This window comes from Chelonoidis abingdonii, chromosome 15 (genome assembly GCF_003597395.2).
Source record: "Chelonoidis abingdonii isolate Lonesome George chromosome 15, CheloAbing_2.0, whole genome shotgun sequence".
NCBI lineage: Eukaryota > Metazoa > Chordata > Testudines > Testudinidae > Chelonoidis > Chelonoidis abingdonii.
This window is the reverse complement of record NC_133783.1, coordinates 45,758,150-45,881,369: the sequence shown is the minus strand read 5'-3', so window position 1 is coordinate 45,881,369 and position 123,220 is coordinate 45,758,150. Positions and strand designations below refer to the sequence as shown.

Sequence of the window (123,220 nt, the reverse complement as noted above, 5' to 3'; positions counted from 1 at the left end):
GGAGAACCGCTGCTAGGCAGCAGGGCTCCCACCCAAACTGGCGTTGAAGCACAAGAAGGACAGTGCTGTCATCATGGAAAGACCCCTGCGAAGGGAAACAGAACCGTCCACTAGCCGGCCAATAACCTGCCTGGTCCCACAACAGTGAAGTCTATCACGGGCGATCAAGAGCCCCAAGCTACGGACCAGTACATTGGGCACAGCTTCAGAAGGGCGATTGGCGGAACAACACCTAGGAGGCTCAAACACCAGTGCTCTAGATGTAGAGCAGTCGCCCAAGACTTCAAGGTCTAGACAGAGCAATCTGAGAACACAGGCTTGGGATTGACGTAGCAGAAAGCCTAGCGAGCTCAGAGTGCTGCACACGGTGGATCTGTGAATGTCTGCGGCGGTAGGTACAAAGTCAACAGGACACTAGAGGACTTCCTCAAGAACTTCATGGGACTATTGGAAAGACAACACTAGAAGTTGCAACTCGAAGGGCAGCTTGCACAAGTGGCCAATCAAGTGCGGTATATACCAAGGTGGATGCACTGTCCCCCGCTTGCTGTTCTGCATAGGCTTTAAACCCCCCTCAGCCCAGATGAATCCACAAGGACTGGTATGACGGGTACAGGTTCAGGAGTGGAACTAGCCATCACGCCACGGTCCTCTACGTGAGATACATCAAGGCGGTATGGCTAAGATGAACGAGGACAGTGTCGACTCGCTAATTCCACCTGACGCAAAGTCTACCAGTGATGATGTTATGGGGATGTCATGGTCGGACTGGAAGAAGTGTGGCTGGATGGTAGTGAAGAGAGGGAAGGTAGTCAGACTGATGGGTGGAACTACAAGCGGTCAGCATAGCAGACCCATACAGACCGAGCTGAGCAAGTAACCTTGGTGTCCACAGTCACATGGAAGACCACGATGAGGAGGCAAGGAAGGACAGCAACAGCAAATATCACCAAAGGATGAGACAGGTCGTTGAAAGAGGCCAGCTCAGTGGGAAGAACAAGATCCATGCCGATCAACAGATACGCCCTGCGGTCATCAGATACGGCCTGCCCAGTTAGTGAGGCTGGCCAAAGGGGACATGGAAGCTGCCGATGTAAGACCCGAAGCCGCCTCACAATGCGTACGGAGGTTTCCACCCACAGTCCAACACCCAGAACTGTTTGTTATACTAGCCGGAAAGAAGGCTGGGCGGGGCTGGTGAGTGTTCAAGCCACTGTCCTGACGAAACCCAGACATCCAGGAGTACATCAGTAAGATGCCCCCAAGATGAGCTGCTGAGAGAATGGCCTGAGCAGCAGCAGACATGGGAGGAAGACCAAGCAGCAAGAGAAGTGCCAATGGCAAGACAAGACCCTGCATGGGATGTTACCAGTTGACAGATAGTTGAGGTTGCTGACATTGGGAAATCCTTACCAGTGGCTGGAAGGGCTGACTAAAAGACAGCACTGAGGGCACTGATCATAGCAGCACTGGCAGGGAACAGGCAGGTGAGCACCAGAGATCAATTGAACAGGTGGTTGCTACCCACACTAGAGAGGACCCAAGGTGGCAGAACTGCTGCAGAGAGACCTCAGAGACAGTTCCACAGCATAGTGGCAGGGATGGTGAAGATACAGGCAGGAAACAGCGAGTACGACTGAACGGGCACAACAATGGCTGGCGACTGTGTACAGGAACATCTGTGCACAGCGTATGGGCTAGACCCTCCAAAGACCAGAGGAGATTCCACAGAAGGTTGTGGAGAATAGCGAGGGCTAAGATTCTGGTGGGATTCCAGATGTCCAGAACGGACAGGCAGGTACTGGCCAATCAACCAGACATTCGTGGTAATAGACAAAGGACCGAAGACAGCGTGCTGATAGACTATACCCAGTGTCCAAGTTGACGCAACATCAGGAAGAAGGAATGATGAGAAGCTGGAGAAGTACCAGGGCCTGAAAGAGGAACTAGAGAGGATGTGGAAAGTGAAGGCACAATGGTCCTCGTGGTGTGGGAGCTCTTCGCGGGGCTGTGACTCCTAAGCTGGGTGGGAGTGGCTCAACAAATCCCAGGAAACAAAACATCAGAGCCTCTGTCCAGAAGAGTGCCAGTGCTGTAGGAACAGCTAAAGATACTGCGCAGACCCTCAAACTCCCAGGCCTCTGGTAGAGGACCCGAGCGTTGAGGAAGAACATACACCGGATAGGGCGTGAGAGCGGAATGTTCTGTGTGTGTGTGTGTGTGTGTGTAGCTGGTGTGTGTGGTGTGGTGTGTGTGTACAATGTTGAGAGAGGAGATGAGAGAGGAGAGGGATTCTGTGTGTGTGTGTGTGTGTGTGTGTGTGTGAGAGAGAGAGAGAGAGAGAGAGAGAGAGAAACAGGGGAAAAATCATAGCTAATGCAAATATCTATGTTTGGATACAGTCAGTGCTAGGTCACATCTCTCAAGCCTTATACTAAAAACACAGAGATTAATTGCTGTTCCAGTTCTTCTGTTTTTGTCCTTTTCCACAAGTCTCCCAGGGACTTTTTGTGCTGGTGAAACTGAATCTTCAAGTGGAGGAAAGGAGAGTAATAAATGTAACTGAAGTTGCCCCTCATGCTTTCCCTTGGGGCTTTCATACAAGACCAAAAGGATGTGAATTCACAATACACTTATCTCATTTTAATGGCCCAGATTTTCTCACCAACATTACCCTCATGAAGAATCCTCTCCCCCCACCTACTACTCAAGGATCCCATCTTCCCACACAGAATATATTTGGTGGGGAAGAGAGTCCCCTATGGCACCATTCCTTGCCCTGGATGTCTCAGAGTTACCGCCAGTGTGATGGAGGAATAGGTGGGGCATAAAGTGGAAGGCTGGGTTGTGCTAATGGAACATGCATTCCCAAGGTCCTCAGAAAAGTCAGCAGAGACTCAGTGCTGCTTGGGGTTTCATTAACAGTTCCACAGCCCTCCGCACTGGGGAAACCTTTACAGAGGTGTGTGTGTCTTGCACAGTGGCAGCTAGAGGAAGGACTAGAAATCTCATGCCATTGGAACTATGTTCTTAGGGTGCCAAGGAGAGCCACATAGGGTTTTGGAGACAGTGGGGAAAGCCCCTGTGATGTATGACAGAATCACTGCCCATTTTTCAAGAGGGAGGGGCAGAACCCATCCTCACCCCTCTCCGGAAGAAAATACTCAAGACAAATTCTATGATGGAATCATCTGAGATATTTCTTCTCCCATGCATAATTCCACAGCAGGGTGTGACCAGTTCACTTTGATTAGCCATGAACTCATAGTAACTTTCCAAATCCCATTCCTTTTCCTCACATTCCTTCCATCAGAAAGGGACTCAATGAAATCCACCGCCAGCAGCAGCACTCTGGTATTAGCCTGTGATGAACTTTCTCTAGTTCCTAGATTAATGAGTTATTTTTGATACTGCTAAATTTCCAGATGTATACTGCCCTCTTGTGGTATTTTGTTTAGTTAATCCTGCACAAGTCCTTGATGATACATTAACAGCAGCAGAAGTTTTAAAAATGCATGTGGAACCAACTCTAAGCTATATTTGTGTGCACAGGGGAGATGGATCATTGACCATTCCCACTGTCCTTTGAGAACATTGCTTTGAAAGGCTCTGTAAGAGGGAGTAGGCTGTTAGAAACCACATTTTTGTAATTCCTGCCTCCAGGCCCAGCTTCTCATCATTTCCATCAACAGCTTCAAACAGAGAAATCCAAAATTGTGAGGATGGCCTTTAAAATAAAAATTAAAACCTTATTTTTGGCATTTGAAAATCCGCTGTGTTCCAACTTCCACCCAATCAGAACCTGCTTCTCTTGAACACTTACTGTATGTCTCTATCTATGAGTCAGGACAGAGAGTCACCTGAAAAAAACTACTTGCATGGACCACAAAACAATGCCGAACTGAGTAAGGTCATACAATCTAGCCCTTCCATGTGGAGTGGAGTGGTACCAACCCTACAACAGTCACAGGACAAAACCATCCTACCCATGCTGGGCAGAATGGCTCAAGATGAGCAGCTGCAGCACACAGTGAGCATTCACTGCTGGTAGAGCTGGGAGAGAAATGGTTTTCCCCTCCCACAAAACTTTTCAAGATTTCAAAAATTTTCCCACTGCACATCAGGACAAAGTTAACACCTTCCAAAGTTTTCCACCAACACACACCCACTCCAGAATAGCCAACAACCCATTGGTTATGTACTCCACTAGGATAATTAAATATTCATTGGGCCAAAGAGCTAGGACAACTGACTCTATAGCCCAGTGATTAGGGCACTCATTTACGATTTAGGAAACCTAGGGTCAAGTTCCTGCCCCAAATAACATTTATTTATACAAAGAAGAATAGCTCCACCAGGGAAGACTGAGAAAGCACCCACCCCAAAATAACCAATAGTCTGGTGGTTAGGTCACTGTGACCCAAAGACCTCTTGGCCACAGAGGGCACAGCAGGGCGGTGAAAAGGTTACAGGGATCCTCTGGGTCTTGCATCTACATACTAGTTCACCAAAGGATGTCATGTAAGGTCTGTACTGAAAGCCTGTGTCACACTGGTCCTCATAATCACTGTGAAATGTACATATAAATGTGTGTGAGGAGTTATGAATATATACAAAAAATTATGTTCTCTAGGTCTGTGAGCTAAGGCAAGTCACCAAAAGGTGATCCACATACTCCTGTCAGGCAAGGAGGGGTGGCGCTTATCTCTCTTTGGCTTTTCCTGGGCAAATGAAGTACAGTAGAATCTCAGACTTACAAACACTTCGGAAATGGAGGTTGTTCCTTATTCTGTATTGTTAACTGTGAACAAAACATGGTTGTTCTTTCAAAAGTTTATAACCAAACAGTAACTTACTACAGCTTTGAAACTTTACTATGCAAAAGAAAAATTCTGCTTTTAACCATATTAATTTAAATTAAACACTCACAGTTTCCTCAGTACAATTTTGACCAATTAATTTCTCTTACAACTCTAGGTTTTTATTTGGCTCAAGTGCATTTTTTATGAGCATTCTTTCTTCATTTTCACTCCTTTATACCGTTTTGTAAATGTTAGGTATTGCATCTTTTTACTGCTCTTTTATTTAGAATTACACTGTTATTCCATATACTTCAGGAGAGTTATTCTGCACTGTGTCCTCTTTATGCATAGCTGAAATAAGGTTGGGTAGTGCATAGGGTTTGATTTTATAGAAGCCCATAATTATTTCTCACTCTCATGTCAAGTATTTCAATGTGTACTTCATTATTTCAGTCTCTTTATCCTTTATTTTGGTATAGAATCATAGAACCATGGGGTTAGAAGGGACCACAAGGCTCATCTTGTCTAACTTCTTGTCAAGATGCGGGATTGGCTGCATCTAAACCAGTGATACTCAGACCTCAGTGGTTCAGGAGCCAAATTAACAATCAACTTTAACCAAAAGAGCCACAGTCATGTGAATTCATTGTTTCATTAATTATAGTACGATATATTCAATTTTATACAGTATGACAGGAAATATTTAGTTATATATAATTCTCATAGCAAAATGACTGACCAAGTATTATTATTTTATCAACTTTATAACACAGTGAAAGCACACTGATTGGTTAATCACTTAAATTGGTTAATAATTAAGTCACATAGTGTTTTAATATCATGTGCTGCAAAGAGCTGCAGGAGACAAATAAAGAACCATTTGCAGCTTCCAAGCCTCAGTTTGAGTATCCCTGGTCTAAACCAGCCAAGACAGATGGCTATCCAGCCTCTTTTTGAAAACCTCCGGTGAAGGAGCTTCCACGACTTGCCTAGGCAGTTTATTCCATTGTCCTACTGTTCTTACAGTTAAGAAGCTTTTCCTGAAATTTAACCTAAATCTGCTATGCTGTAGTTTGAACCCACTGCCTCCTGTCCTGCCTTATGTGGCAAGAGAGAATATTTTTTCTCCATCTTTTTAATGGCAGCCTTTCAAGTGTTTGAAAACCTCTATCATGTCCGCCTTTAATCTCCTCTTTCCCAAACTAAACATATCCAGCTCCTTCAGCCTTTGTTCATATGGCTTGCATTCCATCCCTTTGATCATCTTTGTGTCTCACCTCTGGATCTTTTCATAGAATCACAGAATATGAGGGTTGGAAGGGACCTCAGGAAGTCATCTAGTCCAACCCCCTGCTCAAAGCAGGACCAATCCCCAATTAAATCATCCCAGCCAGAGTTTTGTCAAGCTGGGCCTTAAAAACTTCTATGGAAGGAGATTCCTCCACCTCCGTAGGTAACCCACTCCAGAGCTTCATCACCCTCCTAAAGAAAAAGTTTTTCCCAATGTCCAACCTAAACCTCATCCACTGCAACTTGAGACCATTACTCCTTGTTCTGTCATCTGCTACCACTGAGAACAGTCTAGATCCATCCTCTTTGGAACCCCCTTTCAGGTAGTTGAAAGCAGCTATCAAATTCCACCTCATTTTCTCTTCTGCAAATACTAAATAATCCCAGTTCCTCAGCCTCTCCTCATAAGTCATGTGCTCCAGCCCTCTAATAATTTTTGTTGGCTCCACTGGACTCTTTCCAAGTTTTCCACATCCTTTTTGTAGTGTAGGTCCCAAAATTGGACACAGCACTCCAGATGAGGCCTCACCAATGCCGAATAGAGGGGAATGATTACATCCCTCGATCTGCTGGCTATACTCATACAGCCCAAAATGCCGTTAGCCTTCTTGGCAACAAGGGCACGCTGTTGACTCATATCCAACTTCTCGTCCACTGTAATCCGTAGGTCCTTTTCTGCAGAACTGCTGCCTAGCCACTCAGTCCCTAGTCTGTAGCAGTGCATGGGATTCTTCCGTCCTAAGTGCAGGACTCTGCACTTGTCCTTGTTGAACCTCATTAGATTCCTTTTGGCCCAATCTTCTAATTTGTCTAGGTCCCTCTGTATTCTAGCCCTACTCTCCAATATATATACACCACTCCTCCCAGTTTAGTGTCATCTGCAAGCTTGCTGAGGGTGCAGTCCACTCCATCCTCCAGATCATTAATGAAGATATTGAACAAAACTGGTCCCAGGACGGACCCTTGGGGCATGCTTTTGTCTTATTTTCCTCTTTATTTTATACTAGTTTATCTTCATGCATATTTTATGGTAGTATGATTTTTTTTTAATCTAACCTTTTTTTTTTTGTATTTGTAACTCAATGTCCCATTAAAGGTGGTTTCTTGAGCCCCAGCTATGATCTCATTTGGCAGAATGACCAGATTGAATTCCAGAAACTTGTAGCATGTTCATTTTAGCCAGCTTTTGGATACTGCATGAGGAGGAGGATCTGAAGGGGCAATAGCAAGTTGGCTAGATTTGATTCATGGCTGACGTAAGAAGTAGCTACAGGTGGGTGTCACCCTGAGGATAGGATTGAGATGACAAAATTATGAAGATACATAAGTATATAAATAACTCTGACCCTTTGTATGGCTCCTTCCATATCAGAATTTCAAAGGTTAGTTTGAAAACTAGAGAGAATTTAAAAAAAAATAATTGTTAACATTATTGCAAATTTTGACTACTTACAAACTGGAAAAAACAAAACAAAAAAAAGGGGAGGAGAATGTTATAAAATATTTTGAATTTTTTCCCACAAATAATTTGTTTGAAGCTCCAAAAATCTGAGAACTTTTGATCAGCTCACCTCTTTGCAAACAATAATCAGTTAGGACTCACAATACCCCAGGATATAGGTAACCCCAACTATCTGATGGTCCCTGTATTATTAAACCCTTTTTCAAGAGATAGAGAGATTAGGTAATTTACCCAAAATCACAAAGAGAAGAAATCTATGACATACCTGGGAATAGAAAATTTGAAAATCTTGAGAACTAGGGCTGGTCTACACTGGGGTGGTATTGATCTAAGATACGCAATTTCAGCTCCTTGAATAGCATAGCTGAAGTCGAAGTACCTTAGATCGATTTGCCTCTGGTCCTTATGGCGCGGGATCGACGTCCGCAGCTTCCCGTGTCAACTCCGCTACCGCCGCTCACTCCGGTGCAGTTCCAGACTCAACAGGAACGTGTTCAGGGATCGATATATTGCATCTAGATGAGACATGATATATTGATCCCTGAAAAATCGACCACTACCCACCGATACGGCGGGTAGTCTGGACGTACCCCATGTCTCTTGCTCTAATCACTAGATGATACTGCAGCATAAGATAAGTGAGGATGGGAGAAAGCATGGTCTGGCAGAGAAGAATCATATACAAATATGTGGGCAACACCTGAAATTCACACAGGTAGTATTCTCATGAGTCACCATTTCTGTGTGTTATTAAGGCCTGATTCGAAGCCACTGAAGTCAATGGAAAGATCCCAGTTGATTTTAAATGGACCTTGATCAGGGCTGATAGCCTAAACAAACGCCATAGGAGTTATTGTCACATCACAGCACTGGCTTTCTGACGCCAACCCCTTCCCATCCAACTTCAAATGCAATGCTGCCCCTTCTTAACATAGAGGAAAAAATTTTAAAAGTGTGCAGCGCCTCAAATGTATTTCATTTAAAGAGAGCATGTGACTTAAACCACATTATTTTGTGACACTAAGAAGCAATGTTCACTAATGGCTCATCTGTATTTTTCTTTAAAAAAGTGTCATGTATAGGGTGACCAGACAGCAAGTGGGAAAAATCAGAACGGGGGTGAGGGGTGATAGATCCTGGACTAAAAAAGACTGTGAATGCTTGCCATTAAGAACCAGTTTCCTCCCTTGGTTTTCACACCTCTACTGCTAGACACAGGGCCTCACCCTCGCTGACTGAACTACCCTCGTATCTCTAGCTTGCTTGCTAGCATATATATACTGCCCGGAATTTCCACTACCTGTGACGAAGTGGGTATTCACCCACGAAAGCTCACGCTCCAAAACCTCTGTTAGTCTATAAGGTGCCACAGGATTCTCTGCTGCTTTCACAGATCCAGACTAACACGGCTACCCCTCTGATACTATATAAGAAAAATACCCAAAAATCAGGACTGTCCCTATAAAATCAGGCCATCTGGTCACCCTAGCCATGTACCATAGCTCTCAGATGCCACAAGTGCCATGTGATGAGTTACCACAGCAACTGCTACTTTGGTAACAAATAGCAGGCTGAAAGCTCTTGTCCTTTGCACATGCTCTTTCATCATTTTCTCCCTAGATTTTCCATGTCTGTTATGCATAACCAAAAGGTGGCCACATACTGTACCATATAAGAGGGTGGGGGAGAAGGAATTGGTAAACTTCAGGAAATAGTAAATTGTGTTTACAGCACACATTCTGTGCTCTCTAAACTTCCCCCTCTCCATTTCTGCAATCTACACAGAAAATAATAGGTTGAGGGAACAGAAAATAATAAAATGATCTATGCATAAATACAGGTCTGAGAGAATTGTTGCTTTTTTAAATCTGACTTCAAAGGTTCAAACTCAGATGGAATGATACTATTAAGATGTTCATCCATAGCTAGATACCAGTTATAATCAGGGGCATCGTTTGCAGGGGGCAGGGCCAGATTAACTCTCCTGGGGGCCCGGGGCTATTAGATTTTGTGGGGTCCCTGCATACAAGTCTTTTTCCTGGGAGGAAATGTGGGTGCAGGAGGGGATTCTGATCTGGGGCAGGGGGTTAGGGTGGAGGAGGGGGTGCGAGGTGCAGGCGCTGGCTGGGAGGTGCTTATCACAAGTGCCTCCTGGCCAGCAGCACAACAAGGCTCAGCCACACCACTCTTGGAAGCAACTGGCTGCTAGCACGTCTTTGCACGAGGGGGAAGAAGGGAGCAGGTCTCTGTATGCTGCCCGCGCCCACAAGCCGTGGGGACAGTGCTGGGGGTGGGGGCAGCATGCAGAGCCACATCCATTCCCCACCCCCTCACCAAGGGCCACAGAGCTGTGCGAGCAGCCAGCCGATTCCAGGAGCGGTGTGCGGCTATGGCAGGCAGGCAGCCTGCCTGAGCACCCCTTTTAGCAGCCCAGAGGTTGCTGCGTGTGATTTATTTTTGCAGGACTCACCCTTGAGCCGGGGCCCTGGGCTGCAGCCCCTGAAGTCCCTGCCTTAATCTGGCCACCTCCCACCCAGACTTCACTGCAAAGATTAAAGGAGCAAAAATGCCATATGTTTCTTATTTCTCCTCCAGTATGGTTCTGCTTATTTTCTGCGGCCTGAACTCCTTCTGGCCCCCTCACCGCCAACCACCGCCTGCCTTCCTGGAGCAACTTTAAGCCAACCCCACAAAGCTGAGCTGTCAGTTACAGCAAAAGAAGCATTTCAAATCTTCTGAGTGACAGTCTAGTAAGCTGGAAAACAGCTGTTGTGCGTGACCCTTGGAAATGCATTACAAATGAGAAGGGGTTTTGTTGTTGTTTTGCAAAGTGAGCTTTTCCAATGTCACTTGAAATGGGAGCTACTCCCCATTTCTCACATAAGGCACTAACCAGTGAGATGTGGCATTTTAGAGTACTTACAATACGATGGGACTGTTTCAAAGCCACCTGGAGTCAATGGAGACTCCCGTTGACTTCAATGAGCATCGGACCAATCTGTACAACTCAGATTTAAATACTGCAGCTCTTCACCCCACGCTGGGCTGCTGCCACTGCATCGTTTAGATCAAGGAGCCTGGTTAAGTTACAGTAACCTCCCTGGGCTACCTTATGGACTGCAGCATGGCTTGGAATCTCTCCAGCACTGTGCTGTGGCTCTGCTCCAGGCATGCTCCTGTATCCCATCACCTACCCCAGCCTGCTCCCCGTATATGGGGGCTTCTGAGAGGGTCCTCTGAGGTTAGCCCTATGGCTGCCTTCTGCAGAGCCTATGCAGGAACAATCCTCTCTTGCCAATTCCAGAGCGCTGAGAGACCCTTTATGCTACTCCAGCCCTTTTACCCAGAAGTATCCTCCAGCACCGCAAAGTACATGGATCACAAAAAGCCTGGCTCCAGGGGATTAGCCTGTGCCTTGTACCTCAGTCTCTCAACTGTTTTTATTGTTTTGCTTTGCCATATCCAAAAAAGCCTAGCCCACAAGAGCAAGCCGTTACAGTGAAATACATGCTTGCCCTGGAAGCAAGAGGTTGAGGACTAAGGGCCTCCAGTGCTGCTGAAATGCGTATATCTCACTATAACTCCTTGCCGAGGGTGCACTAATGAGAGCAACACTTGCTCTTATGAAATGTTTTTGCTGGGCATTTAACTGATTGAGGCATTATGAAAATTATATGTATTTTGCGCAGACAATTGTTTTTATTGAGTGTAGGGATACCAAAATGGCAAAAAATATCTCCTGCCTGTGAAATGTAATATGGTGATTACCACTTGGATCTTTTAAAAAAAATTAGTTCTGCTAAATGCAGCTTAATATATACACTGCAGGATCGTAATGCTGTATGGCAGATTTGAGCCTGGCAATCCATTAGACCCCTGTCATGCAGACTTGACCAATAATCATTTTAAATGCCTTTGTATTGATTGATGCAGTGCAGAGAGCAAGCAGAGTTTTTACATAAGTTGATATTTAAGAGTAGAGGTTCCCTGCAGAAGTTTACCAGTGCTGAAATCAATTGAGGCTAGTAACTGTTAAGGGACTGAAAATGTGGAACCTGATTCAAAGCTCATAGACTCATAGTCTTTAAGGTCAGAAGGTACTATCCTGATCATCTAGGCCAGTGGTGGGCAAGCTTTTTGGCCCGAGGGCCACATCAGGGTTGTGAAATGGTATGGAGGGCTGGGTAGGGAAGGCTGTGCCTCCCCAAACAGCCTACCCCGCCACCTCCCACTTCCTGCCCCCTGACTGCCCACCTCAGAACCTACAACCCATCCAACCCCCCTGTTCCTTGTCCCCTGATTGCCCCCTCCCAAGATCCCCGCCCCAACCTCAGGCTGCGGGAGAGGGGGAACAGCAAGGGAGCGGTCGGGGCCAGTCAGGAGCTCAGGGGCTGAGTAGGACGGCTCCGCGGGCCGTAGTTTGCCCACCTCTGATCTAGGCTGACCTCCTGCCCATTGCATGCCAGAGAACCTCACCACCCACTCCTGCAATAGGCTCATAATCAAGTCCTCAAATCTTGATTTAAAGACTTCAAGTTACAGAGAATCCATCATTTACTCAAGTTCAAACCAGCAAGTGACCTGTGCCGCACTCTGCAGAGAAAAGTGAACACCCCCGCCCCCCGCCCGAGTCACTGACTGGGGAAAATTCCTTCTGACCCCACAATATGGCATTGTTAGCCCCTGAGCATATGGGCAAGACTCACCAGCCAGACACCTGGAAGAAATTCTCTATAGTATCTCAGAGCCCACTCCATCTAGTGTCACATCTCCGGCTGTTGGAGATATTCGCTAATAGCCGTTGCAGATAGGCCATATGATATTGCATGCAATGTCATCACACCATACCCTTCCTAAACTTATCTAGCTCAATCTTTAAACATAGATTGCCAGTGGAAGTGTGACAGGCTTCGTACCAGAGCTGGCTTTAGGATTTTGCACCCACCACTCCCAGAGCCACAAGAATATTTTTGGCGACTGCTCTGCCCCATTCATTCTCCTCTGCCTGCGAGTAAGTGCATCTCCAAGTATCGATTACTATTACTAAGCAGCAGCCTTCACAGTCCTGTGCTGAATTAAGACTTTTGGGTCCCTGGCACAGGTTTGGCAACTGCCAGAAGTTGGCTCTACCTTTAATGAGATCTGCGCTAATGAACCCTCCTGTACAGAAGTCGACATTTTATCACAGTATATTATTTGAGCTACAGTAAAAAAAGGATCTTTTAGAATGAGGCAACATGGTCTAGAGACTCAGTTTCCCCACTTCTAAAATGGGGATAGCAATACTTTTCCTCTGAGAAGCACTGTGGAGAATAATTCGTCAGTGGATGTAACCCTGAAAGCCACACCCACACGGAACTCCCACTGAGTGGACAGGGGAGCTCGGTGAGTGCCGGTTGCTGTCAATGTCAAAGCTCCCACTGACTTAACTGGCACTGGAACAAAGTCATGGTATTCTTATGGGATCAGGCCCTATTTGTGAGCAGTGCTCCACAGATGGTTCGGCTTGGGCTCACAGTGGATTGTACTAGTGGAATCTGGAGGACAAGGGCCTCTGGTGGAGGAAAGCCCACTTGGAAGGCATTTGTTGCAGCGTGATGTGCCTGCAGTGACTTCTCTGAAGGGAACCACCTATGGACAAAAACAGACTCAGCTCATCTCCCAGATAGTATCTCCTGGCAGGGCTAAGAAGAAGCTTGAACTAAAATGTAAAGCTATCCTCCCTGTGGTGGAGCGCCTGGGGAAGAGCAGCTGTGCAAATGCTGCATGTCATTCACCAGTGCATGGGTCTCCATTATTGGAAGGATGTGAAATTTGAACCTTTCTGCAGCAGCAGGGCTGAATTAAATCCCTGAAATGTTAAGCATCATTATTGTATCAAAGACTGAAACTGTATCCATTTGGAGTGGATGTTAGCAAATTTGCATAAGACCTCATGACAGTAATTAAAAAAGGTTTAGCACTTCCTTTTCCATCCCCTGCAGACACATGGTTCAGAAATAAATTCCTGTTTTATACAGTAGGACAAATACTTGTGTAACTGAAATATTCTTATTTTACTCCTTAGAGAAAATATAAGTTGGTTCATTGGACAAAATATTATTTCCCCACATTGACCATAAGGTGGCACTGCAACATAAGCATTTTTTTCTAAACTAGGAACCATATTTCAAAAACATGACAAAACACAATCACTCACATAGTACAGCATGTTAATATTAAACATGCCTGTATTAGATTTACATGTTGTATCTACATAAATCACTTTCTGCCACATAGTTTTTGTCTTGCCTGTTATAGAAGACTCTTGGCTTAGTTGGAAACTATATTAATTCTTGGCAGGAAGATATTTTCAAAGCTGTAACAACTTCATTGTTTATGTTGTTTATTAAGCTGAAGCATACAAGCCTATATACTGGAATCAATAGACAACAATGTATCATCTTCGATGTAAATAAGAAAGTCTGTTTATCTTAGTATGAGGCTTTTGTTATTGTTGTGTTTTTACTTCATTTTTTCCACCCATCAAAAATTCTTGGATTTAATGCCAAGGATCTTACAGAAAACACATTTTGCATTCTTCTGCCATGTTGCTGAACTACAGTGGAGACAACATTTGGAAATGGCCCTTCCCTTAGTGACTCTGGGACCAGAATATCTACAGCTTTCCTGACTACTATTATTCAAAAGGAATAAGTGAAAACAGTGGGTGAGACACATGCATTCCACGTTCTTCAGGTGGTAAAGAGCCACTGGCACACTTTGGCGAGCCTTAAAACACACTATACTTAAAATATATACACATTTTAAACAAAAGTATCATTATGAGGTTGCTGGATGGCTCTGTACTAGACCAAATAGCATTGCTACTTATGCCTTCACCATCTAGTTTACCTCTTAGAATCCAACCCACGTCCAGTGTCCAACAGTTGCCATCATTGAATTATTGTCCAGCAGAGGAACAAAGGGTCTTGGGAACTGAACTATCCATCTTCTGACCCATAGAGGGCTTCTTGCAAAGTCAGGCTTCAAGTCCCTGGATAGGCAGCACTGGGAAGCTTGCATGATGCCGCCCATACTGTACCTGTTCTCTGGCTAAAAAGAAAGGGTTTGGATCTCGAGAACTGTCAGTATCTTCGAAGAGCACTAATTTACCAAATGCCAGTCTACTGTGAGAGACACTAGTTTGATATTTTCTTTCCAATCCTGGGAATAAACAGTGGTATCTGCACATAAATGGAAAAGTATCAGAGGGGTAGCGAAGTTAGTCTGGATCTGTAAAAAGCAACAAAGAGTCTTGTGGCACCTTATAGACTAACAGGTGGGTATTCACCCATGAAAGCTTATGCTCCAATACATCTGTTAGTCTATAAGGTGCCACAGGATTCTTTGTTGCTTTTTATAAATGGAAAAGTCCCACTTTACCAACGTGCTCTGGCTGTTTTACCAAGTGATGTCATAATCCTGTATTATGATGCCACAATTTATCAAACTGTGATGTCACTTTTAGGTGGCACCTGAAGAGATGGGGCAATAAAATCAGCCTAGTTAGAAAGAAGGTCACTTCCATTTTCCTAATGACTACAGTAATCTGAGAAATCAGTAATAATAATTGGCATTTGATAAAGTACACAGTTTGCTGGAGTGCAGCAATACATCTTAAATGCAGTCTTAGGACACAAAATCATGAACAAGTGCATGATGATAACTTTAAAACATCCTAGCTCTTCTCAGATATTTTTCTTTCTTTTTACATTCAAAAAAGCAGAGATCTAGCCCGTATATATTTAGCAGCACTTCTTTTGAGCACAAGGGAAATCTGATCTTTCCAAATCTTCATCAATCATTTTTCGGAATATACTAGTTTTTTCTTCCTTTTCCATTTTTGAATCAATAACCTTTGTACCAATTATCAGCTGGCATCCTTCCGATACGTTGCTGTACATGATCTGGTTGCGACCCAATAGGTCTCTCTGGCTGTGGTCCCATTATTGTCCAACCTTGAGTAGGAATCCTCCAACACAAAGTCAGGGTGCAGTGGGAAATAATGCTGGTGAACAGGTAGGATGTGTTCTTCTGTACTATGAGTTAGAACTGAGTAATGCCCCAGCATGGTGCTGGGGGCAAAGAAGACTTAATACAAAGGTTTTGATCATTAAAAGTTAGTCTGTGATTTGGGCTATGCCCCACAGACTGGGGCTGGGGCAGGAAGCCTGGAACGCGGCGTTCCCTAAGGACGGACGATGGCCAGCTGGAATGCAGAAGGAGGCAGGAAGTGACCCAGGGAAGCTGGTGGAGCGGGAGGGCACAGGTTCCTCTTCCCTTGCCAAGAACTGTGCCCATTCGGTGGAGCTGCTGCCGGGAAACTGAACCCACTAGGTAGAGTTGCCGCCAACAACTGTATCCATTAGGCAAAGCTGCTGTTTGTGGACTGCACCACTAGGTGAGATTGTCACCAGAGATGAAACATGGGGTGTAACAGCCACCTGGGGCCCTAATTGCCTCCCACTCACAATTCCCTTTGCAACCACTGAATTTAATGGGACTAGTCACGTGAGCTAGCGCTGCTCAACATGGATGAATGCTGTACAATCTAGCTCAATGCAATTTGGTCACATCGTCATTCCTGATACAAAGTGCTAACAAAAAGATCTTTAGCATTTACCATTGGTAAATCTGTACCACCAGTTCAGGATCTGTGCTATTGACAACTGAATGGAAACCAGTGAAAATGAACCAGTACAATGAACTCCCACAGAAAAATGCTTTTGGTAGTTTTCATCCACCTTTCCTGACTACTAATTCTGGTATACAATAGGGCTGACCACCGTGTAAATAATATTTGTTGAAAATCTAGACCTTACTTCTGTTCACAGAGTGATCGAATCAATTCTGATTTCAGCAAATGTCAAATATTCATAAGTATTCACTGACTAGTTCTCATGAACAATTACGAACATATGTTTGTAAACTGTTTTTCCCTGACCTACAGACAAGCTCTGTGTAAGCTTGTCTCTTTCACCAATAGAAGTTGATCCAATAGAAGATATTACCTCTCCCAACTTGTCTCTGCAAACTATTGACATTTGCGTGTGAGAATGGGTCACCTGAATCCCGTGGTATTGTTTCCGCTCCCAGACTGGATGACTGAATCTTTTTAAACAGGAGATTTGCAAATAGTGAATACCGAGAGACGAACTTCTGACATGAATTTTCACATGAATAATCATTTGTGAAATGTTCAGAACTTGTGAACAAATCTCCACTCTATATGTCAGTCAAGGGAATACTGGTAAATAATAAATAATATGACCCCACAGACAGCAATGCAGTGAAGTCAATACAATTATTTGCAAATGTTTCCGCATCTGTTTTTTATTATTATTCAGCCAGCTCTACTATGGACACAGGCACAAGAACAAAATGACAGTATCCAAAAGTAAGAGCACGATATACTAGTTAGAACTGGTTCTTTGGACTTTGGTGCATCAGCTTTAGTTGATCCAGTCTGGATTCATTTCAGTGACGGTATCACCTAGCCCTTGAGAAGAAACTATACTGAAATAAGTGTCTTTATTTGGCTATAATCCACTCTAATTTAAAAAATAAGTCAACTTTACAGTTAGAATATGCTCAGCCAAATTCTGCCTTCAATGAGGTTGTGTGGGTGTAACTGAAAGGTGAATGTAGCTTGCTCCATTGTAAATGAAAAGCATGAAACATTGCACAGCTGAACTTACTTTGGACTAGAGGCATACAAATTGTCCAACCAGGGAAACAAAGAATGTGTGCAACTTCATCAGTTTATCTGTAGCTCTCCTACTAGAATGTAAGGCAATATACTGTCATGCATGATACTGTATGGTACCAATATATGAATTTAGTCATTAGGTTTTAAATGGTTTCAGAAATTCAACATGTTTCTTTATAATGGAAAATTACACAATAATTCATGTAGGGCCTGATCCAAATCCCACTGAAATAAAAGACTTTCACTGATATCACTGGACTGAACATCAGATGCATTATGGGTTTCTTGGGAAAATATGTAGATGAGTGGACTCTATATATGTACATTTAAATAAGTAAAATTAAAAAAAAATCAAATAGAAACTTGTGCATTTCTGTTATTCTATATTATGCCCAAAAATGTATAGTTTTTTCTTTAACTTAATACTTTCAGATTACTCATTCTTGCATGGAATATGCAGTTCTTCTCTTACTACAAACTGTAGCATACCGGAGGGGTTAATTAGGTTTGGGAATTACTTAAATGCAGTAATACATTGAAAAGTCACTTGGTTATGTTTTTATATATCAGATTAGTTAATTAACTAAAGTAATAGCATTAATCTGGGTGAACAGATTCTGCACTATGTGTTGATGCGCTGTAGTAATAAAAAAAGAATTTTGGATTAAATTCAAATAGAGATTTTAATGGCTAATGGATATTTTTTATTACTTGGAATGGATGAGGGGAGAACATACCTTGAAAGTGATGACATGAAGAGACCAATGCTAATTATGTATTGTACTGTTTTAGAGAAGATTAAACTTCAAAACCACAGCCAGACAGTGTAAAAGAACTTCTTAATTCCAGTGCTATTTCCATACTGCTCTGTTGCTGGGGGGAAAGAAATGGCAAGAGATTGATAAGCAGGATGTTTTACATTTTAACAAGGAAAATGTGATCTAGCTTCAGTGAAATATATGCTAAGGGGAAGAGAACTCTCATCTCATTAGATTTGCTTCTCCTTGGAATGGATGAAAGGTAAATATGTGCACGCAAAAATAGACTTTAAAAAATAAAAACTCCTTAAAGCAGTGTATTTGTGGAAGTGAATTTACATATTATGTCTTTTTCCATAAAAAAGCATCATCAAAAAGAACTTGCGCCAGTTTTGTATTAAAAGGCCTATAGAAGTCTCTTAGAATTGCCTTTGTCGTTGGTAACATGGGTCCCAGATTTCGGTCTTCAGGACGTCTAGTGTTTGATGCAGGACTCTTTGTAATTAGAGCTTCTTGTTTCTCACTTATAGGCCCTGCAGTCAAAGAAAATTGTTTTAATGTATTTCTTCCCAAAATGTTAATGTTAAAGAATGTAAATGGCCAAGTAAATAGGTTTTTCAAGAAAAAATTAATGCAATTTTGCTAGCAGTGGTTATGTTCCAGAATATTGGTTATGGGTTTAGTTTAATAAAATAAATTTCAGTTAGATTACATGGAAATACTTAGTTTTCCTTTCATATCAATTAATCATCTGTCCAATAAGCAACACAAATCATTTCCAGATGTAGAGACATGTTTTCAGAAAACAAATATGACAGTAAAAATAACCATTAATGTGCATTCTTTGGTAACAATTATTTCATTTTATTTCCTAATTTTTGTTATGTTATGAAGGAGCCACCTGATACCTTTTAGGGTGAAGTTCACCCAGTCAAACAGTGCAGCACTTATATCTGACTTCAGTCCTCTTTAAGAACTTCAGTGGGATATAAGTGGTGTTATGATGACTATCAGTATAGGAGCAAACTTTACCCCTCCTGAATTGTACTTGTGCACTGCAGGCCTGATTGTGCTAGCACTGACCTCTTTCAATGCAACTTAGATGGGAGGAGCAGGGACCAGGCTCCTTATCTGTTCAATCTGCTAAATCTAATTACCAAGGCTAATGTTTGGATTCAACCAGGTTAATGTGCAGCCACATCTCCATCCTCCTCCTCCTCCTCCTACTGTCTAACTAGTATCAGGCATTGTTCTGTCTGCCAATGTTGTTCTGATGATTAGCAAGAGATGTCTCAGTCAATGACAGTCAAAACATATTCCCCAAGACACTAGAAATGCTGCCTTTTATAATACTCTGATTCTGGATTTGCTGATTTGGCAACAAAACACATCATACCATTGAAGTATTTAACCTGGCTGTTTAGATCACTTGGGCCAGCTCTTGCTCCTGCTGCAGTCCATCACAAAAACTCCCACTCACATCAACAGAAGTAGGATCAGGCCCTACATGCTCAAACACATGCATGAAGTACCATGTTTCTGATTTTATAACATAGTTATTAATTCTCTGTACACTCTCTTGCACTGTCCTTACTCAGACAAAACTCCCATTGAAAACAATGCGTGCTTTGCAGCCAATGGTAATTTTGTTTGAGTTAGGCCAGCACAATTTGCCCCTCTGTCAACACTGATTCACATCTTGGATGTTGTCTCTCCATAAGTATTAATAATCTAGAATGTAAGCATGACTTTTGCACTTCACTCAAACCAGCTAGATGATGCCTACCTAAATCCAGAAACTGGAACACCATATGCATGGTGTATTTAACATTGGATGCATGATCCTCTAAGCGCAGAACTAGTATCTGACCCTTGTCGAAAACAGTCAGCCAGTCCAAGAGATACACAACATATAGGCCAACCTGTAGCCTCACCTACAAAAAACAAACCAACAAAAAAGTGGAGTTAATTCATTTATTCTACCTTGTATCAAACTTAATGAATATTCATTCCACTGTTCTCCATGAGAAGGAAAAATCTATTTTGGATTTGATCTAGAAGAAGATTTTTAAAATATGATGCCTAGAAAAAGTTTAAACCTTGATCATGTAGCTCTTATGCTAGAGTAGCACTATTGACGTCAGTGGGGCTACTTACATAGCTAAAGCCTTCAGCGTTGGACCCCTATATTTGTAAATTATATCTCAATTTAGTAAAGGCCTGAGACCACGTGCTTAGGGCCCTATCCAGATAAGTGCTGAGCACTCTGACCCACAACCATTGAACTGAATAGGTATTAATGGAGATATTTAAAGCTAAACATATGTGTAAGTACATTCACCTTAAGCAGGGCCAAAAGGCGCAAGGCTGAGCATAATGGTAGCTGAAGGCACTCAGCACCTTTCATAAATTTCTTACACACCTTACGATGTATTGGGGTTGCAATTTATTCCTCTATCTTATCAAACATGCATTCTGTAAGGACACTTCATACTCAAAGCATTTCCAAAGAGAAAATACTTCAATAAAAGCTCTTATGATCAAAACATCTGCACCACCCTTCAGCAGTTGGACTATTGCGTAGAGTGGGATTAATTGCTATGGCACACACCTCACTTTTCCAAGCCAGTTAGAATGTGAGGAGATAATCTGTTAGCTTTTGTTTTATGAAGAATGATCATCGGATCGTTCGGCCTGGCAGATTCAACCTCACAAACGTCCAGAAGGAAAAGGACACCAACGTTATCTTAAAATGAAGATGGCGGAGGACTTGTGTACTATTAAACTATACTCCTATTAGTAAACATTAGTAATTCCTAGAAAACCAAACAGATGCTCAGATGCTAAAGTTAGGAGCATGGCACAAATACCTAGATGGATTTAGACAGTACACCATCTAACTGTTCAACAGAAGACTTACACTGTAGTATACTGTAGAGGAAAATATGATCGTTCTCTTTTATGTGAAGGGACAAATTTTCAGTCTGGCGTTAACCTGATCTCCACTTTTGTTCAATTTTGCACAACAACAGGCGACAAACATTTAAGGGTGCAGTTTAGGCTTCTTAAAACTCCAAGTTCCTGTTTGTGCCTGTGTTTCTTTCTTTTTTACTCGTTCAGACATAGAAACAGAAAGGAAGACGTGAAAACCTGCCTTTGATAAAAGAAGCTTGGTACATCTTGGAGTTACATTCAGTACAGAATTGATAAAAGCAAATGACAATGTCTTGTGCTCTTTAGCTGACTTGAGTAATTACAGTTATGGCCTAAATACTTCCGAAAGAAATCATATTTTGAATCATAATGGACAGATTAATTTTAATAATCTATAAAACAATCTTCACATCAATAAACAACATGAAGTCATTTGAAAAGAAACACTCTGCTTTCTGAATTGACAGTAAAGCACAGAAGGAACATTAATCCTATCCTCCAACTATTGTCAGATCATTGTTATTAAATTAAAATTCCAAATCAAGAACACAAATGGAATATTTTGGTTTCTACTTTTATGAGATGATGACAAGTAGAGAAACTAATCTATGCAATCTGACTCAATCTATTCAAACGTAAAGAGCCAATTTTCCAAAGCAACCTCTGCATATGCACTTTCAAAACTGCACATCTAAATTTTTGGGCACTTAAGTTTTAATGCCTGAGTTTTTGCAAGCCAAAACAACTTTTGGTTTGCACTAGGGTAGCTGTTTGCATGTGCAAAACAGTCTTTGGGCGCACAGATTTAAAAACTGTGATTCAAAAGTTTTCTCAACAAATTCAGTCCTTACTCTTGGCTCAGATGTTATGTGGAATATTTCCTTTCTGAGAAAACAGTTCCCACAGTTCATTAACTCCTTGTATTATGATTATTATTATTTATTTGTACCACAGTAGTGTCTAGAGACACAATCATGATCATTATGACCCATTATGACAGGTACTGAACAAACAGAAAATAAAAGACAGTTCCTTTCCTTAAAATCGTACAGTCTAATAATTATTGTGACCTGACACTGGTCTTAGGCTGCTTGTCAGTTACAGGGTAACCTGTAGTAAAATTCCTCATGTACATATTGAATATAACACAAAAACTTAGGGCAAGTATCTCCCCCGCATTACATGCCAAAGCTATAAGCTCTAAATACTTTCTTTTAATTATTAGCCTCACATATGGTAGTACTACAGGATCAGAACCACATTATGCCATGCACTGTACAATCATACAGCAAATCATTTATGTGTATTCCTCATCTTTATTCCTCTTTCTCCCACCAGGACGGTACTGGGGCAAGTAAGAAACCAGTCTCAGCTGTATAATGTAGGTTGGGATACAGTATTTTATAGCATTACTGAGCTTCTATCCAACCAGTGAATTCTGGGACAGAATTAACACTCACTTCATCCAGCAAGAACTTCAAATGTAAAGTGCCTTTGTTGCCCAGGATAGTCACCTTCACTTTTCTTGGGACGTCTGAAAAACGGCACGATATACAGGCCTGTGTTTTTCCACTGTTGTTCCAAAACAAAATCGTCTTTTCAGGAAAGTTATTTGCTTCCCCCCTATAAATTATGCAATGCAAGTGAGCATTTCCCAAAGAATCCTCCTTGACTGCAGTCTCTCCAATTTTAGTTTGACAACCCTGGCTCCCCTTCCCTTTCTTTTGTTAATACACTTTCTATTGATGGTAAGTGAAGATAAATGGATGAATGCCCCTTCTCTGTACAGAGAGTTACCTATCAGCTGTGGCAATCTCTATGCTACTTGTTTTTCTCGTCTCTTAGGAGTACTTTTTTCTGCTGTAGTCACACAGCTACTGATCTAACATCCAAGGTCATAGAAAAAATCTCTTTCAATATATAACAAATTACACATATATAGACTTTGTCAGCTATGCTTGAGAGGAAGCTGAAAAGTCCATTCAGGAGCCTGGCCAGAGTTCCATGCTTTATTAAGGATACCCACTGGTAGCTTTCTGGAAATATAAATGATCTCAAAAGAAAGAACAATGAGATAATTTTCAGAAGTACCTTCTTCAAGGTGCTGTCTAAGAAGAGGGATAAACTGTGGGACAAATGCCGGCCTAGGCACCTGGGGGAATACAAGGGGTCTGAGCAAGTGTATTCATGTCACAATTCAACTGCGTTTGTGCAAGGGAGACAGTTGGCAAGCACTGCATTACAGTGGTGCAATTCCCAGAGTGGGCTTGACTGGAGATACTCAGAGCATGATAGTCGGTCTCTGAAGAGGGAGAAGACTGTTGTAGCCAATTATTTTAGTTTTTTGTTCATTTATTGTGTGATGTTATGATTAACCAATAAGTTAGGTCATATATATTCATTGAATAATAAACAGAGTTAAGTTGTAGGATTATAGAAGTATAAGATGGATCAGTAGTTAGAAGTGAAAATTATGTATTAGGTATCTAAGTAAGTAGGGCTGAAACACAAGGCCTACAGGCTGAGACCTGTACGATGTCATCTTATCCATACTAGGCCATAGGCTTAAGAAATGCTTGACATAAATAAGTGACCAAAGATACTGTGAAAAATTAACAGCAAAAGTAATTTTTTGCTTACAAGATACCCAATAGTCACATTTTTCTAATAAATGCCTTAGCTGCAGGGTACACTATGTGCATAAATGCTAATGAGGTTTAGTTAGAATCATATTATACAAAGAGGGTGTCCAGATTAGGAAAACGGAGCTCCCTATGGGAAAACTCCAGTAGGAACCATCCCTATACTAATGATCAACTGGGAAGGCAGCCATCAGACCTTAAGAATATCATTAAGGATGTGACTATAACTATATTTGTAACTTATGCAGACATCTTCATAGAATTTATATATGCATGGGTGTAGCAGGGTGCTGGTGCAAAAGTATCTAATTAGCCCCTGCCCAGTCAGCTCCAGTCAAGGGAAGCAGATTGGGGCTGATGAAAAAGGCCTGGTGCCAGCCTGAGGAATGGCAACACCTGCTGGCCTGACAAGCCAAGGGCTATAAAGGCTGAGAGGGAGCCAGAAGGTGGGGGGCAGCCAGAGAGAAGTCAGTCAGGGAAGGAACTGGAGGCCTGCTAGCTGAAGGCTGACTCTGCCTGTAAAAGTGGTTGAAGAATCCTGTAAAGCTTCTAAATAGACAGACACTGGTGGTGGGATAACTGTAGGTGAATAAAGACACGGGTGTTGCACAACCCTGAAGCCTCTCTTAGCCTTATTGGGGCAGCAAGTGGGCCCCAGGAAGAGGGGTGGGTTGTGAACCCTGTTACAATGAGTAACTGTAACTTAACTTGTAAAACAGACTAGGCCTTGTACTTGTAAATGTGGGAGTGGTCCAGATTCTTGGTCGTTATGTGTTCTTAGAGACTCTAAATCTGAAACAAGTAGTAGAGGTGACTTTCACTCTGTTGAGCTTGAAACTGTCGCCACTAGAGCTGAACCCCTGGTGGCGTAATACCACTGTCAGGGAAACCACCACCACCCCCCTTAGGCCTGAGGCCTAATAAGCAAAGCTATGGAGCAGCAACTAAGCTTGTTTATCTGTACAAAAGGCATGCGGGGGCAGGAAAATGTGGTCAGGGGCCAAAATAAGGGGAACTGAAGCTGGAGAAGGGAACTAGGTGATAAGACAGAGGGTGCCAAGGCATGCCAAGTTCTGACGGCTGTCTTCGTATAACCAGACCACAACGAAAAGTGTTAGAACAGTCAAACCGCAGACTTGACAATAACAGGAAAAACCATAAATGGGAAAATTAAATGGCCAGCCTGCTTGTTTTTGATATTATATTCCAATAAGGCAATTAATGTGCGTAACCAGCGTGCTACATTTTGCGGTTTTAATCTTTATAAGCTTGGTAAGGTTTGTAGAAAGCAGAGCAACCTGCCTCTTGCGTGGTGTCATGCTGTCTCTCCCTGCATATATGCTTGTATGAAATAAAGGAGCCTCAGGCTGTCTGATCTTAAATCAACCATGTGGTCAATTTTCCACAACACCACATTACAAAATTCACTTCAAATAAAATAAAAGACTACACTGTCTCTCTTTCAACTTCCATTTCTGAATGATCAGTATAGCAATGCTCAGGAACATCGGGCTTGATTCCCATTCCCAGTACGGGAAAGACTCCCACTGACTTCAAATGGCTTTGACTTGTGCCTATGATCCATGATTTCCTCTGAGGTTACTTTAGTAACTAGAGGAAATGATGACATGAAATTTACTGCAATCTAGACAGAGAGGAGGAAAGTGTCCTTCCACCCAAATCAAGAAAATGGGAGGTAAAGGGCTAGATCACAGAGACCTGGCACTTTACACGTGCATCCCACAGTAAACATGAGATACTGCTACGTATCTCCTGAATATATATATAATATTTGCAAAAACTCTTTTTTCACCCTCAAACAGAATATAAAAACAAATCAACACTACAAATGTGAATTTTGGAACAATCACACTGAGATTTAGCTCTGTGGTCTTTGCCAATATCTTACGTAATAGATTTCTCCCTTTTCTGCTGTGTACGGCTTAAAAAAAGCGAGAGAGAGCATTTAATCTAGCTATCAATAGCCTTTTCTTGGGGAAAAAAATCCAGCATAAGTGATGTATTCTTATGTGCAGTTCGGAAATTGCCTTATCTTTGCCAGAGCTACTTTTTGGATAGGTTTGCAAGTAAAGATTAAACTGTAATCTTTGCTAAATGTGCTCTTCATGCTCCTGCACACGAGAAAGAATATATTATTACTGTTGGCATTCATCAGGGAACAGACTGAAGGGACAGCTGAGCCAGCACATCAGTTTTTACATGCATGAATATATTTTTATGTCACCAACTTAAAAAAAAAAAAGGAAGAAAGCTTATTGGTAGTCACAAACTAAACCACGTCTTGATTATAATTATCATTATTAACAGTTTGCTAAGGCTCCTGGTATTTTAATAATCCAGACAAAATATTCTGTTTTTTAAAGCAAAGAATCAAATGTTATTGGAAATACATACAGGCATGGCATTGTTAAGGGTGTTGTTGTAGACACAGGCTCTCAGTGAGTAATCCAGCATGCAATTTTCAAACAGCTGCAGTGAATCTGCCACTTTTTCATGAAAGTCTTCTGCGGATTTATTTGCACTTGCAAAGTACAGATAATCCGAATACAATCTGTGAATGAAATACACGTGTAAATGATGAATAAAATTAAAGAAAATCAATTTAAATGATAATGAAAATAAGACTGCAACATTACTTGAGAAAATAGGGTGTGACTATAACATTTATTCATTAGCAGCTGGTCCAATACCTGCTGAAGCTGATTTCAGCAGGTTTTGACTCAGGCTTTAGGGGTCCAATCCTGTGAGTTGCTAAGCATCCTCCACTCTTATTAACGTCAGCATCTAAAAGGATTAGGCCCTAAGTAGTTAGAAGCCAATCCTTTTCTGAAGAGAAATTCTTGAAATATACCTTTTTGTTTATTCTGTATTAATTATTATTATTCTGTATTACAGTAATGCCTAGAAGCCCCAACCAAAAAGAGTCCCATTGTGCTAGGCCCTGAATGTACCATAATAAGAGACAGATCGTCCCTTAAACAACTTCCTGTCTAAACAGACAAGATGGACAAAGAGTGGGAGAAGAAACTGAGGCACAGAAAAATGGAGTGACTTTTCCAAGACAGCCCATAGGCGAGCTGGAAATAGAAACCAGGTTTCCTGAGTCCTAGTCCACACTGTCTGTCTGTATGCTTGGTATGCAGTGTGGTGAGAAGCTGTATCATGGCACAATCTGTGGTCTCACGCCTGCTGTCTCTCAGGCAAAGTTCCCATTTAGTTCAACAGGAGTTTTGCCTGAGTTAGAACTATAGGACCTATGGTCCACATATATATGCAATACCAATATTATAAGCAACCACGCTGCCCTATCTTGCTCGGTAGCTATTTACTAGTCTTCTCAGCCACACAAAACTGAATTACAGTGCAAATGGCAGGGCGCACTCTCATTTCAAATATGAAATATTTGTTCAAATCATTTCAAACATTTATTGTTGCTTAAATATTACAAGACAAAGATGACTTGAATTCTGGTTCATTTGGATGGAAATAAAAATGTAAAATGAATATTTATTTTATTCATTTTTAATCCCTGGGACTTTGATGAGAATCTCTGGATGTCGACATCATTTTAAACAGAACATAAGGGAAATGCCAGGATGTGACACAAACAGAAGATAGTGTGTCATCCCTTGAATGAGATACGTAAGTAATTTTCACTTGTTTGGGGCTCATGAGAGATATCCAGACTCCTGAAAATTCTGCAGCACTTCAGAGCCAATTTCTGCAGCAAGGTGAGAGTGCAGAAGTATTATGAGCCCAAAGAATCCATTCTTGGACACACAATTCTAGAGACCCTGAATACACTTCATTCTCCGTAACAGCATATGTTTATGTAAATCATAATCTAAATATAAAATTGGACTTTATTTCATAGCTATAATGCCGGAGGAACACTGAATCCACTTCGATCGTCAATGCCCTTCTCATTTTTATTAAACCAAAAATATCAAGTTGGCCATAGATCTCCACAGAAGCTTTAAAATACTACTTCTTATTTAGAGAGGTTAAGCTCTGCTTCACAATAGTGTGTCATATAGACAGAACTTTAATTAATGAACTTTTATGTTTGTTTTTAATTTCATTTTTACATATTCAGAAAATATTACTGAAAACTGTTGAGAAACTGATGAGGAGACACTAAGAGCTCTGGGCAACCTTTACTCAAATGAGTGAATATGGACTCATGCAAGTAGTCCTCTTGACTTCAAAGAGTATGTCAACACTGCAGCTGGAAGCGTGCCTCCCAGCCCAATCAGACAGACTTGCACTCATTCTGCCTGTGCTAGAGTGCTAAAAATAGAAGTGTGGACATTGCATGGGCAGCGGCTCAGGCTAGCTACCCGAGTCCAAGTCCACCCGACACCTTGGGTCTGAGCTCCGGTGGCTAGCCCAAGCCACTGCTAATCCCACAATGTCCACATTGCTACTTTTAGTATGCTAGCTGGAGCAGAGCTAGCTGCACTGTAGACATACATACCCAGTGCTCGCCTAAATAAGAGGTCACCAACATGAATAAGGCTTGCACAATCAGATCCTTACCTAGCAATGTCAGGAGAAAGGACATGATTTGTATTTACTTCAAAATAATAGCCAAGCAAAAGATAACCTGTAGTTGTCTATCACCAGAGACCCAATTAAGAACCCTGTCCTGTATGGTTTCTAAATTTTGGCCACTTCCCAGCCCAGCAATTCTGTGAGCAGATTGCAGAGAATTTCCATAGAGAAATATAGATCTTGTTTGGAAAATTTAACTGGAAGGCAGTCAGAGCTTTCTGCTATTACATTTCTGCTCCTTGGCAGAATTTCAAGTGGGCATCAGTTCCTCTAGATTTATCTGCAGAAGGGGTCTGGGAGTGGGTCTACATTACTTGCATCTTTCTGTTTATGTACTGAAACAAAATTGGTTCTCGTGTGTTGTCGAAGTTAACCATGTTTAATAATATTCTACTACAATAGGAGGGAGGGTTAGAATTTAAAATGATCTTAATAAATTGGAGAATTAATCTGAAAACAATAATATGAAGATCAATAATGACAAGTGTAAAGTTCTGCACTTAGGAAGGAAAAATCAAATACACAAATACAACATGGAGTATGACTAGTTAGAGGCAGCGGTACTGCAGAAAAGGGACTTTTGGTGGATTACAAATGAGTCAAGTGTGATGCTGCTGTAAAAAAGGCAAATGTCACTCTGGGTTGTATTAAGAGGAGTGCTATATGTAAGACACGGGACATAACTGTTATAGTCTACTCAGCACTAGTGAGGCCTCAGATGGAGCGTCCAGACTTGGGCACTATACTTTCAGAAAGATGTGAACACACTGGAGACAGTTCAAAGGAGAGCAATAAAAATGATAAGAAAACTTGACTTATACAGAAAATTTGAAATAATTGGGCTTGTTTAGTCTAGAGAAGACTGAGAATGAATGTATCTTCAAATAGGTAAAAGGTTGTTATAAAAAGGACAGATTAACCATTGTTCATGTTCAAAGGGGGTAGGATGAGAAGTAATTAGTTTAGTTTGCAGAACGGGAGATTTAAGTTAGATATTGGGAAAAACTTTCAAACCATAAGGCTAGTTAACCACTGGACCAGCTTATCTAGAATCCTTCTTGGAGCTTTTAAAGAACAGGTTAGATACACATCTGCCAGGAATGATCTAGGTATATTTAACTCTGCCTTGACCCGGAGGGACGGATTAGATGGCCTTATTAGGTGTCTTCTTGCCTTACATTTCTGATTGTGCACAGTCATAGACACATTTCAATGCTCTGTTTAAGTACTGCTTATAAAATGTCTCATGGCCACCAATGGATTTAATCCTGTCCTGTTACTTTTGATTATAGGAAATACTGACACTTTTTAAAGTATCAAGCTCCTCAGCCTCTCTACTTCAGAATTATTCTTCTCTTTAAGGAGAAGGCCAAAGAGTTAAAAGTAAGCAATAATTGTAACTGTTTTCAGAATAGCAGCCGTGTTAGTCTGTATCCGCAAAAAGAACAGGAGTCCTTGTGGCACCTTAGAGACTAACAAATTTATTTCAGCATGAGCTTTCGTGAGCTACAGCTCACTTCTTCGGATGTAACTGTATGACTGTCAAGAGCATTACTCCAATCCAGTCGTGAAAACACCAGTTCTCTTTTAAGGAATGTGTTGACAAGATTCCATCATGAGAAGTGAAGGGAACAGGCTTCTGGCAGGAAAATCCTACTATCCATCCTGAAATGGCTCAATTCCCCCTCCTAGCACCTGAGGTAGAGAACCAAGCCTCTGCATATTTCCCATCCATCTGCACAGGTGAGAGGGAAATAGCAGTTGAGCAGCCAAATGTTAGAGATGGGTTGTAAGAAAGCCATGAATAAGTAGGGGGGTGGGGGATCTTACTCTCTCACAGGTCTCCATGCAGTCCTGTAGGGTCAGGCCACAACCTGCTCCAAATAAACTGATTAGTGTAATCTTTTTTTTTTAAGAAAAATCAGAAGTGTGGTAATTGTTGGAGTACAAGGCACCAGCTCTTAGTGTTCGGCTGATGAAAGCAGGCAGGGAAATGTATGCACCTTCAAGCCCCTATTCACTGACAAGAAACAGCCACTAAGTATTTGGCTGCCCCTAATATTTTGCTGCCTTAGGCATCTGTCTGTTCTGGTGTCTATGGAAGATCTGGCTGCAGAATGGAGGATATGAGAAAAAGATGGGAGAGAAGCTGAGGGACAGAAACAGCAGAGTTTAGTTAAATGTGGTAGGCATTACGCACACAGCAGCATCTTTTCCTTGCAGAAATACCTGTGCGTGTAAAGACCGCTGTTTGCTAATGGCACATTAACAAAAACCCGAAATGAGGATCAGGCTGGAAGTATTTCTCTCCAGGAGAATAGGATCAGGCTGATACTTCTTGCCATTCAGGGTATGGGAGAACAGGCGCTTGCAGGAGGAACTGAGCCAGCAAGAATCATTTTGAAGATACGCCATAACTGCAGTTTGTTTAAAATGTTTAATTTTTCTGATAATTTGTTCTAATCATCCAATTTAAAAAACATTATTTTAAAGACCTGCTGACACCTTACGGAAAGCATCTCTCTCTCTCTCCACTCAGCTGCCTACATTTTCTGTATTTTTTTCCATCTGTTTTTCAATTCTAGGGACAGCTGCATGAAAATAAAACCTTTGTTCATTAGGATTTCAGCTGCTCCTGGTACTTACTGCTCACTTGAAGTCATTATCCTCAGTCATAATCTAACACAATTAAATAATGTGGCGATGACCATTATGTCACCCACAAAGGAGTATGAAAAAAGTCAGCCTTGATATAAGCAGGTGCGACTCCTACTGAAGCTAGTGGGACAGTTTCTGATCTCAATTACACTGGGAATCTACACAACTGATGTCACTGGGAGTTTTCCCATTGACTTCATTGGCAGCAGACTCAGGCCCTAAATGCAGAATGACTGTATTGAGCCAAATCCCCCTCGTTGCTAGCCAAAGGACAGAATAAGGGGCTCGTGCACTGACAGCAGCCCTAAACTGTACTGGCTGTCCAAGGCCCATATAAGCCTTGCAGCAACTTAAAACAAGCCTGCCCACACCCCTTCCCATAACCCTGACTGCACCAACACATTCCAGAATGTCCTCTGTACCAGCAGTCTCTTAATGTAATTGATAGCAGAATCTGGACCAATGACAGTTGCAGCCATTTATGATAGGGCTAAATGTGCTCCTATGATTTCAGATGAGGTACAAGCAAAAAGGGCAAATGAAATCCTAAATATACAGAATCTAGTTCCCTGCAAATACAGAGTTAGTGAAATGGAATTCACTTTTTGTCTCACCCGTATTACAATTGGCAAAGTGAAACACCCATTATTACAGAAGGTGGTTAAATAATGAGAGAATTGTGGATAATTTACATGAGGGAGGTACTTCAACCAGGTCTCTTGCATAAAATTACCATGTCTTAAACCTTAAGGTCAGGAGGCACATTTAACAGTTGGTATGGCTCTTTACTGCTGACAAACAGGGAGAGGCCACTCTGGCCACTCTGGCGGTTCCTGTTCTGTGAAGCCCTGATGTCAGGAAATCTAGTCAAGGAGAAACCACAGCAGATGACCTGCCACCTAATACCATGCAATTTGACTGGATGTGTCAGCATCAGGGGTGGAGCTCATGTGGCGCTTCTGGGTTAAACATTTCAGTGCCAACTCCCACTCTCCTCCACCAGAGAAAGTGGAAGGGATGTGCCCTGCTTTATTATGAAACAAGTTCAGAATTTCTGCCTGAGATGACCTCTTATTAAATATTTATATGTCAACTGATGTAAATCAAAGCAATTTAAATAACTGATTTTAATCATGATTTCAAATCAGCAAGCAGGAAACCTTGATTTAAGCCATGCTTTGCATTTGTACTTCAGTTATTTTTCTAAAGAGAATTTGAGTCTTATAGGTTGATACCAATAAACCATACTGATTTGCAATCAAATATAGCCTTCACACTAATTTTGGTGCTTCATTTCACTAACAAGGAGGATACACACACAGACATATACACTCACACAATTATTTAAGTAGTTATCTCACTTATTTATTCAAATTCCTAAATTTTATATTTTAAATTTGTTATAAAATGGTGAATGATGCAAGGTAATTAATTTTTACTTGAGATTTGTGTCAAGTTATATTGAGATGGAAATTCAATTGAATATGCACAACAGCAGCATTTTAGGGTTTTTTATTAAATAAAAGTACCGTAAAAGTGCTGGATAAATAAGGAAAAAAATTAACTAGAAGCTTATCAAAACCATGTTTTGCATTTAAAACTAACTGATTTATTACACAAAAGGAAGTATTAGCAGTAGTTAGTGAATTGAACAGATTGTTCTGATTAATATGTCCTTCAAGATGTTAGAACTAGTAGAACACATCCTCTCACAACTAGTTTTTATTCATATGCTGGGAGAGGGAAGCAAGCATTCCTGCTTTTTCAACTCCCAATTGATTTCTTAACTTTTAATGAACTAGTCATTGAACTCAGCTTGTTGAATAAACTGAAATAAATAAAATATTCTCTCCGCAGCTGCAAAAGAGGCTACTGTTGTGAAAAGCCAATTCTGCATTTAACTTTGGTTCCAGGTGCTTACCTAGTGGCTTCCACCAGTTCAGTAGTTTGATAATTACTTTATCAACATTGTGCTAGGAACCATGCACTAAACTAGTTGTGGAGGAAGGAGGTGATGGGTGAAGACTAGCCCTTTAAAATTTGGCAGCACATGTGTATTGCTTAATATTTTTTACATTTAATTTAAATGACTTTAATAGATTATAAAACGTTTAGGCCTTAGCATAGGTTGTCAATTTCCAATTGAATTTTAATTGAATTGTATTATGTAGCACTCAAATGTCCCAATGGGGACCCACTGTTCTGGGTGCCACACACACATACAAGAGACAATTCCTGCCCTGAAGGTCTAGTCTTCACCTATCACCTCCTTCCTCCTAGCATGGTTCCTAGCACAATGTTGATAAAATAATTATCAAAATTTACAGGACAGGAAAGAAGAGGAGGTTTGCGCTTCCCTCTGTTGATGAACTGGAATTTCACTGCTGAGGTTTATCTCTGACTTAGTTAAAACGGAAGAAAACTCTGCAAGGGTAATTACCCACCCCGTAATCACCTAATAACATTTAGCTAGTTCATGTAGATACAGGAACTGATTAAGACATACCCATAGTGCTTATGTCTACACTGCAATTAAACAGGCACAGCTGGCTTATATCACCTGACTCAGGCTCGTGTTTAATTGTGGTGTAGACATTCAGGCTCAGGCTCCCAATTAAACAGCTCCTTAGCCCAAGCCACACAAGCCTGTCAGCTTGCACAGGCCAGCCAGAGATTTTTAATTGCAGTGTAGACATATCCTATGGGGCCAATCCAATGCCAAGTTAATGGCAGTCTTCCCACTGGTTCAATGGGTGTTGGATCAGACCTCAGAGGCACAAGTGCCTCAGATCAAGAGTTATGTGATGTCATCAGCTGATGATCCTGAAAACGTGACCTAAGTGATATCAGTGCCTGAATCTGTAGACAGCCTTTAATTATAGTTCTGATCTTAAATGGGAGAACTGCCCCATGTATTTTAATGGGTTATTAATTCAGCATTCTGCTGTTCTGGGGGGCTCTGCCAACACTCACCCAGAGGGACAGTATGCATGGGTAGCCCTTGCTGCCATCACTCTATAATGTTTTTTCTGGGGTGATAGCCTGCCCAAACAAACATGTTTGTGGGACCCCACCAACATAGTAGATGCCTTTTATGTGGGTGAGCCATGGCAGTGTGACAGGGCACACTGGAACCCATGAAGCATGCGTCTAGGGCTGGAATGACTTGGTGCAGCCCTGTTTTGGATAGCTTCTTTAGAAATATGTGCTTCCCCTAACCCCTATTTTTGCGGTCCTCAATATATTGCCTTTATCTTTGACATTGCGTATCTGGCCAGATATGTCTAAATCAGTAGTAAAGGAGAACTAACATCAAAAGTTCTCCAGTACTATAGAAAATGGAGAAAGTAGACCACTGCAGATTCTTGCCACTTGTGTGTGGCATTAGAGGCTGCCCAGAGAGTCATGGCCCACAACCACAAGCTACAGCATACATTGGAAACTCTGGCCCAACTGTGTGGTCCTTATAGCACCAATGAAGACTGTCTACACTTTCATTAACCTCTCAGGTCCCCTCACCACTTTCCTGGGCAACTTAGGGACCTTTTATCTGAGACCTTGTCCTTGAAAGATGGTGAAGCCCTAGCCTGCAGATGGTTGAACTGCCCTGAAAATGTGTATTTGACAAAATGTGCTGTTGCCATGAAGGGACTGTTAGCAAGATGAACATCCTACACAGCTTCACTCTGATTCACAGGGCCTCTGTTCTTTGCTTTTGCTAACCTCTGCACCACACAGAAAATGGGAGCACAATTCATAGAAATCCCCCTCTATGGACACCAGCTGCCCAGGGAAGAGCTAAAACATAAATGGAAAAAAAGGCTGTTTGTATCTAATACACAGGAAAAATAGTTCAAGAACAGTTTATCTTCATAAAAGTTCAACCCCATACCACTGCCAAAATCAGCAAGACCAAGGATGACCTCTTAAGTAAGTGTTAGCTATGGAAGTTAAATATGCCCCAGACATTTTAGCTTAGTACTGAACCAAGTTTTTTCAAGATTTAAAAAAAACAAAGAAACAAAGAAACTTGTATAATTTGCTTAGTTGAGGGCCATTCCCAATCTTCCTTTTAAATATTCTCTCCCTTTGGAGATGTAAACCCTACTACCCCATTGTTCCTAATTTGAATTGAAGCACTACACCGTGCCAGTTGTTTTTTTTTCAAATGTTATTAAAATTGAAAATTCCAAAACACTTGGAACGAAGCCATAAATATTTACAAAATCTAAAGTTAATTATAAATCAATAAAGCTACGGGGGTTTTACAAGTATTAACACATATCAGAAAAGAACTAGACCTCAGGCATATAAACAGTGTAAGTACATTTATAACATCTAAGAAAAAAACCACCCTTGTTTCTATTGAGAAAGAATTCCACGCATTGCTTTATTCCTAACCTTTCAACAGGATCCCTCAGCATGACGATAAGTTTGGCATGGGGCTGGAAAGCATGGATGAAATCCTGGATTAAAAATGGAGGTTCTCCATCAGTACTGTTGTCATAGAAGAAAACCCAGGCATTGTTATCCCACATTGTAGAAGCACTGGCCTCTCCTAGAAATGACAAGTATTTACAATGAGTATTTAATTTTTTTTTCTTTACATTGGCACAAAAGATGAAGATCCTGATTGTCAGCTTGTGTAAATCAGTCTGGCTCCATTGATTTTCATGGACTTATGCTGATTTACACTGCCTGAAGATCTGACCCATGTTACTGCAGAATCAGGAAGCTCTTAGTTAAAGACACTTTCATATAATTACACAAATTATCACTGTCATTATGCTGTACTTCTGAAAATGGTTGATGAATATGCAAATATATTTAACTTTAAAAGGGTGTGACCAATTATATAATGAACAGAAATTGCACTCTAGGTGTAGTAGAGCTATTTCCTACTGTCCAGACAGAAAGAATGTATTTCCCATTAAAGATTTTCAATTCCACCTTATCTTTAAGGTACTTTCCAAGAGTTACTTTTAACACTTCCCTAATTGCAGGGAATGACATCATTTGTAATTGGCCAGCCTGATAAAAAATGTAAAGAACCACTCCAGACAATCAGTATTGCCTAGACCATGAACTGAGGATTTGAGAGATACACAGGCAATGTGGGAATAAAAGCATCAGTCAGCTTGGTTGTGTCACAGTGTATTGAATCTTTCCTTCTCAGTTATTATTGGAGTTTTGCTATACACCATCAGAGATACTGTACAATACCATCGCGTCCCATAGTCTTAAGAACAGATATGCACTTAAAAGGAAGAAAAAAATCAACTGATTTCACAATGAATAATAAAATACAGTTAAAGACCAGATTCTTTAGGTCAAGAAAAACCTTACTCTAAAAGTAGTGTCATTTATCTTACTAGGACTACTCCTGGAGTAGGTTGCTACTCAGTAACTATTCAACTGAGTAAAGGATATCAGAATCTAGCCAACAGTGCCACGTACTGCATCTGTCTCTTAAACTGTACTGTCTCCTTCTGCTGAGTAACACTAAAATTCATGAGACAAAATTTGCTTCAACAAAATGTATGTTTTAGCCTTTTCCAAGCTCTCTCATTTTGCCAATGTGGGAGGCACTAATTTCTGTTAATGAGTTTTTGAACCAAAAGGGACGAGGAAAAAAACTCTTGTAATTGATAGTTCTGTGATTTAATCATGTACAAGCACATATATGCAAATATATTCTTATTGTAGGGAATTTTCCTTTTCTCTTTCTTTGCCTCCTCTTCTTCTTTGTATTTGAATCCTCATTTTGGAAGAATCCAATCAAGTTTTTAAATTAAAAAAAAATTGCCAAAGCCTTCATACTAAATAAGCATTTATCAATTCCTTTAGGCTCCACTTTTACCTACTGTACTTCACTAAAAGAGCCTGGAAGCCATTAGAGATCAGAATTATTTACTGATATTCTCATTGTTACTGTTTTGAAAGGAGAAATTGGGGCTTTCAGTCTAAGACTGGAAGTCCAGAAGATCTTTGGTTTCTCTTTCCAAATCAATCATAAACACCATTACATGATCTTGAGCAGATCATTTGACATGTTAGTTCAGCAGCGGTCAGTTCAGCTCAAAAGCTGGGTAAAGTAGAACCGCAAAAGACTAAATGCAGCATTTGAGCTAAATCCCCACACCAAAACAGGAGTAAGAGTCTGTATTTGTATTACTAGTGCAATGAACAAGATCCAGTGCTGTAAATACGTGTGAAGGCATGTGTGGAATATAAATCTTGCATGGACTGGATAAGAGCAATGCATTTAGATATATGAGTACTCTGACAGTCCAGATCGGCATAGCTCCACTGAAGTCTATGGTATTACACCGATTTAAACCAGAGAATTTTCCCCACAGCCTGCAGCCAATTTAAGAGCTGTGTTAGGCCCCAGATGCATCGGAACCAATGTTGTCCTGCTGTGTGGGAAGAGGGCAGGAAGTGATGAACCCAGACAGAGTGGGCTCCATCCATCCTATTGCACTGAGGTATTTGGGGGGCCAAGCAGCTGTCCAGGGCATGGGTGCAGGCACAGGCATGAGTCCATATATTCATGAATCTACCCACCAAGGAAGCAGGGGACATCAGCTACAGAGGCTACAGTAACTGTGACAGAAAGCCTCTGAAAATAATCTGCAGCCTTTCAACTATTTAGCCAGCCAGCTATCCCACAGACATAAGCATGGTCTCTGAACAATTAAGATATTCCTTCTCGTCTACTCCTTTGGAACTCCTCTGCACAACAACCCATATAGGACTAGATTCTGCCATCCTTATCTACAAGAATAAGAACAGTGGAGTCTAGTCCTTACTTTGGCTGCAGATTTGGAACCATGTTTATTTTTGTATACATGCTCTGTTTACACATTCAGGAGAGTGACCTTTAAGCTAAAGATGTTGTTTTTTGTGCAGTTAATTTAGTATAGCTTGTGTTTGGAACTAAAACAGGATGACTGTGAGGAACTAAAAAGAAAAAGAATTTAATTCCTACCCATCTGACAGTGTCTCTTTACACATAACACAGATTTAATATCTGCAAAGAGGGTACCCTATTCAACACATCTTGAATTAATCACTGTTATATCCACTGCATTTATATATTAAATTATCATAGCACAATCAAATATATACTAATTTTTCATATGGACTTAAAGCACCTACTGTATGATTAAACCGCCTACTTTCATTAAAGAATAAATGTACAATGTCCTTATCCTGAGATTAATGGAATAAAATCATGTCATGTTTTCATAAAACATTCTTGTGAATTTATCAGATTAATGATCGTAAATAAAAAAAGTCCTGCTTAGAATGCCTAAAGCTAGAACAGCAGTGTACTCTACAGGTCTTCTAAAGATTTAGTGTTTTATTTGCGAAAATATATTACCTAATAAAGATATGACTCAAAGATGGTTAGAATTTGAAAATACTGTTACATGACAAAGTTAAAGGAATGTTTATAGTTTTAATTAAATTTCCCTTTTCAATAATCTGAAGTTTAACAATGCAGCATTCTAAGGAAACCTGATTTTCATACATCACGTAGACTGTCTCTAGACTAGATTGTTTTTTACTGAGGTCGTAAAAAACTGCTTTAATGACTTTAATAAATTCAGAAATTTTCCTGCAAACTTAATAAGGGCCATAGCAACCCTAGCGAAAAGAGAACTGAGACTACAGAAAAAACATGAACTCTAGAAAAAGCTGTAACAAGAGGTAAAGGTACTTAAAAATGTACTCTGCTAATTTAAATAAGTGAACTGGGTTTATCTAAGCCAAGGGTCGGCAACCTTTCAGAAATGGTGTGCTGAGTCCTCATTTATTCACTCTGATTTAAGGTTCCATGCGCCAGTTATACATTTTAACATTTTTAGACGTTTTTAGACTTTCTATAAGTCTATAACATATAACTAAACTATTGTTGTATGTAAAGTAAATAAGGTTTTTGAATTGTTTAAGAAGCTTCATTTAAAATTAAATTAAAATGCAGAGCCCCCTGGACTGGTGGCCAGGACCCGGGCAGTCTGAGTGTCACTGAAAATCAGCTAGCGTGCCACCTTCGGCACACATGCCATAGGTTGCCTACCCCTGATAAGCATTTCACCTGTGAAAGTATTGTAGACTGTAATAAATATAGCAGGAATATCTGCAGATGTCCCTGATGGCAGAACTTCACAGGACCAGCACTGCAATCTTGCCAGGCACAGAACATCCATTTAGGTAAAGGAAAGCAACCTGCCTCCAGAGGAAAATAAATAATGCACCTATCTGTAGACATGGGCCTTACCTGACATCAAATGGCCCTCTGCTATGATTAACTTACCGCGGACATAAGACACTTTGATTAAACTTATTGTACTGTCGTTATAAATGTTACAACTAATTTAGGACCATTGACATATTTTCTAAGTAGTATTTGCAGTACCAATGATGATGTGGTTCATCTTGCTGTGCCCTTTTGTTACATCGCTCTGTAACACACCCTGAATCTGATATGCAGCCAAGTCAAACAGATCAAGGTAATCTTCCACTGGGTAGCGATCATGAAATCCATCCCTCAGACGAATTATTCCTAAAAACAAAACCCTAATGAGTAAAAAAGAAGCTAGAAAATAAAACTCAAGAGCCAGATCCACAGTTGGGGTTAATCAGCAAAACTCCATTGACATCAATAAATCTACAGCATTTTACACCAACAAAGGATTAAGCTAAGGAGCATAACGTTAAGATAAAAAGGCAATTATGAAGTAGTTGTGATTCAAGATACCAGAATACTAAAACATAAATTCATGCTGAGAGGAAATATTTTAAAGTGCTATGTTTTATAGACCATGAATGAATAGCTTGAATTTTCTTCTAAGTTTAGCTTTTGAAATGAACATAGAGGGCCAGATTCTGCTCATTTACACCTGTGTAAACTGGAGTCACTTCACTTTGGATTTACACTGGTGTGCTTGAGAGCAAAATCTGGCCCTGAACCTGTCAATTACACCCCCATTTAACAAATCAGAAAATGTAGATTAACAACATTGACTGTCTTCCAAATTTGAAGAAAACAGCACCTTTCTGCAATTCTTGGCTTTGACAACAATTTTGCCTGAGGGTGAATGGATTTCTCAGACACTTTCAAACAAGATGGGAAGGGGGAATTAAAAAATTTGGAGGAGATGTTTTGTTTCTTAATTCTTTTCACCTACCAATCTAATTAACAGTAATAGTAAATCGAACTGGTAACAAAATATCAAGGTATAATTCTATTTTATTCTTTAGGGGTGGATCCAATTTCTATGAAAGCCAATAGCAAAACACTGTAATTCCCATGCTACTTTTTCCTCTACATGCACCTTGCAGTGTCACCGGCCCTCATTCTTCATCTCCAGCATCACCGGCCCCTCTTAGGTATCCTCTGCTCCTTTTCCCTTTTTGTGCCTGTTCTCTCCATTTGTTCCTGATCCTCTTCCCATTTCCCTGTTCCCTCTTGTGTGTTCCCCCCATTCTCTGCATTCTTGCGTCTTACTCTAGAGATTAGTAAGGCCCAGCTCTGAGAAGCTGCCCTTGCCTTACTTTGATTTACACATCCTGGCTCTTCCATTGCAAATTACGCCAATTTAGATCTATGGGAGTCTGAGTGAAAGGGAGTTTGTTAATGTAAGGAAATCTAATGTTACACATCACCTCTGAATTTGGCCCTGCTCTCCCACATGCACCATCCTGGCAGACACAATCAGACGAGATGCTTTGGCCGGCAAGCCCTACATTTAAACATCTGGAGATTACCCTGCTTCTATTCTCTGTGGAAGGTTCTAGGATCTGAAATTCACTCCCTCCATTGATCTGACAGAACTTGAGCCTATTAACCATCAGGTCATGATATCAGGCTTATCATTTATTTCCAGGCTTTGGCCTGAGGGGCCTACTGTGAAGAATGAATTTGATGTTAATAGATTTTTAAGACCAGGAAAGAATGCATTATGATCATCTACTCTGACTTTCTGCTTTGTACAGCCCATAGAATTTCACCCACTGATTCCTGAAGTAGAAGGAATTGTTTCTTTCCTACTATGTCTAATTTGGTGGGGGGAATCTATTTGAGGGTGACATTGTACTTGTGCTATACTGTGTGAATCCCAAATTATGACCGTGCACTCAAAATATCTGATGAGCACATTTTAGAAATCTAAATATAATAAAAAATTAAATACATTATTTATGGTAACAGACAAGAAAAATTAATGTGGAAAAGGAGATATCTATCCATTCTTTTCTTCATTCGTCTTGTTTCCCTGTGTGTATGTGTGTGAATACATACAAATATAAAATGTATGTGTAAACAGATATAGATATCTCCTTTTCCATGTGTGGGTGGGGTCAATATTTATATGTCTAGCCAGAGAAATGCAGAGCGTCTCCAATCTCCATTCAGCCAAATACTGAAATCCTAACTCAGGTTTTATTCAGTCATCACTCAAGAATATTTATATAAATAAACCATCTGTGGTATATATATATATATAAACATTAAACAAAATATCACAGATGTTATTAGAAGTGAATCAGAAAAGGTGTGCTTTTCTAAGGTCTCGTCTACACTACAATCAAGTTGACACAAAACAGCTTACATCGACCTAACTATGGAAGTTTCTAGACTTAAACTCACTCCTGCTGACGTAACTGCCCTGCTATGCCGACTTAATAACTCCATCTCCTTGAGCGGCATAGAGTCAAGGTCAATGTAGTTAGGGCAACACAGTGTTAGTGTAGACACTGTGTTACTTATGTTGATTCTTACTAGCTTTCAGGAGCTGTCCCACAATGCCCCACAATCGACACAAGTGCTCCTGGTGAGGACGTGCACCGCTGACACAAGGAGCAAACTGCAGACATGCACAAGCAATGTAATGACTGTGGTGACTGTACGCCAATATATGTTAAGGCAACTTAATCTTCTAGCGTAGGCATGGTCTAAGTCTGAGCCAACTTTCTACTGAGCTGCTGCTCCACAAATGATACACTGTTATGTGTTCACTAAGGGCTACTTTTCCAAGGAGTTTAAAGAAGAAAACAAATAACATCTAAAAAGGGCACATAACCATCTCCCTGTGCAGGATATAGAACTCCAGCAAAATAAAAAGATAAATACATTAGCAGAAAAAAGGATATGCTTTTAAAACAAACTAAGGAATACAATCATAGAATCATAGAAATGTAGGACTGGAAAGGACCTTTATACGTCATTTGGTCATGTCCCCTGCATTGAGGCAGGACATAGTACTATGTAGACCATCCCTGGCAGGTGTTTGTCTAACCTGTTCTTAAAAACCGCCAATGACAGAGACTCCACAACCTTCCTAAGTAATTTATTCCTGTGCTTAACTACCCTTACATTTAGGAAGTTTTTCTAATGTCTAACCTAAATCTCCTTGTCCGCAATTTAAGCCCATTGCTTCTTGTCCTGTCCTCAGTGGTTACAAAGAACAATTTATTACCCTCCTCTTTATAACAATTTTTACATATTTGAAGACTTATGGCCCCCCTCAATCTTCTCTTCTGTAGACTAAATAAAACCAGTTTTTCCCCGCATAGGTCACGTTTTCTAGGCCTTTAATCTTTTTTGTTGATCTCTTCTAGATTTTCTTCAATTTAGCTACATCTTTCCTGAAGTGTGGTGCCCAAAGCTGGACAATACACCAGCTGACGCCTTGTCAGTGCTGAGGGAGAATTACTCCTCGTGTCTTCCATGCAACACTCCTGCTAATACATCCCTGAATGATGTTTGTTTTTCTTGCAACAGTATTAAGTTGTTGATTCATATTTAGTTGGTGATCCACTATAACCCCTAGATCTGTTTCTGCACTACTTCTTCCTATGCAGTCATTTCCCGTTTGGTATTTGTGCAGTTGATATTCCTTCCTATGTGGAGTATTTTGCATTTGTCCTTATTGAATTTCATCCCATTAAATTCAGACCATGTCTCCAGTTTGTTAAAATCATATAGCATTCAAATCCTATCCTCTAAAGCACTTACAACCCCTCCCAGCTTAATATCATACACAAACTTTATGAGTGTACTCTCTATGCCATTATCAAAATCACTGATGAAGATAATGGATAGAACTAGACCCAGAACAGATCTCTGTGGGATCCCACTCAATATGCCCTTCCAGGGGGATTGTGAAAAATTGATAACTATTCTCTGACTATGGTTTTCCAGTCAGTTGTGCACCCACCTTATAGTAGGTTCATCTAGGCTGTATTTCTCTAGCTTGTTTATGAGAAGGTTGTGACGAAGTGGGAATGTTCTTGCTGTGTTATGTGAATGCTGAGTGGGGAGTATTGACCTGGGAAGATTGCAGGGGAGTTGTGCTTGGACAGCCTGCCTTGGGGAAGGGAGCATACCTGAGCATGAAACACGAGAACACAGGAGGGGGGTTGGAGGCCAGGTAACACCTCTGCCCAGGACACTGGACAAAGGCTGGGGGAGGAGCTGGGGGGAGGCTGAGTGAGAGACTGGAGGGAGTTTGGGTTGGGAGCTGGCTGGGAAATGGAGAGGGGCGCCTCAACGGGGCTTGGGTTCCCAATGGGGCTGTGGTCCCAGATGGACCTAACTAAAGGGGGTCCTGTTGTCTATACCAGCAAGACCTGTTTTGGACTGTGTTCCTGTCATCTAAATAAACCTCTGTTTTACTGCCTGGCTAAGAGTCACGTCTGACTGCGAAGTGGGGGTGTAGGACACTCTGGCTTCCCCAGGATGCTACCTGGGCGGACTCATTGTGGGAAGCGCATGGAGGGGCATATGCTGAATGTTCCAAGGAGAGACCCAGAAGGTGAAGCCGTGTGAGCTTCTTGCCCTGAAGACAATCTGCTCCAAGGGAGAGGAGGCTCCCCAAAGTTCTGATTGGCTTTGTGGGGAGCAGTTCCAGAGCATCACCCAGGGACTCTGTGACAAAGGTTATGTGAGACAGTACCAAAATAATAAATAATAATAATAATAATAATAAAAGCCTTACTAAAGTCAAGATATAACACATCTACTGCTTCCTCCCCCACAGCATACACAAGTCTTGTTACCCTGTCAAAGAAGGATATTAGGTTGGTTTGACATGATTTGTTCTTGACAAATCCATATTAACTGTAGCTTATTACCTTATTTTCTTCTAGGTGCTTTGCAAATTGATTTTTTTGATTATTTGCTCGATGATCTTTCTGGGTACTGAAATTAAGATGACTAGTCTATAATTTCCTGAGTTGTCCTTATTCCCCCTTTTTTAGATGGGTACTATATTTGCCCTTTTCCAGTCCTTCGGTATCTCTCCCCTCCTCCACGGATATACTCCTCATTTTATCAAAAGTTAATGGGGGACTTACTTGTAACTTGAAAAAGGCATTACTCTCTGAAGAGTTATGCTTCCATTTCAGTAACTGCAGTTCTTTTGAAATGTTAGAATCTATGTTTACTCACCAAATCGCTTCCTTGTCCACCAATGTGGTTCTTTAATTGCTGAGAATCTAACATCCGGGTGTAACCGGAGCCTGTCATAAAGATCAGTCGTTCCACATTTTGGCTGGCCTATTATGTAGAAATGAGGAAGACAGCGCAGCCGATAGTGCTTATCCTTATAATGATACAAGTGGTTCCAAAATACTTTTTTGAGGTAATCAAATATGGTCCGAAAACGCTTTGAATACAGTGCATATGAGTTTGTTGTGTAAGGATCTGTTGTAGTATTTCCTCTATATTCTTCATACCAACAAGGATTCTTGCTATTTGGAAGGAATTTATTAGGAATTATTGAAAACATCTGCAACATAAAGAACAATAATTTCAGTCAAGGCAGCAGCAAAGTTTATAATGACAGTTTCTTATTTAACACAATTAGTGAACACAACCCAACCACTATCATCATAATCTTTCTAAATATTTTTTTGGCAATTGCACAGCAGAGATAAAACTCTGCTGTTGACCAAACTGGAGCCAGATCCTGCACAGCTGCATGAGGTGGAGAGAGGGTGCAGAGCTAGATGGAGAAGGGAGAATATTCATACACTCATCAATTTTAAGGCCAGAAGGGACAACTATGATCATCTAGTCTGACTTCCTACATAACACAAGCCAGAGAATTTCACTCAGTAATTCCTACAGTGGAGGAATACTTCCTCCTGAATCCATAAGCAAATGTGATAAATCCCAGAAATTTATGGTCAAAGTACTGCACTTAAGCAAGAGTCATACAATGCCTCTCAGCATCTCTCTGGAATATGCACCTCTGTACCAACCCATTGGCTACCGGGACTTTTACAGTCCAGCCCAATTCCTGTCAAAGGCATGGAAAGGCTTCCAGTGACATCAGTGGGGATTCGCTTAGGTCCTAAAGCAACAACTGAGCCCAGGAATATTTAAGAATAAAACTGAACATATTTTCCATTGTATCACTTAATACCAGAAGTATTTTGGGGGAGGGTGCTGGGGAGATGGTTAATGAAGGAAAAGATTGAGGAGAAAATCAACATAGTAAAAAAACACCTTCTGCTGTTAGCTCTGTTGGGTCTAACCAGAAGCACTGTATGACTCCTGCTTAAGTGCTGTACTTCAACTACAAATTGAGCACCTCGAGCCTCCATTCAGCCAAATCCTGAAATCCTATCTCAAGTTTTACCCAGTCTTCACTCAGAGATAAATCCCATTTCTAAATTTAGTGAAAGACTTCCCAGTTTAGCCCATTGACTTCAATGGGAGCTGAGATGCTCAGCCTTCTTAGGATCAGGTCTCATCTTTATGCTGTGAGCGTAGTTAAACTCTATGAAGCCTGCTGGAATCTGTAGTACTACTTAATTTAAGGAATCCTTAAAATAAGCTGTCAAAGAATAATAATTAGGAACACTGATTTATCCAAAAATAAAATAATCAGATGAAATTAACTTCCAGTTTTTAATTCTGAAATACAAGATTTGCATGAGTGATTGAAATACCAATTACTAGATTTCTGGGAAGGCACACTAGTAATCAGTTATTAAGGGAGGCTGTTTTTTATTTATCAGTTAAATGTTTTGGCACATCTGACTAAGTCCTCTAAATTATTTTGAATAAAACGACAAGGAATAAGTTCAATATAATTGTACTACTCATGCAAGATTGTCAGACTTCTTGTCTCAGATGTTCAGACCATTTATATAATCCATCTGTTTTGCCTATGGCTCAAATACAGATCACACACACAGAGAGAGAGAAACGTGCATGGAATAACAGCAAATTATTGACTAAAGTAAAGATGCGAATTTACGAGACTTGCATGCGGTCATCCCTGCTTTATGGTTCAGAAACGCGGACTACATATGCTAGGCACATCAGGAAACTGAATAGTTTCTACATGAGATGCCTGCACAAGATCCTGAAAATGAAGTGGGAAGACAAAATACCAAACACAGAGGTGCTGGAGTGTGCAGGCTGACACTCTTAGAAACCACTATCCAGAAGAGGTTGCAATGGCTTGGTCATGTCAGGAGAATGAGAGAAGACTGTATCCCCAAGAATATTTTGTACGCTGAGATTCGAGATGGCTCTAGAAAGTGGGGTCACCCTTTATGTGGTACCACGATGTGTGCAAAAAATGACATGAAGTTGTTCAGCATCAATGTAGAAAGCTGGGAGAAGCGCAAAGAATCCCAGTGCAGAATATCTGGCACTGGGTGCAGCTCAACATGAAGCAGCTTTGATCTAGAGCAGGGATCGGCAACCTTTGGCATGTGGTCCGCCAGAGTAAGCACACTGGCAGGCCGGGCCAGTTCGTTTACCTGCTGCGTCCGCGGGTTCAGCCAATCGTCACTCCCACTGGCTGTGGTTCGCCAGCCCAGGACAATGGGGCCGGCAGGAAGTGGTGGCCAGCATATCCCTTGGCCCGCGCCGCTTCCCACAGCTCCCATTGGCCCAGGACTGCAAACTGCCGCCAGTAGGAGCTGCAATTGGCCGAACCTGCGGACATGGCAGGTAAACAAACTGGCCCGGACTGCCAGGGTGCTTACCCTGGCGAGCTGTGTGCCAAAGGTTGCTGACCCCTGATCTAGAGGATGGAAGCAAAGTAAGAAAGAAGAAAGCAGTGTACTGTAATCTTGGATTACAACTCAGACAACACATGGAACGGTGAAATTTGTAACAAGCTGTGTCACTCTCGTTTTGGGCTTGTAAGCCATAAGTGGATTCATCAGGCACTTGATTAGACCTCTAATGCATACACTATGGTCCAGTGGATCGACAGTTGCATATTACAGATATATAGATAAATATATCTATATGAAGGGAAAAGACCTCAAGAGTTGGTGTTCCAGATCCATATCGACTTCAATTAGCTATACTGTTTTACCTCATCTGAGGATCCGGCCCAGAATACTTGAAATAAATGAACAAACATACATACATTAGTTTCAGAGGGAGTTTAGTTTATACTTACATGCAGTTCTTGTTTCTTCAGGTCGTCTAAATCTGGACGTTGTCTGTTTATAAACTCAATCTTTGAAGTAATAGTGTCAATAATTAATTTAATGCTTGGATAATCCCTTACATATGAAATATTAATTTTAGAAGGCTGGTAATGGTCTTTCATCTCACTAAGGCTTTCATTGTCCATTAAGTTTGGACTGCCAGTAAAAGCTTCATAATGGAAAGGCGAAGGTATTAGCAATAGGCCATGTTTGGCTCCAGTCAGTATGTATGATGCCATCACTAAAGTCATTATTATCAACCCAAATATCAAGCTGCATAGCTTCCCTTTCCTCAAGCAAAAAAATCCATTCCAGCTTTCATTATGATGAGTCCTTACTTCCAAGACTGCTAGCAAGTTCATCTGCTTACTATCCACATACAAAGGAATTATATTTTCTTGTTTGCACACAGGACACTTCTGGTTAATATGATTAGACCGACGGCATCTGAAACACCGTTTGTGCAAGTCATTTGGTAATAACTGTATACAACAATTAATGCAATGCCTCATATTAGTACCGTTAAACTGCTATATTAATGAGCCATGAATAGCCATAAAATATTTCTGATGCATGCAAATTATTTTCTGAAAACCTGAAATAATTTAATTCCTTGCATTATGATATATGTTGTAATTAAAAAAATACAGGTTCAAACCAAAACAGCTAAAATACGCTGAAATTAATATACGGTCTCAGTCACAAATAAAAAACTACAAATAAAAGTATGGTGGACATGTTTCATAAAGATTTGGCTCCTTAAGGGAAATCTAGTAAAATAAAAAGCAACCACAAGTCTTGCTCAAGTTGTTCCCATTGAACAAAATGAGATGGAAGAAACTTCACTATATAGTGTGAAAATACACAAAAAATAAAAAGACCTCATTGTTCTCTGACGTATTTAGGAGTAAGCAATATATGTAGCCCAGATAGAAGGTGCCTTGGAAAGTCCCATATGCTCTCAAAAAAGGTAGGTTCCAAAATGGAGTGCTGCCTCTGAAAGTTTCATCTACATAAAGGTCGCTTCAAAGATCTGTGTTGCATAACCTAAAAAAACAAAAAACAAAAAATATATATGGATATATGCTAATGAATAAGCCATTACATTAATCAGCTGCAATACAAGTATGATCTGTCACTTGCAAACAAATTCTTAGTTAATTTAGCAACCTTAATTGAAAAGTATCTTCCACTTAAAAACAAAATATCATAGTTACAAAATTTAAACACATTGAAAATTTGGAAACTCAGCCTAAAGTTTCCAATGAACTATCATTCTCTAACCCGTAATTAGACGCAGATTGAGAACCCTTTGCTCACACTCTTGAACTGTTACTCGCGCACAAGTTGCACAATTGTCTTCAATAATTGCTCACCAATGTAAATAAACAGTTTGTAATTTGGCCTTTGCTTTGAATACGTGAAGGCCCTTAGGCATTGCAAAGCAAAGTGTTTGGCACCTAAGGTACCTAGAAAATCATAGGAACAACACTATGATCCACAAATCTAGGCTACTTGTATGATGAATGGGAAGTGATGGGTGCCTTAGAATATAATTCACAAAAGACAGCATGGTAGAGGGCTCCCTACCTAAAATAACCAATGGGAGATGCTAATGTGCTAAGGCCACCCCTTTCTCAGAGCTAAGTGCCTAAGTCCAGGCTGAAGGGAGATGCCTACCTCTAATAGCTACCCATGAATGGGAACTCCTCTCCTGACTTAGGTGCCTACTTCATTTCTTGTAGGAACGAATTACGTGCCTAACTCACTCCATATGAAACAGCCAGAGCCAGAGATAGCAGTAGTTTTTCATAGATTCCAAGGCCAAAAGGGATCACTGTGGTTGATCTCTTGTATAACACAGGCCATAGAACTTCCCCCAAAATAATTCCTAGAGTATGTCATTTTGAAAATTGTTCAATCTTGATTTGCAGGATGTCAGTGACGGAGAATCTGCCATGACTCTTGGTCAATTGTTCCAGTGGTTATTCTCACTGGTAAAAACATATGCCTTATTTCCAGTCTGAATTTGGCTAGATTCATCTTTCTACCACTGGATCATACTATACCTTTCTCTGCTAGAATGAAGAGCCCCTTATTAAATATTTGTTTCCCAGGTATGAACCTATCGGCTTAATCCAGTTACACTTTAACCTTCTCTCTGTTAAAATAAACAGATTGAGTTCCTTGAGTTTATCAGTATAAGGCACATTTTCTAATCCTTCTATCTTTTTGTCGTTCTCCTCTGAGCCCTCTCCAATTTATCAACATCCTTTTCTAATTGTAAGCACCAGAACAGGAACAGTATACCAGTAGGGTTTACACCAGTGCCATCATGTCGGTGGTGATGACTTAATAACTTTTAGCCACGGGGTTAGAGTACTCACCTGGGAAGTGAGAACCCAGGTTCAATTCCCCCTTGCCTAGCAGAGGGGAGAAAAGATCTGAACATGGGTCTCCCATCTTTCAAGAGAAGGCTCTAACATCTGAGACTATGGTATAGTCTCGTGCGGGTTTCCTCAGTCTGTCCCGTTGAATCTGTTTCACTGTAGAATAATACTTAAACAGTCACTAGGATGGACGGACATACACACACACAGGTTGGGGCATCCACCTGGGGGGCAGGAAACCCTGGGTCAAATCCCCCTGATCCAATCACTCTTATTTATCCACAGTGGTACAGCTTCAACAGGATCATAATGAGGGACTTAGGCACCCAAAAAACAGAACTTATTTGCCTAAATCTGGGTTTAGGTACTAAGTAGCATCCTGAATTCCACCCGTTCTGCTCCATGCTCAAGAGTCTAGTATGTGAATACCCAACCCTCTTCCTGCTCATGGAAACTGCCTCTGTTATATTCCCAGACCAGAAAGAACAAAAAACAAAAAGCAAAACATACACAACTTGCACAAGCCTTTGTGCTGCTAAGTCCTTTCACAGGGCACTCACTGCAACCAGAGCTGTCCCCTTTGACCTCCTCAGCAGACTGTCAATCCTTAAAGGAACAGAGCAGAGGTAAATCTAACCCTGATATTCCCTAAAGAGTGCTACAAATCCATTTAACTGGGGTGGGGAAGGTGTAATAGAAGCAGTGGTTCAAAAGGTTGGATAGGGGTGTTTCTGACAAGTTTCTTTCAATGCTGCAGGGCCTTCTAAAGACAGAGTAGAGTGTCCAGTTGAGTGAAGGTTGTGGATGTGCTGGCAGTCAAGAGGAAGAACTCAAGATAGGTGCTCTGGTGGTTGGACTGGGTACCTCTGGGATGTTGTGGCGGGCTACAGATGGCCTATGATATACAGAAAAATCATTGAGAAACTTACATTAGCAGTCAGTTTACATTTTGGAAGGGCACTTTTGCAACACAAAGTAAAACTATTCCCTCATGTTTATGCCCCCCCACCCGCCACACACAGTTCCTCACAGCTTCTTGTCAACTGTTGCAAATGGACCATTTTGATTACCATTACAAAAAGTTTCTCTCTCTCCTGCTGGTAATAGCTCACCTTAACTGATCATTCTCATTAAAGTGTGTATGGTAACACCCATTGTCTCACGTTCTCTGTGTGTATATATATCTTCCTACTGTATTTTTCACTGTCATCCGATGAAGTGGGTTGTAGCCCACGAAAGCTTATGCTCAAATACATTTGTTAGTCTCTAAGGTGCCACAAGTACTCCTGTTCTTTTTGCGGATACAGACTAACACAGTTGCTACTCTGAAACCTAGGAATGTTGTGTTTCTTTAATAAAAATATATATTAGCAGTGTCATTTGAGAGCTAGGGCCCCAGCAAAAGCACTTAAGTATGTGCATATCTTTAAGTATGGGAGTAGTCCCACTGAAGTCAGGGTTGACGGAGTTCCTTTGATTAGGGTAAAGACTGTCTCAGACACTATCCGGTGGTCTAGGGACATTTACATTGAACACATCACCGGCCACCGCCAATACCAGGAGTGAGCCCTCGTGGCTTCATGCACCCATGGTGGAGGAAGGGGAAACCCTTAAAACCCCCCTACTAAACTATATCCCCTAAGTCCTGAACCCACCGACCTGGATTCCACCACTTGAGGGTCATCCTGTCCTCATTACCCGGCCCGCTTACTCTAATCATGGCTATGTGTAACCCATTATATGAGCGATGTACGCTCACTGCTCCCCTACTATACTTTGACCCCACCCACCGTACACCCCGCATTGGGGACATTACAGACTGTATTTATTATATGCTAACCTATAACCAAATACCAGCATGCCCCCATACTCTGTATGTTACCCCCGATGACTAATAACTGACGCATCAAACTCTGTGTATCATCTTTATTTAAATATTCTCATACAAAGACTTCCAAGCACTGAGAAGACTTCAGTACCACTACTCACAAGCTTAAGTTTACACAGGTGCTTAAGTGTTTATCTAGACTGGGGCCTAAATCATTCTCAATTAAATATTTCACCATATAGGTGCTCATGTAGAACCAGGGAGCAAAGTCATTAATAACTTCTTTATTTAAAACCACTTTTGTTTGAAATTACCCTATTACAGGAAAAATTCAGAGCAGAGAAATCAGAAGTGATAAATCCAAGCACTAGCTTCCCAAAAAGAGTTAGATTCTTTGAACTACGGTCAGAAACTTAAATTTTTAGTATCTTAACTCAAAATCAGATATGCTGATTTGCTTCAAAGTTTTTATTTTATTTATTCATTTAGTTAATATCTTCTTTTAAGCTAGGCTGACCAGACAGCAAGTGTGAAAACTTGGGATGAGGTTAGGGGGGTGATAGGAGCCTATATAAGAAAAAGCCAAAATATCAGGACTGTCCCTATAAAATCGGGACATCTGGTCACCCTATTTTAAGCTTCCACGTAGGAAAAAAAATTAATTTGATTTGTTCTGTTTTCGACAAAGTTCAGAGGGCAGAGGTGTCCAGCACAGAGCTTTTGGGGTAACAAACAAAACATACCAGCCTCCAGTATCTTTAACACCCACTAAGCCTTTGGTTTGGGCAAAGTATGCCGGAAAAGCTTTTAAAATAATTTTGAAAAAAAATCAAATATAACAGTGAATGTAAGGTGAGAGATATAGCAAAATGATGAAGGAAGCCAAGGAGGAAAACAGCTGGAATGCATCATTATCAATGGATAATGTTTAATTTTGTTTTTAATATACCAGTAAACTGTGTAAACATCTCTTTACAAAGCGAGGGGGATCTTATTGAAGTCCATCCCTTTCCCACAGACTTCAGAAAAAAAGATGCTTTTTGGTATTTGATTCTTATTTGGAGCTCATTGCTAAGCCTACTGAAGACATTGGAAAGACTCCCACTGATTTCAATGGGCTTTGGATCAGGACACTATACAGTTGAGATGTGGACATTGAAAGAGTTATCATTCTGTAGCATGAGACAATACCAAAATTATTGCTTTGATTAAATATATTTTGATATACAGCATGAAGCCAATTAAGGCTTCACCACTTCTTAAAGAGCTGAAGATTAAAAGCTGCTTAAATACTCAGTCCCCCTGCAAAGTGATACCATGACAAGGATGTGCACAACCTGGATATATATACAGTACTTCAAAGTAATCCGATGTTGGGCAAGAACAAAGATGCCTACTTCCAGGGAGTTAATATACTTGGTCTGACCTAAGTGCTATAAGCTGAATACAAAGTAACAACTGAAGACCTAATACCTCTCTACAAATCTCTGCTGCTGAAGTATTTCTCCCCAGAGGCAGTGTCACCATTCTCAGACAGGGGAATAATGTGACTCACATAAATCAAGAAGTTGCACGCTTAAGTAGGTAAAATGTGATTGATGGAGGAGAAATAGTCTATTTGATTCAATCTGTGACAGTGCTTAAGAAGCATATTTCCTAAACAGGATTCTCAAAAAGAATTACACCTCAAGAGCCAAATGGCCCTAAACAATGAGCAGTGAGGTCCATCCTGTCCCACAGCGAGCTTGGGGGGCTGTCCTCATTTAGGAGGGTGCAATCTGCTCCCCCTCCATGTGACTTGAGAAACTTTAGTTCTCAAAACACACACACACACACACACACACACACACACACACGCTCACAATGAAAATAACTCTTCAGCTAAGCAAGTAAAATGAGGAGGAAGGGGCATATGAGATGGGAAGTATTGAATGCCTTATGGTCCTGAAATACAAGCCAAAACATCCTTATTTTGGTCCCTGTTTTCTATCTCCTTTTTCTTCGCACACATGAAAGGAGATTGCATTTACTCTGCATTGCTCTATGATTTTCTAAGCCACACTGCATTGCCAAGCATCATGCACCCTTCATATATAGTTTTTATTTTAAAATCAGGCAGTTATGTTCCAAATTAGGAGTTGCAAGGAGAAAATGGAAACTAGAAACTGAACCAAAATGGTGGGTTTTGTTGGAGATGAAATAACTTCCCCAGAAATAAAAGAGCATTCTATTTTCTAGTCCCTGCGTGGGCAGCCTCAATATTAACCTGAGCAATAGAAGGATCGTTAGCAAACCATTTATAAAAAAATTGTAATTGAGAAACCCTGCAGGTTAGATAATTGAATGTTCCTTCCGTGCAAGATCGATAAAGGGCATCCAGTTTCCCCATAAGAATCATATCAAATTATTGCAGATAAAAGCTGAGATAGCAGAGAAGAGTTCAAGAGGACATTAACTTTAATCCAGCGGAGAGAGAGAGAAACACTAGGTAATTAAATTATTGTTTTAATGAAATTAATCTAAAGCCTTGACTAAGACAGAGAACCTTCTGCCAGCTTTTATGGTATCCGTAAAGGCTCAAGACCATCTTCTGACTATTTAAATGGAAATACATTTTTCAAGGAGCCTTAATCAAAATATGAAATAAAACAGATGTTTGGCTATTCATATTTAAGAAAAAATTATTTAATAATATCACTGTGGCACGGAAAATGTACTAAGGAATCGCTACAATAAAGAGTAACATGTCATCTGCAAATAGGTCCAATTTATAAACAAAGTCCCCAATACAGACATGCCTTGGTTAGCTCTGACTTCAATTACTGTGATGGTCTCTCTGGCCTCTCTACTTCCTGACTTGCCATGGTCCATCTATCCAAAAAGATGCTGCTACAATCATCTTCCCTGCCTGCTGCTGCCATCACTACCCTTCTCTAGTTTCTTCTACTACCAAGTTCTCATCCTCACTTTAAAGGCCCTGTACAACTTTTTCTGCCAGACTTCCAAACATCTTTGTTCTCTCTTCTTCCTCCTAATACCTCTGGCTTCCTTCATTCCATCCAAGATTCCAGCCTAATTCTTTTGTTTCTTTCTCTCACTATTGCCTTCCTCCATGCTAACCATTATGACCAGGAATCACTCCCTCTGCTGACACATCAAGAAACCACCACATCTTTCAAATTCCAGCGTAATACACTTTTCCCACAAAGCTTATTACTCTTAATCCACCAAGGAAAGAAGAGTCACAGAAAAAAACATTGATGCATTTTAAATCTACATAAATATATACGTACACACGCATTTATTAAGTGCACATTTTGCACTACTTTAAGATAAGTCTACCTTCTGATCTTGTGCAGTGGTTCTCAAACTAGGGCTGCCGCTTGTTCAGGGAAAGTCCCTGGCGGGCCGGGCCAATTTGTTTACCTGCTGGGTCCGCAGGTTTGGCCCATTGCAGCTCCCACTGGCTGCAGTTCGCCACTCCAGGCCAATGGGAGCTGCAGGAAGGGCGGCCAGGACGTCCCTCAGCCTGTGCCACTTCCTGCTCCCCTCACTGGCCTGGAGCAGTGAACCACCGCCAGTGGGAGCCGCAATCAGCTGAACCTGCAGACCCAGCAGGTAAACAAACCAGCCCGGCCCGCCAGGGGCTTTCCCTGAACAAGTGGTGGCCCCAGTTTGAGAACCACTGATCTAGTGTATTATTTATTATTACTGAAGTGTCATAATCTACGAGTCCTAGCACTTAAAAACAACAGGTCCCTACCCTGAGGAATCTGAAATCTAACTAAAAATATTGAACAGCAAGGAATGACAATATACAAAGGTTGGAGAAAAGGGTAAGAGAGAACAAAGATGAAAGAGCTGAGATATACTTGCTTTCAAGTATCTTCTTGAAAAATCTATTTTTTTCTGATTTTAAAAGACTGTATATATTTATCTTAAACAATACAAATTGAAACTCAAAGCAGTGTCCAGAATGAAGTCTATGGTGAAGATCAGTGATGAAAGTAAGTTCTGAAGAGGGTTATATCTACACTGCAATGAAAGACCATGGCAGCGAGTCTCAGAGACAGAGTCAACCAACTTGGACTTGTGGTGCTAAAAACAGCAGTGAAGATGTTTGGGCTCAGGCTGGAGCCCAGGCTCTGAAACCCAGGGAGGGAAGTGGGTCTCAGAGCCCAGCATCCAGCTGGGACTGAACATCTAGACTGCTCTTTTTAGCTCTGCAGCCATGGGCCCGAATCAGTTGATCTGGACTATAAGACTTGCTTCTACCTGTTTTTTATTGCAGTGTAGACATATACTCTGATGTTGCACGTTATGAAGGGTTAGGAGAAGGTGTTTCAGGCATAGGGGCAACATATGAAAACAATAATTAACAGGAGCTTTAAAACCCCAAACTCAGAATGATGTTACAGATGAAAAAGTGCACCTTGGGATGAATAAATGGTCAAAATAATACTAAACTATGACTGAAGGGACAGCAGTGGTATACTTGAGAAAAGTCTTAGTGGCATGAATAGACTTGATCTCATCTAACTATAATGATTAACCTATCTAGGTGTATCTGCACTTGGATGGTTGACTACAGGATAAAAAACATGGTGTTATTATCAGGGCTTCTGCTCTGGTCATTAATGTAATAAACTAACACTACTACTACTGATATGACTATTCTACTAAACGGCCAGAGAACAAAATGTGAGGTAGGTAGGTTGGCATGCTGCTGCTTGTACCTTTGAAATTTGCTGTAATTCATTAGTGATGCTTTGCAGAGACCCTCAGGGATCCAGTAAAATCTTCTCAAGATCTTGTTGCAAAAGAAATGTAGGGATAAGAAAACTTAGGGATTTAAATTAGCATTAAAATAAACATTTATAAAATATCATGAATTTACATGCTACTTTGAAAACATATATCCTGCAAACCCTTATGCAAGTGTTTAACGTTACTGACACGAGTGGCTTCACTGACCAACAGAATTATTTAGGTAAATAAGTTAAACACATACAGAAGTATTTGAGAGATCAGATCCTTAGCGTAAGACATGTTTTCTGCCTGAAAGAACGTGCTGTCTAAATCAGACAAAGCAAAGATGAGGCAAAACATAACCATTTATGGAGGACACAGTGAGGAGATATTGTGATTAAAGGGGAAAAAAGAGGAATAAAGCATTCCTGGAAGAAATGAGAGTTTTAATGACTGTTCCAAACAGTGGTGCGGGTATGATTATGGTGGAAGGCTGAATGACTAGAAAGACCAAATCAGAGACTCAGTAGAATCATAGTATTATATACAAAATCAAGAAGTGTATTCTTGCAAACAGATTTAAAAAATCCACAAAACAAAGAAATATCCTAAAGATAAACAGAAAACTTTGACTAAAGCAGGTTACAAAAAAATCAAGGCAAGAGATGACCGAGGCACAAAGAGTTTTATCAGCAGAGAGAGAGAAGGTCCCAGGATTACACCAGGATTGTGACCCCAGGCTACTGGAAGGATAGTGGAGTTATCAACAGTTATAGAGACGGGAGGCAAAGGGGAGGGTTTGAGACAAAAGAAGTTCAATTTTAGCAAGACTAAGTTTCAGATAGTGATGGGGCATCTGAGAGAAAATGTCAGAGCGAGTTTAACTGAGGTGAGACTGAGCAGAAGAGGAGAGGTCAAGGGTAAGCAAGGCAGATTTGGGAATCTTTAGTGACAGAATATCGGAGATTGAAACAGATGGGGTCTCCAAGCATGAACAGAGATAAAGAAAGAAGATGAGGGACCCTGAGGGAGACACAAACATAAGAGGAGAGGGAGGAAGAAGAGCCACCAAAGGAAACATTGAGGGAGTGATCAACATTGGGATACAAAAAACGACGTGACATACAGGATGTCTCTTTCCTATACAATATCCATACTAGAGTTAACTCCTCTGATTTTAGGAATCCTAGATGTTAATGTAGAGTCAAGTGAATAGCTCTTTAACCCAGTTCCAGAACACTCTTCTTTAGCTCTTTTCCTTGTATTCTCAGAAAGACCCCATAGTGTGGGTAGCCTAAAGAGAAGGTTAATCAGATGTTATTTTCCAGTCCTTTGTTAAGAGGGGACTTGGAGACTTGTCTTTTGATGCCATTAATTGAACAGATTTATCTGAGCTTCTGTTATCTGACCCACTCAAGTCCTACACAAGAGGGTATTTGACTGATATTAATTCTCATTCTTTTAAAAAAGAACTGTCAAAACTATACTATCCAACACAGGGTTGTGGGTCTCAGAGAAAGTACAGAAGACTTCCAAGTCCTATGGAATTAATGTCCCTATGTATGTTAATAAAACAACATATTTTAGGTCTGCAGAATTTATTGAACTCTTTTCAAGTGGAGAAACTTTTTATGCAACTCCGAAATAAATATTATGAGCTGGAGAAGAAATAGTGCTAACTGCTTCTTTGATGGCTGAGGAAAATGCTTGAATAGGAAGTTGAGATATGCGAAAAAAAACTAAGCTAATGCCACTGTAAGCTTGAGATTTAATCAAACAAGTAATGAAATTGAGAGTTGAAGGTTCCATCAGCAACCATAACTGCCAATTTCTGCATATACATTACAATAGGGCCTTTTATTACATGATCAATTTGAAGACCCGCCCCTGGGCAACATGAAAGACTACTCAGCAAACAATAAAAATAAACTGATTTTTTTTTTATAACTGTTAGATGCATTTTATATTATTACACATTTGTCATGTTCATGTAATGAAATACCCATCTGCAATGCACACGTAAAAGGCCAGAGGTAATTCTTAAATGTAATTCTCTCCTCTTTCCTTGCCAAACAAGGATCTCAAATTTAATTAAATTAATGCCAGAATTTTTCACTACCCCATACAGAAAAAAAAAGTCAGAACAAATATTACAACGAATCTAGCAGCTCCATGTTATACAATAAGCCTTGGACTATTTTCCTTCTGTGACTTCATTATGTTTTCCTGCTACATATGGATGCCTTCCTTCACAATATGTATCTTATACTCTGCAACCTAATATTTAGCACTTCCAGTACACAGCCTTGACCACAGATATACTTTCATCTTTTACATTTGCTATATTTCAGGAACGAAAGCAGGATATGACTCAAAGAAGGATGTGAAGTTTAACTAGAAGAAAGACCATGAAACACTGGAGTTAAAAAAAACCACAAAATTGTTTATTTCTATGTCCGCAGTTCTAAAACTTCAGCCAGATATTATTTGATTTATGTAAGGAGCAGTTTATTTGGATATTCTTGAATAATGGCACGTAATTTCCTGCTGTTGAAATTAATGGTGCATTATTTATAGCCATCTCCATACAGCGTTTGACAATTGTATATAAACGTATACCAGTCTTAACCTAGTCCACCAGTCTTTGGGATTCAGCATCAAACTTTTGCAGTCCCCTTGGCCAGCAATGGTCCTCTTCATAAAATGAAGGAGGAGCCGAAACTCTAGAGCAGTGGTTCCCAAACTTGTTCCACCGCTTGTTCAGGGAAAGCCCCTGGCGGGCTGGGCCGGTTTGTTTACCTGACATGTCCGCAGGTTTGGCTGATCGCAGCTCCCACTTGCCGCGGTTTGCTGCTTCAAGCCAATGGGAGCTGCTGGAAGTGGTGGCCAGTATGTCACTCGGCCCGCGCCACTTCCAGCAGCTCCCATTGGCCTGGAGTAGCGAACAGGGCCACTGGGAGCCGCAATCGGCCAAACCTGCAGACGTGGCAGGTAAACAAACCGGCCCGGCCCACCAGGGGCTTTCCCTGCACAAGCAGCAGAACAAGTTTGGGAACCACTGCTCTAGACAGTAGGAAGCATGGATTGGGTATAAGGAATGATACAGAGGAGCAGAAAGGGGGGAAAAAAAGAACTAGGTATTTTGAAGACTCACAGCCCAATCTCACAGAAGTCTATGGGAATTGCTCCACTGATTTCAGTAGAAGGATCATGCTCCTGAACACATCTGTTGGTAATGGGAGAGCTTTCTCAAATTTCCCTTTCTACACTGCTTTCACTGGCCTGTCATCCAGGGATGAATTGGGCAGAACAGGTAGCAGATACCAGAGAGACAAATGTGACAGGTACTACTTATCTGAGGCAAGAAGCTAACAATGTATGGCAGATCTGCTGTGTCTAAGAACTTTGAGAGAAAAATAGTAATAATCCTGGAACATCCACCAGCTTCTGCTCCAGAGCTATTTAATGGAACAAAAACTGGCCAAATCAACAATACAAAACAAGTGACATCTTCTATAATTTCTATATTTTTGTATTCTGGTACTTAGAAGGAAGATATTACAAGTTTCTATTTTTTAAAATTAAAAATCAGAATAGCTCAAATAATTTCCTTTCCCCTCCCCTACTCCATTTTTTTCTTTCTTCCATAAATGTAAAGGAAGCAGACTACTATAAATATATGGCTACTAAAAATTGCTTTCATATGCTAATAACTAAATCGCTCCTCATCTATATAATGGCAGGAGATAAAAAACAGATGGAGTAGTTCCCATTTTTCAAAACATGATAATATATTTCTTTCATTTTTCAGTTCTCTAGTCCTAATATTTGGTGTTATCTCTTTCACACAACTCTGTAAAATACAGATGTAACTGAAACTTATAAGACTTGCATTAGTGTCCTTACCTGAACCCCAAATTTTATACTGACTTCATTATTCTTAAGTAATTTCAACTTTCCTTAGTACCACATGAAAGAGCAGCATGCTTTTAGCCTATTTTAAACATACCAAATATATAGTTGGCCAATCATCAAATGGTATGAATTAGGATAGCTCTTTTGATGTCAATGAAGCTACCTCACTTGACACCTCAGAGTCAATCTAAATGATGATCTGACCCCAAGACCTTTTAATAAGAACAATTTCTTTTTGTGCATTTTAGGGCCATACACTCACCTGTCACACAAATTTAAAATAAGCTAAAATCTAAATATGAAAGACAGAATTGTAGATGCATTCCACTTACAAACACCATGTAGCAGATCTTGTTTAAAATCCAGCCCCAACTCTGTGGCCAGAGATCCCATCAGCAGTGGCAACAATGTGGTGCTGCTGTTGTGTAAGGAAGTGGCCTGGATTTGCACTGAGGATATACGAGAGTGGGCAACTCAACTGCAGTGGGCTTTTGCTACAGAGTTAGGGGCTTCACAGGACTACTCCAGCCACAGAGCTTAAGTAGTCTCCATGGAATGGTTGAGGAAGGGCTCTGTGGACTTGAAGAAATGATGCCTTGTCCTATCTCCCTGGATCCTGGGCTTGTACACATTAGGTTGAGGATTTGACAGTTGATGTTTTACTAAAGCTGTTTGGAAAAGGCTCTTTTCCATAGAAAAGTTTTGATTTTTTTTCAGGAAAAAAATGAAAACTGAAATATTTCCATATGGAAATACTGCCACAGTGCCTCATGTTCTCATTCTCCTCTACAGGACAGGTTCTCTCACCAGACTTCTCCTGTGATGCTCCATGGTCTCTGATCAAGGTGAGATGTCCCTGGCCATGGTACATTGCAGAAGATGTAGTCCAGCTGGGAGTACTGCCCACAGAAGAGAATGAGGACATGGGGAAACCAAACTACACCTCCATGAAGCACCATGCAAAGTATATGAACAGAAATATTTAGATCTTCAGGCTTTTGGTTTTCTGATGAAAAAAAATAAAAAATTTCAACAGAAAACTGATAGTTCCATGAAAAATTTCCTTGAATCAAAAAACACTTTTGATGGACAATTTTTGACCAGAACCAGCATTTACATTTTAATCCATAGCTGCATGTTCTAGGCATGATAGGCCTGATCCAACTGTCACTGAAGTCAAGAGAAAGATTCTGACTGACATCAGTGGGAATTAGATTAGGTCCCTTACTTCTTAGCCATACTTAGCCATCAGTATATTCTGTGTGAGATGTAACATTCCTATTTCAGTCTGCTCAGTAGTTTCTACGGGAACAAATGGCCTCTAATATAATAAACCTAATGCCCTTCTGCAGACCTAAAATATGTTGTTTTATCAATAGTTTCATAATTGTTTAAAGCAATCTGGACAAACATTTTCAATACCTGCTTGCTTTCCATGACAAATCAGGAAGATTTATGGAATTCCCAGCTTGGGCTAGTGTTAACATTTGCTTTGTAAAAGTCTTAAAAGTAAAGCAGACTTAACATATTCCACTCCAGCAACTCAAAAATGCACCTCTTTTTTATTAATATTTTACCATCAAGCTACTGTGAATTCAATGTTGTAAGCAGTTTATAAAAAAGCTGTGGGTAGCCCTAAGTGAAAAAACTATCTACAGCTATATCAGGATAAATTCTGTATTAGTGTGAAGGCAAAAAAGGAAGTAAGTTCTTCTTTTTTTTAATTGAGACCTTTATAACATTTTCAATTGTTTAAAAGAGTTGAATTTCAGTATTCATGCAGAACATCAATAATAATATAATTCCACCTCCCACCCACTGCACTGCATTTCCAATTTACTGGATGCAACCTGGTCCAGGTTAGTAGCAACTTGCCTCGTCATTGTCTGGTGATAATTCAATGGCATTTTTAAAATGAGTTGATAGACTCAGTTCTGCTAACAAGTGTAGTAAGACAAGTGTTAATAAGAAAACCCAGAACACCATCATCACTGGCCCTTATTAGCTAATGATTTCAGCAGAAAGGGAACGGATTGAATGGGAGTGGACACTGAATTATGTTTTCTCTAGAACAGGTTAAGTCATTTTGGCAAGGCAGTGTGGGGAAATTTACACTAGTGCTGCACATGCTGTACTTGCTCAGTGAATAAACATATAAGCAATTAAAAATCACTTTAAAGAGGAAAAACGGGGGCAGGGGGGAACAGAGGAGAACTAATTCCCCTTCTGCTGGATGATGAACATTTTTGGCTTCTCATGTTAACTTTCTGATAATAATAGGGTTACCATAAATCCGGATTATCCCGGACATGCCCAGATTTTTGAGTTTTAAATAGCCGTCTGGGAGGACTTTGTAAAAATCTAAAAAGGCCGGGGATTTCCCTCCCAATGCAGAGCACAGCCTGGCTGACAGAGCGGCCAGGCCGGATTGAGCCACTCGTATCAAGGCCTCCAGCAGCCAGAGCCCCTTCCCTGCTCCCCCATCCCCTGCAGCCTCATCGCACCGCGCCAGCAGCGCTTGGGGGGGGGCCGCTGTGCACTTCACAGGGGAGCGTGACAGCGTATCTGCAGCTGCGTGTCTGGCTCCACATGGAGCCAGACACGCTGGTCTGAGTGGCACAGTAAGGGGGTTGGGGGGTTGGAGAAGAGGGACAGGGTCCCAGGGGGAAGTCAGGGGACAGGGAGCAGGGGGAATTGGATGGGTCGGGGTTCCTGGGGGGGCCTGGCAGGGGGCAGGGGTGTGGATAGGAGTTGGGGCAGTCAGGGGACAGGTAGGGAGTGGGGTTCTAGGGGGCAGTTAGGGTGGGGGTAGTCCCAGGAGGGGGCAGTCAGGGACAAGGAGAAGGGAGACTTAGATAGGGGGTGGGGCCCCTGGGGGTGGTTGGGGGCAGGAGTCCCAGAGGGGGCGATCAGGGGACAAGGAGTGGGGGGGGTGTCATAAACAGATAGCTAAGGGTTAATGTTTCTTTTACCTGTAAAGGGTTAACAAAGGGAACCAAACACCTGACCAGAGGACCAATAGGAACCGATTTTTCAAAGTGAGGGAGGAACTTCTGGGTGTTTTTGTCTTTGTTCTGCCGTTGTCCCTTTCGTCACTTTCTCTTTGTTGTGTTTCCATTTCTCGTCGGTAGGCGCCTTTCTTCCTATTGTTTTCTTTTGTTAGAGCTACCTCATCTGCTGTGTAATAGCTCTTGGTCCCAAATCTAGCCTTAGCGTCCAAATCTGGTGCTTAGGCATGACCTCCAGCTTAATACCAGTTGGATCTTATCTCAGCTGCCACATAGGATTCTGAGTACTGATTAAACTCTCTGATCTCCCCAAATCTTTCCCTGGGGGGACCCCAAGACTTTCAGATGCCCTGAAGCCTCAACAAAGGGAATAAACCATTCCCTGTCCTGCTTTGATTTCCTCCCAGATTTTCCCGCTCCTGGGATACTAGGAGATTTCCTGCTTCAATCCCTTGAACAAAACAGAGGAGGACGTATTTACCTTTCCCCCTCCCTTTTTCCCCCTCCCAGTGCTTTCCCTGGGAGACAGTACGCCTGCACAGAGATTCCTATCTCCTGCCTTAACTAGGAAAAGAAAATCCAGCAATTTTAAAAAGAAAGCTTTATATAAAAAAGAAAGAAAAAACACATGACATGATCACTGCATCAAGATGACATAACACAGGGCTATTGCTTAAAAGAAAATATGAATAATCAGCCTTATTCAAAAAGATATCCAATTTAAACATTCCAGCAACTCCACACAAGTAAATACAAAATACAATATAAACCTATTGCTTTTCCTTTTGTACTCACAACTTGGGAACAGAAGGGTAGAAAGAAGCTTGGAGACAGAGAAAAAAAAAGCTCTTCCCTCATAGCCGAGAGAAAACAAACAGGCAGAACAACCCTTTATAGGTAAAAGAAACATTAACCCTTAGCTATCTGTTCATGACAGGGGGGTTGAATGGGTTGGGGGTTCTGTGGGGGGCAGTCAGGGGACGACAAGTGGGAGGGAGTGGATGGGGACAGGGCTACTCTCCCCCCATGAAGTGTCCTCTTTTTTGAAAAGTTCAAATATGGTATCCCTAGATAATAAACTTTGCCTGAACTCACAGCTATTTACTTCTGAGTAATCTACTATCTGCGCCTCTCCCAGCTGCAAAAAATTAAACAATATGAGAAATTGTCGATATCTGTAATTTTACCACAAAAACTTCTTGTAATGGTTTTGAGAGCTAACATGACTCATTACGAAGGTCAGCAACCTTCTGCAGAAAACTTATTTCCTCACCTGCTAAAAAAAGTCTCGAAACTCAATCCACAGGGAAAAAAAATACTGTAAAAAAAATGCTTGTCAAATGATTTCCTTAAGGGAAGTACTAACATATTCCTTTTGTCAAAAGCTAGAACATTTGGTAACAGTCAAAAGATTATATACACAGCTTGAATAACAGTTGTTCAAATCTAAACTTGCCATAACTGTTTAAGGCCCCAATATTTAAGTCTTTAGTAAAGCCGGAAAACTCCTACTGAAGTCAGTAGTTTTGACAGTAATAACGACTTCAGGATTGTTCTCCAACACTTAAAATTTGCCCTACCGGATTGAATCCAAACATGTTCTAATTCCTACTCCTCAGCATACTTATATAAAAAGTGCACACACTGAGCCACATCCTCATTTTGTGTAAATCAGCAAGCTCCACTGAAGTAAATGGATCTACAGCAACTTAAACCAGGCTAAGGATTGAGCCCAGATCTTTTGTGTTTATTTCTTGAAAGAAGCTTGACAATTTTTGAGCCTGGTTCTCTTTTCACTTACACTGGATTTTAGAGCTGGTCAAAATCTGTGGAGGAAGAATCCCCACAATTATATTTTGTTCTGAAATTTCCCATTGAAAATGTTGGTTACAGAGGACATTCACATGAAAAAATATTTTTTTTTAAAAAACAAAACTCCATTTTTAAGTGGGAAATATTTTTGGTCAAAAAACATTGCCCAACTCTAGAGGTTTTACACCTGTGCTTCTCCAATTTACTCCCATGTAGAAATAGACTGTCCATTTCGATATTTTATTTTCAGAATAAAATTATTTCTAGTCAGAAAATACAGTAGAAATCTTGTGTACTGATGGGAATCAGGCCAATGGCTTCTCTAGTATTGACACTGAAGATAGGCCAAGAAAGATTTTAAGGATTGCCTGGGAGCAAGGCTCCCTGGATGCTTTGCAATTAGATAAAGAAGTCTAACAAAGAATGAAATTTTACTGAACAGTAATCCTTAACCTATTTTGACAGGTGTTTTAAGACATTTTTTATAATGTGCTAACCACAAGTTGTATAACCAATGAAATTATTCAAAAAAGGACAAACACTGACTAACCATCAGGTGCTAAGACAGTTGTAAAGTTACGATGGAACAGGGAACCTTGGAAATAACTTAAGTACGCAACAGAAAGAGGAACTAGATAAGGATCAGAATGATACATAACAAGAGTAACAAGATCACAACAGCCCCTAAATTACAGGGGAACTAAAATCAGCAGCCGACTGGATGCAAGCTGTCAGAAACTACAGGGAAGGTCTTCCACAGATGTTGGCAATTTAAGCAAAGACGGCACATAGAGAAGCAAACTGTTTGATTAATAAATCCAATCAGCTTATCGGTGTTCTGTTGTTATTAAACTAAGCCGAACTGAAGAGAACACTCTCACTAAATGTATAATCACAGTTAAAATTCATATCAGTTCTTGATTTACAAATGATTGATAATTGATTGATTATCTACACAGGTAAACACTGTGTTACATCAGAGCATCACCACGCTACATTAAAACCGGCTCCTTAAACTACCATTAGTATTTAGACTACATTGTTATTGATCTGTATTTGGGGTAGATAGATTGTGTGTCTGGCTAACAACAAAAAAGACCCACACAAGAGCCTTTCCCAAAACTGAATCCCATTTAATATTCACATCAAAGATTTTAGTAGGGTTTAAGTCGGGAAACAGAGCCTTGGGCAAGGGCTCTGCCCTGGAGTGAACTGGACCATAGACTATTTCCAAAGAAAAGGAGGAAGAAAAGAAAAAAGCATTGACAGTTACCTGGCCCATGAATAAATCTCAGATGATGAGAATGCTTTGACATATGTCAATTCAGAGCCCATTGCCAAGCTAGCATACCTGAGTCCTTTACCTCAAAAAACACAAGGTGAAATTCTGTTCCCACTCACACCTGTGGTGTAACAGAGCAGAATTTGGCCTGTAACACCTCATCCTTTCAAACACTTTTAAAAAACATTGTGGCCCCAGATGTCTAACATCTCCAGCCATTCATATTTTAATATAATTTAGTTTCTATGCATATCTCATAGATATTCACTCCAGAAACACTGACTCACATTTATACTGAATAAGAAACAAATTGTACTGTAATAAAACTTCATCTTTACATCCAGCACAAGGGTCCACAGAAGGAGATGCACAAAAATGGCCACACCTAGTACAGAGTGTCCAAAATTGTTATGTGTGGCCAAAATTTAATATAGCTTTTCCATTCTCATAGCTACTCTTAGCAAACCTCCCTATGTTGTCCTAGAGGTCATACCACAAAACTAGAGATGGTCTAAAGGATGCATTCCATTTGGATCACAGTCAGTCATTCTTTCCTCAAAAAAGCAACTTGGAAACATATTTAAAACCTCAGGTATTCAGAATAAAACTTGAAATCAAAGCAGTGTATGATGGATGCATCCACAATTCATCATTAGCAGTGAGGATTAGGGCCAATCAAGAAATATCACAAATGCTACAAAATACCACTGTTTATAGTAATTAAGTTCATCCCTAATCAACAGAAAGGATATAGTATTCACTGATGATCCAGAATGACAGCCAGCTTTCCCAGTTAGAGAAAAAGGACCACCTAAAAAGAAACTATACTCACATCAATTTAATTTGCACATTCACTGACATATTACTACTGAGGAATTTTCAAGTTGAGTTCGCCATATTTATTTTTCTTTGGTTATATTACTAAAGGAAAAGAATCGGCTTTTCCCATGATAAGGACAAAAGGAGTCTCCAAAATGCAAGTCCAGTTGGAGCTAAGAGAAATAGTGTGACAAGTCCAACCCCTCAGCAATTTATTTTAATTAATTTTAAAAGGGTCTAATAATCAATATGCTTTTCTAAAGAATAAATCACACTATCATCCCATGTTAAAAGGAATAAAATAAAGGGGAGATTTAAAGTCTCAGTAAACATGAAAAATGATTCTGTTATGGAGCTCTTCCACTGAGGGTATTTTTACGATCACAGTCTATGGGGTTTTGAGGTTGGCAGGCAGGAAAGACTATTGTATCTAAATACAGCTCCCTGTGTCCTGCAGGTATGCTATAGTCTAAAATGAATAATGAGTACTTATCCTGAGAAAACTCCAAAGGCAGAGAATTGGTCTAGTATTATTAGAGTTCCCTTATCAAACACGGACTGTTTTTCATCATGCATTTCTTTCTGACAGCTGAATGTCCCACTTTATTTTCAAGCTTCCAAGTCTCCTTTCTCATCTGAGTTTCTGGACAGATATCACTTGTAATCATCTAATGTTGCTCTTCTGCAGCACCTATTTCAAAAGAGGATCAGCTTTTTCCTCCCTCATGTAAAACTTAGTTTAGTAGGAAAGATGATGTATTTGTTCCCATTCCTTTATCTGAATATAGGGAAATACACCTTCCTTATTTGTTCTGCATGGCTGGGTTGCTTAGGTCTGCAGAAAAATAAAATGCCAATCAACATTAATGTCCTTGATATTTGCAGCTGACTGCAGCATTCAATATCTGCTATGGGAATCTGGAAAGTATATAGCAACTGTGTCCCCCTTCCTCGCGCCGTGCCACACTGGCTTGCTGCTGGAAAGTTCTACTCATGTTTCTAAATGTTCTTTTTAAGACACATGAAGACTTCTTGAATAATTAGAGCCTAATTTTAAGAAGTTCTGAGCAGCCAAAACTACAACTGAAGTCAATGGGAACACCAGATGCTCAGTATCTCTCAATACCAGCCCCCTAGTTTCAAAAAGTTTAGTACCTTTTTCTCTGCAAAAGGAACTGAGAATTTAACTTTGCTTTCAAATGTACACATGCAGTTCTCATTTGAGACAGATGTAGTACTGGGCACATATTTAACTGGTTGGGGCCAGACTGTGAGCCCCTTACCTATACTGACAAGACATTACCCGTAGGAATAGTTCTAGCGACCAATAACAGGCTCACAATCTGGTCTTTGTTACTATAGTAATCAGCACGATAAAACACTCAAAGTTAGATGGAAAGAGTACTCAGGGGAGAATTTGGCCTTGAATCTTTTTTCGTTTTTAAATCAAGAGAGTGCAAATTACAGCTGTGTCCAGATCCCCTAATTCCCTGGTAATGAGCATGTTGCAACAGCCTAGACAGGCTTCTTGTTCACTCTTTGAGTGAATGTTGTAGAGGCTAGACACAATCTGGCCCTACAACGTGTAGAGATTAAAAAAAAAAAAAAAAAAAAGTCTCGAAACAAAAGAAAAGATGCCATTTTCCCTGTCATTACCGCTCCTGCGATGAATGAACATATTTTCCTACTTCTTTTTATGAGTTTACTAAAAGGTCCATCCTTCCTCTCAATTCACAGCAGATGTGAAAACATAACTATTCGAGCCTTAACTTTTCAATGCCGAAATGTTATAGAAAACAACGGCTTCTTAACTACAGAGGTACATGAGCACAGATCATGATGCAATGTGATCTTCTATGATCTACTAAAACTTCACTTGAACTCAAGAATATGATTAATGTAGCATATTCACATCTCTATCAAATTAACTTTTTGAATTGCAAACAGGAGATTAATTACAATTCTTCTTAAGTGGCACATTGCTTCCGTAGACTAATTTTCAAATGATATTCTTGTATCTGCCTGCATCAATCAAGAGATTTCAGATTTCTTGGATCTGTTCAACTAAACTAGGCCGACATCCAATCCAACATATTTGTAATATTTTGATTGGATATAAGGTTATTAAAACTCACATTCCAGGAACTTGTTTTGCAAACAAAGATCACATGAATTCAATGCCAGTAAAGCTTTTAAAATCTCAGTGTGAAAAACAAGGGAGAAACAGGAAAATACTGAAGAATTTACATCCTGGGTGCTATGTTGGAGTAAGGGCTTCTGCATCTGGCCTTTAAAGATATAAGGACCTGAACCAGTGAATGTTGAAATTAATGGAAAGACTCCCCTTGACTTCAGTGGGCCCCAAGTGCTTGTAGTTAATTCACTAATACAGCTATAATTTCCACTACACTCTGTCTCCCTTCTTTGTTAACGGTAGAAAAATCCCCTTCTTCCAGTCCATTCAGCCAATTCCCAGTTATCCACACATCATTACAAATTGTCCAAATAAGATCATTACTGCACTTTTTAACAATTCCACAGGCATGTTATCTATCCCTGACGCTTTCTCAGGCTTCATTTTCATAATAGCAAACACCACTTCCTCTCAGAGGATCGATGGCTCCGGCTCCCATGCTCTCTTTCTGTCACCGTGCATTATGAGTGGCTCTGGTAAGGCATAGAAATTGGCACAATAATTTCACCACCTTAGTTTAATATCATCAGCAAGAATTCTGCCATTGTGATCTCTTACTATATCTGATCACAGGGAAAACCTTTCGGTAAGAAATCTTACCACTGTGAACATAACCTTTTGGATTATTACTCTACTTTAAAATTCTCAAATTCCATACATTTTCGCTTCATATTTGCTCATCTCACCTAGAGTGCCTCTGACTCTGTGTGCTCACTTACATTCTCTCTTATGTTCTTCAATCTCCAAGCCATTCTCTTTCGCTCTGTCACTTTTCTGCCAGTTCAAACAGCTTCTCAGTTAACCATGATGCTGTCTGATGCTGACTTTTCAGAAAGCATGCTTTGGTGGTTTCAACAACAACAGTTTTCATTTTATTCCACAGTTTGTAATCACGTCAGCAAAGTTCTGCTCTACATAATTCAGGATCCCAAGAAATGACAAGTACAAACAGAACTATCACTGCAACAAACTGGTTTCAAAGAGGCTAAGGCATGCATGACCAAATCATGAATACCCATCACATGACTGGAACGCAGAGAGTACAATCACCCATTGATTATGTGCTTTCTTGACTACTCAAAAGTATTTGATATTGTCCAATATGATTTTGTTGGTAGGATACTGGCAGATATGAAGATTCCAAAGCATCTCACTGAACTCATGACAAGTCTCTACCGCCACCAACAGACCACAGTAAGAACAGGAGTTGGAGACAGCGAGTGAGACAAGAGCATACTTTGTCACCAAGTCAATAAATTCTGCATACATGTTAAAGAGAGAGACGAGCCTTGAAAGGTTTTGACAAAGTGGAAGGAGTTGGGATTTCTAAGGTGGACACCTCTTAACCGACCTCAGACATGCTGATAACGTTACATTCTTTATTACAACCACCAATACAATACAACATATATTTGAATCTGTAAAAACAGTTAGTGAGCAACACAGACTACACCTGACCATGATGAAAACAAAATGCATGTATGTTGACATGACTACCAAAACAGAATGCAAGAAGACATCTCGATTAATAGACAAACTTAGAGGCAGTGGGTAAATTTAATTATCTGCGATCATATATATCCAAACAAAGAGGCTGTTCCAAAGAAATCAGAAGATGACTAGGAATGGCTCATTCAGCAATGGCCTCCCTTAAGAAAGTGTGAAAAAAGTGGTATCTGGAAATGTACAAAGGTCTAATTGGTGAAAAGCCTATCTTTTTTCCATTCATGGATGTGAATCCTGGAAAGTTAATGCTGCTGAAAAAAAAAACCTGAAGTTTTTGAAATGTGCTGGTGAAGACTTTTGCATATCTCCTGGATGGACAAAAAGGTGAATGCTTATGTGAGAAATATTATTGGACGGAAGCAGAACTTGATGCTGGAAATCAACACAAGCTTATGTACTTTAGTCACATTAGGAATAGAGATGGAAATAACCTAGAGATAGTCATAATGGAAGGCATGGTGGTGCATCGTTGTAGGTGTGACTAGCAAGGAGATGGATGAATGGCGTGCAGCAGATCACTGGTAGATCAGCTGCTGAGTGCTCAAAGTTAGTGATAGATCACGAGGGGTTCTGAAAATTCTGCTGCAATGTCACCGACATTCAGACGTGAATAACTGCATTTACCTACTTAATTTCCATTAAAAACTGCCTTTGATACATTGCACAATATTGTAGACTAAAATTCTGTCCTCAATTACACCCATGCAAAACCACTGAAGTCATAGGTATAACACAGCAGTGTTTGGCCCACTATATTAATAAGCAGGGCTGGCACTTCCATTTAGGCGGCCTAGGCAATCGCTTAGGGCGCCAGGATTATTGGGGGGTGGCATTTTGCCGGGGGGGCAGCAGGCGGCTCCGGTGGACCTGCCGCAATCGTGCCTGCGGAGGGTCCCCTGGTCCCGCAGGCACTCCTGCGGATGGTCCGCTGCTCCCGCGGCTCTGGTGGACCTCCCACAGGCACGACTGCGGCAGGTCCACCGGAGCCGCGGGACCAGCGCGCGGGGCAGCGAAATGGCCAAGCACCTAGGGCACTAAAAACACTAGCGCCGGTCCTTTTAATAAGCAATGTAAAGGGAAAATGTTAAAGAGTTTTATAAAAGGTTTATCTTTAGCACCATCGTTTAGAATCAAAGTGCTGTAATTTCATGGCATGAATAATCTTTGGTTGTCTATTTCTCACCCAAGTCGTTGTAAGAATATTGTACTAGCAGTACTGTGGCAGCACCTTGTTTAGAAACTGGCAACAGTTAAATGTCAGGAGAGGTAGCTTCTTTAATAATATACATTTATAGGGAAGAGAGAACACCTTGTAGCTTTTTGTCAGTGCTTTATTAACTGGGTAATGAAAAGAGTACAGGAATACACCCATGAAGATGCCAGGTTAAACATGGCTCTAAACCACATGTGACCACAAGACTACTTCAGTTACATCTGCAATAGACACAAGATGGAAGTTAAGTCAATTATGCAGCGATAGTAAGGTTTAATGAGCATGCTAGTAAAACAGAATAAAACTCTCACTGACTGATATCCTGTCTGCAGGATTAAAGATTTAGATTGAACTACTGTTTACCGAAGGTGCATAACAGTAATGAGGATTGGAATACGCTGACCTCAGAAAGGTACAGAAATCAGTCTTCTGGGACAGGAGAGCATAGCTTAGGCAGCTAACTAGCAATGAGTCACACCTTAATATTGCACCAAGAAAGAGTAGTGTTTATCCTCCCCCGTTCCCTTTATTGCACACTGCCAACTTCAGCCTATACTCAGCGATGCCAGCCTGAACTCAAGGTCAAAGTGTCACATTTCACGCCCTTTGGCTGCACTATGTAAGGGCAAAGAACCATCATGGCAGGTCCCCCAGTCTAGCACTATCTTGAGTGCCAGATTGCCATTCAGCCCTGCTATTTCAGCAATGAGAAGGTGAAGGTGTCTTTAATCTTAAAAATTGAGTAGTCAGTAAATGTTCCTAGTTTGTGCATGACAAAAATCATTCCATTACTCTTCATTACAAGAGACAATAACTCATCTTAGATATTAATTCACTTCTTTTCTACAGAGATATAAAAATGCAGCACAACATAGCTGAGATTATAGAAAATGTTAACACTAAATGAATCATTCCTTCAGTCACTTTAAAAAGGGATTCATTTCTCCCTATTGATTATCAATATAGGGCCAACACTTGGAAAAATTTTGTCTTAAAGGTATTTGCATGGCCCTTGCCAAGCGTTTCTAGCTTTGGCATATTGCAAAATGATGGACATTAAAAAAAATATCACATTATTTTGATTACCATGTTGCTCTTTTTCCACTTCAAGTCTTACATGATTTTACCAGCTGCTATCTCAAGAAAATTTAGAGCTGGAAATTCTTTACACCATCTAAAAACGAATGCTTTATGCCATCTTTTAAAAGGCATAAAGCATTAATCACTAACTGTTGAGTTTTTGAGTCATCAGCTGCTAACTTAGGATTCTTTAGATAGATGAATACCATTATGAGTAAAAGGACTAAATGGACTGTGAATAACATAACATCGCCATTGCCTGTTTATTCTGTGCTTTGGTAAAACATGTTTTTTCATACAGCCACATGCTCCATGTTGAAATGTTGAAATAATGCAACAAAAAGCTATCTACTAGAATTTATTTGATAATACTTTTCACTCTGCAATAAATCAGTGTTCTTGGTGTAAAGGGCTATTTTAAGGTAGATTCTTAATACTGGTATAATGTAGTTGTGACCGGAATCCCAGGGGAGCCAGCTGAGGTCACTCAGTTAGGGTGCACTGCAAAGAATGGGGCAAGCAATCCCCAAAGCTGGTGAATATTCCAATACTTACATTTACCAAGACAGCACGAAGCAGCTTCTATTATACCCCACTAGTTACTCAGAAGTCAACAACACAATTCCCTTAAAGAAACATAAGCTCAGGCCTCCACCTAGACACTCAAGTCAAAATGATGAGGATTACTGAAAATCTTATTCATCATATTAAAAAGGTTCTACCAATCCCAAAGGATCGGACACATCACCTCCCAGGTTAATGAATATTCCAGACCTTTCCCAAATACACACTTACAGCTAATTCTTATTAACGAAACTAAAATTTATTAAAAAAGAAGAGAGAGAGATCAGTGTATATACAGACATGAGTCAATCTCGAGATTCAGATTCATAGCAGAGATGGAGAGCTTTGTAGATGCAAAGAGTCCTTTCAGAAACAGTTCACAGGTTACAGTCCAATGTTTGTATTCAGGGTGGTCCAGTCAGAACTGGGACCTCAGTCCTTGTGGTTTAGGCTTCCCCTGCATGAAGCCTCAAGCAGATCTGAGATACACAGGAGGAGGACCCAAGCCATTTTTTTACACAGTTTCAGGCCTTCTTTGACACGTTGGGGTCCCTTTGCAAACAACAGACACATTTTCTAAGCATCACCAGTAATTATTCACACAGATCAACATAAGGCAATTGCCTCTTTTTCCACCATTCGCAGTTGATTTGCTATATGTTTCAAAGAGAGATGAATACAATATCCTATGTTTACAGTTCATTTAAATGTTAAAATGTTCTGTTGATCTCTGAATTATCAGAATACTGCATAGACAGGGACTGTTTGATTACATTGTTGACCTCTACCAATATATATGTAAATACACAAAAACACAAACATTATCTCCCTATATGTTTTTAAGGGTTAAATTTGAGTCATTTATTCTGCAGGATGCTTAACACTTTCTGGTCACGCAGCACAGTAGTATTTGTGTGACAATTCTAAATACACATGTATTTTAACAGCCGCCTACCTGATCATTACACTACAACAGGGGTCAGCAACCTTTCAGAAGTGATGTGCTGAGTCTTCATTTATTTATCCTGATTTAAAGTTTTGCATGCCGGTAATACATTTTAACTTTTTTAGAAGGTGTCTTTCTATAAGTCTATAATATATAATTAAACTATTGTTGTATGTAAAGTAAATAAGGCTTTTAAAATGTTTAAGAAGCTTCATTTAAAAATTAAATAAAATGCAGAGCCCCCCGTACCGGTGGCCAGGCCCTGGGCAGTGAGTGTGCCACCGAAAATCAACTTGTGTGCTGCTTTTGGCACATGTGCCATAGGTTGCCTACCCCTGCATTACAAGAAAAGGGGTTTTCTCCACATCCTGAATTGAAATCTCTGTTTGCCTAAACCACACATCTAAATTAGATTTATCTTTATGAATCAAGTATGGTATCTTCTCCAACAGACATGCGTTAAAAATTGGGTGGAAAAAATGTATCTAGACTATACACGACTACTGTGTACGTATTTTTTTCATGAATAGGGCACTTCATCTTTCATCTACTGCTGAGTGGGTGAAAGGAAACATACACAGCTGCATCCTGAAAAGACAAACTATTACAGTCTGTCATTAAAGTTTCTTGTAAATTCAAACAAAAATTAGTCTATCAAAACTAATCATTGATAACAAATGACAATTTTATATATTTTGCTTTAATAATTTTAAAAAGTGTTCCATGCTCAGCAACAACTTTTACAAATTTTCAACAACTTAAGTTTTTAAAATATTAACACAAGGTATAAAAATCCATTTAATTAAAACACTAAAGGATTAGACACTCGTTCCATAGACAGATAGCTGATTAGTAAATTACAGTCCAAAAATTGGACTAAAGCAAGGTCTAAATATTCATAAGAAATCACAATAGCGAAGCTCCTATTTTGGAATGTAAAAGTAATGTGGCATCACTGGATGAAACCCAAACTGCCCGCAAATAACTTCTGGCTACAACCAGAAGCAAACCTTTCCTATGGAATATGTGGCTTGCAATCTCCTAGACAAAGTGTTTCTATTCCAACAGTCATATGACATTTATTTCCAGGATCTCCTTCCCTATTCAACAACTACATACCAATGAATCTAAGGCATGAACTCTACCACTTTTCTCTTATTCTTTCATCCATCCCTTAACAAGTGGAATGACTTTATTGACCACTTTATAAAATACTACTACTCTCAATTGTCTCCATATGGATACGCTTAGTTTGTGTCACGATTACTGTAGTACTTTTCTATGCGGCTTATGCAAGACCTAAGTGTCACCCACACTTGATATAGTACCTACGACATTCATAATTCATAAAAACGAAATCACAGTTTAAAAACTAATCACTACCTACATCATCCACTTCCACCAACACACACATGCACTACAATATACAACTCACTCTTTCACCCGCCTGTCAGCATTCAGGGTTCTCCAGCATAGGATTTAAATCACTATGTATATGTCTACACTGTAGCTGGGAGCAAGCCTCCCAGGCTGAGTAGACAGACTGGCACTAGGAGGGCTCAAGCAGTGTGCTAAAAATAGCAGCGTGACCTTTGTGGCTCAGGCTGCAGCTCAGGTTCTCAAGTCCACTCAACCCCCAAGACTTAAGAGCCCAGGCCGAAGCCCATGCCGCAGCATCCACACTGCTATTTTTAGTGCAATATCAAACCTTGCTAGCATGAGTGTGTCTACTTGGACTGCTCCCAGCTGCAATGTAGACATACCCTATGAGACCTGGTCTATCATACCTATAACTTGGTCAGGGGACCCGGTTATAACACAGCAAAATGTTGTAGCATACATGGGCCCTAACCAGGCCCCAGTAAATAGGTTAAAACTCGGAGAAGCACGGGACAGTCCATACCACAACTGTGTGATAAACTAAGACTCTTGACTTTAACTGTACGTTTAGTACAGACATGTCCTAACCTCAATATAACTGTGTGTGCTTAGTTTCAAACTCCTAACTTTGCATGAGGAAAGAATACAACCAATGATATCTGAACATAAATTATGATGTACATAACGTCGACTGCACATCAAACAAATAAGATAAAAATCTCACACCTTTCCCCATCAAAAATTCACATGGAAAGAAACCAGGAAAAATCATCAATTTTGCATAATGATTAATGAGCTAAGAAGAATTTGGCATGCACTCTCTCTGCTGAAAAGGCAACATTTGCCATAGTACACCAGGCAGTGTTAATTTGTAGTCAAGAGCCAAGCCAAAGCAAGCGCTTCAATAGATTTTTATTATTGTTATTTTTCAACACAGGTGTTAACCACTTAATTCCTATTGTATTAGATATAGAGACTGTCTCAAACTAAACCCAATCTAAATTATAAAGGGTTCAACTGTGCTTTTAAGGCCCAGTCTTGCATTGAGGGAGTGGAAAATGCCCGCCCCCCGCAAGAAGCAGAATGCTTTCCAAAGCACCATGGGGTGCAAAGGAGCATGCCCGATGCTATGCTTCTTCAGGGTGTTCTGTCTACTCCTCCATCATGCTAACTGGTGAGCACTAGGAACGGGGCTGTGCTCCTGCCACTCCCGTTCCCTTTGGGGTGCATCTTATGTCTCATGGGATGCATGGAGAAAGAAGTCACTGTCGGAATGAGGACTGCAATTTTCCCCTAGTATCCCATAGAAGCACAGGACACAAATCTTTCTGCCCTCTACAAACACCACATGCCCTGCAGAGCAGCAGGACACACTCTGGCCCAAAGTGAGCAGAGGAAATGGAATGATCTCCACCGTAGGTGCTTATTCTGATCATCATCTGTAGACATTCAGTTCTGTACAAACATATTAAGACATAGTCTCTTCCCCCCAGAAGTTACAATTGACATCAGATAGACACATATAATACGGAGTGTTTTCGTTTGACTAATAGAGAGATCATTTGCTGAAATGTTTCTCACGGGGAAATGCGTTTTAAGGAAAATGGAAAGAAAAAAAGATGATCATATTGTGAGCAGTCAAACATTTACATTTGATAAAATGACCCAAATTCTATCAATTACTGTTGGCAGCTAGCTTCTCGCACAAACACAGGCAAAAACCTGCCTGTGGGTGAGCATTCAGAAACTGAGTAAGCTATGGTTGTTCTGTTGAAAAGGATTCCAACTACTAACAAATATAAGATCAATTCTACAACAGTTTCCCCATTTAAGGGCAGCTTGTTTCCAAACATCCCTAAATTTGGTTGTTACATTTTCTTTAGAGATTTTGCTTCAACAGCAACACACCAAAATATATGGAATGGGTTTAGTTTGTTGTAGCCACCCATGATTTCAGTCTCCACCCTATGGCATCAGCATGAGCAATCAAGGCCCACTGTCATCACAGTTTTATGAAAATCATCAGGGACTCTCAAAGATGCAAGGAACTTCCCCTTGGAGAACATAGTTTCACTTCTAATCAATTCCCTCATCATTCACTGAAGGAGACATAGGACCCTTTCATGAAATATTCCATAGAGGAGAAACCAACAAAACAACCCCAAAACTCCAGTCCCTGATGCCAGAGTAATTGAGTTAGAACATTTGACTTAAAAGGCTCTGTAGAGAACTAAATAAAAATCTCCAGCAAAATTCCAAGCAAATACCACTTAAGGTTCTGTAAACCCAAACTTTAGTATTATTAAAGTGTTTAATCCAAGAACCATCTTTGTTTAAAGGAATTTCTAAGTACTGAAATACATTTACCGACTCTAGCTCATCTTTTTCAATGTACCAATATTATTCATTATGTCCCAAATCAAAGACATAAATCTTTAATTTCATGAGGTTTAATTTAATAACTTGTCCTTGGCTGCAAACACATTCTAGGCTCTTAGAAGCACATGAGTGTAGGATGCACCACGAGCATAAAAAAGTACTCAGAGAGAATCGCTCTTGAAATAAAACATGAAAAATTAGTTGCAGTTTGAAGACTTTTTATGACTTCATTAATGTACACATGTAACAGGAAAGACAGCAAAATAAAACCTTATCAGAAGTCTCTTAGGCCTGGTCTATAGTACAGGGTTAGGTCGAATTTAGCCACATTAAGTCGATTTAAAAATGAATGCGTCCACACAACCAACCCCATTCCATCGACCTAAAGGGCTCTTAAAATCGACTTCTGTACTCCTCCCCGGTCAGGGGAGTAGTGCTAAAATCAACTTTGCTTGGTCAAAATTGGGGTAGTGTCGATGTAAATCAACGGTACTGGCCTCTGGAAGCTATCTCAGAGTACACCACTGTGAACACTCTGGACAGCACTTTGAACTCCGATGCACTAGCCAGGTACACAGGAAAAGCCCTGGGAACTTTTGAATTTCATTTCCTGTTTGGTCAGCACGGCAAACTCAGCAGCACAGATGACCATGCAGTCCCCCCAGAATCGTATCATCTCTGTCCCTGAGGTTATTGCAGATTAGAAGGCAAAAAAAAAAATGCATTCGCGACGACATGCTTTCCAAGCTCATGCAGCCCTCCCGCACTGATAGGGCACAGCTTAATGCACGGAGGCATTCAGTGGCAGAGGCCAGGAAAGGATTAATTGAGCACGAAGAGTGGAGACAGGACATGATACTGAGGCTAATGGGGGAGCAAACTGACAAGATGAAGCTTCTGTTGGGGGAGCAAATGGACATGATGAAGTGTCTGTTAGAGCTGCAGGAAAGCCAACAAGAGCACAGACCCCCGCTGCACCCACTGTATAACCGCCTACCCTCCTCCCCATGTTCCAGAGCCTCCTCACCCAGACACCCACGAACGCGGGGGTGGGGCACCCAGCCACTCCACTCCAGAGGATGGCCCAAGCACCAGAAGGCTGTCATTCAAACAGTTTGATTTTTAGTGGCTACAATAAGCAATGTGGCCTTGTCCTTCCCTCCACCCCCATCCAGGCTACCTTGTCCATTACCTCTTTTTTGTTTTTTTTTTAATTAATAAAGAAAGAATGCATGGTTTCAAAACAATAGTTATTTTATTTCAAAAGGAGGAGGGTGATTGGCTTACAGGGAATTAAAATCAACAAAGTGGGCGGGCTTGCATCAAGGAGAAACAGACACAACTGTCACACCGAAGCCTGGCCAATCATGAAACTGGTTTTCAAAGCCTCTCTGATGCGCAGCATGCATTGCTGTGCTCTTCTAATTGCCCTGGTGCCAGGCGATTTGCCTCAACCTCCCACCCCATCATAAACATCTCCCCCTTACACTCACAGATATTATGGAGCTCACAGCAAGCAGCAATAACAATGGGAATGTTGGTTGCGCTGAAGTCTGACCAACAGCACCAGTGAGCTTTTAAATGTTCAAAGGCATATTCTACCACCATTCTGCACTTGCTCAGTCTATAGCTGAACTGCTCCTTACTACTGTCCAGGCTTCATGAATGGATTCTCCCAAGCTTGTTGCTGGGGAGCAGAGTTGCAGGGGAAGTGATGGAGCCATACACCATGCCCTGGAGGTTGCTAGGAGCCAGCCAGGGAAGACATTCCCAGAACCCCCGGCCAAGCTACATGTCCAGTGAGGACAGTTACCAGTCCTACTGCACCATCTGCTGCCAGCAGCACCCAGGAGGACCAGTACTGATCCCCCGAGCTAGTCGCTGGGGAGCAGGAGAGCAGAGTTGCAGCGGAAGCGGTGGATGATGACTGTTAGCAGGCCTACTGCACCGTCTGCTGCGAAGACAAGGAGCTGCTGCTCTGTAGCAATGCCAGCTGCTGCAGGTGTTTGTGTGTTGAATGCTTGGAGGTCCGGGTAGGCCAAGGCAAAGAGCAAGAGCATTGGACCTGTTACATGTGTCAACCACAGAAGTGCTATGGGGTGCTACAGTGCCAACCGGACTGGAATGTATGGCTGCAAGACTTCTTCACCAGCAACAAAGGACAGGAATATGATGCACCTAAAATCTAAAAAGGCCCGCATGTTTCCCAGAGTCACTACCCTTGATAACAGAATGTCAGTGATTGTACTGGCTACTTGGATCACAGCAGCCCCCATAGTAGACTTGCCCACAACAGCAGTGGTGACGGTGACCTGAACGGGCTCCATGCTTGCCTTGGTATGGCATCTGCATGGGTAACCCAGGAAAAAAGGTAAGAAACGATTGTCTGTCGTTGCTTTCACAGAGGGAACTGACGACATGTATCCCAAACCACCCGCAACAATATTTTTGCTCCATCAGGCATTGGGAGCTTAACCCAGAATTCCAATGGGCAGCGGAGACCATGGAAACTGTGGGATAGCTACCCACAGTGCACCGCTCCGTGAGTCGATGCTAGCCACAGTAGCGAGGACGCACTCCGCTGACTTAATGTGCTTAGCCTGGACATACACAATCAACTGTACAAAACCGATTTCTAAAAATCAACTTCTATAAAATCAACCTAATTTCATAGTGTAGACATACCCTTAGAGAGACTGGGAGAGATAGCCTTCCAGTATAGCCTTTATTTTAGAGTACGGTCTCATAAAATATTTTGTGACCCATCACAAATTTGCCTGGGTTGGTGCCAATATGGTGAGAGGGAATGGACCCCCCGGAGGCTTTTCTTGTGACCACAGCCTCCTGGGCTGTGATGTGGGGGAGGGCAGAAGCAGTGGCCCCTCTCCATCCCTGTTGCTCCTGGATGCACCGCTTTGGTATTGGTTGCTGGGGCCACCAGCAGGGGTTTGGCTCTGCCCCCCTCCGGACACACTTGGGGCACAATGCTGGAGGAACAGGCAGCTGGTGAGTTCCCCACCTTCCCGGGGTGGAGGGCTCAGGTTTTGGGCTTTAGCTCTGGTATGCTGGCAGACTCTGGCTGCTGGGCTTCGGGGTCCTGCCCCAGGGTCTGGCCACATAGCTTTGAGCTCTCTTCCTGGGCCCCGGTTGTACGGCTTCAAGCTCTGGCTCCCCTTTTGCTCCCTGAGCCACCCACTCACCCCTGCTGCCCCTGGTGCCCGCTGCCCCCCACCCGCCAGGGCTTAATTTGTCCCCAGACTTGCCAGGGCTGAGTAAATCTGCTGTGAAAAGTGATACTTGTATGTTTGTTAATATCACTTTTCAAAACAGACTCATTAACTAGCAATAAATAAATTACAATGATTTGGACATGTATATGTGCATCTTTATTTGTTTTTCCTAAAACACTTAATTAGCTTTAGGAAAAAGTGTGAGGACAGCCACCAGCATGAGTGGGTGGCCGCACTCTGAGGCCACCAAATAATTTATCCTTAGAACCCCTACGCACATATACATAGTAAGAGACTCTCCCCGCCCTGAAGAGCTTATATTCTAAATTGATGACTCAAAGGGTGAGGGAAAGGAAGTATTATTAATCCTATTTCACAAATGGGGAACTAAGATACAGAGAGATTAAGTGTCTTGTCAAAGGTCACAGAAAGCCTGCAGCAGAGCAAGGAACTGAAGCTAGGTCTCCTGTATTTCAGTTCAATGTCTTAATTGCAAGCTTATTCTTCTGTTTTAAAAAATGTATATGACAGCCAAATAAAGATGACAAAAACAGCTATAAATAAGATATTTGTGTTTTTCATGCAGACAATGCTAGAAAAAATAAACATGATACAAGTAAGATATATTTACCAGTACTACTAAGAGTCCAGATAATTAGTCACATTGCAGTTCTAGAGATGTTAGAAATACGTTATTTTGGTAAGTGCCTCACAAGAGTAGAGAGGTTTGAAAAAATGGATTCTATGTTGATTTGTTTCATAAGCAATACCATGATGATGCATGTGCCAATGTTTTTATGTGATATAAAGAGCAGCCTTACAGTTACAGAAATATCTCTTCCGGCATCATGATAAAAGCTCAATTTTTTTTTTATACTTTTTTCTTTCCTTCCCAGGAATGCTCTTGTCCCTTTGACTATGTATTTTATTGCATAACACAATGACTTTCATAGCCGCCTTACTTAACTGTTAGTTTCAACACAGGTTCAACATGGAATACCTTCAAAGCTAGTGGCTGTTGAGCCAATTATAGTCCCAAGTGCCTCTGGCATGCCTCTTCATAAAACTGATCCTTGTAGCCCTTGAGAAACTTTAAAACAAACAAACAAACTTTTCCTGCAATTTTACATAAACAAATTTCTCAGGGCTGTAAAGAACATTTTCTTTAAAAACAAACAAAACAGAAGCACTTGGGTAGATGAGGAGCTTAAGATAACAAACAACTTGTAAAGTAGCTCAGTCTGAGGCCAAATGAAGTTGATAGTGTCTCTTTTACCAAGCTTGCTGAAGCTCTTAGGGATAGCAGCCATTGATCCAGGGATGTTGATGTCTCCACAAACATGTTCCCTTTACCTGCAGAGGCAAGGAGGTAGTTCTTTCCCTCTCCTATTTTCTGTGAATAATAGATATAAATAATTTTAAAAATATATGTTTGCACAAACACCATAGCAAACTACTATCGTTCCCTGTGTGATGAGAATTATGATCTAGACAGAGAGCAAAGAAAACCCCTATTGGACAAAATCTGTATTTGACAAAGTCACTTAGACCTCTACTCTGCTAAAAAAATTAAAAAAAGAAAAATGAGCAGCTTTGTCCATGGAGCTCAATAGACCTTCTCAGGCTCAGATGCAATGGAGCTTCATATGGAGCCTAATGCAAGAGCCAATATTTTTGGCACTGCCCCCATGGAACATCCCCAGCTTTTGGAAATCTCGTCTTTCTGCTAATTCAGCTCTTCCCACATTCACTTACACCAGTTTTCTACCACTGTACCTCCAGTGCACCGGTTCTTTATTTACTCTGCTGTAACCGAGATCAGAATCAAACTCATGGCTGACTTTATAAGACTGACCGAACTGGACACGTTGAGAGAGAAAAAAGGAATCATATGCTGTCACAGGAAATCATTGCAGGAGATCAAAGGAAAACATACTATTTCTCTTATATTTGGAGGGGGTATGCCAAAACGAGGTATTTTCAGGCTACGGACTGTAACAGCCAAAGTGCTTAATCATTTCTTAATATAGAGGGACTTGGAATGAGGTTAAGCCACTGAAATTTCGCAAAGCAGAGGTTAGGAATATGATAGTGATCAGAATCTAGCTACCTCTTTTTACCTTAGCACCTCCAGGCTATGGCATTCCAGAATGTAATATCATAGTGAGCTGATAACATCAATATGATAAGATTAATACTTCTTTCCCCACCTAAACAACTTTATGCCAGTTTCCCATTGCTTTTATACCACTTACTTCTGCTTACACAGTAGAAAGAGAAAAACAATTCATGTAAATGTCCTAAACCAAGAGGGGAAATGAAATCCTCATGAGGTACTATCAAATTTAATCTACAGTTTTCACCCAGATTTAAATCCTGTCAATCTTTCTACGCTTACGCTATTTACAATCCAAGTGACTACAGTATAAAATTAATCCATAAAAAGAGGTTCAGAACAGCTGGCCGTTTCTCAAGGAGGCAATATTAAAGGCACAACAGCAAACTATCCCAATGCAAAGGAAAGATGGGAATAACAGTAAGAGGCCAATATGGCTCCATTAGGAGCTCTTTAATAGACTGAAAATCAAAAAGGAATCCTATAAAAAGTGGAAACATGGATAAATTGCTAAGGAGGAGCACAAAAGAATAGCACAAGAATGCAGGAACAAAATCAGAAAGGCTAAGGCACAAAATGAGTTACACCTAGCAAGGGAGGTAAAAGGGAATAAGATGAGGTTCTTTAAATACCTTAGGAGCAAGAGAAAGACAAAGGAAAAGCATAGGTTCCCTACAAAGTGGGGAAGGAAAGCCAATAACTGATGACTTCAAGGCAGCTGAGGTTTTTAATATCTATTTTGTCCCACTGTTCATTAAAAAGGCCAGTGGTGATCAGATACTCAAACACAACTAATATTAACAAAATTGGGGAAGAAACACAAGCCAAAATAGGCAAAGAACAAATTAAAAAATATTCAGATAAGTTAGATGTATTCAAGTCAGCAGGGCTTGATAAAATCCATCCTAAGACACTCAAGGAACTAGCTGAAGCAATCTTAGAACCATTAGCAAGTATCTTCGAGATTTATTGGCTTTCTAGAGCCCCAATGCCAAATCAGGGTCTGCTTGCATAGATCCATGCTCCTGTGCAGAGTCCAATTGACAACAATGATGCAAGAGTCCAGCTGTTGATCCCAATACACAAAGAGAAGGTTACTTAACCAGTGCAGTAACTCAGGTTCTTCAAGACAGTTGTCCCTGTGGATGCTTCACTTTAGTTGAGCCTGCACTCCTGCGCCTGCGATCAGATAATTTCAGTAGCAGTGCCTGTTTTGGTCACACATGTGCTGTCCCCATTTCGTGCCACCTCTTGTCTGTTACGTAGCGCTGTGTGAACAAACCCTCCTCCATTCCTTTCCTACCACAGAGTCCCTAGCAGAAAAACTTTCAAAGTAGAGGGGAGGAAGGTGGGTAATGGAGCACCCACAGAGACAATCATCCCAAAGAACCTCAGTTCCTGCACAGGGTCAGTAACCATCTCTTCTTCAAGAGGTCTCCTTGTGGGTGCTCCACTTTAGATGACTGTAAAACAGTGTTCTTCATTGGATGGAAAGGACTTGGGAGTTGAATTTGTGAAGAATGATAAGACAGTAAGTCCCAGCAGAGCATCTGATGTCAAGTCCTGCTCTATTGCATAGTACTCTGTGAATGTATGGGCTGACGCCCAGGTTGCTCCTATACAGATATCCATAATGAGTACATTATTGAGGAAGGCTATTGGTGAAGAAAACGATCTGCTGGAGTGTGTGTAGGTACCTGATGGGGCTGTAGTTGCTGTTGGTGATGATAATGGTCGGTGCATCCAGACATCTATTTTGCTTAGTTAGGGCAGCTCCTTTAAATCTTTCTATAATACAAGAAAATACTTTAGCGACTTTAGTCCTTTCAATGTAAAATGTTAGTGCCCTTCTGATGTCCAGGGTGTGGAACATTGCTTCTCGTTTGTTCACAAGAGGTTTTGGGAAAAATGAGATGGTGGAGTAGATACTCAAGTTTCAGGATATAGGTTATGAATATCCTTGAGAAATCATTTAGTGATAGGGTGGGCTGAAGAGACCAGGAGGTCTTTGTGTTTCAGTTCCAAGAGCATCAGCATCTAGGAGAGTATTGTTGGCGGTGCCGATGGAATTACAGCAATTCTCGATGCCAATGATTGAGCGCTATGCAACATCAAGGCAGAAGGTGGCGCCACAGACTGTAGCACTGCTCAGCGACACATGTTTGAGCCACTCCGAAGGGGCCAAGGAATGGAGGATAAGTTGCCCTTTGCTGCTTCTCTCTGACCCTGCCCACTTAGGGTCTTTGGCTGTCACGGTACCCATGGTACTGGAGGGTCCCGCCGCCTCAGAGGTAGTTGGCCTCAGTGAGGTCAGTACCAAGAGCCTCTGAAAGCTGGGGGTCGTCTCTTTTTAGCTGATTCCCGGAAAGAAGAGGTCATAGCCCATTTTTTTGCCACTTTTTTGAAGGCGTGGTCTTTCCTCTGTGAGGGTGATGAGGAATGTCTGTCAGATGCCATCACTGGAGACCAGTATCCAGGAGGGGCTCGAGATCCTGGACTGGAAGCTGGGTGCAGAGACTTCTCCATCAAAAGAAGTTTTATCTTAAGATCCCTCGCTCTTCTGGCGTAAGTCTTAAGATTATGGCAATGAGAGCACTTTTGCGGTATGTGTGTCTCACCAAGACAGCGGAGAAACTGCGACTGTTTGTCAGAGACAGGATTGACTCCTGTCAAGTTAAGCAAAGTTTAAAACCCAGAGATCCAGGCATGCCACTTAGAATAAAGTTTCTCCCATGAGGGAGGGTATCTATACTCTGCTAAAGAGTATAATAAGAAATGATACTTAATCTAATAATAAAATTCTTCTAAACAAAGAAAAATAAATGAGGAAGAGAAGGGTAGCTAAGCTAACTAACTGGGTTCTAAAATTACTAACTCTAACTCTACATTTTAAGATAAAGGCAAACTCGGAGGCACTGCTGATTGCTCCGTCTCAAGCCAAGGGTGGTAGACAAGGAACTGGGGTGAGGGAGTGGTCACACTGTGCTCAGGGCCGGTGCAAGGATATTTCGTGCCCTAGGCGAAACTTCCATCTTGCGCCCGCCTCCCCCCCCCACAATCACATACATTATACACAATACAGGGTCACAGAGTAACATGTTATAATTTAGAATTTACCTTGCCCAATGCATGAGCTGGGGTTCTCTTTCTTCCTCCGCTCCACCAGACCACCGCTGAGACCCAGGGGACACCCCGGGCCGCCGTGGCGGCTCCCTGACCCGGGGGACACGCCCGGGCCGCCGGGGCCGCCGCCGCGGGCTTGCCCTGACCCGGGGGACGCCCGACTGGGCCGCCGGGACTGCCGCCGCAGCGCCTCGGGCGATCTGAAGCCTACCCGGGGGACGCCCCGGGGCGGCACGGGCTCAGCCGCCGCGGCTCCTGACCCGTTGGGGACGCTCCGTCGTCCGCCGCCGCGGCGCGAACCGGCGTCTCCCAGTGACCCGGGGGTTGGACCGGCCGGTGGCCCCCGGGAGCCCGCCGCCCGCGGGCCCTGACGCCCGCGGGACGGCCCGGGCTGCGGGTGGCGCGCTGACCCCGGGGGCACCCTAAGCTGCCGGGCTGCCGGCAGCTCAGACTACGCAGCGGCCGCTGCAACCATTTAAAAATTTGGGGGGGGGTGCCGCTTTTTGGCGCCCCCAAATCTTGGTGCCCTAGGCAACCGCCTAGTTCACCTAAATGGTTGCACCGGCCCTGACTGTGCTATATAACCACCAGAGTCAGTGCTAGATGGGGACAGTACGATGCGACCCAAACAGGCACTCCTACTAAAATTCTCTGATCACAGGGGCAGGGATGCAGATTCACCTAAAGTGAAGCACCCACAGGGACACTTCTTGAAGAATAACAGGGCCTATTACTCCTCCAGTTTAACAAACTGGTATCCATCCAAGAAACTGCACAATTAGTAGTTCCAAAGAAGACCCCCAAAAAACTCTCATATACCTCAGCCACCAAGCCAGACTTGGTTACTTGTGGGATGAGCAGTCATCTATAGTGACTTATGTTTGTGGGACTATTAGCATGAGGGGATTTGAGCTGAGAGACTCTCCTGGAAAATCTGTGAGGAATATCTACCAAACTCCTTAGACATTTGACACTCGTTGGGGTAATGCTATCTAAAGTATAAAACAGTTGAATGATAAAGCTTACAAAAGTAGCAATTGATTAGATATTAGAATCAAAGAAGTCAGAGATGGATAATATCATTAGATCATCCATTTTATATTCATACAAAACGGTATTCTTCAGAGGACATTTACTAGTATTTTGTCCAGTCTAGTTTAAGAACTCCCAAGGAATGAAGCTTCCACCAGTTCCTTTGGGAAGCTACTCCAAAGCCAAGTACATCTCACTGTCTGGTATATTTTCCTAATATTCATTCTAAATTGTTTCTTTTTTAATTTAATCCCATTTCTAGAAATACCTATACTGTACCACAAAAGAGAGACTCCTCTCCTCCTTGGTGTGAACACCTTCAATTATAGTTATTTGTAAACCATTGTCATGCCTTGTTTAAATTATAGATGAGTTTAATATTAAATATAAAATCAACCTTTCCTCATACACTCATTTAAATTTTCTAGAACCCAAACAATCTGTTCCAGTTCAGTGCAAATATTAAACACAATATTCCTGGTCCAATCAACCAGAGCCATGTTGAGACACACTGTCCCTGCTTGCTCCATAAAAGGGATATGCAGCATAAAAATGGCAATAGTGCTGCTGTTTTTTCTGAAGCCATATCACATTATACCTCATGTTTAATTTGCTGTCCAGTATCTCTCCTACTTTCTTCAGTATTACCGTTTCCCCATCGCTTCCTTCTCCTAGGTGTATGAGTTTCAAATAATTCTCCTGTCATTCAAGTTTCTGGCTATTTTTCCCCCAGATGTCTTACAGAAACTTGCATTTTTCAAAGGCAAATCTTATTTTGGCAATTTCTGCTCATGTTTCTTATCTCTATGTATTATTTCTTTGGTCTCACAGCTCTTTCCAGTTTGGGATAGATTGGGTCATCGCAGTTGTCCAAATTTAACCAAAAGGACTTTAATTAGATTACATGCTCCTTTGGTAAGGGACCACATCTATGTATTTGTACAGTACCTAGCATAATGGGATGCTGATCAAATACATGTAATAAGTAACAATATTAACAAGGCCTTTTGCAATCTTATTAGCTTTGCTTACCTTATGCGAACAGTGTGCTTGAGTTATGTTTAAAATGATTATTTTCTAAAGGATGAAGATGGAAATCTTTGTTAAATGTATATTTCCTCACACTGAAAACTATGTGCAGAGTAAAAATGTCAGTTTTAATGAATTTCTGTTGAAAACATATGTTGGAGACTATGTCACAGAGAAACAGTATATTTAAAATGCAGACACTGTACAACAAAATACAAATATTTATAAAATTAAGTATGTGCACTATAAATCCAAAGGCTTGTAAATTTGCTTACAAAAGACACTCTGTATATACTACACAGTGTCAAATATAGGAGAACATCTGTCATCCAGTAACTGCAAATGCTATGTGGTTTCGAATCACTGGGCCCCATTCTGCAATTCTTAGTCAGCCAAAACGCCAATTGGAAACATCATAATGGTGTTATTTTGAAGTGAACAGGAGTTCCACTTAACTAAAGCTACAGAATTGGGCCCATAATGCAGTAACTGAGGCTTTTATATTTCAACTTCCTTTTGATCCACCTGCATCTGTTTAATTTTGCACATTGTGGCCCCTGAGCAATTAGAGTCAATGAATTCTTGATCAACTCTCGGAACGTTATTGCTGACTATCTTCATTATCACTGACCACCACAAACACTAACAGCAATTTTTTTTAAGTACATCAGAAGCAGGAAGCCTGCCAAACAATCAGTGGGGCCACTGGACAACCAAAGGCCATTGCAAAGAAGCTAAATTAATTCTTTGCATCAGTCTTCACTGCAGAGGATGTTAAGGAGATTCCCACATCTGAGATATTCTTTTTAGATGACAAATCTGAGGAACCATCCCAGACTGAGGTGTCAATTGAGGTAGGTTTGGAACAAATTAATATATTAAACAGTAATATGTCACCAGGACCAGATGGTATTCACCCAAGGCTTCTGAAGGAACTCAAATATGAAATTGCAAAACTGCTAACTGAGGTACGTAACCTATCACTTAAAGCAGCCTCTGTATCAGATGACTGGAGGATAGCTAATATAACATTAAATTTTAAAAACGGCTCAAGAGGCGATCCTGGCAATTACAGGCTAGTAAACCTAACTTCAATACCAGGAAAACTGGATGAAATTCTGGTAAAGAACAGAATTATCAGACACATGGATGAACACAATATGTTGGGGAACTGTCAATATGGTTTTTTAATGCCTCAGCAGTTTATTAGAATCCTTTGCGGGTGTCAACAAGTATGAGGACAAGGGTAATCCAGTTGCTATAGATCCCACACAAAAGACTCACAAGCCAAGTAAGCTGTCATGGGATAAGAGGGAAGGTCCTCTCATGGATCAGTAACTGGTTGAAAGATAGGAAACAAAGGGTAGGGATAAATGGTCAGTTTTCAGAATGGAAAGAGGTAAATAGTGGGGTCCCCAAGGATCTACACTAGAATCTGTGCAGTTCAACATATTCATAAATTATCTGGGAAAAAAGGGGTAAACAGTGAGGTGAAAAGTTTGCAGATGAATAGTTAAGTCCAAAACTGACCATAAAGAGTTAACAAGGGATCTCACTAAACTGGGTGACCGGGCAACAAAATGGCAGATGAAATTCACTGTTGATAAATATAAAGTAATTCACATTGGAAAAAATAATCCCAATACAAAAAGATGGGCTCTAAATTAGTTCTTACCACACAAGAAAAAGATCTTGAAGTCATCACAGATCATTCTCTACAACATCTACTCATGTGGAGCAGCAGTCAAAAAAGCTAATAATGTTAGGAACCATTAGGAAAGGTACAGGTAATAAGGCAAAAACTTCATAATGTCACTATATGAATCCATGATATGCCCACACTTTGCATACTCTGTGAAGTTCTAGTCACCACATCTCAAAAATATATACATGAGAAATGAAAAAAGTATAGAGAAGGGAAATAGAAATTATTGTAAAAAGAACAGGAGTATTTGTGGCACCTCAGAGACTAACACAGCTGCTACTCTGAAACCAAACATTATTGTGTGCAAGTGTGTGGAACAGCTTCCTTTGGAGACCGGGACTCTTCATCTTAGAAAAGAGATGACTGGGAGGGGGGGTGGATATGATAGACGTCTATAAAATCATGAATGGTATAGAAAAAGTGAATACAGAAGAGTTATTTCCCCCTTCATATAACACAAGAACCAAGGGTCACCCAGTGAAATCAATAGGCAGTAGGTTTAGAACAAACAAAAGGAAGTACTATTTCACACAATGCACAGTCAACCAGTAGTACTCATTGCCAGGGGATGTTGTGAAGGCCAAAAGTATAATTTGGTTCAAAAAAGAATTAGATAAGTTCATGGAGGATAGGTCCATCAAAGGCTCTTAGCCAGGATGGTCAAGGACATATCTCCATTCTCTGGATGTCCTTACACCTATGACTGCCAGAAGCTGTGACTAGAGGACAGGGGATGGCTCACTCAATAATTGCCATGTTCTATTCATTCCCTCTGAAGCATCTGGCACTGGCCACTGTTGGAAAACAGGATACTGGGCTAGATGGACCATTGGTCTGACCCAATATGACCGTTCTTATATTGTTTTACAGACAGAGTCTACTTGGAATTTACATCAGTTTCACTCAACAACTTCTGAAGAGGACACGTCGATTATGTATGAGAAACACTGGGCAGGGGACCCAATAATGTAGTGTTTGTTTTCATTAACATTCACAATACCATTTTTATTAATGTTCACAATAATATCTTGGATCCCTGGCCTCTGGCCACAGTGAAATGAGTGCAACTACACTGTTTCTCTCCTCATCAGTAATCATTATGACTTGGCATCTTAATTCTGTTTGTTCTTGCTAAGAATCATGTGTTAGAAGTTCTCCATTGTCTGTTCATTATCTAAACTATCATGAAGGATGGTAGGTTCCTTAAAACTAGCATTTATAAGCAGTGTTCAACACCAGCTAGAAACTAGGCATAATATAAATGCAATATTCCATGCAAAAGCTACATTAACCCTTTGCCCCTAAAGTGCTATTCATTGCCTACAATGTCTGTGTAATCAAAGACTTGCAGTGCTCTCATTGCACTCAAGTTCCCAGATAGTCTGCCTCTCCTGCTCATTATGTAAAAATCAGATCAAGCAATCAGTCCAGGATCATGATCACATTTTCAGTTATTTGGTCAAAACACATAAGTGAAATTGGTCATAAGAACAAATAACTAGTGTGACTGTAAAACATACCCTTAATCAAATAGAAACATTACATTCTGCCATACATACATTAGACTGAATTAACAATCTGTACATAACTGTGCAATACTGTTCAATCTTATGGACACATCAGTGGAATCGCTAGACTTCAGGTTGTATGGAGATTTGCACTTTAAAGCACTATTAAAAACTCTCTGTTCCACACTTTAACTGTTGAATTTAATCTCCAGTTTTGCCACAATGACCCTTCAGATGACAATGGAATTTTAGTTTTTATTTAGTAAAGTATAAAATTTAGTAATTTTTTGTAAAATAAACTAAATTTGGACAGGATATATTTTTAAATGCTCCCTCTTGAAAATTTTTCCATTTCCCCCCATATTTCATTAGGTTCCTCTAGCTAAATAACCAGAGTTCCCATCAAGGAACATGATGGGACTCAAAGTCATTTGTCAGCTGTTTGGGATGAGAGGAAAATAAGTGGACTATGTGGGTGGTGGAGGGATGCACTGAAGACTGAGAAGGGGAACCGATGAGTGCCATATAAATGGAAGACAAACTTGTATCTATGACGAATTACACCAAAGAATCTGCCCTGGAGTGTTGAATCACTTAACTGCATATTTCTTTGCAGTTTCTGATCTGTAGGCTATAAAGTCTAGTAACCTTAATGTTAATGAAGATTCTCATGTGAGAATGTAATGGCACATATTTTAGGTCTGGTTGTTTTCTGCTGAGTTGACCTATCTGTACAAAAGGAGTAAAACATTTGGATGTTCTAACTTCCTAAATCCATATATCATTAAGGCAATTACAGACCATTGGTGTTAGTTTAAATCTAAAGAAAGCACATCTGATATTATTAAAGCTAACAATGCAATAGCAGTGGAAACCTAAATACATTGCTAAGTACAAGATCTCCAACTTTGTTTTTTTATTTGATTAATACACAAATGTGAGGAAGCACTAAATAATGCATGGTTTGTTTAAGACATAATAGGCTATGTTTACACCTGTTCTTTCTCAGAGAAATTTTGGTAAGATCTCCAGTTATTTTTTAATTTTTGTGTATTATTTTTTCAATGTGAAATGACTAACACTCCATCCACTTAACAAACAGGCCTTAAATATAAATAAATAAATCTTTAGAGAAATATATGAGTGTTGTTAGGAATGTAGATCATCATGGGAAAAAAAAACCCTGCATATATACTGCAAATATAATTTTCAGAAACAGAGGCGTATTTCTCCCCCTTTCCCCTCTACTGTCTCCCCCTCACCCCCAGTTTCTTCCATATGCTGCCTAGTGGCATCGGTATTAAAAAAAAAAAGTTCCCAATATTTTACAGTATTAACCGTCATTTAAAGGACATTGTAGTTACTGTGGGGGTGGAGATTAAATGACGTGTCAATTGATTTTGAAACTGTCTACATATGTCAAACTGATTGGTTTTGCAATTGGTTTTGAAGTGACATTTTCTGTCTACCTTGCAGATTTTGTTTCTCAACAAAAAAAAAAGTATCTCCAGCTTTGATTATGCTTCAGACATCACTTTTACTTAGCGTTCTGCATTTTCAGTTTTATCAATCCACTCAGTATTTTTGAGGTACTTATTTTTGTTAGACACTAACGCTTTATGTGATTGTTGTGTCCTGCAGCTCTGACACTGAAGCAGTTCCACAGTGTAAAACACAGAACACATACAAGGTGGAGGTCAGAATACCAAGCAACATTAACATTGTGCTATGATTGGCTCACAAGGAGATGCTGCCTGCCTATCTCTTTGCATCCGTTTAGTTTGGCACTGAATTTAAACAATCAATCCTCCACAGATAAAGATATGTAATGCCCCCTATCCACCCAGTTACCACCTTTGGGTGCCAATCTCCTTACGGGTTTGGATGGATGAGCATGGGTTCTTCTGGATCCACGCACAGCCAGTCCTGCCCTTTCTTTGGCTGGGTCCAGATTACTCCCGCCATCAGGGCTTCCAGGAAAGGGCCTCTCACTCCCTATTGATCAGGCTACCTCTTCTTCCTGGGCTTTCCCTTGTCAATGATGTGACTCTGCCCCTTCTTCTGAGCTGGCACACCTACAATCCTTCCCCAAACCTACAGAGGCCCCATTGTTTTACACAGTGTCTCTCCTCTCTTCTCGGTTGCCTTGCAGACTGAGTCTGCCCTTGCTTCCCCATTCCTACCTGGGACTGTGTGCCTCTCCTGAACTACCAGCACACAGAGCCCCAGGAACCCAGGTAAGCTCCTGTGGTTACAGACAGATAAGATAAAACGGTAAACATGGGGCAAAAACGCAAATCTATCAAGAAAATCAGTGGTTAGAAATTTTCAAGAAAAGTAAAGACAGAAGTGATGCATTGTGCTGCAAATACTGCAGCACTGAGGTCAGTGCTCACACTGACAGAATAAAAGAGCATGTTGAAAGCCAGCAACACAAGAAGATTAAGGAAGAAAGAGAGGACATAGCACAACTGTATCAATGAATCTGTGCGTGCTCTTTGTTTCACCGGACAACCACTCTTAATAGTAGAGGGGCCTATTGGTTACTGCGCATCAATAATGTCCAGCAGCAAAAACGCTTCCTAATGCAGACCACCTCACTCGTAAGTATTTGAAAGAAAAAGACAATGCTTTAGTATCTAAACTGATGGAACGAACTGATGGAAATGTGGTGTCTAGTCTGATATTTGATGAGTTTCCTGATGCTTTGGACCGTCCAATTCTTGGCATTTTGTTTTCATTTTTTTTTATTTCAAAGCAAATAAACCCACTTTGTTTTGTGCTGATATGACAGTCATCCCCTCTGCTGACAGACATTTTCTCAACAGCAATAACTGACATGTTGGAGATGTACCAACTAACTTGGGAAAATGTGGCCAGAACTAACACAGATTCTGCTTCCTATGAGGCTCAGTTTTCCCAGGAGATTAAACTCAATCAGAAACCAGTGCTGCTTTGTATTACCTGCTCATCTAACTAATTCTGTACTGTCAGCAGCTACTGCAACAGATGAAATGAAAGACATGAAATCTTTAACATTGGATTTGGGGCCATTTTCAAGCATATGAACTTAACAGTGCAACGTAAGTGCAGAACCAACTGCCAATTACCCACCCCTGTTGAGTCACATCTGTGGATGAGTTTGTACTTCACTGCCTGTCATGTAAATAACGTGTAGACTATGCTAATGTGTCTCCCAGATCATCCTGAGTTTGTTGGTTTTAAAGCAGAAGCTCTAAAAGGAACTGGCAAATCCAAAATAACTCCCAGATTCTAAGCACCAAGGTAATGTTAATTGCTGAAAACTTGGAATCGCTGTGTGACATGCAGAAAACACTGGAGTTTTCTCTAATTACTGCCCACATGTTTGCCAATACAGATGTTTACCAGATCCTAACAACCAAAAGCTCAGCTGAACTGAGTACAAAAGCTGAAGGAGAAACACACAACGAGAAAACTCATCTGTGTCTGGAAATCTTTCCCACCTCGAAACATGTGAAAACCAAAACAGCGTTCAGAACATTTAATGTAACACTCAGGGAGAAATGGGAAATGACCGTGGCCCATAATCTGAATCCCCAATATCCAAAATATTTTTTTGAATGTCATCCAGATGTTGTACCTTTTCCTCAAGGTGAAATTTACAGCAGACTATGGTCTTTATGCCAGAGTGTTTCAACCATTTGCCACTAAAGAGGTTTCAAATCTGAAAGGGGAATTTACTACATACATGAACTTGCCTAATCCTGACAATGAGAAACTGGATGTGCTGGTTGTCTGGAACAATCATCAAGACACACTTCCTAACCTCAGCAAAGCAGCACAGCACACTTTGAGCATACCCCCTGGATCTGTTGATGCAGAGTGCATATTTTCAAAGTTGGACTACCTCCAAGCAGCAAGAGGCTCAACATGAGTGAGGATACTTTAAAGAAAATTATGCGAGTGTACGCTAACCAGGATTTCTGGAAAAAACTACTACCTCTGAGAGAGACAAAATATACCTTCGTACATTAAAAAAAAGTTTCAATTATACTGTAGTAAAATGTGTATATTAAAAAAGTTTTTTTTTGTTTTCCTTTACACCGTCCCTTCCCCCAATTTTTCCCGGGTTTTGAATTTTTAACCTGATTTCATCCCAGTTTTAATGTTTGGAAAGTAAACACTGGAAAAATCCCAGATTTTTTTGTCTTATAAATAAAAAGTGAAAATGTGAAACAGTAGTTTTATTTTTAAATTACCAGACTGTCTCAAGCAAACAAATTAAAGGTCTGAGCAGCTTCCAATTTCTATCCTGACGTAATTTTAGGAAAACTTAATGTCAAAAATGAACAGGTAAGAAAAGCAACAGTAAAATTTGGCTGCACTAAACTGTTTAAGCAAATTGCCTATATTGATTAAATGAAGTGAAAAAAGTATCAATAATATATGATGCTTATACACAGTACTAGACGATGCATCTATAACAAGCGTCTTGTTAGTACTTGTGGTGGATTGTCTAGTCTAATCATTGTATTTTAGGCACATGAAATAAAAGCATAATGTTGATATTTCAGTTATCTTCTCCTTTGTACACTTTCCAACCACTGTAGTTTTAGCTTAGTAAAGATAATTAAGTCCATTATAGCATCCTCAGTTATAACAGCACAATTAAAAGTATTTTGTAATGCAAATGTCAACTGGTTAGTCACATTCCTATTATAAACCCTCATGTAAAACATTTTGCATTTGTAACTGGATTGTCTATCACAATTCTTGAACCATAAAATCAATTTGTAGTTGACTTCAGAATACAGCACTGGGCTCCATGCTGACTGCGATTTACAAACACAAGTTTGTTGTTCTGGCTCCCCCAAGTTCCAGTGTCATCAAAAATCTGGTAGCGTTCACTGACCTTTCATACAAGTTGTGCCTTCTTTTCAGCATTTCAATTAATTTTCTTTTTCTTGGCACGTGAAGAGCTAATTGACTACTTTGACTCAATGCCCAGGAGTGTGAGGTGGCACCAGCAGCAGAGAATACGAAAGGAGCTCTGATGGCATTAGAGGTGACACCATTTGCATCACTAACATGAACAAAACATTTTAAGACAGTTATACCATAGTATAGGGTGAAAAATACCAATTTTTATGATTATTGGTTCAAGGAGATGTTCCCTTTTGGGCAAAAATCAAAAACAGTCTATAGTCAGTATTAAGCCTACTACTATTTAATTAGACATTTGTTGACACAAATGAGTAAATGAGGGCATTTTTCAGGTACTCCAAACTACTTACTCTTCATGAGTAATTCCAATGAATACAGGGCTTTGAATCTCAGCCTTTAACTTGTTCTTTTGATTACTCTGGTTTGATCAGTAGATGATCATTTTCTGGACACAAAACAAAAGGTGTATGTTTGAGCTGCATCAGATGATTAAAGATCTTCCAGGGCAAATCATTTCAACTGACTCTATTTTAATTACACATTTACACGCAAACTAAACCAGTGTCTGCAAAGCAAGGGTTACAGAATGAAATCTATAGCTGAAGATTTCATAATTACGTAGACAGTACCATCCTAAAATACTGTCCTTTAAACCTGCAACTCAAACTATGATCCCTGCAGAGCAAGGCTGTAGAATTATGATAATACAAGGAGTACAACAAAAGGAAGATCACATGTGACATCTCCAAAGTTCAGACTGATCCATAGCTTAAAAGAGTCAATCATAATAAAGCGATCACTAAACCTTGACTACATTCTCAATAAATGCATACTATGAAGCTATTTTTAATTGTCAGCCACTTGGCCTTAAGAAACATCTTTCATCATCCAAAAATATGCATCACTGAATGACAATACCCATCCACAATTTTATTCAAAGTACGTGCACATTGTGTGAGTTAACTGAAGGAAAACGCTCCAAATAAAAGCTGTTTCACAAATGTCTTCCCCTACAAATCACCGTAAAACTACTGTAATTAGCCAACTGGCAGTTCTTAGGCAAACAGGCATCAACCCAACAGGCAGCCCAGCACAATGACAGCAAAAATTGCATTATTGTAGTAATTATGCTTTTTTTCCAAGGCCTCGCTGCAGCTGGCTAACATTTTCACATTTTTAAAAAGTCAAGTACCCCTGATCTGTTTACAGAGTGGAAATGCTGAAAAGCTCAGCATCTAGGCTAAATCCCTGGGCATGTATATTAAGAAATGACTAACCAAGAATGTATATAAAGAAGAGTAGACAACACACCTTAGCATGTTACCTAGTGTTTGCCCAGAAGGAAGTTTAAACACTTCACTGTTAAGACCTCAGAGGTAGTCCATGCTCAATCAAGGATGCTGGTCCTCTAGTCTTTGATACACAGATATTCTGGGCAGTTACTGTCATACTTCACTTTGCAATGGAGGAGAGGGGGAGATAAGTTAAAAGCATTTTGCTGTCACCAGCAGTTGCTACTGAAAATTGTCAGCAAGAACGACCAGCATATGACAAAATCTCTTTTTTCTCCTGTAGGGAGACTGTGACCAACACAAAGAGCATCAAAACCAACACGGATGGATACCTCCCTCAAAGCAAATAAAACACAAACTCTTTCTAGCAAGAAATCTGATCACACCAATCTACATACCTGCACACAGAAACCCAACTCCCCTACAAGTACCCCTATGGTCCTCTCTGTTACAGACAGCCCACAGAGATCCTCCCTAACTCCTGTATATATACACATTGCAACATACATTCACATACACACCCCTGTGAGCACACTCTCTCAACCTCCCTATGAATACACACCTTTAACCCCTCCCCCAGCTGATCTTATTACATAGTTTATTACAATACATAAAGTAATAGCTAAGCTTATCAAACTGATCTTAATGTAAAGGTTGAAATATCACAGTATCAGCAAGTCATTACTATAACAAAGCAAAAAAACCCTACCTCATAGCTATGTGTGGTTTCATGTTCTTAGGTAAGGTTTAGGTAAACAGGAAACGCAGATCTCTAAATAGATAATTCAGTAATGAAACAGATATGCAGAAACATGTGCGGATGCTTAGGTTAAATGCCTGCTTTACACAGCTCATTGTGTTATGTTCGATAGGCAAAATTCCTGCTCGGCCCTCATAAGTCCTGTGTGTGTGTGTGTATGGTGAGGCTGCAATGCCTGTTCTGCACTCCTCAGTGTGTGTGTGTTGCCGGTTCTGCGCTCCTCAGAGTGTGTGTGTGTTGTGCAGGTACAATACCTGCTCTGCGCTCCTCAGAATGTGTGTGTTGTGCAGGTACAATACTGCTCCACGCTCCTCAGAGTGTGTGTGTGTGTATGTTGTGCAGGTACAATACCTGCTCTGCAGTTAGTGTGTGTGTGGTGCAGGTAGGATGCTGGGTCTGCACTCAGTGTGTGTGTGTGGTGCGTGTGTGATCCAGGTAGTGCGATGCCTGCTCTAGCACGCCGGGTGCGAGGACAGCGGCAGCCCTTCTGCAGACGTTCCCCGGCGCCTCCCGTGAGCTAAAACTTGGGGCGCTCCTCTGCTGTTCGCTGAGAAATGCACGTCGGGTCGCTGCCTCCCCGCAATCCCTGAGGCTGCAACTTCTCCAAGCGGAGCCGGCCACAGACATGAGCCGCTGCCGCCGCATCCCTCCTGCCGCCCGCTGCACCTTTCCGAGCTGCCCGGGCTGCAGCCTCCCGCCTCGCTCCTGCAGGCAGAGCGCGGCACGCGGCACTCACCGCTTCTCCGCCTCTCGCCGGGCTCCGCGCCACACTTCGCCAGAGGGCGGCGCCCGGCCACGCTCCGCTCTGCATGTAGCCCGCAGCCGCTAGGCGGGACGCTGGGCGGTGGGGTGGGTCCGACCTGCCCCTGCTCGGCGTAGCGACTGGTCCGCAGAGCCGGTCCGCTTCGGCCAGCCAGGCACCGCCGCCCGCCAGTCCCCAGCAGCGGCGGCGAGCCCAGTCGGCGCTGGGGAGCCGGGGAGCCAGGCAGCGGCGGCCACGCGAAGCTGCGGACGGCGGCGGCAGGCAGGGGCTTGCCAAGCGTGCTGCTGCCGCCGCTGCTGTTCCGCGGGGAATGGGCGCTACCCCGGCCTGGGCTAGGGCGGGGGGCGGAAGTTTGCGCTTGAAGAGGAGCTGCAGAGCCCCGGCTAGCGAGTTGCAGCCCACGCGTGACCCCCTCGCCTTGGCCCCGGGCATGGCTTCCTGCATGTGCAGCGCCAGGCGCAATGGGACCGACCCCACTCTGAGCTTAGGAGAAGGCACCCACTCTCCAGCCAGAGAAGCAGCCTGCCTGCAGGAAGCATCTGCTACAGAGCTAGGGGGGGAAGCAGCCTCTGAGGGGCTGCTCCAACCATTGCAGATGCTGGCCCTTCCACTGGACCTCCTCTCCCCTCCTCCAACATGCACCCAGAGCCAACAGAATGTGCTTTCCCACTGGGCTCCTCTGCCCAGCCCTTTGTACTGTGCTCTTCCCTGGGGCAGACTGAGTGAGGTTAGGAGAAGAATGGTCTGGAATCAGACCCTTGCCCATCTTTTTCTGGGGGAGGAAGGCCTCAGCTCTACTGCCCCCTCAGCTCCCATCCCCAGCACTGTGCTTGTTCAGGTGAGGCTGGGAAGGCCCCAGTTCCATTGCATAGGCCCAGGTGAACTGGGGAGGACCAGAAGCCTAGCTGCTGTCACCCACTTTACGTCTAGGGGAGACAAAAGGCAGTATCTGTAGCTCATCCAACCAGTCCTCTTCCTCTTCAAGGTTAGAAAGGTTCCAACCTCACTGCCTGGTCCATGGACCAGAGGGGTAAAACAGCTTTCATTGTCAGATCAGCTTTCATTGCCAGTGTCTCAGAACCAGGCCTGTCACATTGTCCAGGGGATGGATAGGCCAGGAAGGCCCTTCAAACCAGCAGCAACATCAGCTCCTGGGGAGGGCTCTATTACCCTTATAAACAGATGGGCCGTTCCCAGAAAATGGGCAGATTCTGGCTGCTTAGGGTGCAAGTTAAAACCAACATCTTAAATTCTAACTAGAAGCCAGAAAGCTGCCTGAGCAATTTATGGAGCCCAGGTGTGATGTGCTCCTGAGAAAAGGCTCCACTCCCCAAGCAAGCAGCCACCTTTTGCAATTGTGTCCAAATGGAGTTGGATGTAGACTCACACGAAAGGGAACATTGCAATGGTTTAATGTTGAAGTCATAATGGTACAGATGCTGGTAGTGAGATCTGTGTCCAAACTAAAAGGCTGTATCCCTCCAGTTAAGTGTAGATGGGGTGGAGGGAAGCTATTTTGGCCATAGCTTCTCTTTAGTCAATATAATCTTTCACAACTTTATTCTCCCAGCCCACCAACATCACCTCTTTTTTATCATTTTTCTCTCACCCATGTTCCAATTTCCATCAAACCCTAACTCAGTTACTTTTGCTAGTCAGTCAAGATGAAGAGACAAAGCTATGTGTCATCAGCATACAGAAAATAATTAAACTTCTGCAGCTTAATCTCCCTGCATATTCCTGAAGGCATCAAACCTCACACAGATATAGCACAGCGGCAGAAGATAGAGACAACTCAAATGACAAAAGGCTCTTTGTGCATCTAACAAGAAATAATTCTATCCCTTCTGGCAAATCTTTCCTAAAAAGAAGATTCCCGTGTTCTTATATCAGATAATTTGTAATGTCTTAGAGAAAGCATCTTTGCAATTATGTCCTTTTGAGGGAAGAAAGTCATCATTTCCCTCATTCTTGAATAGATGAATGACCTTCATTAACATCTTTTAGGACATGTTTAGGTTCAGAGGATGGACAACTTTAGTCCTTTCCTAAATCCTGCCACGAGTACGCCTGTTCTTTTTGCAAATACAGACTAACACGGCTGCTACTCTGAAACCCACAAACTTACTTTCTCTTGGAACATGACCAGCTGACAGAGCAAAACTAACATTAAGGCACCTGCAGTATGATGCTTACATTGGAGAGGGAAAATATGAACTTCATGATAGGATTCACAGCAGCCTGAATGAGAGCTGAATGCCTTCAGCAGGACCAGTCCAATCAGGTAGATTTGCATGCACTCCTAGGATTGGGGCCCCAGAAAAAGGCTTAGCAGCCAATTTAAATTCTGCCTGATGTGAGGAAGAGGAAGATGTCTTACTAGCTTCTGTGGAGATCCCAGATTTATCCATTAAGGCCCACCACATAGAAGAATTTGGGCTCTGTAGGTGCAGCACAATCTCAGCCATCACTAATTTAGTAAAATCAATCATTCTCACCAGTCGTGGTGATTAGAATGTTCAAACTCAGATTGGAGTACTCATCTTTTGGTTCATGTGCGTTTTTCTCTTCTACTGTGGACTACGTGCTGGGCCAGTCTTATTTGAGCAGCAAAAGAAAAGGAAATTACACCCATACTGCTGTGCTTTATAGGGAAAGAAATTTCATAGGGCATAGACCAGAGATTGACAGACTGGATGAGGATGGGATGGTTTTATATATATATATATGCTGGTATATACGCTGGGGAAAAAATAAATGTTGATAAAACATTATTTTAATCTGCTGAGCAATAGAGGCAAGAATAGCTCTCAGTCCAAAGCCTCCTGCCTTGATTTACAAATCACAATGGAGGAGAGGCTTGTTGCTGGATAATTCTTGCAGTGTAACCAGGCACATTGTCTGTGTTGTAGACAGTAGAGTTTCCTTTAAAAAGTGTTCATCACCCAAAGTTGTGGGGTTGCTGTGAGTCGCATGTGCTTTGCAGAGGCTGCATGTTACCATGTAGCCCTTTGCATTTCTTTCCCAACAGTGAATGTGCTCAGTGATTAGCTTCAATGTGCATGTTCAATATTCTATAATGTTAGAGTTAACATTTCATTTACTTTTAGCTAAGTGCAAAGCTGGTGAATAATACATCCTAGGGATATCTAAATTTGTGGGGGTTTCTTTTGAAGTGAAATCATTTTTGGTACAATAACAATAATAATAATAGAAACATTCTGCTTTGCATTTTATTATTATGGAATCATCACTGGGAGCCAAGCAGTTTAAGTATTTCAAATGAATGATTATTCACCCACAAGACTAAGTTTAAGTAACTCTAAAGGGCTGATTTAAATCCATAGCTGCCTACAAATTCCTGTGCCACAGCACATATGGCTCTGGGTGTATCAGACAGGCTCATTCCATGTCAGATGTGAATTTCTCCTAACCCTGGGATTAAAAAAGAGTTTAAATAACAGATTCCAATTCACAGTTTACCACAACTAATTTTAAGACATCTCCCTGGGTAAAACACCTGGGTAGATACATGATGAACCCTGTAATTTTAAAAAGTTACATATTCTTTGTTCCTACTCTGGGTTAAATATGACCTGCTTATGCCTCAAGGACTCTGAACAGCATTCTGCTTAGCAAGAATTTTGCATACTTATCATATTTTCAGACTTTTTTCTGTCTTTTTTATTGGTGTTTTAATATCTAAGTCATTGTCATGAAAACAGGATTCATCTGCTCACATGGCTTACTCCCCACAAAAGTCATGGGGCAGATCTTCACCTGGTATAAATTAGCATAGCTCCACTGACTTCAAATTTACACCAACTGAGGATCTGTCCTGTAATCTATGTAGGGGTCTGATTCTGTTCCCACTGAAGTCAATAAGAGTTGGATAAATTCCTAGGTTTTAATGGTACTAGCAAATAGGTACTCCATAATGGTAGTCTTATCACTCCACAAATGTGAATGAATTTATGTTTGCAATACCCCAGTGAGGTAGAGGAGAAAAAATATAAACCTTCTGTGACATAATAAATCACCTCTGTAGCAACTAATTGTGATGTCACAGAATATTATGGCTTCTGAAGGGAAATAAATAGCAGGAGCAAATGAGTTCTTTAAAACCAAGATCCTGTTTTCACACAAATGAATCTAGTTATTAAGGAAGAGAGGAGAGATTTATGCTGAGTATCAGTAAAACGGTCTCTAACTAGATTGTTTTTCATAAGACATCAGCTCCTGGCCCCTCTTTCTGTAAATATAATGCATCGCTAGTTTCCATGTGCACCTTCCCCAGCACACAAAGAATGAAGTCGCTTTTCAAACAAGTTTGTTCATATTGCTTGGCTCTGGGCAAGTTTATCTGCTGAGAAAAGTTAACAGAAAACTCTTTAGTGATGTTGGTAAAAAGAAGGCATGTAACTGGCAGCATCAGTGTGTGGCATCTAAAGGGGGTTTTATACATTTGTAGTTCCCATTGATATTAATTGGACTTAAGTGTGCATATCTGGAGAAGAAAATAGACCCCTCAGCCTGGCAATTGGCAGTACAGATTTGTCAATTTTAAAATTAAGCTCAGCGTTAGCGCACAGCTTTAATGGGATTCTGATTTTGGGGTTGGGAGTGAAGCTCTATTGTTCTGTGTGTCTATTATATTGTTAGGCTCTCCATGTTATTCCCACACACGGATAGAAATTTGGGAGTTTCTGCCTTGTCATTTTTTTCAGGAGATGGAGCTTCAGAAAGAAAATTTCAGTCTCTCAAACCTGTGCTACTCAGGAGATCAACTAAACGTCTGGCCCATCCATGCTGTGACCTTGTGCTTCTTCATACATCACATCCCAATCTCACCCCCCTCAATGGTAGCACTGACCACTGTCTCACAAAACCTTACTCATGGGATTTTGCTGTAGGATAGGAGGACCAGCATAAATTAACGCAGATAAAGGCAACACTTATTTACATGAAGGAGCCCTTATGGTGTGTTTTAGAGAGGAAGGGGAATAATACCCCCAAAGCATCTGAGTCCTCTGGCCTGTCCCCACCCCACAACACATAGACCCCATTGTCTTTGGAGCACCTCTGTGGATGGAGGAAAATTGGGGGAGGGGTATATTGTCAATGAGGCTGCACTCGCCCTCCTGAGAGTCCTTGAGTAGTGTCTATCTGAAGAAGCATGTCACAGCTCATGGAAGCAAAGAGATAACTGGGGGCAAAATAGAGTTACACCTCTACCTGATATAACGCTGTCCTCGGGAGCCAAAAAATCTTACCGTGTTATAGGTGAAATCACGTTATATCGAACTTGCTATGATCCACCAGAGTGCGCAGCCCCGCCCCCCCCGGAGCGCTGCTTTACCGCATTATATCCCAATTTGTGTAATATTGGGTCACGTTATATCGGGGTAGAGGTGTATAACAGTAGTTCTTTCCAACAGGTGGAGATCTCTGAATGGGGAATGGGAGTTTTCATGTGGTGGATCCAAAAACTGCAATGTACTGTAAATTAAATTACACTCCAGAGATTCCCACTACACTACTGATCTATACTCCCGAGCAGAAGGTGTGCATGCCCCTGGTGTCCAGCAAAGCTCAGTTTCATGGAGACACTCACTGCTGCTGCACATAGCATTTCTTTTGGGCAACCAGGGGTTGGGAACAGCAGCAGCCCAATAACCACAGAGGATACTCCAGCCCTTAGTCCGAGTTATCAAGCGGGGCGCTGATGCAGGATTTAGTGCTGTGGAAAGGGAAAGGATAGTCTCCTTGAGTCTGTTCTCCCCTTAGTACTCTTGCAGAAGTCTCATTTAAAATAATGGGAGAAAGGTGTGCTGCTGAGGATAAAGTGTTGATTTTATTATTGCCATGGCAGCAGGGTGACAAGCGTTCTCCTGACAGACAGACCACTCACTTCAGTTCTGAGGAACAAGAAGATGAACTCTTAAAGCTTGAAAATAGAGTTTGGTGTTTTCATTACAAAGTTGCCTTTGGGAACGATGCTTATAGGCACAAACTCCAGGACCATACCGGGAGTCCTTTACTTTTTATGAATTCTCATTGAAAATAATGGGAGTTTTGCCTCAATGAAAACCGAGTGAGAACTGAGTAAACAGGTCAGCATTTGGCCTTTCTGAAAATACACTCTCAGATTTTAAATGTTCAGATTCAGTTTTTTATTCCTAGTGGTACATCCTTGTAATACCCTTCAAGAAATACTTGAAGGACATAAACATCAATGAGGCAAAGGAATTACTTAGGATATAATTTCCCTTAGTCATTTTTTAGGCAACTTATACATATTTCATTCCTTTAATCTTTCCTAATAAGTCAATCTTTTGAGCCCCTTAATTATTTTTATTGCTGTTTTATGAATTCCCTTCCATTTGTCTATAGTTCTCTGGTGCCCAGAACTGAATGCAGAATTTTATATGTGATCTCACCACAGCAGCGCAGAGAGGGGATATTACTTCCCTGCTACCTTTATCTATCACCAGTTTAATAACTTATTGGACTCGTGGAGAGCAAGAAATTGATTCAAATAGCTGTAAACGGATAGAGGGTTCAGAAATATTGTAATACTTTTGTGGACTGCTTACATCAAGAAAAACGTCAAGCCAAGTTTAGCATGCTAATCTGCTACAAATGTACAACATTTTAAATGCTTGGGGAAATTAAGCATTAAAACCTGACTCAAGCACAGCCATGTGATTCTCTAAAGGAATATGAATAAAGAGTGACACAATTCAGAAGACAAATGAATAGGGTTCAAATTAGTACTACAAATAGTTCACACATGCACACGTCCTGAGGGTTTCATTACTGCACATTCTATAATTCACAGGTATATGGCAGAACAATCAAAGATGACTCAGAATAACAGACCAGCTGGAGTAGAAGGACAAGACTATGTCTATTAGGAACTAGGCCCTGCATTGGGGCTGGGGCAGAGCTGCTCTACCTGAGGAAGAGCACCTGTATCTCAGGATGGCAGTTTCCAAGAGTGCAGGGGTGCACTCAATGCCTCAGCCCATATTAGGGTACAGCATGCCTCCCATGATCTCGCTTTCTAAGCACATCTAGCTAACTGGGTAGGGGCAAGCAAGGGCATTGCCTCATCTCCTGCCCAACATTTTGGGGTGACTAGCACCCCAACAGGCACTTGGAGGGAGCAGTCCCTGTGCAATATGCTCAGTACCCACAGTTAGTCTGATGCCAAAGGAAGGGGTGGGCATGGAACTCAGAATTCTAAGAGAGCTAGAGCGAATTAGAGAACTACTTATCTTCCTAAAGAGGAGGAACCCCCATAACAGCAAGACCAAGAAACTTGCAAATATTCTATGAGTCAGCAGCCAGAGGGGTAAAGCCCTTATTTGCATTGAACTTGTTAACATGGCAGAAAAGTCTGCAGAAAAGCTCCTGTTAAATGCATAAATATCATAAGTATTTAATATGGCTGGATCTAGTCACTTTGAAAATAGTCTAAAGGAGGAAATTATGGTCTCATGCTAGATGCTGAAGAATAGAGTGGATCCCTTATCCATGTTGCATTCATATTCTGATAATAGGGTATTAGGCTGTCACATTATTTTGCAATTATTTTGAATCTAATTCTTGATTAGGAACCAAGACTCCCTTTCTGCTGCCATTGAAGTCAAATGGTAACAGCACTACTGGTTTCCTCTTACACACATGAGTAGCCCCATTGTCTTCTACTACTTAGATGAGTAAGGAGGGAAGGGCTTTTTTCCCCTCCTTGGAGGCATATAGTTTCTTGTTAACTGCTATAGAATCATCTATTCCACAAACCTTGAATGGTCCATTAGAATATGTGCTAACAACTTATGCTAAAACAAGGAAGAGTCCTTGTGGCACCTTGGAGACTAACACATTTATTTTCATGTGCTTTATATTTATACCTGCGTACTGTATTTTCCACTCCATGCACCTGATGAAGTGGATTATAGCCCACAAAAGCTTATGCTCAAATAAATGTGTTAGTCTCTAAGGTGCCACAAGGACTCCTCATTGTTTTTACTGATACAGACTAACATGGCTATTCCTCTGATACTTATGCTAAGCAATCTGTTCCACTTTGCATTTAGCTGTGAGCCTTGGAGTACCTTTCCCTGAAGAAGAGTTCTGTGTGGCTCAAAAGCTTGTTTCTATCAACAGAAGTTGGTCCAATAAAAGATATTACTTCATACACACACACTTCTCTCTAATATCCTGGGAGCGACATGGCTACAGCTACACTACATATTCCACTCTGTCATACACGCAAAGAATATCACCTCCCAGAAACATTACATATGCTAATATATTTCATTGCTGTGCCACAGATAAGGAATTGTAGGTCAGTGGGCCATTTTGTATGCACTTCAGTGCTCAGCAGAGCTTTTCTTTTCATGTCATTTATTATTCCTCCCCCAGCTCCTGACTACAAAATACAGTGTTTAAAATTTGATCAGTGATGTATCCTAACTTGTCCTTGAATTATTCAGGTTTTTTATTTCTCTTTCCTTAACCCCTCTTTTCACCTTAACTATCTCAAGAGAAATCAGAATGAAGCTTATTTTACAAGCTGCATTCCCCTCATACAGTACTTTTCTATCAGTTATCTCTGTTACTCATCATTCAGAACCTGACCATGTGTTTCTTGCACACCCAAAGCCACCATTTACTTCAATGGGAGCTGTGGATGGTAAAGAAGCGCAGATCAGGCCCTTTATATACATACACAATCTCTACCTTTTCAGGTGACTCATAAGAATTATTTATATTCTGGACAAATATTTTCATGCTGCTGGACAAAAATTATGTCTCCTGAAGCCATAAATGAAGATATATTCAACAGTCAAGACCATTTGGTTAATATTGATTCAGCTGCTGTAAGTGCACAGTTTATGGAACTTACATTGACTTCACTGGGAATTCTGTACGTGAAGGGTGAGATTCATCCCTATGTAAAGAGCAAGCTTAAGGCCTGCTCAAAATGGGACTTAAATAGTCTTATGCAGTGCCTCTGTACGGGGTGAATTTTCCCTGGAGCACTTAACAGATCACGCTCTGTATCATATTCCAAGTGGGTGGGAGTTGCTCACTTTTAGGATATAAAAATACAGTCATCTGATTTACCAGACACCATATGGAAATGTGGAGATGGAGAACCTCTTGTTTCATAAAAAAAAGAAAGAATAAGAAAATCTCCCTGATACATACAAACTCATCTCTTTCCTGAACCAATAAACAGAATACTCCTCCTTTTTTCTTTTTTTCTTTCTTTTTTTTGAGGGGGGGAGCGGGGAGGGAATGGCTAACTCAGCCTTCATCACATAGTTGCTTCAGTTTGCAACAGTTTTCAATACATTTTAAAGATAATGATTAAAAATAGGTATCAACATCATTTTCAATTACTACTATAGTTGCAATGAAATTCTGGCTTCAGGAATATTAAAAGAAACACTGGAAAATAGACACAAATAAAAGTTTTAGGCCAAATTCACTCCATTGAGAAATAGGCCAGGAAAATAGAGCTTAGGCAATGCAGAACATTTGGGCTAGTGTTCTGTATAAGGGTGAATTTCATGCCAAGGGCACTAATCTTTGTTGTTACCCCATCATCAGTACCTATTTTTCCTGGTATGTTTCTATTCACATGGTTAAAATGTTGGCATACTTGCATTTGCATGAAGTATCATTTTACCAGTAACTTCCTGTAGCCTGGTTCCTCAAAAACAGGAGTATAATAGAAGAGCTGCTTCACACAAGCTAATTTCTTGCTGACTCAGATAGTTTGGTGTGGAGCCAATTTCTCCAACCTCTGTGGCTTTGCATAAGAAATTACTGTTGTTGAATAGATCTTTGCTTGTGACTTACAATATACTCCAAGAGCATCACAAGATTTATAATACATTTCACTACTTTTTACACGTGTAATGCCTTCCTCTGAGATTTAGACATGTTTTCCTTCTCTTATTCTCACTACTAGTGGTCTTATCAGGGCAGGAAGGAATTTAGAGGTAGTGTCTGTGAGTAACCTTATGCAGCTCATTTAACTTCTCTTTCTCTTCACTTCCTAGTTCACCCATCTGTACAATGGGGGTGATAAATAATAGTCATCATAATAAGCACTTAGTCCCTGACGTCACATTTTTGCATTTAAAATATCTATGCTTGACATCAGAAACCTGTGATTGCACTTTCAGTAGTTTGGCTTAACTTCCATATTAGTCTAAGAGATTATGGAACATATTACTTGAGTGTAATTTCTCATATAAGAGATTTTAGCTCAACAGAGCTTATAATAAACCTAAGCAAAAAGCATGCATGCCATTTCACACACTCATAAATCTGAATTTGGCCTTCAGATGAATGTACTGTAAATATTTTGGACATATGCTTAATTCCCTTGTGTTTTAATATTTTATGTATTTATTTGGAGATGACATTCTCTTTTGTTTAAAATAGATGTGTGAAGGGGCCTGTGGCAGGGCTCTTTACTCACTGCTAGGATGGCTCCTTCTGCTGGCTACAATGAGGATTAGCATCATAAGGTCAACGCCCCTTCCCGGGGTTGCATGCTGACTCTCTGCCTTGCTCTCTTGGTTTGCAGCCCCATTCACTCCACAGGCTGCTGCTGCTGCCTCTCCATAACTCAGCCCTCCAGCCAGGTCATTATATGCACTTCTCCTCCTGGGGTACTAAAGTCTTCCTCCAGCAGTCCTAAGCAGTCTTCCCATTCACTGCCTCAGTGGCTGGCAGGGGGACCTAGGTCCACCTGCTGCTCCAGTTTTGGCCCAGGGACCCTAGCCAGTAGTCAAAGTCTGTTCCCTCCTGGACCTTACTGCCTTTCCTTATCACCTGTCACTCCCGTCTCTCTAGGTTTGTCAGCCTTCTAACTCTCCCTCCTCCTAGGGAGTACCTGTCTCGGAAGCCTCTAAACTCTCCTCCTCTCTTCCAGGATGTGGCTGTAGACTTTCCCAACAGCCCCCTCACCTGCCAATTTTCTGCCATTATAAGTCCAGCCCAGCTCATTCCTCCTCAGCAGGGCCCCCTCAGTCAGGTGATTACTTAGCCACCTGATTCCCTCAGCTGTGACGTTTTGAGTTAATTAGCCCCCCTAACTCCTTCAGGGCAAGTGTGGTGTAAACACCCTACCACAGTGTCTCTAATATCACACCCTTACCACAAGGCTGCCCCATTTTCCCATGCCTGGACACAGCATTGCAAGGGGTCTTTATCGCTAGTTCCCCCTCACAGCCACCACTTCGGCTTTGCAACGGCCTCTCTCTCTCTGTCTTCTCCCAACCATGTATCTGGGTGCTCCAGGGCTTAGTCCTTTGGCCAAGTCACATAAAAGTTCAGTCTCCTTCCATGGTAACAGAGATCCAACCATAAATTGGAATATTATCCAATTAATAATGTTTTAGCTCCTCTTGGGCTACACTGAAATTCTCCTGCAGAGCTTCCACTGTGCTACTTCCCCTAGCAGGTTTTTCCCCACTGCCTTCCCTCCCCAAGGCCTCTAGCAGCTTCCCTTCAGGGCTTTCCCTGCTCCTTGTAGGCCTCAGCTCAAGGATTCCCCACAAAAACCTACACAGATCCCTGGGGGTCTTCAAGGCTAGTTTCCCCAGGTCTTTCCCCAAGAGACAGAGCGCTCTCCTTATTCCTTTCTCCTGAGTTTTTCCAAGTTCATAGCTCTATCTAAGTAGTCCTAAGTCTGATCCATGGCAGCTGGGATCTCTCCTTATAATTAAGTTCCATCACACCCAGCAGGAATCACTAATGATCATTACATTAACACCTCACCAGTGAGGCTGAGGGATAGCTTCTAGGTCGCAGGCAAGGCTGATCCTTGAAGGGCCATCAGCCTGTGACAGGGCCCAATACAAGAACGGAAATGCTGCTGTTAGATGCAGTGTTACTGTGAGATACATGCAGAGGTACATGAGTCATCATCTTTGACTCTGTTGTCTTATAAAAATTAGGACCAAATTCACTACTAGTGTAAGCTGGCACAGTTAAGTCAACAGATTTGTGCCTTCTTATGCTGGTGGTGAATCTGGCCTGCAATGTTTGGACGATACCTCCTATAGCTGTATGTCAGCATACAAATTGCAAGGCAAATTTCTGCATGAAGAAAAGCTGTTAACATAAGAAAACTCAGGACTTCATAGAACGGTACCTATTGTTGCTGTGGCATGGATAGCATATGTAGATTCTTTTTACTCCTGAATCAAAAAGAAATATTAGCATGACCCATGTACCAAGATTGTTATGGCTCCATTACAAGGCAAGTATTTACATTTTAAAACAGCTATACTGGAATAAATTCATCCTTAGTGTAACTCCATTAAATTCAATATTGAAAGGCAATGGAGTTACCCCAGGGAAGAATCGGGCCCAAGGCCAAGAAAAGATTGCAGTGATCTATCAGTGAATATGCACTGTATCTTTTTCACAAACGCAGAAATTCCTCTCCCCTTGTATTTTCACTTGCAATGCTGGCAGCAAATAGGCAGGGAAAAACGGTTTCCTGTACTATTAGAGTATAAAAATCTTCCCAGCTAGTGGCTTTCTATCATATCAAGTTGACTGTTAACTTTATTGGTATTCATTTTCATTTACACTATTGAAAAGTCATTAATGTTATAAAAGTCTTATTATCTTTATAACAATGAGTGTTTATTAAAAGCATGTATAGTGAAAATCAGTACTATGATGCAGCATTGCAAAGTACAGTGCAATGGATCATCTTAGGAAAAATAATATAGATTTCTAGCTCTTTTTTTTTCAACAACTTCACAGAAGAAAAAGCAAGATAACAATGAATAGTTGAACTTATGTAACAGAATTTGCAAGTGTTTTTAATGGTTATACTGCATGCAGAGAGAGACCTGGAGGAATCATTTCTACGAGATGATAATTGTCTGCCCTTTTAGCCAGAAACTGTCTAGCTGTTTAGTTTAATTAAAAATGCCACTGTCAATTATAACCTACAAATAACAGAAAAAATTTGAATAATTAATTTTATGGGACAATCTATTCAGTATGCAGTCACAAAACTGGATACGCCTCATCTTATAATCAGTCCACATTTACTGCAGGTGGCAGGTCTTTTATTTTGCAGTTTTTACTTAAACAAAAGTGATCTATAAATGAGGCATGTGAGAAAATCCTAGATTTTGAAATTTGGTTCATCCAGAATCAGGATGAAAAATTGAAATCTCAGAATTTTTCACAAAACAAAATATTCCAAAATGTTTCATTTCAACCTTATGAAAACATTTTGCTTGGATAAGGTTGGAATGTTTAGGCTTTTTATGTTATATAACAGTTTATATTATAGATTCTATTATGTTATAACCACAGTTGCCAACTTTCACATGGTAAATAAGCACCCAAACTTTCACAATAAGCCAAAAATCAAGCTTATCCCATTTCAAAACAAGCCAATCCCTAAAAACCCCAACACTTTATGTGACTAGCTTCCCCCAGCATGTGTTGGGCCAGTGTGCACCCCTGACTCACTTCTTTGCTTGCCCCTTGCCTCTGCTTGCCAGGAGCCGATCAAAAAAAACAGAAGCAACAAGTTTCAGACTAGCAGCTGTGTTAGTCTATATCCGCAAAAAGAACAGGAGTACTTGTGACATCTTAGAGACTAACAAATTTATTTTAGCATAAGCTTTCGTGGGCTACAGCTCACTTCTTCGAAAGCTATAACAAGCAACAAGCTACAAGCCAAAAACTAGCCAACAAGCAACTCACAAGCCAATTAAGCCAAAAACAAGCCCAATTTCTGCATTTTTTTCCCTGCAGGTTTGGCATGTTTGTTATAACACATTTCATTTTGGTAAGTTTGAAATGTTTAGTCTTTTATGTTCTATTATATAATATATCCATTTATATATATTATTATTATGTTATAATATAAAAGCTGGCTTCAGCTATTATAAGACTTGAAATAAACAAGTTAAAACAAAATGTTTCAATAATTTCTTGTCAAAACTCTCAATGAAATCGATACGTTAGTGTGAAACATTTCAACTTTGTTGAATAAGCATTTTCTGACAGCAAACTCATCCACTGGAAAATTTTCTACTGGTTGTACATGTGACTAATATACAGGTATGTTCTGTGTCCAGCCCTGTATAGATATGTAAAGTAAAATGTGGGTACAAGGATACCATCCGGATATTGCACTATGTGTGCAGAAGAAGACAAAATGGGAGCCTTTTCACGCAGTGAGCATAATATCTTTGCAACAAAGCCAGGTAGGAGACAGAGAGGTTTGCTCACACATCTTTCTGACTCTCTGTGGAGGAAAGCACATGCAACACTGGAAAGTATTGTGGTTATATTAGGTACACTGCCTTCGAGATCTCATGCTACAGAGAATCTACACTGTCTCTTATAACCGTGCTCAGAGAGTAGTTATTAATGGCTCCCAATCCTGCTGGAAAGGTATAACAAGTGGGGTTCCTCAGCGGTCTGTTTTGGGACCGGATCTGTTCAATATCTTCATCAACGACTTAGATGTTGGCATAGAAAGTACGCTTATTAAGTTTGCAGACGATACCAAACTGGGAGGGATTGCAACTGCTTTGGAGGACAGGGTCAAAATTCAAAATGATCTGGACAAATTGGAGAAATGGTCTGAGGTAAACCGGATGAAGTTCAATAAAGACAAATGCAAAGTGCTCCACTTAGGAAGGAACAATCAGTTTCACACATACAGACTGGGAAGAGACTGTCTAGGAAGGAGTATGGCAGAAAGAGATCTAGGGGTCATAGTGGACCACAAGCTAAATATGAGTCAACAGTGTGATACTGTTGCAAAAAAAGCAAACGTGATTCTGGGATGCATTAACAGGTGTGTTGTAAACAAGACACGAGAAGTCATTCTTCCGCTCTACTCTGCGCTGGTTAGGCCTCAACTGGAGTATTGTGTCCAGTTCTGGGCACCACATTTCAAGAAAGATGTGGAGAAATTGGAGAGGGTCCAGAGAAGAGCAACAAGAATGATTAAAGGTCTTGAGAACATGACCTATGAAGGAAGGCTGAAAGAATTGGGTTTATTTAGTTTGGAAAAGAGAAGACTGAAAGGGGACATGATAGCAGTTTTCAGGTATCTAAAAGGGTGTCATCAGGAGGAGGGAGAAAACTTGTTCACCTTAGCCTCTAATGATAGAACAAGAAGCAATGGGCTTAAACTGCAGCAAGGGAGATTTAGGTTGGACATTAGGAAAAAGTTCCTAACTGTCAGGGTAGTTAAACACTGGAATAAATTGCCTAGGGAGGTTGTGGAATCTCCATCTCTGGAGATATTTAAGAGTAGGTTAGATAAATGTCTATCAGGGATGGTCTAGACAGTATTTGGTCCTGCCATGAGGGCAGGGGACTGGATTCGATGACCTCTTGAGGTCCCGTCCAGTCCTAGAGTCTATGAATCTGTAAATCTTATCCCCCAACCTACAGGGCTTCAGCTAACTGCCACATGCCACTATGATTTGCTTACTTCCTCAGGTCACATCTACAGCATATAGAAAAACAGAATTTCCATGGACACTCCTGATGCACCATAGTAGCTCAGCAACATGGAAGTTCATGGTGCCTCGTGGGAGACGGAGACCTGTTGAGGAGAACAGCCATATGGCAAAATGGGTTATAATGTACCCAGAACTACATTTTCCATGAGGCACCATGGTGGCTCGGACAAACATTTTGTCATATATTTTGTCATTCTATTTGGATTGTGCAACACCCAGGTGATCTTCCAACACATTTCATAAATTACATCTTTAAGGACATGCTGGCCCAATTTGTCATCTTTTATCTGGATCACATCCTATTTTTTTTCCAAAAGTCAGGTCCTCCACAATCATCACTCTGCCAAAACCACTTGCAAAACTTGAAATGTGAGCTCAATAAAAACAAAGAGCAATTCTTGGGATATACCATCTCACCCAAGGGACTTCCCATTGATCCATGCAAGGCGGTGGCAATATCTGACTTGGCCACACCCAAGAACATGCCTGTGTTGCAGCAGTTCCTGGGGTTTGCCAGTTTCTGTAGGTGATTTACTCCCAGTTCCTGCTTTCTTCCAGGCTTCTACTCCAGGCTCCTGCTCATCAGCCTTACCCTGGATGCTGTCTCCAGCTCTGACCCCTGGCCTGGCACCCAACTTTGTCTCCAGCTCTGACCTTCGGCATGGTGCTTGATGTTGTCTTTGGTTTTGACCCTCTGCTCTGACCACTAGGCCTTACCACCCATTGCCAAGTCATTGCATTGGGCATGGCTGCTGTGTGTCTGTAGGCCTTAAGCACTAAGCCCATTGGTCAAGAACAGTGAGTCAGTGTACAGTCATGGTGCAGCAGCAAAGAATACCGCCTAGAGACCTGGCAGGCCTGGGTTTAATAGTAAGATCCTGACAAAAATGTCTTCCATTACTATGGCTTACTGACAGGCATTGTATCGGACTGAGGACCACAGTTCTGGTGGGAATTTCTCAGACTACTTGGTGTTGAGTCTCTCACTTTGTCTGCCTATCACCCACAGACTAATGGGCAAACAGAGACAGTCAAGTCTTGGAGCAGTATCTTCACTGCTTTCTGAGTTACTGCCAGGATGACTGCCTCTCCCTGCCGTGCTATGCCAAATTAACAAAGAACAATGCAATCCATGCCTCAACCCACCTTTGTCCATTCTTTGCAAACTATGGCTTTCACCTCTGCCTCCACTCAGGTTTATTGGAAGTTCAGCAGCACCAGCTGCTGAGAAATTAACCTTCCACATGCACTGGGGGCTCAAGAAACTCTTGCTGTCCATCAAAGAAACCTACAAATACCGTGCAAACCAAGATTGTCAGGCTGCCACAATTTGACCATGGAGGATAAGGTGTGGCTCTCTGCCCAGAACCTTAAATTAAGCCTCCAAAATGCCAGGCTAGACTAACAATACCTGGGCCCCTTCAAGATTATAGAATGGGTAAAGCCAGCGACCTTCTGATTGCAGCTGTCTGAATCCTTGATGTACCTCATATTTCATCTCTCTCTTTTAAAGCCCTACACTGAGCATACATGCCCAATGCACTACCCATAACAATCTGTGGACAGGAGAAGTACTTGGTCCACAGAATCTTCAGCTCTTGATGAGTTAAAGGAAGACTCCAGTACTTTGTGGTCTGGGAAGGCTACAGTCCAGACCTATTGCAAGAGTGCCACTGGAAGTATCCTGAGAAACTGGGATCTGAGGCCTAGGAGGTGCCCTCAACTGGGGGGTACTGTCAGGAATCAGGGCCTGCAGCAAAGCCAGTCTCCAGGCCACCCAGCAAGTACAGCAGGTGTGTAGTAACTGCCTGATTGGATACAGCTTCTGACTGGTGGGTGGAGCAGAACAGCTCTTAAGCCCACAAGCAATAGCTTCTGGATGGCCGCTCATAGCATTTGTTCATGGCTATAACAGCTCCTGAACCTGCTTGTTCCCAGCCCTGTTTCTGTCTTGTCTCACTCCAGGTAACCCAGCTTTCACCTTTGGCTCCAATTCCTTACTTCAGACTTAATATCTGACCCTGGTTCTGATTCCTGACAGCTGATTCCTGCCCCAAACACTAGGCATGAGTGCCCACATCCTGGTCTGTGACAGGTTGGGTTTGATGACCTTCCAAGGTCCCTTCCCACCCTATATTTCTATGATTCTGTGATTTTGGGGAATAACAAATTACTTATATTCCATGCATGTATATCTATTTGTTGCTTGTAAAGTCCGGCAAGAGAGAATACAAAAGCATAACAGTCGAAATAATAGACCAAAACATTTATACTAGCAAGTTGCTATGAAATGTTCTGGCCATGGATATATTGGCCTCAATTCTCTACTCAGTGACATAATCTTTATACCTGCGTAACTCCACTAAGCCAAAGCCATTAAGTTTTCCCCTTGTGCATTTTGATACTTCTAAACCATAGTTTCAGAAGCCTTTTTCCAATGTCTGGGAGATGAAAAATCATGTCATTCTATTTTCTTTACAGCTGCATCAGTCATTTTGCATCATATTATGTTTGCTCCTTGAACAGGCTTATAAATTCTCTAGCCAGTTCCTTAAATATGTCTGTGTGATCCTTTGGAAAGCTACAGACATATCATCACAAAATATATTGTGATACCACAAATATGGCTTTCCATTTGTACATAAAATTGAATTTTCCTCTTCTACTTTCAAAGATTTGTTGAGATAATTTCAGATAAGGTGCATCAAGGTTTATAGGCTCAATGACTGCATTGTCCTAATATAGTAAGACACTGGCTGATGCACAAAAAGGTTATAAATGCATTGTCTGAATGTATTATAATTACACTCAAAGGTGAAAGTAAGCTGGTACGGTCCAGTACGGCGTACCGGCAAGAGCCAGTATGCTGTGCCGGACTGGACAGGCTTCCACGGTGGTGATTTAAAGGGCTCAGGGCTTCAGCCTCTGCGGGGAGCCCTGGGTCCTTTAAAGCACCGCCAGAGCTCCGGCAGCTGGGCTCAGGCAGGGATTTAAAGGGCCTGGGGCTCCTGCCACTGTGGGGAACCCTGGGCCCTTTAAAGCCTTGCTGGAGCTCCAGCAGCTGGGCTTTGGCAGGATTTTAAAGGGCCTGGGGCTCCTGCCACTGCGGGGAGCCCTGAGACCTTTAAATCCCTGCCAGAGCTAGAGCAGCCAGTCTCCTACAGTGATTTAAAGGGCCCAGAGCTCCATGGTGGCCATGGTGCCCCCGGGACCTTTAATTTGCCTCTGAGCCCCGGGGCTCCCAGATGCCTCTGCCCCCACGGCCTTTAAATCTTGAAAGGCCCCGCCTCTTCAGGTTGAGGCCACTCCTCTTCTGGTTGAGGCCCCGCCCCCACCCAGGAGTCCAGCGGGTAAGTCCTTTAAGTTACTTTCACCCCTGATTACACTCTATAGGCCAGATCCTCAACTGGTGTAAATTAAGGGCTCCCTTGATCTGGTCCATTATTTCTGTAGTACCAAATGAAAGAAGAAAACTGAACAAAGAATTTTTTCTCTTTCAAAACCATACTAGGAAAATATACAGTACTAGGTCTAAAAGCTAGAGTTTTAAGATCACCAATACCAGTATCCTATGAAGCTATTATTGATTTCTTTCTTTATTCATTCATTCATACCTATAGCCTGTGAGTCACTGACTTTCATGTCAAATAGATTGGCCATATTTGTTATAATCATTTCCTGTTTACGAAATTCACAAATGGAGAGTGGGATCTATCAGTTTTTAACTTGCTCTTTATTAATTGCAGCATGGTTGTTCATAGCACGTTCAAATGTATGCTGAAGACATTGCTCTACTAAATACTTCCTAAATTATGCTAATTTTAATTTAATATCTTTAGGTAATTTTCCCTGTCTTTTTCATGTTTCAGTGAAAATAGATAATTTATATTTGAACTGCTACTTCACTTCTATGTGAGAACAAGGACATTGTTGGAGACATGACGGTGAAGAACCCCAATTAAATAATATCTGAATTCTATGTCTCACATCCCTTGGATTTTTCCTTACCTTCTGCGTTCTGTTTTCCTTTCATATTACAGATTTGGCTTTGATCCACCTCAATAGAATGAACAATATTTTGTAAAAAATCTTTTGAGTGTGAAACCTTTTTAGGGTAACTGATAAGAAGTGAAATGATAAAAAAAGATGATTAAGATGGTTTATGTGACTAGACTATTGATTTTTCAGTCCAGTAAATGAAGGCAAATAAAAAGAATATGATTCTGAAGCACATGAATCTGACCAGGACAAGAATGAATCCTAACAAACTAAATCATTGTACGGGTTTGTTTTATTTTTGTCCTGTAGGAATGCAAATTGTTTTAGACAATCAGGCTCAAAACCACAGGTGTTCTGTATGCAGAATTCTAGCTGAAGCCATTGAGGAGCCCTGGTCACCTGCTTCTCCGCTTTTCTCACAAACATCTTTGTGCTTCCTCCATTGCTGCCCCTTTCACTTGTGACGAACTCGCCAAAATTTGCAAAGCCACCAACTTACCCTCTTTTAGGCCCCATGGTGGTTAGCACATGCCTAATTTTTGAAGCACAGGAATAGTCACAATTACTACTCTCTCACACTTAAAGTTAGGCACAACATTTAAGTAGATTGCTGATCTGGGTCATAAATCCCCCTTTCCAACCTACCCTTGCTACGATGCCTAGAAATTGCTACCATCTGGACTTAGTATGGCTGATGACCCTATGCCCTCCTCTGAGAATATGAACTAATGGAAATGCTTCTGTTCCTGCTATTATTTGTTGTTCCACCGGCTTCCACCAAATTTCTCTGTTTATACACTAGTTGCAAATTGTCTAAATCCTCTATAGTGAGCTGTCTGGGGCAGGGACTGTCTTTGTTATTTGTGCAGAGCCTAGCACAACGGTCCCTACTCCCTGTCTGAGAACAGTAGGTGTCACCACACTTTAAATAATTTTTAAAAGAGCCTGCAAGATTGGAATCTATTGATCTCATCATGATCACCTTAGGTACTTACATGACCCCCTTTACTACAGTGTCTGAGCTGAGTGTCTTTCTCCTAAAAATCTTCTAACCTGGGTGGAACCCCCAACTCACTCTCAAAAATGCAAAAGTAGCTTCTAAAAGACAAGAACTAGTAATACTAACAATACTTGGCGTTTATATAGTTCTTTTCATCTTCAGTGTACAACCACTGACTGGTATATATGTCCCATCCATCATGTAATCATAGTGTATGGTGGTAATGTCTGTGTTCACTATTAAGGGTGCACAAGCCATGATTCTGGTACGTATGTGCCTTTTTTTATTATGCTGCTTTTAATTGCTCATTATTCCATGAGATCAAAACTTCTGGCTTCTGTTCTTTGTTGACTATGCTCCTGATAGTTTTTTTTCCTATCTTGCCCTGCCACTTTACAAGTCGATACAACTTACCTGCCTATATCCATTCTTTTCTGTTTCCTCAAAAACACCATTCTTGCCACCCCTGTTGGCTCTCAGTTCGCACTGAGTCCTAACTCAAATAATAAGAGGCCCCTGCACTGTCTGCCTCTTTGACAGCACTGACACACCTGCTGGTCTCAATAGATTGGAATCCATTTACAAAGATTTCTCTAGGAACCATTGTGTGTGTTTTGTGCTGATGCCATGCTGGAGCTCCAGTGCAATAGTGTAGCAACCAGAAGTATTTCTCCATGGATCTGGATACTGCTACTCTGGATACTCCATAGAGGAATACAAGGTAGGATAAACAAAAAACTTGTTTTTACCAATGTCATCTACTTGTGTAGCATGGATAGTAATATCTTCTGGTCTGCAAATGAAGATCCCATGCCCTGGTATTCAATCGTCTATACCTATTGTATCCATATGCCAGTGTCCAGTCTCCTACCCATTGGCTGAACTATTCCACGCCAAGTCAGTGCAATTAGGGATTGAACTGCACTGAGCACAGGAATCCACTTTTCTGAATTTTTTGTTGAATTTTTCCTTCAGTAGAAAAAATATGCCCATTTCTGCATGGATTTCAGGTGCATCTTACAGCTCATTGCCAACCACTTATCCCTTTCTCCCACCTGAAGTAAGAATTTGGCACATCTTATTTTTGTATCAGATAAGTGGAATCTTCTGCATGTGAAACTAGAACTGATGAAAGGCAGCTAAGGGATATTCTGCTTTCTCCAAGGGCAGTAAGGTCTTGTGCAATCTGCCCGTTAGTCCAAAAAACAGGGAACACCCCAGTATTTTTTACTTTATTCATACTGTGGAAAGAAGCAGTATTGTGCTTCCTGAATTATACGGCACAGTGGGAAATACTGGCTGGCTGATGCTGTGATATCATCCCAGAAAATCTGCTTCCCTTGTAGGTTTGAACCGAGGGCTGCATTCCAAGTTCTGAAGGAAGATTTTAACAGCCTTTATGACAGTGGACAGGGATTTTTTTCTACCCTAAAAATGTTCTTCTGTGCCCAGCCCCTACTTAGAAGTCTAATTAGTGACATGATGCAATTTAATTACCACCACTATGTTGTGCCCTGACTGATCTTTACTGGCTCTCTCACTCTCTCGCTCTCTGCCAGTGTATTTTGATGTCATAGGTCTGCAAGGTCAATGCTTCTTCCTCTGTGCTTTGAAACTTCTCTGCATCTAGATGACAATTTTCTTGATCCTTTACTGAAACAAAATTGAACTACGGAAGGACTGTGAATTTTCAACCCTAAGTGGCTCTTCATTAGGCAAATTTAAGCAAAAGATACCACTCTACGTACTTTATATTATCTGCCTATTAGTTGCTATAGCATATAAGTTCCACTCAGCTTGCATACCTAATGCATACTAGATCAATGTAAGTTATATTAGTTTATTATTTACACCTGTTTTCCAATGATCTTCCACTGAACATATAAGCTACACCACCATTTATGTCACTGCTGAATTTGCATCATTTTTCCATAGGTCTGAATGTTTCCTCTGTGTATGTATTTTGATTTTAAAGGATGTGCCGATCCCTCACTCTAGAAGTATGGCCTTTAAATAAAACCTCTTTGCTGCAGATTTTAACAAATATATCAGTGGGTCCAGATTCAGATCCCCTCCCCTCATTCATGTTGAATGGCAGTGTTTACACTATAAACAGGACCCCTGAAGTTAATGGGACTACAGATGGAGCAAGGTGCTATTCAACGTAAGTAAGGGCATCAGAATGTGGCACTTAATAACTACAGTTATGAGTGTTCTTGTTTTCTAACCCAAAGTAAGCTGGTCCATGAAATAAATCATTACTGTGTCAAAGATCAATAGACTGATGTTGCTCTGAGATACATTCATGTAAATCCAGAATAACTCCATTGGCTCTAGTGCAGTAACTATGGATTAACACAGATGTAAACTGAGACCAGATTTTGACCTCACTTAGTATTTGCGGGGAGGAGAAAGCTGCTTTTATACATTGGTTTGTGTAAGTATTCTTGGATAAACAAGTATACTTTTGTAATAATTTTATTTCCATCAGAACACAGAGATGCTTCTATCCACAAAAAGTTTCAGATCACGGGCCAAATTTCTCCTTAATGTAACTACACAGAGAGCAATATTCATCAGTAGCATGAATCTGGCCAGCTGGTCGCATGATGGGTTGCTCATAAGAAAGTATTTCTAGCTGGTTTTGGTTACCTTTCTGTAGCAAACATATGGGTCCGTCCATATTGTATTTTTAATTTTCAAGGTGCAACCTGTATATACAAGCACAGCACCAGGAAGTGTGCTGTAAAACAAATCTCTCTTTGCCACTGAAGTGTAT

The 123,220-nt window shown here is 41.1% G+C and overlaps 1 protein-coding gene across 2 annotated transcripts; it reads right to left on the bottom strand.

The window, feature by feature from the left end:
• Nucleotides 1-16,911: 16,911 nt before the first annotated feature.
• Nucleotides 16,912-100,147, bottom strand: CHST15 (carbohydrate sulfotransferase 15). 2 transcript variants are annotated; one of them, XM_032796485.2, is made up of 8 exons: nt 99,868-100,147; nt 47,315-48,392; nt 44,332-44,671; nt 39,298-39,444; nt 35,274-35,430; nt 26,055-26,211; nt 19,850-19,997; nt 16,912-18,596 (listed from the first exon to the last, which is right to left on the bottom strand). In XM_032796485.2, exons 2-8 carry the CDS (start codon nt 47,855-47,857, stop codon nt 18,406-18,408), a joined length of 1,683 nt encoding a protein of 560 aa, XP_032652376.1. In that variant the 5' UTR covers nt 47,858-48,392; nt 99,868-100,147; the 3' UTR covers nt 16,912-18,405. The 2 variants fall into 2 exon arrangements, 1 of the variants encoding a protein (XP_032652376.1); XR_012657036.1 differs by lacking the exon at nt 16,912-18,596 and adding an exon at nt 20,984-21,166 and having other exon boundaries at nt 19,915-19,997; nt 99,868-99,937.
• Between the last annotated feature and the right edge of the window lie 23,073 nt (nt 100,148-123,220).

Coding starts and splice junctions, on each gene's coding strand:
- CHST15 (XM_032796485.2), bottom strand. CDS start 47,857: ATGAGGCATTGCATTAATTGTTGTATACAGTTATTACCAAATGACTTG. Junction 44,672..47,314: donor TGAAGAAACAAGAACTGCAT/GTAAGTATAAAC, acceptor TTTATGTTGCAG/ATGTTTTCAATAATTCCTAA. Junction 39,445..44,331: donor GTGGACAAGGAAGCGATTTG/GTGAGTAAACAT, acceptor TTTTGTTTTTAG/GAATAATTCGTCTGAGGGAT.